We start from the raw sequence: 144,179 nt of genomic DNA, 5'->3' as shown, positions 1-144,179 counted from the left end.
AGTTTTATCGGATCAAAAGTATGAAATTGATCCTAAAATTTTTTTTTATACAGTAAGAAAAAAATTTATTAATTTTCTTAAAGCAGTTTTTAACTACTCTGTAAAAAAAAACTAACGTATATAATCTTCGTCACTAGGATGTTCATCACCTGTAGTAAAAAAAAAATTTTTAATTAATATACAATCAAAAAAATCCAATACAGAAATAAGAAAGTATTTTTACTTTAAAGGCAGTAAATGTTAGTTCTTTAACATACAAACTTCAATGGATTTCAAAATTTCAGTGTATCACAAAAAAGCTGCATAAAACAAATTTCAGTAGAGAAAAATTGTTAAAAATGATATAATTTTAACTATTGATCATACTAATCTAGGAAAGTATATTTTAAAGTAGTCGGTTTACTAATATACTTTTTAAGTATCACGGTATTAAGGTAAATTGTTTACTGTTTTTAAATTGTTATTAAAAACAAAAAGTTTCAACATATAAAACTAAAGTTTTAGTAGTAGTGTCAACTGTTTTTATTTATCTTATTGCTTTAAAGACTAAACTTTGTTTTTTTTAAAGAATGTGTACTAAATGTTATTTACAAAATAAAAATTTTACCTTTTCTATCATTTCCATGTTTAACATCGAATGAGGCTGAAATTAAAATACTTATTAAATATTGGTTTCTCATAGTAATAACAATAGTTTGTTTATATATTTCCAAGTTTGAACTATGTTCTAATAAAAATACTTGAAGTATTTATATACATAACATTATTTTTTAACTAATGTGTTATAACTTAATATCCTTAAAAAACTCAGATATATTATTAATTATACTTAATATAAACGAATACACTAGCAACATTTAATAGATTTTATATTGTTTGTTTAATGAAAAAGGTCTAATTAGCTTGAAAAAACAGCCTAACTTAAACTTAATAACTGAAAAATAAAGCTTACTTTATTTCAACTTAAGAGATTAAACTGTTAATTTATCTTTATTTTAATCGAAGAGATTAACATAAAAAGGTAATGAATCGTAAAAAATAAGAAATTTTTAAGTGCAAAGGCATTTTATAGATTTAGGTGTTTCAATTTACAGAAAATAAAAGTAAAAAAAAATAAAACTTCAAACGTTTAAAATAGCATATTTCTAGTTTACGACACAACTCTACGTGAGCTTTTTTAGATAAAACATACACATAGCTAATAATTGCAAACAATAAGATTTGTATTTAAACTACTTGCTAATGTGAACAAAATTTACATGTTTTTTGTACATTTTGTTTTTGTTTCTAGTAGTCTCGTCTGTTAAAGCTAAGTTAGGTTCTTTAAAAAGTCACAATTTGTATTTAAAACACAAAAAGTGTTAAATATTTTTTTTAATTTTTTCAAAATTAAAAATAGCAAATAATCGATAAAGCTTTGAAATTTAAACACTTTAAAATTAAAGACTTGTGATAGTAAAAATGGCTAATAAAACAAAAAAAAAAACAATTTCAAAAAGTTTACATTCAAACGTATGCTATTTAAGTATGTTTAGTTTCAATACTGGTTTTACATACAGTTTTGTTTATACCATAACATAACATATTAAATAAAATATAGTTGTGTAATTTAATTATTGTTAGTTACTTTAATTTATTTATATAAAAAAAAATTAACTTCACTTTTTTCTTTCGTATCTTAAAGTTAAAATTACTAAAAGTATTAATCTAACCATAAACAACTTGAAATAATTATTAATCAATAGAATTATACAGATTTCAAAAACTATTATTTGAAACAAAATTACATTAACAGTTTTCAAAAACTTATTTGTTTTAAATAACACCCTTTATTAAAGAAATAAAAAGTATAAACTTTTAAATATTCTTGTCTGTTTCAGCTTAAAAACGGTTTTGATAACGATCAAAAAATATGTTAAAAACAAAAATACTTGAGTATTTTTTTATTTTATTTACAGTTTGTAAAAGTTTAATGAGATAAGATAATTTTTTTTTAAAGAAAAATGTCTTTTATATAAAACATATTTTAGCTTTTGTTTAATACTTACTTACTTTAGAACATTTAAGGATTTTTTAAAAATTAAAATTTATTTGTTAAACACTGCACCTGTGTAAAAAGCTTTCAAATTAAACAAAGTATCAAAAATCTTCAACATACACTGTAACGCATAAGACTTTACAACAAGTTTCTTGATTTAAGTAAAGAGTTCTATATTGTTAAATTGTGTAAAATACAATTAAAAACCAAAAGAACTAGCATAAATTGGAAAAATATTTATTTTTTTTACTACCTTCTTCTGCTTTATCATTATTGTCAATAAAAATAATGTCATTGTTTTCACTCGTTGTGTCAACATCTTGAATTTCAGGTTTTGTATTCTCTTTTGATGTCTTATCTATACACTTAAAAGTGTCATAAAGAAGCCAATCAAATATTTGGTAACTTGTCCTGTGGCAGTCTCTGTCATTATCATAACAATCTTTGCATACACCGAATCGTTTAGCCTCTACCTCGACTGCAAGTCATTAATATAAGTTATAAATTTTAATATTTTTTTAAAATTTTTTAGTCCTTGAAATTATGTCAAAGTTATCAATAACAGTTTTCAAAGTTTTATATTTACTTTTTTCCACTAAGTTCTTATAACTTTATTTAAATGCACATAAACCTTACTTAACAAACAATATTAAAAAACTTAATTTAAAATATAAAAACATTACATTTAAATTAGGTTCTATTGTATTAATTTAAAATAATTTGAAACTAAAGGAACAAGAAAATTTCTTATGAACTTACGAACCGCATATAAAATTTAGTACTTAAACAAACATTTTACAGTTCTTTTGATTAAGAAAAATAACGAACAGATTTAAACCTGTATATCTAATGATTATAACATAAAAACAAAAAAAACTTTAAAAGTCATACTAAATTGAGATAAACTAAGTTAATGAACAGTTAAATAAACATATATACCTAATGATGTTTAACATAAATTTAAAATTCTATAAATCGATATTAGTGAAAATAATTAATATTTTAATTTATAATTCTTTAGAAATTGATGCTTATATAAACAATTCTTTTAGTGTATTTTGTTGCTTGGGTTTAGCAGATATTTAAAACCCTAAACTAGCGCTTCAAAATAAATAAAATTAATTAAATGCATGATCAATGTTTTCATAAATATTCATTTTTTTGAATTTAGCCCCTATACAATTATGTGTAGTATGGAAAACTGAAAGGTACAAGAAAAAACAAGATGTATTTTAAAAATATAATGTTACTATAAACTACATACTAAAATAAACATTTATATATAAATAGATGAACTAAATATGAAACACTAAATATTCTAAAGTAACTTCAATGAATATGTCTTATTATTCTATAATGAATTTTTTTTGTTTTTTCTTTCATTTCTAAAATTTAGTAGTTTTAAACATGTTCGTATTAGGCTTAATGTAGCTAATTAAAGACAAAATTTTTCTATGTACGCCTTGCCAGTTTTGATACATTTTTGTTCTGAGTATCTGACAGGTTAATCTACTTGATAGTTTTACTTAAATTAAAATATACTTAAAATTAAGTTAAACTTGTTTGTAGTTGTTATGATGTAGCATTGTACTTATGACGTAGCAATGCAATCTTTTTGAGTAATGTTTTTAAAGAAATGATATAATAATTTAAAGCTGTTTTGTATAAAAATCATATAGTTTACGGTGCTCAATTTTGGTGTATTTATTGGACTATCTTTAAGCACAAAATTAAAACTTTTAAACTAATAAAATAAAATTAATACCTTAAATTAAATAAATAAAATGTCCTTTATTAAAAAATATGCTTGCACATTTTAAGAAAATATTTAACTTCTTTTAGTCAGTAACTAGTTGTAAGGTTTTTAAAAAAAACGGTTGTTGTACTTTATACTTTAAGTTACTTGTTTAGTGTTTTTTAAAAAAATAACTTGTATAATGTCGAGTAGTTTTAGTACAACTATATTTGTATAAATATTTAAAATTATATTGTAATTTTTTAAAACAGCTAGTTTATTTTCACAAAATAAGTTTATTTAAAACAAATAGACTTATAGAAAACATTACTGTGGCTCTCAAATCACAATCGGCTATAAATAAGGTCAAATCGTAATAGCTTATGTGAAAGGTAAAAAAAAACAAAGTTTTATTTGAACTTTAAATCAAAATTGAGTTTTAGTCTATTAAAAGCTTGTGGACTGATTAAAGAAATAGCATGATCAAGCCTTTAGTTTAAGTTAAACTGGTTTTGTTAATGTATTGCTTTAAGTATTTTTGAATTCCATAAAGTTCAAATGCAACCACTATTTGCCTTTTTTAGTTTTTAAGCTAACAATACATTTACATAAATTTCATCTAAGCTTTCTTCAAAAAATTATAGTAAAATATATGAAAAAGTTATTTTTTACTAATTTAATACTTTTCAGTATTTCTTAAATGTTGTATAGTGTGTTTCGAATAGTTAGATAAATGTTTAAATATTGGATATTTTGAACTTCTATATAATTGTTTTTAAACAATTTTTTCAAGTCTTAGATATCTCAAAAAATTTGTGTACCATATTTGTTATATGTACTCTAGTATATGTGTTATATTTGCTTTCAAAAAAATAAGTGAGGAATCATTGAGTCTAAATATTCTCTAAAGTTGTCCTTAAAACATCATAGAACTTTTAGAAAAACCAAAAATAATTTTATTTTTAGTTTTGAAAACATGATGTTATTTTAAGTTGGGTTAATGTACCATATTAGATTCAAAATACTGACAAATCAGATGAATAAAAGAGTTTTTTAGGTAACTTTATGTAGTTTTTTCAAGTTTTTTTTATAAGTTAAAATGTATTGCATCAGGTTAAAATTCAACAAAACATAAACAAAACCAAAAATCAAAACCACTTGCTTAATTTCTAAAACTCTAATAGGAAAAGGATAAAGAATTTTTGAAAAGAAGTAATTGCTCTCTAACGTATAACTCTATAATGTATTTTTATAGTCACTAAAAGCTTTCAGACAGCTACAAAATTAGGATTTTTTAAGTAACTATGCCCTTTCCCATTATTTAAGGCTGCTAATTAAAAGGTAGTACACACTATGCTAAGTCATAAAGAATAAATGTCTATAATATACATTATTATTAAATTTTTTAATTTGCATTTAGATCTAACTTTGTACAGTCTAAAAATAAAACGTATACTGCTAATATTGCTGTTTTAACTTTACAATTTGAAAAATATTTTTAAAGGTACTTCACCTATTCTGTTGCTATGGGAAGGCTCAACGCAAGTCCAGGAAAGATCTGTTCTTGCATCAATTGTCATGCAATGTTCTTTTTCCCCACAATACTTGCCTTTTTTTGCACACACACCTAATTTATTTTCAAAAGTTCTATTTGTAAAAGGTTGTTTGCATTATTTAAAAGATAATTTGTAAATATCGCCATTAATTTCAGGCTGATAATTTATGAAATTAAATATTGTTAATAAAACAAAAAAAAAAACTTAGAATTATACATGTAAAATATTAAAAAAACAACAACCCATCTAAAGTTTTTTATGCATATTGTATACATAAGATTTATATGGTAAATTATGAAAATAAATATATAATATACATTTTGTTTTGTGCAATGAAAAATACTTTAGTAATAAATAGATAATATAGAAATAGAAAAGTTTAATAATTAAACATTATAAAATTTTAGAATTCTAAACTCACTAGCTTCTTCTTTTTCAATTCTATAACACGCATTTATCTCTTCTCCATTATAATCGATTTCAATTTTACAAAAACCTTCACACGATTGTATGCTTAATCCTCCGTAGTTTCTTCTACTGCACTCTAACTTGAGGTGTTCGTCATCAACTCTGTAGTAAACTTCAGCATATCCTAAAATAAATAAAAAGTAATGAAATAGAACAAAACTGTATGTAGAAATTTTAGACTACACAATATTTGAAAATCGCATAAGATAGTAAGTTTATTAATATTAGAAAAATTTTATAAAATTTGGCGAATAAGCAAAATTTTATTTTACAATAGGAATCTTTTTTATTGTTAACTATTATAAGTACTCAAATTAACTTTTTATGAGTTTTAAAACTTGAAAACCACATAATTTTATCTTTTTATTTGTTTTTCATAGTAAAAATTGAATATAAAACATTTAAACAGTTATGTTAATAATTGTTGATATAGGGAGTTGAATTTTAACTACAAACAACACAAATTTAAAAATAAAACTTGAGTAAAAATATATAAATATAAATATATATTTTGAGCTTTACAAATAAAATAACTTAATCTTAAATATACGAACAACCTTAAATTTAACAATGATAATTTCTAAGTACTTTAATTAAAAAATTCATTTTAATTTTAAATTAGAAACACAGTTAATTTTGAGATTAAAACTTTAATTTTATAGTTTTTTTTAATTTATTTGGTATAAAAATTAACTAATTTTTAAACTCTAACTTTCAAAAATAAATTAATTGGTTACAATTGATGAAAAAAAACTTCGAGCTTTTGTATTTTGTAAAAATGTAGCTCATATTGTTAATGCATGGAAAACAAATATGTGAATTTTTTATAAACTAATTATCTTTGTAAATGTTTTATTAAGTCTATAATTGAATATTCTTAATTTTTTCAATGTTATTTACCTTTGTTAAATAGCATTAGTGAAATAACAATCATTGTTAGAAATATTTTATTCTTGAAAGCCATGTTTAATGGTAAAATTTCTGTAAAATAAAAAAGTTTTTTAAATAATAATTAGTATTCACCCTTACTAAAAAAAATTTAATATACTATGAACTAGTTATATTTTTGTTTTTCCTGACATTTGAAATGGTTTGTAAACATTTATTATAGGATAGGGCTTAAAATTGATCAGTCTTAAAATAATCAAATAAAAACAATATTAAAGTAATTTTAAAGCATTAACGAATCACTTAAGAATATACTTTAAAAAAAACTGTTTTTTCTCAAACTTAATTCAATTTAACAACTAATCACTCCTTAAGCAGGTAGGTTTTGTATAAAAAGTTTCTGGGATTTTAACTATTTAAATAAAAATAACACCTGTAAAAGCTTTCACAGTTTAAATTTAAACTAGAAAGTAACCTTAACCAGCGAAAAACGTCAAATCAAAGAAGTTAAAATACCGTTTTAGCTTTACATTTTTTTGCTAAATACTTAACTAAAAAACATATATCTAATTTTTAATAATCTAACAAAAAGAAAAGAAGTCTTTAACTGTGCTACAAATATGTTTTGAGGGCCTTTGTCAGTTCCAAACTGCGATTAATTTCAACTTTCACAACTCCCATAAAATTATTACTGAAAACCGCTTACCAACCAATGGTTAGGTTAGGTGTAAGAGTGATAAAAAAAATTAAATAACAAATAAATAATGACAATAAAAGTTCTGCGGGTTTAAATTGATTGCGAGTTAGAATTGTTAGTATACCGTTTTAATATAAGAAGTTTTGATTTCATTAAAGTTTTTGCAAAACCAACTTTTGATCTTTTGTTTAAATATTTTTTTTTAAATAGTTATAAGAACTGTTTGGCGATAGAAGTTTTTTATTCATTTAGATATTTAAAACTTGTATTTTTTTTTAGTTAAACTGTTGTCAAATCTATGTAATTGAATGTGTAATGTATAGGCCTAAATTGATTTAGCTAGATTTTATTTTGGTACTCTTAAACCATAATTACTTCTTATTAAAATTCTTTAAACAGTTATTAAAAACTACTTTAATTTAAAGTGTTAGAATTAGAAGTAATCATAACTTTTACTATATATAAGTTAGACATAATAAAAATGTATTAAACTAAAAACAATTTTAAAACTTTGTTATAACATTAATTAAGTTTTAACAGAATGAATGTAAAATTTTTATTTTTGGTATATATATCAATAAAAAAATTTTAAGACGCTATAAGTTCAAAATATAACTGTATCTATTGCGAAGTTGAGATATACGATAATCAGCTTTTAACTGCTTAATATTTGTCTCAAATTTTCGTTTTTTTTTTGATTTAACTAAGCTGCAACCAACATTTGTTATCTAGTGGCCACGGGCATAGAGCAATTGCTCAATAAAGGTAAAGAATAAAAATGTTTTTTAAACGTTTTTTTTTTCTTTAAAAATTCCATCGTATACAATTTTAATCTTGAAAATGATTATTTTACTTAAAACTCGGGAAAAGCTTTTGTAAGTTATTCTTTTTAATTTTAATTTCTTATTTATTAAAATGTATATGCATAATTTCCTAAGTTTAGAATGCGTCACCGAAAATACCCTTTAAAAAACAAGACTTAGTAACTCTTGCAGTAAACATTTTAAGGCTTTAAGTTTAAGATATTGTAAACATACAATGAAAACAGCAAAGTTGTTAACATGAAAACCAATGTTTACTGTGTGAATTATTCTGTTAAACTGCATTTATTAAATAAAAGACATAAACAATTAAACACAAAAAAAACAAAATCTGTATTTGGAGGTAGTATAAAAATATGAAACTGTTAAAATAAAAGATTATTAACACTTACGGAGAAAAAAGAATTTCAAACTGTATTATATATTTAAGAGTACCGAAAAATTAAACAGGATTATATTGTGACTCGGGCTATTAAACATTTAAAATATATTAGCTACTTCTAAAAATTTTACCATTTTTTATTCTTTACTTTATTTTATGTTATTATGTCTTTTTGATTTTATTATGATTTGTCAAATGTTCTAAAATGAAATCTTTTATAAAAATTGTAATAAAAACTTTAATTGTAGTTGTGAATTTTTAGACGTAATTTTTTAAAACTACATGTGCATTAACTGTCGAATTAGCTCGGTAACTAGATGCAAAATAGAACAATTATAAACCGGCCAATAAGAAAGTTTTTAGCAAAAAGTATTTCTTTGTTACATCATAACTACTTAACAAATTGACCCAAAATTTCGATAATGACGATTGACGCGATAAAAGCGAAAACGGCGATAAGGGTTACAAAAATTTGAGTGTAAACCTGCAGCTTAGTTTTCAAATTTGCTTATTCAGCATTTTTTTTTTTTGTTATTTGTAACTTTGATCACTATAAATTATTTATTGATAATATTTTTAGGTAAGATATAAGAATAAGGGTATAGATAAAAAAAAGATTTTTTTTGTTGACTCAGCTTTTTCAGATATTTTAAAGTACCTGAAGTTTTAATAAATATAATCAAAATTGCTTTAAAAATTATCAAACGTAATATTTACTGAAGTGGATTATATTTAGATAAGGTATTAAATAAGTCTTTAATGGGACATATTTGAAAGAACATTCTTGTAACTGTAGTAGTTTTGTTAGTTATTATGATTTTAGTTTTCGACATAACTTTTTAATAACTATTATAAACAAGGTTAATTTAATAAAGTATGCAAAATTAAATCTTAAATAAGCTCAAAGGAAAAGTTTCAAATTAAGAATATTTTTCTAGTTTTACACAAACTCCTATATATATACATTATTATCACCAAAAATTTGAAACATTTTAATTTCACTTATAAAAAACTTTATATTCAGTTGTATTAAAACATTAGCTTAAAAAAATGAAAATATCTAAAACTAATAAGGGAGAACAGTGCGCGGGTCGGTATTGTTAAAGTGGGAATTACTGGCTGTTCAAGCACATCATAAATTTAAGACACAACAATATTTTTAACTAAAACTAAAACAAATGAGCAATTAGTTACAAAAGCAAAATATTATTTTTCACACAAATAATCTTTCGGGCCTTATTTTATAAGAACTACTTAAACGAAATAGGTTTATAAATCTAATACAAGTATTATTTAAACCAGGGTTTCCCAAAGTGGGCCAAGTGGTCCCCTTGCGGACTATGACAGATTTTCAGGAGACCATAAGCAGTAAAGGAGCCAAAGGGGGCCATAAGGTGATAAAATATAGCAATCAGGTGTTCCGAAAATTTAAAATTGAATAAAATTCGGATAACACTTAAATATGCGTTATGTACTAAAATGACGTAAACACAATAAATCGCATCTAATACAAATATCTCTTAGTTGTTCAATACTGGATATTTTGTTTTAATGTATAAAAGTTTTCTCCTATGACATCATAAAGTTCCAGTATTTTTGAGCGGTAGAACTTTTTATGGGTACTATTTAATTGGTAGAATTGCTGCAATCACATCTGCCCATAATTTGATTTGGCGTCATTTAAATTAATGGTAGTATTTAGACGTGGCTGCATTTAATTTGCTGCAGTTAAACAAAAAAAATGTAGTGTCTAGTAGGCCTTATATGAATATTATAAATAGTTTTTGTGGCTAAGGTTTTATAAACAAATACTAAAAAATAACTTGAATACATAACACCAAATGTTTAATTTATCAGTACATTTATGTAATTTTTATGTTGTAAACTAACAGAAATACTGACAAGGCTATTAAAGGTTATAAATAGTTTTTTATTTAAGATTTAAATAAAGAATAAAAATATTTATATTTGTAAAAAAACTAACTCACATAAACCAATTATTTGACTTATAATAAAATTTGTATAAAATATACTTTGTAAACTAACAGAAGTAGTGGCTTTGCGTACTGTAAATATTTTGGATAGTTTTCATTTTTAAGACTTATTAACCAAAAATAAAAAATAAAACTTGAACATTAATCAATTGTTTGATTTATAAAAATTAATGTAATTTTTACTTGTACAAAAATTAAAAAAATAGCTAAATTTTTTATAATTAACTAGGACCCGCAGATGATACGCACTAAAATTTTAATACACATAAATCTATTATACTTAAAGGTTTTCTATAATAAGTACGCACACGCGTAAGGTACGTAAAAAAATTATTAACTTCTAGGATAAAATAATGTTTTAATATACAATTTTATGAAAAAGTGACATAAAAACATAGCATTTTAAAAAGAAACCTTTTTCAAAAAATATATAAAACCAGATATTTAAATGATCATATTTTTTAGGGTTTGAACTAAATTATAAGTTGCTTTTAACTGTTTTACACAATTCATACTAGATTTATTATGTTACAAGTCAAAGTTAGAAACTAAAATATAATATAAAATTAGTAAACGCAAATCATAATGAAACTAAGTTCACCATATAAGAACGAAAAATTACAATATCAACCTGTGTAATAACTTTTAACAAAATAAAGTTATTATTTCATAAAAATTACTAACTGAGCATTATAAAAAATATTTTTACCTAAAAAGACCAATTAAACAACTGTTTTACTTTATATATTTTTATTCTTTTTGTGTTTAACAACATTTAAGTTATGTGAAATTTTGTTATACAGTCTCATATTTTGCTTCTGACCATTTTACAAGTACAAACATGTTATTTAATTGCAACAACTTAATTGCAGCAACACCTAAATGACGTCACATAAAGTTATTAGCAGATTTGATTGCAGCTTTTCTACTCATAAACTAGTGTCTATAAAAAAGTACCCATAAAAAGACCAACCTCTTTTTTTGTACAATTTATTTACTTTAATTTTTTAAGGCATAGTTTGATTTTTTAACGAACTGCTCAGAACCAACCAACCTGCAATTTTTGAGAACCCGAGAACCGCTAACCGTGCAAGAGTGAGCAGTTAGGGATAGTAGTAATAGTAAAAAAAAAAGAATAATTAAATCAATATGATAAATCAGGTGGGAAATTGTGAAGCTGGGAACAGTAAGTAAACTGACTTTATTAGCTTATAAGAAATGTAGTACATAACTTTATTTATATGAAACTAAAACAGCTAAGCAATTAAATATTAAAACTGAAAGTCTAGTTTGATTAACAAATAACCATTTAATCCTTTGTATCTTATAACAATCATAATAATAAAATAGGTGCAGAAAGTTAATAAAGTTTTTATTTGAAATAAAAAAATATTTTTAAACTTTGATGAGAGCTTAAATTGAACTTTGAAGGAATATCAAAAATTACTTGTAGCTAGTAAACTAAATCTATGTTTAATTTTTCTATATAGGCTAACATGTATTTCATATATAAGTTAGGTTGTTTTGTTTTGCCAGACTTAAGTGAGCTTACATCAGTTTATCCAAAAATCAACACATTAAATTATAAGTAAACATTGAAAACATTATAAAACTTTAAAACAAACAATTTGATTAGATCAAAACAAAAAATAAATTATTAACTTTTCTAAACTTTTTACTTTATGATTTCAATTTTAACTCTGATTAGATATATAAGATTTAAATTGAATTTAATATTAATATTAAAATGTTAAAAAATATTTAAATTACTTAAATTTAAAAAAACATTTAAACAGTTAACAATGTTTTACATACAATTATTTGAGCTATTACATAAATACACAAACAAATCTATTTGAAATATTTTAGAACAAAAGCATGTGAACTTTTATAAAAATTTTGTTATATACTACCTTTGACTAGTAAATTACATTTTTTTAAAACCTTTCTTAAACATATTTAAAATGCATTCTTTTTCAAAACTAAATATTTTGTGTTTTCTCATAAGAAAAACTTTAAAAAAATTCGGTATTCACAATCAAAGGTTGATAATAAGTTAAATGGAGTGTAAAAGCATAAACTATAAAGTATCGCACAATTTAAGACATTTTAATGTGTTCATAAGTACTTATTCATAACAAACGTTATTTAAATGCAATATAGCTTTTTTAAGTACAAAAATTCGGTCTATCTAACTAAAATTAGAAAAAAAAGTAGTAACAAATTTTAAATTTGCCATATACGATTAGTGAGTTTAGCATAATATTGCAATGTTAAATTTTCATTGCAAGCTATTTTCATTGGAATTTGATTCGTCATTAACTATAAATAAAACTTTTGAAAAAGCTAAAACTTTAAAAACTAATATAAATACAAACTTAAAGGTACCTTACCTACTTAACTAGTTAAGTTAATAATAAATTAAACTAAGAATGGCTATAAAAAACTAACTAACTATTAATTTTTAGTATACTTTAAAACTTAAATAGTGATTTTAAAGTTATGATCTATTTGCTTCTTAAGAAATCATTGATAAAAATATTTTTAAAAACTAAGCCGACTGATACTTTAAAAGTTGTATTTTAAGTTAATAATCGAAAACAAATATTACTCACAACACAACTTATATAGTTTTATAAAGCAGTGTGCTATATGTTGATGTATGATGTTGATGTATGATGTTGATGTATGATGTTGAGTATCGCGAAAAACACATATAGCTAAGAATTAGTAACTGAATATTTAGTATAAACACAAATTAAGTATTTACTTACAAAGTAAACTTTTAGAATCAGTGAAAACTAAATAAATATTGTTCAAGTACTTTACTAGCCACATTTTATTGTAACAATTTTACTTCAAATGTAAAATTTAAAAATGCGGAAGTTTACAAACAAGTTTTTTGTTGTTTTGCGATAGATGATTTTATATATTATAAAGTAAACATAAGTTTCTTTTTAATTTTTATATCTATTCACAATATAGTTTACTGTAAACATAGTAGGTTTTAGCAAAGTTGCTATAATTAAATGTTTCCGAATATGAATATTTTATTGACTTTTCAAATTTTATTTTCTAGTAATCTTCGGCGTTACTATCATACTCAAATGAATTTAGAGCCTTTGTTGTTAAAACTCATAAATACACAGCATTTTTTATATTCAAAATTTTTTAAAACACAGTGTGTACGAAAGTTTACTACTAACTTAGGTTTTGATCTTTAATGTATTTTCTCTACAATGTGAAAGCAATTTTAGTTAAATTTGTTGGTACCAGTTCTTTCTCTTAACTAGCAAGTGAATTCTTAGTCTAATATGAAATTCTTTTTTCTTACATCATCTTGTTATTATAATAGCACATGTTTTAAATACAATTAGAAATATTTTTTACTAATTATAAGTTAAAACTATATAGTTGGAATGAAACTCGATAACCAAAAAGTCTTTATTTAAACCTTAGGCAAATTTTAAACTTGGTTTACCTGTTGGAAATTAGTTTTAAAACACAATTAAACTAAATAATTAAAAAGAATTATAAATCAATTTTAATTTTTTTTTTTTGGGTTTTTATTTATACATAAAGCGTCAATTTAAAGTTCTGAAATATAGTTAAAATTTTAATAATACAAAAAAAAGTTACAAAACTTAGTGCCTATTTAAAATTTTATAACATCTCAAAGCTATAGATAACTTACTATGAAATAATGTTATAAATTTTGTTATGTAAAATTAACAAATGGTAATTAATTAAAAAATAAATTCTATAGTAGTTAAAGTTGATGTTTTTAAATAGTAGAGATGATAAGCAAATAATTCACTACATTTTTCTGTATAAAGTGTTTTTAAATTTTTGTTATATTATATAAAATATATTTATTTTATATATTAATTTTTTTAATATTATTACACAAAATAAAACTAATCCACGTATGTTATCTGTAAAAAACAGAATCGATTTAAGTCTGTTAATGCTAATGATAATGCTTTTGTATATCTTAAAAACCATAAAGTAATTCAAAAGTTCGCCGAATTACACTAAAATAGAAAAAATAAATAAAACTTGAATTTTAAGTTAATTTTACAAGTTAATGGGCAATCTAAATATTTTCAAAGTTTGTTATCTTTTTCAAAACTATACTCAGCTGACTAAAGTTTAAATTTTAATTTAGAATGTTACTAATAAAATTAAACTATTTTGTTATGGAAGGTGTAAAAAATGGATATTTGAATTTAAACTTTGTTTTTGATAAGTAGACTTAAGATAAGCGGCTGGTACCAACTTGCCAACAATAATAACTGGCGTTCATACATATTTAGCGTCTAGCGATATATTTTTAAGGTTAAAAAGGGTAAATTTTAAAAGTGCAAATCAAACAAAATAACTTTTGATAAACAGATTGTATATTTACTTACTAACTACTTTTCAAGTCTAATTATAATTCGGTTTTAGCACAAGTAGATGCACAATAAAAGACTGTTTTATTAATCTTTTTATTTATAAAAAATTTTATTATTACTATAGTAAAACGTTACAAACTTAAATGGTTTACAAAAACATATTTTAACATTTGTCTTGCATCATTAAAACGTTGCCTAACCCTATTTTTGATAAAAGTTATTTCGTTTATATGATTTTTAAAAAATGTTAATACACTTGACAACTTACAGAATTTTGTTGAAAATATGTTAAGAGTTAGCTTTTAATGTTGAAAGGTTTTAATTGCTTTTATATTGACAATTTTTAATAATAAAATTTAATTAAGTCTACTTTTGAGAAAGATTGTTCTAAAAAGATATTGGTTACTAAAATTTTCATTAATAGTTTTAATTATTTTAGTAATAATTAAAAAAATTTCATGGTTAGTAGTTGTAGTGCATTAGGACAATAACATAATTGAAAAAACAAAGTAGTTTTACATCTTTTACAAAGACATTTGTTATTTAATATAACTTTTCAAGATGTGAAAAAATATTGTATGATGCTAAAACTTGATTAAAAAAGCAAAAAAAACTAATTGATAGGTACAACCAAAATCTTTAATACATTTCTTAAATTATATATTTTTTTCATAAAATAAAACTAATCCACGTATGTTTTCTGTAAAAAAAGAATAAATTTAAGTTTGTTAATGCTAATGATAATGCTTTTGTATATCTTAAAAACCTTTAAGTAATTCAAAAGTTTGCCGAATTACACAAAAATACAAAAAAAAATAAAACATGAAGATTAAGCTAATTTTACAAGTTTATATGTAAATTAAACATTTTAAAAGTTTGTTATCTTTTTCAAAACTATTCTCATCTGACTGAAGTTTAAACTTCTATTTAGAATTTCCTAAAAATTTTAAACTAGTTTGGTATCGAAGGTGTATAAAATTAATTTTTGAATTTAAACTATTTTTTTTTGATATGTAGACTCAACATAAGCGGCTAGTACCAACTTGCTAACAGTAATACATGGCGTTCATACATATTTAGCGTCTAGCGATATATTTTTAAGGTTAAAAACGGTAAAAATTTTTAATAGTACAAACCAAATAAAATTACTTTCGATTAACAGATTGTATTTTCACTTACTAACTACTTTTCCAGTGTAATTATAATATGTAAATATAATAATATGTTTAAAATGTTAAATTTATAAAAAGTTTTTTATTACTATAGTGTAGCGCTACAAACTCAAATGTCTTACAAAAATGTATTTAAACTTTTGTCCTGAATACTTTAAACGTTGCCAAAATTTACTTTTGTTCAAAGTTGATTCGTTTATATGATTTCTTAAAACTGTTGTTACACTTAACAACTTACAGAATTTTGTTGTAAGTTTGTTAAAAGTTAGCTTTTATGTTTAAAGGTTTTAAATGCTTTTATATTGACAATAAACAATAAAAAAAATTAATTAAGTCTACTTTTGAGTAAGATTGTTCTAAAAAGATATTGTCTACTAAAAGTTTAGTTAATAGTTTTAATTATTTTTGTAATAATTAAATTTTTTTTATGGTTAGTAGTTGGAGTGCATTAGGAGACTAACATAAAAGAAAATCAATGTAGTTTTACAGCATTACCAAGACATTTATTTTTTAAAATAGCATTTCAATATGTCAAAAAATGTTGTATGATGCTAAAACTTGATTAAAAAAGTAAAAAAAAAAAGTTTATTTTTGAAAAGCGTTCAAACGACAATTCAGAAAGTTTTTAAATTATTTTATTGTTATTTTTACTATGTTTGTTATTTTTTCTTTTGAAAAAACTGAAATAATAGTCAATTAGTTAAGGATTATAAATTGCTGGTTTAAAGAAACACTTTTGGAAATCACAACCATCTAAGGACTAATTTAGTGCATTATTATGATTAAGGTAACAGTGCAACACATAGATCCATATACTACGATAAAAAATCAAATATATTTAAAACTATATTGATTTAAGTAATTTAAAATCTTTAATCATGTTTTTACTTTTTTCATAGCCCTCTTTTTTGCAATTTAGATTTAAAATGAGTTAAATATACAACCTTATATAAGTTATAAGAATTCAGACAAACTAAAAAAATATACTAGATCTTATTATAAGAGTAGATTAAAATTACAATTGAGACTTTTAACTTTTGTTATATGTAAATACCAGGGGCGTAGCATGGAGAGAGACACTGGCGCATGCGTGCCACCCAAAAAAAGAAAAGAAGTAAAAAAAAAGAATACTATATCTTTATCCTTTATTGTTTATTTTTCTGATTAATTTGACTTTTTTCAACTATGTTTCTTCAGTACTCAAAAAGTTAAACGAAATTTCGAAAACCAATTAGTGACAAGTTCGGAAAATTACCTAGTATACTCAGTTGGTACGCAAACGAAAGTACGCACCGATGTTGATGAAAAACTCCATAAGGGAAAATTTTATAACTTCATTAACTTTATAAGAATTTAGACTCAAAAAGCACGCAATTAATGTAGTGCACCGCTGTAGTATAAGCTTATGGCAGATTTTTCAATAAAAAGTTTACAAAAATACGTCACGCTTAAAGGAAAAATACACAATTTTACAAGTTTTTTTTTTATGTTACAATAAATTTTAAGACTACTGCTAGTTTTTATTTTTTTAAACATACAAGAAAAAGCGTGTCGGCCTATGAGAAATAAGCTTTGTTTGTGATTTTTTTTATTTAAAGTTGGTCGATTTTAAATTCTGTGTAACTTTATTTAAATTACGTGCAATGAGGTGTTGTATTCACTTTTGTATTTTTTATTAAAGAGAATGATATTTTTTTGTTAACAAAACAGATAATTTCGTTTAATTAAATATATTCATTTTTAAAGATATAAAGTTTACTGTAAGTAGTAAAAACAATTTTCATTTAGTAAGTTAACATTTGTGCAAGTATAAGTAATTCTAATGTATTTTATACTTTTTTTTAGTTGTTTAATTTTGTAATACATAAATATTTTTTTAAACAGTTACTCGAAAGTTATTTAACTTAATGAATTTATAAAAATTATATTACTTATAAAAACAAATATCTATAGCTAACTATAAAAGTTTTAGTTTCAGGGGATTTTTTGAGAAAAAAAAATTGCGTACCCCCTGACCCAAATACCACGCTACGCCGCTGGTAAATAGTTAACCAAAAAACAAATTTCAAATATTATGACTAAAAATTTAAATACTTTTTATGTTTAATTTATTGTAATAAAAGCAAGTCAACCCTTAGATCAAACTTTTTGAGCGCCTTTTTTATCGTTAAATAAACAATATTAAACTTTTTTAAGCTGTTAAAAGCAAAAATAGTCAAAAAATAAATTATAATTGCCTTATTTACATTTTTTGCACAAAGACATTTTTAGCATAAATAAATGATTAATGCAAAACATTTTAAAATAGCTATTGATCTTAGCGATATAACAAATAAAGATTATATAAAATTTTATAACTTTAAAAGAGTGTTCTAAACTAAAAAAAAATAAATTCTTTAAGAAAATGATAACAAATTAAATTAAGAATGATTGTTTAAAACTAGTTTATTTTACAAATTTTCTTTGGCAAAATTAAAAAAGCTAATAGTTGTTTTAATATTATAAGCTATTATCTAAAAATTCGTTAATAAAAAAACATTTATATTTAACAAATTTTATAGGTTGCAGACCAATGTTTTTAAATTTCATAATAAATTTAAACTTTTAAATAAAATATAGATGTAAGTATTTTTTACAAGATTTTTAGTAGCAGTAATCTCTTGCACAATTTGTTAAAAGAGCTTCATGTTTAAATAGCGTAAAGAGAAGTAGTAAGAATAAGTAATGTATTATTTAGTATAAACACAGACAAAGTATTTACAAAATAAAATTAAAGCAATCAGTGAAGATAAATAAATCTTTTTCAAGTAATTTACTAGCCACATCTAATTTAACAGTTTTGGTTAAAATGTAAAATTATTAAATTTCAAAATTCACAAATTTTTTTCGATTTTTGTTAAAAAAAGTTTTTTTGTTTACTGTGCAAATTAATACTAAGTTTGTATCGAAAAATAAAACCCAAAATTTCGAAAAGAATAGTTTTTTTTTACTATATATATATATATATATATATTTATTTATTTATCTACTTATATAAAAACTATAATTTAAACAGCTGTTTGACACATTTAAATGTAAAATTTCATGTGATCGTCAGTAAGTTACAGTTTACTATATCGATCAGAACTTGTTATAAAACCTTTAATTTATATATATATATGTATATTTACTCTGTAAGTTACTGTAAATACAAAATTGTTTAGAAATGTGTAACGTATATTTTGTATTTTTTGTTAGTATCAATTTGTTAACAAACTTAGTGATATATAAATCACGGTGTTTTATAAAAGCACTTAAAACTTAATTTATATTGTTCATAACTCAGTTTTTGAGCAAACACTTAATAATTGAGCTTTATAGTGCAAATAAATTTTCTTATAAAGTTGAATTTTGTAGATTGCACCAATAAACTGTTTTTATTTTACTTTATAGCTTCTAAACTGGCACTAAATATTTTTTAAGTTTTAATTTGTTTTTCGACTTTTTATTAAACAATATTTTAAAACAGCTTACCTTACGATTGCGTTATATTTTTTTATTATTTGGCCGTTTGTTTTCGAATTTTTAAGACTTCTAAGCTCGCATTAAATATTTCCCAAGTTTTTGATTTGTTTTTAGACTTAAAAAATTGTTTGTAAGAAAACTTTGAAATATCTTTAAATTGATAAAAACAATCAAAATCTTGAATACATTTTTTGAAATATAAACAGTTTTCACAAAATAAAACTAATCCACGTATGTAGAAAACAGAATAAATTTAAGTCTGTTAATGCTAATGATTATGCTTTTGTATATCTTAAAAACCTTTAAGTAATGCAAAAGTTTGCCGAATTATACAAAAATTAAAATAAAAATAATAAAACTTGAAGTTTTAGTTACTTTTACAGGTTAATAAGCAATCTTAATATTTTCAAAGTTTGTTATCTTTTTCAAAACTATTCTCAAGTGACTAAAGTTTAAACTTCAATTTAGAATATTACTAAAAATTTCAAACTAGTTTGGTATTGAAGGTGTATAAAATAAATATTTAAAGTTAAACTAGTTTTTTTTGGTAAATAGACTTAAGATAAGCGCTGGTACCAACTTGCTAACTTGCCAACTTGCCAACCTGGCTTTCATACATTTTTTACGTCTAGCGATGTATTTTTAAGGTTGAATTGTTAAAGTGCATATCAAATAAAAATACTTTTGATTACTAACTATTTTTCCAGTGTAATTATAATACGGTTTAAGTACACGTAGATGCAAATTAAATAACTGTTTTATTAAAGTTTTAAATTAATAAAGAGTCTTTTTATTACTATAGTATAACGTCACAAACTCATATGTCTTACAAAAAAGTATTTAAACTTTTGTCCTGCGTACTTAAAACGTTGCCAAAGCCTACTTTTGTTAAAAGTTGATTCGTTTATATGATTTCTAAAAAATTATATTACTATTAACAACTTACAGAAATTTATTTTGTTTATATGATTTTTAAAAAATTAGATTACTCTTAACAACTTACAGAATTTTGTTGAAAATCTATTAAAAGTTAGCTTTAATTTTTTAAAGGTTTTAAATGCTTTTATATTAACTTCATTAATGATATTTAATTAAGTCTACTATTGAGAAAGATTGTTCTGAAAAGATGTTGGCTACTAAAAGTTTAATTAATAGTTTTAATTATTTTTCTAATAATAAAAAAAAATTTCATGGTTAGTAGTTGTAGTGCATTAGGACACTAACATAAAACAAAAAACAAAGTAGTTTTACCGCTTTAACCAAGACATTTATTATTTAAAATAGCATTTTAATATGTTAAAAAATATTGTATGACGCTAAAACATGATTAAAAAAGCAAAAAAAAAAGTTTATTTTTAAAAAGCTTTCAACCAATAATTCAGATAACTTTAAAAATAAGTTATTGTTATTTTTGTTGTGAAAATTTTTTTTTTTAAAACTTGAAATAATTGTCATTTATTTCAGGGTTATAGAATACTGGTTTAAAGAAACACTTTTGGATAGGAAAACTAACTAAAGACTAATTCAGTGGATTATTATAACCATAGTAAGGGTGCAACACAAAATTCATTATAATCTAACAATGAATCAAAAGCAATTTAAGTTCTAAATCCTAATAAAAAAACTATTTATATTGTCATAAAAAAAACCTCTACTACTATATTAAAACTTAACAAGTAGTTTTACGATTTATTTAACAGAGGTCGTATCGTTTATTTTAAACTATATTGATTTAAATGTTTTCAATGATTAAACAAGTTTCTAATTTTTTCATATCATTCTTTTTTGCTATTTGAAATTAAATATAAGTTAATTATAAAACCTTATATAAGTTATAAAAAGTCGGAAAACAAAAAATACACAAGAGCTTATTTTAACAGTAGATTGGAATTACAATTGAGACTTCTTATTTTTTTAAATACTTAAAAAATAAACTTATTTTAACTAATATGACTAAAGATTTACATATTTCATATAATTAATTTATTTTAATAAAAGCGAATCATATCACACTAGACACCTTAATTATAAAAATTCTGATATAACGTGTAAAACCAAAAATTTGTCATTGAAAACTTTAATTTATTTAAGCTTAAAATCAAACTTAAAATTGTATTTTTGTAACTTTAAAAGTTTTTATTCGTTAAATGAAATCCTAAAAGAAATAAATAAAATCTTTAACAAAAACTAAAGAAAAGCAAATTATAAACTACAACTAATTGCAAAAATATTGTTTATGGTATTTATAATTATTTTAATTTACGCTTAAGTACTAAAACTAATAACTATAACTAATAAGTTTTTACATAATGTCGTGTAAGGTTAGACATTGTTAATCACTGAAAAAATATTTGAAAACTTTAAAAATGGAAATTAAATTCACAACCTATATCTAAAAGCTTAAGCATATTTGTTCCAAGTGAAGCATTGTTTTAAATAATCTTTACAGTCGCAATTTTCGTTGTTCTGATTGGCTAATTGATTCTGATGTGACGTAAGAAAGCAATGGTATTTGAATAATCTGCATGAGCATTGTGGTTTCACAGTATCTGTTTGAAATATTTTACAACTTGGTTAGTAATTAATATTAGCTTAATAACGTTTTTGAACTATGTGTTTATATGTTCATTTTATAACTACAATTACTTTTTTAACCTTGAATAAGCATATTTAGTTTTCACTAAAGTAGCTATTCGAAATTTTTACGTTAAAAGGGTATAGATTCTATACTAACCAGTGTAGCTTTAATAACATGAAAAGCATCAAAGTTTTTTTTTTAAGTTTAAAATAAGACACTAAATATAACTAAAAAAACATTTAATTTACAATTAAAAAATGAGTAAAGACTAACTTTTTACATACGTGTAGTTATACTGAGTTGTTTGCTATCTAAGTAGAAACAAAAAAGTTCTTTTGTTTAAAAAAAAATATTGTTAAACAAAATGCTTAAATTTGCGATGTAATGTAAGTTGTCTTAGGTTAGTTAATTTAGATTTTTATATATTTTTAAACATAAAACAAAACATAAACAATTTACATGTTCTTAATTAAAATACAAGCTTTTAACTTTATTAAAATAAAATATATGGTTTAATACTTTAAGTAATCATAACTTATTTGAAATTAGCTTTTACAGTTAAGTTTCTATAAAAACTGTATAAATAATGAAAACTAACAATTGTATAACTAACTTATGAAAAATGGAATATTCTCAGGCTCGATGCAACGGTAAAAATTTTTGACCAACACCGTTTTTGTTGTTCCCTCAAACTTAAGTGATAAGTTATAACAGTTTTTTTCTGAGATACAAGGTCGATAGGGTTTGCAGTGAGAAGCTAAAAATTTTTAGGTTTGTCTTATTAATAAAACACAATTAGTAATTTAACACTCGATTATTCGTGTAAAAATTACATTTAAAAAGTAGTAATTGACTCTTTAATCAAATTATAAGTTATATTTTTGAAAACAGAAAATATATTTATATTATCTCGTTACTAAATTCCTTGAAGGCTTTAAAATATTCGTATAGTGTTACGTAAAGAAGTAATTTAAATTTTCATATTTAGAAACTTTAAGTAAAAATATGTACAACAAAAAATCTTTTCTTTTTGATCGTTTAAGGGACATAACATAAAAATTAATAGTAGGGATCGTTCAGATTAAAACTAACTGTCAATTGGGTCTAGAATTCTTTTACTAAAAGTACCTTGGAGCCAAAACTGCCTTTCTGTTTCTTGTTCTTCGACTAGGTAGCAAAAAGTTGATCCATTACAATACTCTACAATAAAAAATGGTAGAAGTCTAAATGCCCCTAAGTTTAGATGCAAGTTATTAATTTTGTATTTCAAACAATTAACTAAGTGATAAGTAACCAAAACAGGTCTTTTATAAACAGAATTTTAAACTTGTTAATATTTGTTTTCTTATATATTTCAAAAAACAACATATAAAGTTTAATCATAGATAAAAGTGAACAAACAAACAACAACCATAATAATGAATTACAGTTAGAACTTCATATAATCTCAATATACAATCTTTATTTTTTTGTAATATTAAAGCTGAAAAACGTAATCAAAAACTTTATCTATAAAACATATTAAAATAAAACACCACACTCATCATTAGTTTAAAATTATATTACTTATATTGCGAGCTAAATTGATCTTAATGTTCAAAGCTTTAAAATTTATAAAACTAGCATAATATTTTTATTCCGTCATAGGACTAAAACTTACTTGCTTTAGCTTCACTAATCATTAAACATTCTTTTGTGATTATGTTCATTTCCTGGCATTGGTTGCTATTCTTGCAACCACACCAGTAAGTGTCTGTATAAAAACAAATATTAACTTTAAATATGTCTGTTTCAATGTTAACTGTTTATGATCGCATATTAAAGACTCTTAAAACTTTAAATCTCATAAAAAACTTAGTTTTAAATAAACTTAAACTGTCACCACACACAATTTTTACGGTTCATTGAGAGTTTTTTTTACAGCAAAAACAAATATTTTAAATTTATTTTTTTTATAAAACTCCAATATAAATTAATAAGACTAAGGTTTTTCATTTTTAAGTAGTATCGAAAAGAAAAACTAATTGTAGACTAGTTATTTACTTGAGTTAGTAGTCTGTTTTAATGAGTTTATTACAAAAATAATATTTAATAGTTTTAAATGTGTTTATAGTAATCATATTATAAAAATTTTAATACTAGTATATACATTTTTATTTTTTCACTGACTTTTTTGTATTATCTCGCTTATAATTTCATCTCGTGATAGCTTTTTTGGTTTTACTCCAGCCTTTTCAAATAGTTATTTTATAAGATAAGCTACTAATTACTCAAACAAATTATTTATGATTCTGTTATAAAATGCCTAAAATGAAATGTCAAGTTTTATTGCTTAAGTATAATAATTGATATTAAACTAAAAAAAATTTTTTTTTGTTTTTTTATAAATATTTTACTGGACTCGAAACTTAAATAAAACTTTAAAAAACATAGCTGTACTAGACTAACATCGGTAAAACAAAAGTAAAAATAATAATATTATAATTTTTTTATCTTTATTATAATCTATTTTTGATTTAAGAACTTAAAACAAACAGAAACATAATTAAATTATTACACGAATTATTTTTTATTAAGTTAATATAAATATAAAGAGTTTTATAATATAAACTTTTTTATTATTTATTAAAAACTTACAGCATACAACGACCTAACATTTCGACTTGAAGTTCTTGTTTTATTATTGACACTTGAATGATTAAAAGAGTTTCGTACCTCCTGAGTTTCTTCGTGAGCAGCGGTATTCTGGTAAAATAATTTTTTGTTACTTTATTATTTAAAATTTTTCGTATTAGATTACTTCAAAAATAAATGGTTTTTAAAAAAGCTCTTGTTAAAAAAAGGTTTAACTATGTATACTTGTAAAATAAAACGCCTTATAGTATTATTTTATGTTTACACTTTTGAACTTGATACTAAAATATTAAAAGTTAATTAATAAAGTCCTAACATTCCTATTTTTAAATAGTATTTTTTAATCATATACTGATAAAAAAAACTATAAAAACACATAACTAGTTTTTATTGTTCATTAAGAATCATGACTCGAAAAAACACTACTTACTTTTTTTCAAAGTAATGTATAGAATTATATATGGTTTTTCTATTTCATTTTTTATTGTATATTAATAAACATAAAGTATTAAAACATTAATTTATAGCAATAAACTAATTAAAACATAACTTACAGTATTCTCTATTACATTTTTGTGTAGTTGACTTTGAAGAGTTGAATTCACAATTCCAATAAAGAAAAAAGTAAAGACGAATAGACTAACTTTGTTTAGGACCATCATTAAGCCTGATTAAAATCTCAAACAATAAAGAATTGCAACAAACAAAAATAAAACAATGATATTATAAAAATACATATAAGTATGTTAAATTTTTGTTGCTATTGATTTTCAGGGTATAATTATGCTGAACAAAATTTTAATACTGCTATAAGTTTACTTATTTATTAAAAATGAAACATTTTTTAATATCGTTTAAACTATAAAGATCTTGATATTTACAAATGATTATAACAACATAAAAGGTCAAATTTAATAAAACCACGATTGATTAAAGTTATTATAGCTTTGTACAAAGTTTTATCTAAAGAATTTAATTTATACAGCTTGAAGCACGGTAATATTGTTGCTAATTTTATTTTCTGCTACTTCAGAGTAAGTAAAATTATTTATTTTAAATGCTTTCAAATTTAGTTAAAATAATCAAATTTATGATGATAAGTTGGATTAAATTATTTTATTATTTTATATTAACTGAAACAGTTAAAATTATTTAAAGTTTGTTTAGAAGTTTAATTCTACATATGTTGATATAAGCAAAAAGTTATATTACTTAAATAATACACCTTTATCTAAACTGGCTCAAAGTAACTGTCGAACTCATTATTTCTCGCTTATTTATACTGATTTTTAAAATTTAAAAAAACAAAAAAAAATCTACAGATGTTGTTTTTTTGATATGGTAGTTAAAAAAACACATGATTAAATAAAAAACATAATAAAAACAAAACATAAAGTTCAACAGCTGCAAATTATAACACTCGATATTAAAAAACAATATTAAATTGTTTGAGTAGAAGTAAATTGAAAAATAATTATAAAGGTTTTGTTCGCTATGTAATAAAAAGTATAAAATTCACTAGCTGCAAGCTATTAAATATATAATATAAGCACAACAAATAAAATACTTTAATAAAATTTAATTTAAAGATGCTTTTTGCACATTATTAAATCATAATGATATATTAACTAGTTTGATTTGGTTTTATAGCGTTTTTAAACATAAAATTAAAACAACAAATCAAGTTTTAACAAAGTTTAAAGTCGTTTATAAAACAACATATTGAAAAATTATTTAATATTTTGGTTAGTAGTTTTATACAAGCTTCAGATAAACTTCCACATTTTAGGTTATCCAATATATTTTCTAATACTAAAGTCAACGTATATAAAAAAAAACAGCATTTGGCGTGTAAATAGAACAAAAAATATTAAAGATGTTCCTCATATTAGTTTTCACTTTTAATAAATTTTAATAACATTATTTTAGGAATTAAAAGTATCTTGTCTATTTAAAAACAGTTATCACTTTTGCATTTAAAATTCAAAACTTTTTGAAAGTTTAAAGTTTAAACCTAATTTTACATGGTTGTTTTGATGTAAAAATTTATGTGTTATGTTGAAAAAAAAATATGCTGACATAAAATTTAAAATTGATTTTTACTTGTTTATTGTTAAGTTGTACAAATATAGATACTTTTATTATTTTTGTGTTATTTAAGGTTTAACGTAATAAAAATACATCTAAAGTATTAAAAAACACTAAGATAAGAATAATTATTTGATTAGAATGAAAATTTTAAATACTAAGACTTCAAAATGGGTTGTATGTACAAAAAACTGACCAAATTAAACAACAATAATGAAGTGTAAAGTTCCGATATTTGTATAAATTTAGAAAATTTTTATTTGGTAGTATTTAGTAATTTATTTTTGACAAAGATAATTTAAATTTTATAAATGTGTACCTAAAAAATGTTTTATTAGTTTAACAATAATTGTTTATAACGTAGTCAAAGAATTAAAATTATTAAAAAGATCATTTAATGTTTTAATTAAATTAACCCACGTTAGCATTACAAAAGTTACTAACTTTAATTAATAACTATTTATTTAATAAAAAGTGTTTTTTAGAAAACTATTTATATTGAAATTTGATAAATAAAAAAAACCGCTTTTACAATTAATAAAAACAAGTCTATCTTTTACTTGTGTTTATTATTAGTAATATGTAAAAATTAAACAAAATTTTAAATTAGGTGCCTGTGAATTTAAATTTAGAAAGTGTTGTAATGTTTAGGTGTAAAATTGTAATCGTTTGAAAAACTACGAAAATACACTATGTACAAAATAGCAAAAAAAATTGCTTATTTAGATATTATCTACAAATTAGTATCTTTTGTACAATTTTGTTTTAAATAAAAACCAGTAAGTTAAGCAAAATCAAATAGTTTTACTTTAATTAAAATTACTTCCGTACTAATTAAAACTCATAGAAAAGTCCATTCCATAAAAGTGGATGTTTTATAAAACCGTTAAAGTAATTTTTATGTAGTATACGACTTTATAATCAAAATATAAATCGTACACTAAGTTTTTGAATAGTCTTTTTGGTTGGTCAGATAATGTTAATATTTACTAGTTATCAAATATAAGTTTGTAAATAGATATCAGTTAAAAAATAAAAAAAGATAAACATTTGTACAACATAAACAATACAAATATAATTAAGGCGTTTTTTAATTACCATGTGATAAAAATATAATGATGTACAGCTGCAAGCTGAATTTTTACTAGAAAAACATAATTACTTAAAGAAAATCAAAAAGTAATTAAGTGTAACATGTTAATTTTTCAAACATCATACACATTATTAAGTCATAATGTTTATAAAACTATTTGAATTCAAATTACCAGCTGTAAAAGTTTGAAAAGTTTGTCATCTTTTTAAACTTTATACAGAATGTTTACTTTATTAAAAAATTTGTAACATGTTTTGATTATTGTTAGAAAATTTCTAACTGTATTAGGAAAAGTAATAAATACAATTTTTTAACTCCTGAAAAAAAATATGTTATACAAAATACTTTAAAACTGTGTATGAAGTTAATATAAGTTAAAAAAATTTGAAACCATTTGTAACAAAATTTGCTTGGTTAGCTTTGGTAAGCTTACAAGTAAAGCAAACTAGTAAGTTTAATTATGATCTACATTACTAATTTGACTTAATCTTAATATTGTATTTAACTTATGATACACTTAAATCTATTTAGATTTTTCAGCTTTTTTTTAATTAAAAAATTTTATCGTTTTAAGTCGTATTATCATTAAAATTTTGTTTTAAAACTCTTAAGGCATTTTCACCAACTTTTTTGTACTATAACGTCCTTGCACAATCGCCCTGTAACTATAAATAATGATTTTTTTTTCATTCTAAACTTGTATGTTAAAGTTAATATAATGATGATATATTTACTGCAAAGTTTCATTGCAAAGCAGCACTTTAGATATAATAACAAAACGACAATCCTGAGCACTTTATTTATATATAAAGATAAGTATTAGTAGTTGTTTAGGCAAAACTAAAAGTACAATAAGCGTTTCTTCTCAACGTATTTTCATTTTATTATTTTTAACTATTATCCAGCTAGAGATCTACAACTGGTTAAAAAGTAAAAATTTTAGCGCATTTAAAACTAAAATATTGCAAGTATTACAAAAGTTATGCCAATTGGCGCAAGCTTAATGAAGGGTTTTTATTAATACAAATTATTTTGGTGTTTTCATTAATCGAAAAAATTTTTTTAATAAAAAGGTGTTGAAAAACTACTTTAGAATAAAAAGTTTTATTAAATTTTATAGAATTAGAGATAGACATTTAAAAAAAAAATCAAAAATACAATAAAAAATCTAAAAGTAGAATATGTATGTATTAAAGCTTAATAAATAAAAAAAAACGTTGCTTTAACATTTAAATGAAACAATTCTAACTTCTATTTGTAATGTAAATTAGTAGTAATGTGAAAAAAAAAAAACATAATGATATACTAACTTCTTGTAAATCTACAATTAAATTATTTTGTAACGCTAAGGTTTTAAACTACAACCAATTATAAAACTATGAAAGTAAAATTCGTACAGAAAAGTACAAAATATTTTTTACTTATGTATTTTCTCAAACTTGAACACAAATATCTCTTTTACGATTTTGAAACCTTAGCTTTTAAAATCCATTAATAAGTTAAAGAAAAAGTATAATAGTTATACTTTAATCAAAACTATTTTGGCATGAATTTAATCTCATAAAATAAAGTATAAGCAATAAAATTATATATTTTTAAAATTGTTTTTTAAATTTTTAATGTGGTATACGAATCTATAATCGAAAGGTAAATCGTACACTAGATTCTTCTGATAATCTTTTTGAATGGTCAGATTATGTTGGTATTAGATTAATTAACTAAAATAAGCGTTTATTCTTAAAATGTTATATTTTTTTGTTATTGTTCACGTTTGTTTGAGCCATTTACTATCATCAAGCTAAAGACATTTATAGCCTACTAATCATGGTTAAAAGTCAAGATTTTAGAGTATTTTTTCAATAATAGTGCGAGCTGGCGCAGGCTAATTAGATTGTTTGTACATAGTTTAAATTATTTTGATTTTTTTAATAATCTAAAATGAATTATTTAATAAAAAGCTTAAAAGAAGCTACTACAACATAAAATGTTTTGTTTATTATTTTTCTGAGTTAGAAACAGGTATTTATAAAAATATTTAAAGAATACAAAAGTTATTTCTTTTAAATTGTAAATTTTTCATTTAGTTTTGATAACATCTAGTAAAAATTCAGAGATTAAATATTTCTGTCACGTCTTTAATATAAACACACGTATATACTTTCTAAACCTTAAGAAATTAGATTTAAAAAACACTCACTAAACTTCTTACATGTGAAAGATTTCAAAACGAGAATGGCCTTCTATAAACCGTTAAAAACCTTTTTTTCGGAAACACGCTATACAACTTATTTTTGGTCTCATTAGACAGTTTGAGTAAAAGAAGTTTATATCTATTAAACTTCTACAAGCTGTTAAAAAACAAAATTATTTTAAAAATCAGTTTAACTTGTCTTATTTACATTTTTATGCAGAAACGCATTATTAATATAGAAAAATGCATAAAGCAAAATATTTTAAAAGAGCTAGTTATCTTAGCAAGTATGTACTAAATTATTATTTTAAAAGTTGTTATTTTAAAAAGTATTTGATTCGTAGTTTAATAAATAAAAAATATATGAAATATTGACTCTATAAAATATATTCTAAACTTAAAATAATAAAACTTTTTTATAGGATTGATAACAAATTAGAATAAGAATGATTGTTAAAAACTAATTTATTTTTCATATTTTCTTTGGTAAACTGAAAATATTTTATAATTGTGACAATATTATAAGCTATTAGCTGAAAGTTAGTTAACAAAAAGATATTTATATTAATAAATTTTAAAGGTTGAGGACTGAATTGTTTAAAGTTTTTTATTAAATCTAAGTTTCAGAATAGATATTACTCATTTTTTTACTTTACATAAATTTTAGTAGCAGTATTCTGTTGCACAATTTCTTAAAAGAGCTTCATGTTTAAGTAGCGTAAACAGAAGTAGTAATAATTAGTTGTTTAGTATAAACACCAACCAAGTGTTTACAAAATAAAATTATAGCAATCAGTGAAGATAAGTAAATCTTTTTCAATTAATTTACTAGCCACATTTTATTTTAACGTTCACAGTTAAAATGTGAATATATAAAATGCCATAGTTCACAAAGAAGTCTTTAGTTTTTCTTAAAGCTTTAGTTTTTTATTCAAAACAATTTTGTTTTTTGGATGAATATATATTAAGTCTGTATATTACAGATCAAACTAAAGAATGCAAAAAAAAAATTATTTTTTAATCTTTATATATATTTACTCTTTATGTTACTGCATATACAATAGTGTTTAGCATTTTGTAACTTATATTTTCTTTTTTTCAGTAGTATCAATTCATTGACAAACATCTTGGTGTTTAAATCACGATGTTTTATAAAAGCAATTAAACTTAATTTAATTTGTTCATAACTCAGTTTTTGAGCAAACACTTTATGATTTAGGTTTATGGTGAACACAATATTTTGTGCGATTAAATTTTCTCATAAAGTTGAATTTTGTATATTCCACTCGAAAATTTAAAAAAGTGCTTATCTGACGATTGCATTATATTTTTAATGTTTTAAACCGTTTGTTTTTTTAATTATTCAAACCTTTAGAGCACGCATTAATTATTTCTCAACTATTTTTATTTGTTTTTCGAATTTTAATTAAAGAATATTTCAAATTTTCTTCAGTAGAATAGTACAACGAAAAACTAGTAAAGTAAATTTAACAAAAAATAAAAATCAAAACTAAAAAAAAAGTATTAAAGAAATGTACTAAAAGCAATTCAAACGCACAAAAAAATTTTATTTATGCGTTTAATATAAATTTAGACATCTAAAAAACTTTATTTGAATTTTATATCTGTAAAAATACATGTTCAATCTATGTTATTTTTTATATAGAAGAACCTATTAGTAGTAACTAGGTATTTCTGATAATTTTAACTATACGAGAAAATACTAGTTTATAAATGTTTTTAAGTGTACTAAATATTTAACAATTAAAAAGTATTTAGAGACTTTTATGGTCTTATAAACTCTTTACTTAGTTTAAGATTGTTTAAGTGGAAAAGGCAACAATAGATTTATGGTTTTAATTTAATAACAACTTGTAGTATTTATTGTTATAAATTCAAATCTTGTTCTAACGCAGGGGTCGGCAGGCAGATGGTGCTCGCGGGCCAAATTTCAAGTTTCCAAAGTCTTCGCGGGCCGCAGTTTTAGTTTTAGTGATACTCGAATAATCTTTTGGTTTTAGTTTTAGTCACACCAGAAATAGTTTTACTTTTACTCACTTTAATACTTTAAATGACTGCTAGCTATACATAGAACGCCTATCTAATTTAAAAATATATTTGGAATAAAATTTTCATAGTTTGATATACTTAAATTTTTTTAAAATTGTTCTTTCTTTTAAAATTCATAAGTTAAACTTAATACTTTTATAATTTTACCTCTACCTAACTCTCTATAAAAAGTGAGCTTGAAAAATATTTATGGTTTACTTTTTTACATATATTATATTATGTACCACCTTTTAATATTTTAATAAATATTAAATTTCAAAAATTATTTTTGCTTCTTTAATAGTTTGCACTCTTTTAAAAATCCAGTGATTAGCTAACTAATTAGAATTAATACGTATTTGTATTGTAGATGAGCTAAATCAAACTTTTTAATGTAATTCCACTCAAATACTTTAATAAAATAGTTTATTGGTATTTTATTATCTTTTACATGGTTGCCACTTAAAAGCAAAACTGTCTGAGTTATATAAAACCAGCCTAAATTTTCTAGAAATTGAAAAATCTATAAACTATCTGTTAATCAAGCTTAAACACCTAACTTAAGTATCATAATTATTAAAAAGTACAATATGTATGTAGACAAAAAAATTACAATTACTAGTCTACACTATAGTCATAAAACCTATTCTGGAAACTCGAAGATTTTAAATGTTTGAATAAAAGTTTCACACACACCTGAGTTTTTTTTTAAACTGTCATAAAGGTTTAACCTAGTCTGAGTTTTTGGAATTCTTAGAATAGCCTGTTTGTTTCGCAACACTGTTTAAAATAAATTTCCCAAAATAAATAAATATCGAAGTTTATTGACGGTTAATTAATTATATAACTAAAAATCATAATAAGCCTAGCTTGAATAGACGATTAATTTTTATTAACTATCTTAACCAATGTATGAAAATTTATTATGCCATTTATGAATTAGAAACACCTAAAACATACTGAGCATTATAGAAATAATTTATCGACAATAAAGATATTTCATTTAAAAAGAGTAAATGTGAAATATAGGACGAGCTACAAAAAAAAACGTTAGTTTGAAGTTATTGCGAGAAACGAAAATAAAATACAAACAGCTTAGTTAGTTTTAACAAAGCACATGATTTTTTCAGTAACTACAACCTGATCAGAAAAATTGTTAAGGCAAGTTATAAAGTAGCAAAAGTAGTTACTGAAAAAATACCGTTTAAGATTATAAACCTATTTAAAGAAGTTGTATTCGCGGTAATTTTTGTTTATTTTTTCAATGAAAACAAGAGGTCGTGTTCAGGAAATATCTGAAGATTATAAAGCCGCGTAAATCAAATTAGGACTTTAATCAATCTGTTAAGATGAGAGCACAGATACAACAGTTATTGCTGATCTGACATTTTTTATTAGAAATTATTTTTACAAATTTTGACATTTAGGAACAACTTCTAGATTTAGCTCCAATACAAGGCACAACTATAGGTAAAGAAATTTCAAAAAAAAAAGGTGTAATGCACCAATAAGAATTTTTTAAAAGTACAATTTGTTGCTTATATTTTTAGTATAAAATTAAATTAAAGCTAAAAAAACTATCTTAGATAATATAGCAATATTAGAAAGATTCTTTTAAGCTAATTTGTAAGCGTTTTTTATTAAAAAATATATCAACATGGGGATTTTTTGTTTCAAAAGGAATTTTTTTTACTTAACATATAATTTTTTATTTTAATTTCAAGTTTTTTCGATAAATCTCAAATTCAAGGTTTTATCAGATTTTTTAAGCATAAATTGTCAAACTACAAGCTTTTTCAATTTTTTGGAAACACTAACTGTTCACACTTGTATGTATACATATAGTATAAATGATATTACAAGTTATATCAGCTGCAAGACCTAACACTTGACACATTTTGTAGTAAAAAGCAATACTGAGCATTGCACAAAACATACGTCATAAATTTAATTTGCCACTCTTTAAACAAAATAAAAATCCAGTCTGAGTTACCAAAAACTAGCTTGATATTTTAGTATACAAAAAGCAATTAAAGCCAAAAACTAAAACTTGACTAAATTGGCCTGAGACTTGAAGTCTTCAAATAGTCATAGTCTGAGTTTGTGGAACTGTTTAGTTGATTATTTGCTTGAACTCGAATTATTTTGATTAACAATGTACAAAATTATAAAATCTACTATCCCTAAATCTAGTTTTTATTAAATAAGTAGTTTCAAAAAACAGCAACTGTGTATACTAATGAAATTAATGCAACGCATAAAAATTTACTTAATTTGCCAAATAACGTTGCTTAAAAAATGAAAAAGCACACCTTACAAAACTATTTAATTTATGTCATGTATTTTGTTTTAAATGTGTCTGTACAGACTTAGATATTAAACGTACAAACAATAATGTTAGAAAATTGTACATCAACTAAACTTAATCTAACTTAAATATTAAATAAAAAGTGGCTAAAAAGTAAAAATCTTTGTACAATGGTGTGCATAGGAATTAATTTAAAGTGCAAAGAGTAGCATTTAAAGTATTTTGGTTAGGTTGTAAGTATGAGTGTTGTGAGTCAACACATCATATAATTTAATAATTTTGAATAATTAGATATATAGTGAAGAAACCGTATAAAAAAGTTTATATATCAATTCATTTATTTAAATTTTTAATAAAATCTTATATTTTTTGATATTTGAAATTTTTGTATTTTAGTTTATAAATAAGAAGTACTAAATAATAAGTATTTTGGTAAAATAAGATGTTTTTTAATCCTCGTCTAAGGACCTGGTTACGAAAATTTATTTTGTTTGTCAAGTCATACATAATAGTTACAGTTTAATGTCTTGTCCACTACTACTGTAAAAAACTACTAAAAATACTATAAGTAAAACGGTTAAAGGTTTAAATTAAATGAATAATTAGTTTAAATGTTACTTTCTATAAAAATGTTATCCGATAAAACTTTTTAATATACTCTGCATGTAGGATTGAGTTATTTTGTTTACATTGTAAGAAAATGAAAGTAATTAGTATAGTTATTTTATATAAAATAATATTATACCTATTTGTGCCTTAAAAAGAAAATTATTACTGAAAACATTACTCAAAACAATCATAATTAATTCTTTTTTTTTTAAACATTATTTGTTACTAAGGAGTTTATTGCTGAATGAGATGCTAAAGTTAACATAAAAATAATCTCAACACTGAAGTATTTAAATAACTTAATAGTTTCTATGTCTACATTGACTTACTGTTCATTGAAAATTCTTATTATTGGGGGTTAATTAGTTTATTACTTATGACTATGATGGTAACAAAGGTGCTTAAGCAACATAATACAAATAGTTTTTATAGTTTTACTAATTAAATTATTTTTTTAGATACAGACAATATGTATACATATTTAAACTTTTTCATCTAAATTAAGTATTTGTAATTTTTACTTCTTGGAATATTTTCAAACTATCATTCTACGAGTGAATGTAAAGGCTTTTGAACTGGGTGGGTGTCAGAATGACACAGCGACAAAATGACACGGTGCGTCACTTTGGCACGGTGCGTCACTTTGACACGGAGGGTCACTTTGACACGGCGACAAAATGACACGGTGCGTCACTTTGGCACAGCGACAAAATGACACGGTGGGTCACTCTGGCACGGTGCGTCACTTTGGAACGGAGGGTCACTTTGGCACGGCGACAAAATGACACGGTGCTTCACTTTGGCACAGCGACAAAATGACACGGTGCGTCACTTTGGCACGGCGACAAAATGACACAGTGCGTCACTTTGGCACAGCGACAAAACGACACGGTGCGTCACTTTGGCACAGAGGGTCACTTTGACACAGCGACAAAACGACACGGTGCGTCACTTTGGCACGGAGGGTCACTTTGGCATAGCGACAAAATGACACGGTGCGTCACTTTGGCACGGAGGGTCACTTTGGCACAGCGACAAAACGACACGGTGCGTCACTTTGGCATAGCGACAAAATGACACGGTGCGTCACTTTGGCACGGAGGGTCACTTTGGCACAGCGGCAAAACGACACGGTGCGTCACTTTGGCACGGAGGGTCACTTTAGCACAGCGGCAAAATGACACGGTGCGTCACTTTGGCACAGCGACAAAATGACACGATACGTCACTTTGACACAGCGACAAAATGACACGGTGCGTCACTATAGCATGGATAAACAAACTTATAAGCAAAACTAAACTTTTTCAGTAATATAACTTTTATTTGTAAAACTTCGATAGTAATTAGTTAAACAAAAGATTTATTATATTTTTTCCAAACTTTAGTAGCTTGATACATTTGAAACTATATATGATACAATGCTTTAAAATTTAAGTCCAAGTATAAAAACAAAAATATTCTTAAATTTTATTTTTTACGTTTCACAACTTTTCATATTTATGTAATGAATAAAATGTAGTATTTTTTGTTAAACGTTTAATTAATTATTATCAGGAATTGTTATAAAAAACAACTAAGATTTAATTTTTTACAGTGTTATTTCGTTGTGAGAATAAGTCATGCGTGTTTTAACTCTAGTTTTTGAAAATACAGAGTTAAGCTGCTTTTGTAGTATCTAGCCAGTTATATTAAATATGTTTAATATTTTAACCTAGTAGTTTGTTTAAACATAAAAGTTTTATTATTACTGATTTTTAAACGACAAAAGGTTATCGCTCAAAAAGTTATACCAAAGAACATTTCAGTTATCGAGTCGTAAATCACATGCTTTAACAATCTATTACGTGCAGTTTAAAATTAATTTTTTTAAAGTTAAGTCCTAAATTTCCAAAAACATACAAAAAAAAGTCAACAAAAGTTAATAACTTAGGATGTTTACTTAAAACTCTGTATTGAAAATGTATAATAAACTTGTCTAAAAGCAAATAATTAAAATAAACGGTCCTGGAGCCTAAATTTTTGAAAAAAGTTAAAAATAGTATTATGAACAGTTGAGAGAAAATTAAGAATCTGATGCAACCATTCATGCGCATATATAAATTTATCACTTTTAAGAAAATTAAGCACTAGAGGTTATACAACTTGAGTCCTAATAAATCAAAATTAGTTGTTCTTAAAAATAGTGTATTAAATGTTAAGTTTATCGTCAATTTAGTTAATTCTAATTAAGTTAATACTTCAAGTCTTTTAATTTTTACAAAACTTTGTAGCCTAAAATATAAAGAATTAAACTTAGAGTATGAAAGATATTATAGTATTTTTTTGCATTTAAGGAATTAAATAGCATTTACACTATTAGTTTTAGTATTATAATAGTAAGAAAAATTGTTCTTTGTTAAAGCAAGTCTACAATAGTCTATTACAAGTGTGTAATAGTGGTTTATTGAGTTTTATTTAAAGAGATGCTTGATGTAGGGAATGTTTTGCTAAAAAAACTAATTTATTTGCGGTTATTTGTACTTATACTTTTATCTATGCAGTTTTAGTGTTAGGTGCACAATTTTATTTGCGAAAGAGCATTATACTTTTGCTTCTAAGTGCACGATATATGTTGCAACTAACAAAAGTCGCATAGAGGCGTAAAATTTCGATCTTTTAAGTCAAGTGCACAATGATTTTTTGAAGATGTTGCTACTAACGTAAATCGTCAGGAAACGCAGTATTTTAGTTCAAAATTGTCAGCTATTAAGTCGTCAAAAGAGCGCAAATATCACTTTTTTTAAGCATAAAATCGAAAAATAAGAACCGCATTAGAATTTAGAATTACAACAGTAGAAAAGTTGTTTTCGATAACGTTTGAGTTTTAGTTTATAAGACAAATTATCCTCTGTGTTAACACCTACTAGTTTATTGTTTTGATATGCTGAATGATTGATCTAAAATGTAGATTGTATTTTTTAATTTAGATTGTTGCTGAAGTTTAAAAAATAGGTTTGTTGTGAGTTTTTATCTTTTTAGTCGTAAAATGGCAAGTCATTTTTTAATTTTTATTACTCGTATCAAGTTCTAGTACAAAACTGTGTTTAAGTTTTTCCATTCGAAAGAAATCAAAAATAAATTCCTTTTAACTTTGGCAGTCGTATTTTGTTAAAAAAGTTGCTGCTTTTGCATCTTTGTGAACTTTGTTTGATACAAATAATTATTTGTCGTTTATTAAGCACAGCTTTTAAGCACACCTTACACCTTGCTACTGCTTAAAAATGAGTATGTTGTTTATAAGTACAACGATAAACAATAGAAGGTATAAACATTACGTGTTTCACTTTATTTTATGAAGTCACAATCAAAAATTCCTGCGGTCTTTGTTTTTAAAGTTAATCAATGTGATTGTTGCTGATTCTACAAAACCGGTTAGAAGACAGGAAACCGAAAAGTTTCCTAGAAAAACAAGATCGTTGTCCATACCAATGAAGATTGAAGTTTCACAAAAAATTGTTCCCTCCCTTATTAACCACCGTGTCATTTTGTCGCTGTGCTAAAGTGACCCTCCGTGCCAAAGTGACGCACCGTGTCGTTTTGTCGCTGTGCCAAAGTGACCCTCCGTGTCAAAGTGACGCACCATGTCGTTTTGTCGCTGTGCCAAAGTGACCCCCCGTGCCAAAGTGACGCACCGTGTCGTTTTGTCGCTGTTCCAAAGTGACCCTCCGTGTCAAAGTGACGCTCCGTGTCGTTTTGTCGCTGTGCCAAAGTGACCCTCCGTGCCAAAGTGACGCACCGTGTCGTTTTGTCGCTTTGCCAAAGTGACCCTCCGTGTCAAAGTGACGCTCCGTGTCGTTTTGTCGCTGTGCCAAAGTGACCCTCCGTGCCAAAGTGACGCACCGTGTCATTTTGTCGCTGTGTCAAAGTGACCCTCTGTGCCAAAGTGACGCACCGTGCCAGAGTGACGTACCGTGTCATTTTGTCGCTGTGCCAAAGTGACGCACCGTGTCGTTTTGTCGCCGTGTCAAAGTGACCCTCTGTGCCAAAGTGACGCACCGTGCCAGAGTGACCCACCGTGTCATTTTGTCGCTGTGCCAAAGTGACGCACCGTGTCATTTTGTCGCCGTGTCAAAGTGACCCTCCGTGCCAAACTGACGCACCGTGCCAAGGTAACGCACCGTGTCATTTTGTCGCTGTGCCAAAGTGACGCACCGTGTCTATTAGACGACCGTGTCATTTTGTCGCTGTGTCATTCTGACCCGCTCCCTTTGAACTACATTAAAATTGTTTCAAATTGTATTGTTAAATATATGTAAAATATATTATTTAAATGTTTTAAATCAGAGTTCTATAGGAAAAATAGTGTCAACATTTTAAATAAAAATATTAAAAACTCAATCGTTTATTACTTTTGTAACGTTTTAATAAGAAAATTTTAATAATTTTTTTCATAATCTTTAATTTTACATCGTTTTTGTTCAAAACTCATTGTTTAAGTTGTATAAGGCGGTTAAAAAATATAAATACATATTTTGTAGATGTATTAACTCTTGTACTTTTACTTGTAAGAAATTTGACTAATTATTCACTTTAAAAACTCACTTAATGATTATTGTGTAAACACTTATCCACTGTTTATAGAAAACACTCGTTAACTAACCTGATCACTTTAAATCAGCGGTTTTCAAACTTTTTTTTAATTTTTACCCTTTTTTGAAAGAATATAACCAAATATACCCCAAACATAGAGAGTAGCTTTTAATTTTGAGGGAAAAATCTAGATTTTTTGAAGTTTAAGCTTATTAGATATAAAAACTCATAAAAGTTAAAGAATTAAATTAACTTTAAAAAAATTAAAGCTAAACAATAACTAATAAACTACAATTACAAATAATAAACATTAATTTACATGAAATGGAATAAAAAAAAACATTACCCCCTAAACGAAAGGAATTTACTCCCAGGGGTAAATTTACCCAGTTTAAAAATCGCTGATTTAAATAAAGCAATAAACTATTAAGTTTAAGTGAAATAAAATAATCTATGTAATGTTTTTTATCAATAAGGTTATTCGTCTTGTAATTCAAAAGTTTGATTTCAAAATAATAAGACAGCTATTAAAAAGGCTAAAATATTATCTAGTTTTAAGTCGACTATATCTGGTGAATAACTAAAATATAAATTTTAATTTGTTTTCAACAACTTGTTTAATAATCTTATCAAAAGTAAACTCTATACTAGTCTAAAATCGTTATTAAAGTTTGAAAATTAATTTACTTATGAAGCTTCAAACAGTTTAAATTGAGGTACAAAAAATTAATGTTTAGTCAATTTTAATTTTTTTTTGTTTATTAATTATCTGAAATTTCAGAGCTTTACTATACTAGTACTATAACATGTATTTTTAACAACTGTAATATTTATCGAGTTAAAGCACTAAAAGTTTTTATACATAAAAGGCATACGTCTTATTGGTTTAAAACATTTTACTGAGTAGTTTACTATAATTATAAAACAAAAATCCAAAATTAAAAGTCATTAGGATGAAAATTACAATATGTATAGAATATTTTTAAAATAGTTTGCCATAATGTATCTTTACAACGTTAAAAAACCTAAACATATCTCAATTGTTTTTCATTTATTTTAAGTATCTAACAGAGTACTGTCAAAAACGGTAAAGTGGTGAATTTAGTTTAGTTAGCGTATTTTTAGTTAAAGTTGTTATCGTTTTCAGCTACTTAGAAAACGTTTCAAAAACTAAAAAATGTTTAAAATAACGAAAGAACAAAATTCAACTAAATGCTTTACTTCCTTTTCTTTTATACTGCCAAGTATAACTACTTTGTATGTATATATATATGTATATATATATATATATATATTGTGAACGTAAATTATAGTAAATATATAGGTTTATGTTCAAAAAGTAAAGTTTTAAATGTTGAACAACAACAAATAATTGTTTTTCCTTTCTAATTATCTGTTAATTAAATTATATTCACTAACGTCAGCTGTTTGTTAAACACAAAACTTAATGTTTATTTTTATTTCTTAAAATGTAAAACATATTTTTAAAAAACTACAGCTACCTTTAAAAATTCTACTAAACTTTCGCTACTACTTTTAAGACCTTTTTTTAGCTTTAAGAAAATGAAACTGTTATTTTTAAAACCAAATTTTAACAACAAAGTCTTTTTAAAGTATAAAAAAACAATATGTAAAGATTTAAAGCTTTTTTAAACATTTAGAATAAAAAAGTTTTCGAAGTTATTTTTTTAAGAAATTTTGTTTGTTTGAGAAAAATTTCACATCTAAACATTTTTGATTTATAAATACTATTATTAGCTTAAAGATATAAATAAAAACAGAATGCAAATCAATGTGAAAATACAATAAATATATTCCTTCTTGCACAATCTATTTGTATTGGATTTCTTTTACATCGTCGGTTTAAATCATTTCTGAAGTTACACTTCTAAAATTACAAAAGAAATCTGCAACACATTTATTTTGCTTAAAGTTCTACAATTAGTTTCGATTAATGCAATAATCATTAAAGATAATAACATATATTATTTTAAAGTAGAGATTAATGTTACAAACAGAGCATTTTTAAGTTATTACAAAAAGAGAAAACATGTTATTGGTGGCGTAATAATCATTTGTAGTTTTTTAGACTTTTTAATAAAAAAATAACATTTTATAGCATTTGTATTAGTCTCTTGAGATAAGGCAATGTTTATACCTACTGTTTGAAATTTTTAAAATAAGGTTTATATTAAAAAGGGAAAACTCAAATTATTTTGGGTAATTAACGTATAAATGTTTAAATATATAAAAGTTATTTTAACAATATAAAAATGTTTTTTGTAGTTTAATTGCTTAATTGAAAAAAGGTAGTTTTGTTCTGTTTTATTAACTTTAGCCAGTAGTTTATTTGTCCACTTACTTTCTTCCAAAAACTATAATTCTGGTTGATCTTTTGAGCTATCGAAAAAAGTTATTGTAAATAAATCATTTTATTATAGTTGGATTTTTTATTCTAATGTAGCCCGAGCGCAAACGTCGTTCTTATCCATATTTTTTAAGTTATATCTAAGCGAGCACCACACTTTGTGAAAATGATGTTATCGTCTGTCCAACATAATACTCATTACACCCTGTACGTTCTTCCGCATAAATCTTAAAAGTTTTTCAACTTAATTTATATTTTTATACAGTAAACTTTCTTGTTTTTAATTAATAATGTAATTAACAATGATATAACACAAAAATATAGTAACTTGTAAGTAAAGTTTTATCATAAAACAAAGTTTCCTAAAATATACAAAACTGCTCCTCTTAAAAGAAACTTTTGCAGTCATGGGTAATACATACAAAGGAAATTATCGAAGTAAAAGGGTAATAGGCTATAAGAGTTGTGATATTTAATAACGACAAGTTATCGTATCTAAAACTTCTGTTTTGGCAGCTATGAATTAAGTATGGGAAACTTTCTTAGAAACCCACAATAGATATATAAGTTCAACAAAAATTTACCTTTTGTAGGATTTTTGTTTCTGCTATTCTAACCAAGTCAAAGTTATTTATAAATAATTAAAAAATGTCAAGTGATAAAAATGCGAGAAGCTAGTTAAAATAAACTACAGTGTCTTTATAAAAATCATTATTTTTTCATCAACAAATTTAAACAATTTAATAGAACTTATGTATACTTATACTTTATTTAACTGAACTTTAATAGTAAAAGTAATTTGCAAATTTTAAGCTGGTTTCAAGAATTAACACAAAACTAAATTAGTATAACACAGTTGTTATTGTTGACCAATTTATTATTTATAACTTTATTAAAGTTATTAAAATATATGTTTCTTACATTTAAAAATATTTTCTTCAAAAAAAAAACTTCACATTTTTGACTTTAATTTTAGGACATACTCCTAAGTACACTAAATAGTATTTTTTTATAATTATTTTGCATTAAAAAGTTTTTAACTTTAAATTAATTTAATTAAGCCTATGTTTATTAAAGATAAGAAAAAACAAGTCACAAATTTTTTTTGTTTATTGACTTAAGAATGAATAATACAAACGATTATTTTATTATCATACAAAAAAAGTATCTAAAAGTTGAGGTAATTAATAAAACAATCTTGAAGAAAACACATTACTGATTAAAAGAAAATTTTAGAAAATAAGCTTTTTTTTCATTTTATCGTTGTATCATGTTTATGATCTAGCTATAATTAATAATATCAAATAGTTTTTGTAACTAAAATAAAGTTTATATAGTTTATACTTTTATCTTTAAAATAAAACTACCCCTATAATTCTAAATAGAGGTACAATTCTACTTACTGAAAGTATTTAACAAATGTTTTGATAAACGTAATGTTAAACAAATCTTTTTCATTTAAAAGTTTTTCATGTTAGTAACACTGTTGCTAATGTTTGTTTATTATAATAAAAACTTTAACGTATATTGGTTAAACTGAAAGTATGGGTATGATAAGTCTCACTTCATATAATATAATAACTTAAACATAATAGATATTCTAAGAAAAAGTCTATATAAAACAATTATATTTTAATCTATTTGATTTAAATTTTAGCAAAATTTACTTTTTATATGTTAATTAGTTCTATTTTCTTTTTTTAGTTTATATATTTTAATAGTACTTGTTAATATGTATTTTAATAAAACTTAATGTTTTATAATTCTTATTTAATGACCTGAATACGAAAATGCCTTTCGGTTTACGAGTCAAACATAATGGTTACAGTTTAATGTCTTGTCAAGTTATACTATTTTATTTAATTTATAATTTTTTATAATCTTTTTTTGATAAAAAAAGTAATGTTTAATAATTTATATTACAGTTCAGCGCAAGTAATTTTGATTAAATAAAAACTAACAGATTATTTCTTAATTTAAGTATGTGTTTGTTATTTTGAAATTTTAAAATGATAAACGCACAAAAACACTTCTATACATATACATATTCTATTGTTTTGGATAAGCTGAAAAAGAGAGGCTATTTATAATTAATTTTATGTGTCAGTACATATCAATACAACATTACGTTTTACTAATAAAAATGTTTCACTATTCTATTAGACTAAACAGCTCTTTAGTTAGTTTAAAATAAAATTATCTTAAATTATAAATCAAAATGTACTTGAATTTAAGTAAAAAAACTTAAGAACCCTTACGTCACTAAATAAGTCATTTGAAATATTAGATACAAAGTTTTCTGTGCAAAAATATTTAGAATAAAAGCATGAAAATTATTTAAAATTACTAAAAGGTTATTATCGTTTATTTAAAGCTAGATTCGAATTTACTTTTGAGATCTCGCTTTTTTTTTTACAGAGAGTGCAGTCAAGTTTAAAATTTAATTTGTTTTTTGTTTGTGATAAAATTTCCAAGCTAATACTAAAATCTTTATGTCAATCCTTCAAAATCCATATATATTCGAAAGCGTAGTTTTTAGTTTGTAATTACTGTTGTTAAAAGAACATTTATGCCGTATGTATATACTTGTAAACGAAATCATGATGAATCATGATGAGCTAACTGTATTAAAAATAATTACACCTTTACGTTACAAAAAAAAAGTAAAACTTGATACTTATTAAAACAAAGGAAGTTTTAAGATTATCATTAAAGTATACTTCTTTACTTGTACTTTAGCAAAAATTTACAGCAAACTTTAAAGTTTTCTTTTACAAAAGATTTTTTTTAAAGTTTCCTTATTAGTTTAAATTAGTTTATATTGCTACGTATTATCCGCAGAACGAGAAACGAAACTCGTTTTATTTCATTGTAAAAGCAATTTTAAGCGATCTTAAAAAAAAACTTAAGTATTTTTTAAATTTGTAAATTCATTACGACATTGTTAACTTTTTAAGACAATTTTTTGAAATACATAGATCGAATTAAAATAATTAAAGTTTGAATCATTACCATTTTTTTTTTAAAACAGTCAGTTTTGTTTATAACAACTCACGGTACTAACCATAAAACTTATTTTTAAAACTTAAAAGCATATAGAATATGTACGCTAACCTTTGAAATCTTTTGTATGTATATCTATTAAAACTAGTAAGTAGTTACTTCTCAACATAGAGTGAAATGTACTTAAGTATCAAACGCTCGATTCATTGCAAGTAGAATTTTTTTTTTCGTTGTATAAAGTATGAAATTAATTTGTACAATTATTCTATTAAATAATTTAATACCATTATTAAAAAAATTACTATGATACTAATAGCATTATTTAAGTTATTTATAAGTTTTTTAGTTAATAATTTTCTAAGTAAACTTACTAAAAAATTACAAAAAACTGTTACAAAAAACTAGTTACAAGTAATTACGTTGCTAACAAAGATGCTAAAGTTTAATTTCAAACGAAACTAGTTTTAAAAGCTTTATAAACTTAATAAAAAATCAAAGTACGTCAAAAACTAACGTTTCAAAAACATAAAATTATTGTGTTTTCAATCATAACCTAGTACTAATGACTACGATTTTAATGAACGTTCTAAAATAAAAATATAATCAGTTTTATTAAAATACAGGGTATAATTACATTAAAAAAAATCAATAAGTAAAATATTAATAACATTTTATTTAAAGAAAAATTAAAAAACTATCTAATGAATAATAAATGTAAAGGATGTTGATTACATTATATTGTTTTAAGCTATATTCGTTATGTCTATCTAAAGTCTTATTAGTTTTAATTTATGCTCAAAGTTCTTAAACATTGATACTGTAGCAATTAAAAACTAGAACACTTAAAAGCTCTATCGTTTTTAACTGTTCCAACGTTTTAATCAACAAATAATTACTTATTTTTGAGTTTCTTTTAAATTTTTAATTTTACGGTTTATTATATATTTTTAATTTTACGGTTTCTTTGTGCAATTATTTTAAAACTTAATTATCTTAAAGTCAACAATAATAGTTATTTTTTTTTTGAAAAAAATCATATCGAAACACTTTATTTAGATTTTACAATTAGGCAGTAAAAAAGTTTAATAAAAATTGTTGTAGATTAATTACTTGTTGATCATAATTGTAACAAATTTTACTAATTATTCACGTAATTTACTCATATATAATTATTATGTAAAGATTCATCCACTGTTTAAATAAAATACTTATTAAGTAAGCGACCATAACATGAGAAAGTAATTAGTTTAAGTTCTTGAAATAAATCATTTTTACAATATCTTAGAAGTAAAGCTGCTTTTGTACTGAAACTTATAAACTAAATGTAATGATCAAAAAATTAAATAAAAACTAAAATAAGTATATAATTTTAAATCAATTTTAACTAGTACTTATCTTAAAAATAAAATTAGTTTTTATAACGACAAATTAATTATAATTGAGTATTAGGAGTTTATATATATCATTTTTAATACCAGTCTATTGAGATTATATTATATGAATATTAACTAGTATACTAAAATATTGTTTATAAAATTAAAAAAAACTTAACTGTCATCGTTAACCCTTAAAATTGAACGTTATTGTTGTTATTGTTTTTTCTTGCTGTTTAGTTAAAAGTAATTACGTTAGAAAATTGAAATTATTGTTTTCTTAACCTTGCATTAAAAATGTTTTATGTTCGAATTCGAGGGCACTTTCTTATTAATTTATAAGTTTTTAACTAGGAGACATAACAACCAAAAGCATTAATATTTTCGTCTAAAATTAATATTTTAGATAAAACTAATATTTTAGTAAATTAGTGAAATTCCTTCTGAAGTCAAAGTATAAACTTTTCTTGAAGGGTCAGTTTTGCACAAATTAAAAAAATAATATTAATAAATAGAAAAAATCAAAATAAATTACCAATAATGGGTAAGGATATGAGGTAACAGTGATAATTGAAAAATGATAAATAAGTAAAATGAAAATAAAATAATATAAAAAACAGATAAAGGGAAGTTTACAGGTAACCGTAGTAATAAAAAAAATAGTTATAAAAAAGGAAAAGAATACAACTATTTTCCATAAAAATTCTCATGCATTGAAAAATATTACTGTTGTTAAAGATTTTAACTTGTACATATGAAATACATATTTTGAAACCGTTACAAAGCATAAACAGCCAAATGAGTTATTTAATTGAAAATTAAATTTTTTGTTTGGTTAGCAAACGAAATACTGATTTAGCTCTATAGGTTACAAAAGCAAAGTGTTTAAAAATAAAAATAATGTCATCCAATAAGTACGAAAGGAAAAGCTTTTATAGTATTAAACAGAAAAATAAGCTATCAATTTATATACAACAACATAGTTAGTAGTTTGGTTATAAAACAAGCAAATAGCAAAAGTAGTTTGTCAACAATATGTGAAAAGTTTATTTCATTCAGTTTGGGCACACAATTTCATTTTATACGAAGCATTATGTATTCAATCTACAATAAACTACATCTTCTAAACTTTATATTATTAGGAGTTGATTTTCAGCTTGTATGTTTTGTTTAAGTAAACTTAATCTTAAATTCTAAAGTACATTGTCTTGTTGTAAATATCAACAGCTATCATAAGTTCTGTGGATTGGTTGTTATTTTAAAAATACTGTCTTAATTATACGTTTCGGACTTTTGTAAAATTCTTATAAACGTTTATTTATCTAAAGATTGAACTACACTCGAAAAGATGACTCATAAAGTCTTAATACTTATCTTTATCTTGTTCTTTGTTAGAATGATCGATTCATTTATTCAAGAAATTAATGAAGACTCAAGTGTGAGTTGTTATTAACATTTACAATTAAACTATGAATTTGCTATATATATGTAAAATACAATTTTAATTTGTAGAAATATCAAGCATAGCAGGTTAAATTCAAATAAAAGTAACTTTTAGTGATAATTCGACATAAAATTAAGTTTTTTGGTCGAAAATATTCAAGACTGGCTTTTTTTTCATCTCAAACAATTGAGCACATATTAAAGTTTTTTGTTTAAATAAATGTAGTTTCTAATTTAAAATAAGATTATTTATTGTTTTTAAAAATGTATGCTGTTATTTGATTAAACAATTTTAGTTTTAAAATTTACACGGTAAGTGTGTTGTGAGAGTATTTTTAAAAAATAATTATTTAAAATTAAAACAACTTAACAATTTAATGCTTTAATTTTAAATTTTGTGTATAATTACTTTAAGATTACAACATATAGAACTATTTAATAAAAAAAATAAAAAATTTAACTAATTAAAAAAAATCTTTAAGTTTTTTAGTATTAAGTGTACATAGAAGTATATTTCAATTAAAATGATAAATTAATAAAGTAAGAACATTGAAATTGTTTAACTTTTGTTAACAAAATATTAATTTTATTTGTATTTTATATTTATTGTAAACTAAAATGTTATTTATCCTCCAAAACACCAGACTCAAAACCATGGTGTTCTACGTAGAAATAAAAGTAAGTGAATGTAAAAAGTGCTTTTTCAAATTGGTTACTTTATTTTTCTTAACTTAAAACACAAAATAAAGAGTATAAATAACTTTACGTTAAGGTAATAGAAAAGTGCTGTTTATTTTTTAATTTGTGTTACTTATGCAATTTACCTATGTTTATTTAAAAAATATTCAAATAAAATTTTATTTATTTTTAAAAGTTATTCAGCATTTATCCAAGACATAGAATTAGTTTTTATTTAACTAATTAGTTTTAAAGAAAGCTCTTTCGGTACCTGACGAACTGAATTAAATCATTATACTTCATTATACTAAAACTAACAAAAAGTTTCTTAAAAAAATATTAATGTAAAATAAGAAAATAATCTTACTTTAATTTATTTTAATCAACAGGAAAGTATAATAATTGGTATCTTCTTGGCAAAGTGTTTGAACAAAATCCATCAACTAAAAGTTTGTAGTTTTAGAAAATATTGAACTAGTCAAAAATTTTAAATCTGTTTTGAATGATAATAAAATAAACACCACATTTAGGTTTCGACTTTTAAAACGTTTTACGTTGTTATAACAACTATTAAGAATAAAAATGTAATAATCTTAAATAATTTTAAAGAAATGAACTCTTTTTATAACCTTATAAATATTTTTATTATTAATCTTTCAAATGTAAATTTACATTTAAAAAATTAATTAAAAAGTCTACTTTCATAAGTTTATACGGATCTAATCTGATAAACTACATGTGCATTGCGAATATGTAATTGCCTTTTACGAAGTGGATATTAAACTAAAAACATCTTAACGTTTATGCAAAAGAACGATAATAAAACCATTAAATTTTTATCTTAAAACAAAAGTAAAAGTCACTAATAAGCAACAATAACGCTAAAATTTCAAGTTTGTAATGAACAATTTAAAAGAACAATGTTGTTTATAAAATATTTTTCAGAATATACAGCATGCAATTCGAGTGTAGAAAAGTATTTACTTCCTACAAACTAGTATGAACGATCATGCATGCACAATGAAATTGCTGATGGATGTAAGTATCAGAATACTTTTGATAAATTAAAAGATTTTAAAAAAAACTAAAACTTTTACTTAAGTTTCACTCACGCAGTTTTTATGTTTTGAAGAATATTGTTAACAATAAATGATAAAGTCTGCTTTGAAATATAAACTAATACATTTAAATTTATTTCGTTTAATAAAGTTTTAAACAAGTTTATAAAAGCTTGTTTCATAATTAAACTTTGTATATTCGACTCTAGTCAGTTATTAAACATTAACCCATTTTACTTCAAAAATAGTAAAGAAACTTAAGCTACATATATAGTTAAAGCACTTAAAAGTTTCACAAAATAATCATAAATTACATTCACAGCCAACTGTCTTAATCACACTAGAAAGGAAAATTGTTTTAAGTTTTCCTATCAGCACAAATAATTTTAAGAAATTTATCAAATTAAATAAAAACCTATACTTTATTATACATAAACCACATAAATAAAACGTTATTTGTTGTAATTCCATTTCGATTAGACCATTTATTAAACTTTAGATGATTTCTGTGAGCTTCATTGCAACAAATTTGGACTTCAATGCGGAAATTTAACAATTACGGTGCTTGATGGTATAGAAATCAACAATTATTTTCAGTGTGCAACAGATTTTTCTACTCCTGAACCCAAATGTTCTTGTCTTAATTTTTTTACACTGTTTTAAATCGTATTACGAAAATGAGTTAGACTATCAGGGCAGCGACCGTTGTTATTGCAAAGACTATTTGAAACAGTGTTTTTACTGGGTTTTAAATGAAGGTTGATATTTTTGTTTTTTTTTATCTTTTTAAGAGCGTTGAATATATTAATAAGTGAGTATTTTTTACAATTGTAAATTTGTAAACTTTTATTAACGTTATACTTCGATTGCTCCTTTTTGCATTGTATTATAAAACTTGAAAGCATTCAAATAGTACTATGCTTATGACTTAGTACTAACGTACAAATGAAACATAGATTTTGTAAATTTTTTTTTAAAGTACCATATAAAGTTTACTAATATTTTATACTAAAGGAGTGTTACAACTTTACAATTTTTAACAATACTTTAGTCTTTATAAATAAACTCACAACTATTAGCAATGTGTTATTGATATGTATTTTGTTTCTTAAATATATGTTTAAATAAAACTACATTAAGTAAATTAAAATATATTACAGCTTTAATGGTCCTATCATACTTCGTACTAACAATTTAAGAAAATCTAAAAGTTAAAAAACTAATATTTAGCATTAAAAAAATAGTTCACCTAAAATAAATTATTTGAAAAGTTGTTAAGAAATTAGTATAAGCAATTACTAGTTCAGTTGAGTGTATTTATATATAGTTAGTTTTCAAAAAAGGAAAATTATTTTTATAAAAAGGATTACCTGAAAAAGTTTAGAAATAAAATAGAATAAGAATACTATTTTTTTTAAATGAGTTAATTTTTTTTTACATTAAAATAATTAAAAAATCTATCAAAAATTAAACTTAAAGATAAAAAAATCAGTGAAACAAAACTATTTAGTTAGTATATATGATTTAAAAGATAAAGGAGTTAACAAAAAATTTATATAGTAAATTGATTTACTCAGTTTTGTATGTAATATACTTAAGTTTGATTGTATAAGAATTTGCTGAGTAAATGTAACTAAAAGATTACTAATTATATTTATACTTGATTTTTTTTGTTCAAAACATAAAACTTATTTGTGCATGTTTTTTTTAAACGCAGACAACAATATGCGTAACAAAATTTATAATAAATTTATAATAAATATGACTAAAAACAACAAAACTGTTTTGAAATAGTTTTATTATTTACTAGTTAGTTTTATTACAAGTAGCATGCTGGAACAATAAAAAAACCTAAACTTGTTCGTTTAATGTTATTAAACTTGAGTTTAAAAATTTAAATTATTTAAATTAAATGATTGTTAAAATTTTAGATTGTTCAAGCTAAAAAAAGATTTATAAACCAGTTTAATCATTTTTATTTTAATTTCGTATATAAGTCATTGACAATTTAAGTTTTTCCTTAAGTTGAACGTATACATTTATACGTTATTTTTTTCTTACTAAGTAAAAAATCAACTTACTTTAAATGAATTTACTTTTCAAATTGTTTCAGATACTCCTTTTATATTTTAGACATATTTTTAAACATGTTTTTTAGTCTAGGCATTATAAGGGTGAATAAATACAAATCTGTTTTTAAACTAAACGATATAGATGATAATTGTAATTTTATATATTAAATCATCACTACGGAAATATTTAACAATTCAAAATTAATTTCATTCTAAATTATTTCAAAACAAGGCATAAAAGATTTTTTAAAAGTTATTTTTAGATTGCTTGAGTTTGTTTTAGTATTAAATGGAAAATAATGTAGTCCGATCAGAAATTTCGTTTATACAAAATAAAACGCAAAGTAAAATTATAGTGTAAGAAATAAGTATTACTTACTTTGTTTTAAATCTAATGTTTAAATTTTATGTTTCTAATGAAAGTTTTAGGTAGTCTAAAATATATTCTAGAGGTCGGTAAGCTGCGGCCAAGTTTGACCCGCGAGATACTTTTTAATTAGAAACATTTTTTTTAAATCACAATTTATAAAAAAATGTTTCTTGTAAAAACTTAAAATAAGGCTATCAATTTGTGCTTTTGTATTGCTGATATAGTAATATTTTTAAATTAAAATAGTATTTTAGTTATGATCAATAAACCACGACCTATAAAGGACTAATTTAACTATTGATATAGTAGCTACTTTATTTTTTGTTTCGTATTTAATGTTAAACAGTTTAGCAGAAAGTGTTTATTGTTAAGTTTGAGAAATTTAATGTTAGTTTGATTTATAAATGTTTTTAAAATTTAAAGTCATAAACAATTAAGTCTTAATTTTCTTTTATGTTAATGTTATAATTCATATGCTTTTACTTATTGTTTTATTTGTATTTATTTCAGTAAGAACACAAAACTGTTACTATAAAACTTATGATTAGTTTTTTTATCGTAACTATACAATAATATTAGTTTTATAAGATACTATTTAAAGTAAGTGCGTAAAAATAAATTAAAAGTTATTTTAAGTAAGCCTATTTACAATCTGTAATTAGTGAGCTAGACTGCTGCACATAAGTATAAACAGTAATGCAAACAGTAAAATGAACAGTATGTAATATTTTTGTTACTATTTAAAGTTTCATTGTAAATGTAAGTCTGTATCAGCTAATTATTAGTATCATTATAGTATTTTAAATATAAGTAAACTAATGATAACATATTCATGTTTATTAACTACGTTTGATTTTTGATTTCCATAATTTTTTCATACTATTGTCATTAAGTATCATACTGATAGCTCACAGCTGTTAAACTTTGTGTTGATTTTTTTTATAATCATAGTAAAAAACACTTATGAAAATTTTATGATTACTTTAAAACTATAAACGTTTTGTATTTCTGTAGCTGTTTGGTAAAATAGAAAAACACAAACATTATTTATGACATGATAATGTAAACTAAAAATCTACTCTTAATTTTTTTAAATGAGATTTTTTCTTTGAAACGTTAACTCAAATCGATGCAGTGGAAAGTTTTTTAAGTCAGCGTGCCGAATTGGGTGATAAATTTGTTGGCCGAATTTATTAGAAAATTCTCTTAATTTTTAAGAAAATTAACCCTAAGTCTAAAAAAGTTATAGTTAATGTTTTAAGCATAACCATTTGTGTGAAAGTAAGTTTAAAGCTTGTTTGAAATAATTTATTTTTAAAATTCAAAATAAGTTATTTTTAAATCGTCAAAGGCTGAAGATTTAGCTTAGTGGGCGGTTGCTATTTTGTTCTTCAACCCATTAATTTAGTTGAATAAGACAAAATGAAACGATTAAAATTTTAGAAGCAATGTATATATTTTAAAATTGAAAAATATTGAAAAAAGTGTTTATTTTTTGTTTCATTACGAAACATAATACTATTTAGCTCCGTAATACTGCTTAATATAAGGTTTACGTTGTAATAGATAAAAAATTTAAACTCGTATTTTTATTTTATTTAATATTTACAATTTATTTGCTTGTTTATTGTCATAAGTGTATTAGTTGTACTGAAAAAAAAGACTTTTTTATGCCAACTTTTATAATAGTATTGATTTAAAAAGATTACTAAAAAAATTAAAAAAGCTTTTCAATTTTAAGTACATCATAGTTTTTATTTCTCGAAAACATATTTGTGAAGCTAGACTGTTACTGTGAATAGTAACTGTTTATGTATTGTTTAAGTAAAAAGTTATTATTTAATAGTAAGCAAAAATCAATAAAATTATTATTATAAAGGGGAAGTCAAAGAAACAATATTGTTCAAAGTATTGAAAATACTACTCATAATATAATTTAAACAAATCGACTGATTAATTCATTCAAACTTTATTTATTGTATTTTACCTTGACATTATAAAAATAAAGTTTTATGCTTAACGATAAATAGACTTTATTTTTATAAATCTTAAATAAATTTATAGTAAGTAGTAAAAAACTGGTCTTACACTTCAGAAATATAGTTATAAGAGGTGGTATGTTTTTTAACTAAACTAGAAGTAACAACAGTTTAAAAGTGTTAAAACAAAATATTTTTTAGATCAAAACTAAATTTTTATTTGTTTTCTCGTAAGCTTGAAAAAATGAAGATAAAACTGCAAAATATATATTTTATAACTTCAAAGTTGTTTCTAGCTCGTGATTATTAGGAAGTTTCAAAGTTGTAAAAATTCTAAAATTTATTCTTCTACTATTCGAAATCAACTTCATATACTTTTATGTATTAAAATATCGTTGTAAAAGTATTCTTTCGAACAAATTTATAGTTGCTGCTATCTAAGTAAAATATAAATAATATGTTTTAATAATAAAGTCTGTCACAGAGTATATGGTATCAATATTTGAATATTTTTAATTATATTTTTATTTAAAAATTCATTAGTAAAAAATACTTATATAAATTTAAAGCTGTTTATCAAAGTTTTGCTGAAATATTCAACTTTTTTTCTAGAAATTTTTTTATTTTTCAAAAATGAAGCTGCCAAGCTTTTAATTGTTTTTTAATGATTCATTTTAATATAAAATTGCTAATGACTTTATCACGCAAATATACTATTTTATATCTAATTAAGCCATAATGTCTTGTTTTTTGAGAAGTTTCGTTTTTAGAAAACTTTAATTATTTATATAAAATATCCTGTTTAATAGCTTACAGCTGTTGAACGTTAGGTTTCGTTTTATGTTTATTTTTGTAACTACCACATGGAAACTATAAATTTATCTTCAAAATTCTTGTGTTGTTTAAGTATATATATATCGGAAGAAACTTTAAAATACTCAGTGTAAAACTTTGCACAAGTGCCAAAAGATTTTAGAATAAAAACAGAGTTGTTTGTTAATATAGTTCGCTTAAAGTTGGGCAAATATACTTTTAATGTTTGATACATAATAAAAACGACTGTCTTTATTTAAGTATTAAAATTTCTAAAGAAAAAGTTTTATTAAAAACACATTTTTAAAAGTAACAATTTGAGTCGTAATTACCGATTAGAAAATTTTTTAAAGTTCTTAAAATAAAAATTGTGCACAAAGTAAACTATAAAAGACTTATATAATTTTACGTTAAGTAAAGTGTTCCATGATGCTATAAATTAAACTTAAAAATAATAGGTCGAAACCTAATATAGTTAGAAATAATTTTATTTCAAACTTTTTTAACATCATATTTAGACTACAGTAAACATTTATTGCGATATTTAAAATTATTTTTATAACTGTGGTATCATCTTAGTTGGAGTAGTAAGTTTTTTGACTTTTTTTTTAGTTGTTACATACAGCTTAATTTGCAATTATAAACTCGAGTAAAATAACATACGTTTTAAATTAGTTAGAGCTTCACATCATAAGTGTTAAGAGAGCAGTGTAAATTGAATCAATTAAGTTTATGTACTTGCAATTATGTAACTAAAACGAAATATTTTTTGTATACAGAATAGACATTAAATGAGCAGTGTAGTTTACCTTTAAGCAGTTGTCTGTAATTGAAAATATCTACACAGAAAACAAACAGTTTGCAAAAAATAAGTAGAACTTTAAAATTAGTAAAGCTTTAAAAGATTTTTTAAAATAATTTTTAACTTTAAACTAAATAAATCTTTTTCTTAAAATTTTTGCTGCGTAAAAAACGCTTTTTATAAACAACAAAAAATACTAATTAATCTGTATAGTAGTGGTAAAAAAACCTTTTTCATGTATATGTTTATATACAAGCTCAACCTGTCTTATAAAGTTTATTACCAACTTTTTTAAGCTTTTAATACGGAACTTTTGCATATTTGGAAAAAAAGCTTCAAGACGTTTTAAAACTTAACTAACTAAAAACCTATAGTTAAAAGATTCTTTATAATACTTAATAATCCGAGAAAAGTTTACTGAATAAAAGTGTTTTGTGGATTTGCTTTTCAAATTTTGTAGATAAGTACCTCACTCTGTTTAATTTTTTTTAAAACTTGAATTTATTGAATAACTTGCTCATTGTAACAGTATGTTAGATAAAAAATGTTCATATTGCATAAAAAATTAAAATTAAATTAAGTAATATTTTCTTTACATAACTAACTGTAATTCATTAACATTTTAGTGTTGTCTATTTTAAAGGTTAAATATTAAGTTAATATATAATTATTATAAGTATCATTATATTTATCTTTTTTAAATAAATGTAAAAATTGATAAACCGATACATAGTAATAAACTAGTTTTAAGTTTAGATTTTGTTTCAAGTACTAAAAGAATATAATAATCCTGAAATAAAACTATACCATTTATTTTTAAAACAGCTGAACAAAAAATTATCATTAATATTTTTTAATAATTTTTAGTTTTTACCATTAAAAAAAATTAGCATTTTAGCTAAACAGTTTTTAAATTTGAAAAATTTGAAAAAGTTCAAAATTAGTACTATAAATTTTATGGTATTAAAAAGATTAGAGATTTAAAAAAGAGAAATGTTTATATAAGTATAGTATATATTTATTAAACAAACAGTTTATAAGCGAAATATTAAAAATATCTTACATAAACACATACTGTTTCAATTAACACATATTTTTCCGGAATTTTTAAAATAAATCTGCATTAGCTATAATTTTTACTATTGGGAGTTTATTTGCAGCTTCTATTTTTTTAATTAATTAAAATTTATCACAAGATATAGAATATGTTGTTTTAACTAGGTACTATGCTTATTTTTAATTGTTCTACTTTTCTAGCGTTTTTAAAAGTATTTATGATTTTTAATTAATTTGTAGATCATAAGTCATCTTCGTTATGACTTGGCCATATGTATATATCTTGTTTTAACTAACAAAGTTATGTGTTTAATTGTATGTATATAGTTTTTTGATATTTTTTTATTCTTTCTCTAAATCAGGGGTCGGCAAACTGCGGCCCGCGGGCCAATTGCGGCCCGCAAAGGGTAAATCTGCGGCCCGCGAGCACGTTATTTTTTGAATAGAATGCGGCCCGCGAAAGAAAATTTTGTGGCCCGCGAGAATGTAAAAGTGGCCTGCTTAGCAAAAATATATTTCAAGCAAATTTTTTTTCGGTAATTCGATTTAATTTTTTTTAGTTTGGTTTTAAGTCTCTGTATAAGAATTATAAGTAATTAGAAGAAGTTACTACTTTAATTTAAAAGTGTGAAAAAGACAGATTAGCATTCTAACAGGATATTTTTCTGAGTTTCATATAACTTCTATTTTACAACAGCAAGTAATTATCTGAAAAAAGAGTGCTTGAATTTAATAAGTAAGTTATATTAAACCTATTTATCAAAAAAAATAAATGCAAATGTTTTCCATTTTGTACAAAAGTAATTTACAGTTATTAACTAAAGTGTCATTTCTTTATAGCTTAGATATTCTTTCCTATTTTTTTTATACCTAGGTTTTTTTTATATATTTTTTTATTTGTAAATGTTATGTTTTAGTGTAAAAACATTTAAAATAACATAGTAATAAGAAAAAAAGGTTTATTTAAGTTTTGTTTTGACACATTTTAATTTTTTAGAAGTTTTCTTTGCACTTAAACTAATTTATATGCACACCAACTTAAAAAATGCTCATATTTTAAACCACTTTTCATAAAATACTTTAGTTAGTTTAAGTTTAGTTTATGCATAATTTTATAAGTTTGTTTTTTCTACATATAATATCTAAATTTGTACAGACACAATTAAAACAATATATATGACATAAACTAATATAGTTTTTGTTAGGTATACATTTTCATTTTTCAAATATTGATTTTGTCAAACTAAGTTAACTTTTATGCTTTGCATATCAATACACACATTTGTTGTTTTTTGGAGCTACATATTTAATATAAACTAGACTTAGGGATAGTTTATAAACATTGACACACACTCAGACTATCACTATTTGAAGACTTCAAATCTCAGGCCAACTAAGTCATTTTATAAGTTTTTGGCTAGAATTGTTTTTTGTATACAAAACTATCAGGAATGTTTTTGTTAATTCAGGCTGGCTTTTTTGCTTAAAAGAGTGGCAAATTAAACTTATAACGTAAGTTTTGCTCAACCCAAAGTGTTAGTTTCAGTTATAATATATGTTATAATATATCAAATTCAAGCTTTGAACTTGAAAATTTATGCTTAAAAATTTTGGAAAAAAACTTGAATTTGAGAAATTTTAAAAAAGCCTGGAGTTTCAAACAACTTTTACATGTAAAGTAAAGAAATTTCGATTTGACACAAAAAATTTAGCAAATAAACATTTCTTTATTAAAAGATATACTAAAGTAGCTTAACAGTGTTTTTTTAATATTGATATACTTTATAAGACACTTTTTAAACTTTAATTAAACTTTATACTAAAAATAAAAGAAGGAGTTGTACTTCTAAAAACTTTTGGTGCATTGCACCTTTACTTGTAAAATTTCACCGATTGTTGTGCTTCTAGTTTAAACTAAACCAAGAAATTATACTAAAGTGTCAAAGTTAAAAAAACATCTCTAATAAAAATTCTCAGATGAGCAATAGTTTTTCTATCAGTGCTCATCTTAACATATTGATTAAAGTCAAAATTTGATTTATGCGACTTTACAACCTTAATGCATTTCCTAAATAGGACTTTTTGTTGTCATTGAAGAAATAAACAAAAGTTTTTCATTACTGCCAATAAAAATTCTTTAAAAATGTTTTCAATTATAAACGGTATCTCATTATTAGTAATATTTTGCTACTTTATAACTTGCCTTAACAACTTTTTTCTGATAATTCTATAGTTACTGAAGATAATCATGTGCTTTGTTGGAACTGACTTTGGTGATTTGTTTTTTTATCGTTTCTCGCAATAACTCCTAACGTTTTTTTTTTTTTTTTGTTGCTCGTCTTTTATTTTACAACTAATATTTTTAAATTCTTATTGCAGATAAAGAATTGCTGTAATGCTTAATAAAAAAGAGGTTTTTCTCTTCGCTAATGACTCAATTAAGTTTTATACTTTTGTTAAAATTGTTTAAGAAAACTAATTGTCCATTCCAGCTGACTTATATTTTTTTGGCATGTAATTTGTTTACTGTTAATAAGTTTCATTATTTCTTTATGTTGTTAACTTTGTTTTAACTGGGTTGCTACACAAACAGGCTATTTTAAAAGCTTGAAAACTCAGATGTGTGTGAAACTTTTATTTCAAAAACTTTAAATAAATCTTAGAATTCCCAGAATAGTTTTTATGACTGTATTGTAGTTTACTAATTGTAGTTTTTTCTTGTTTTTTTTACACTTTGTGTACTTTTTAATGATGATGATATTTTAACTAGGTACTTCAGCTTGACTTACAACGATTTACTAGCTTTTTAAAATTTTAATGAACTTAGGCTGGTTTGATACAACTCAGACACTTTTGCTTTTTCAGTAGCAACCATGTAAAATACTAATTATTAATAAGATATTTTATTTAAGTATACGAGAATTAATTAAGTTAAAGAATTTTTTCTAGCTTTTTATAATACAAACAGGTATTTTATTAAATTAACTAATTACTAAATTTTTTAATGAATGTAAACTATTTAACACGCAAAAACTTTTTTTTGAAGTTAATATTCTTCGAAATATGAAAAAAGGGGTTGATAATATAACAAATATATAAAAGTAACTAATAAATTGTCTTTCAAGTTTGGTTTTTATAGAGAGTTAAATTGTATGTAAAATTACAAAAGTATTTAATTTAACTTAGTAAGTGCTTATGAAAGTACATAGTTTATTAACACTTAAGTATCTTAGTCAATGTAAATTTTATTTAATTTAATTTAAATAGTCATTCTATGTATAGCTAAAAGTTATTTAAAATGATAAGGTGAATAAAAGTAAAACTTTTCTCTAGTGTGACTAAAACTAAAACCAAAAGATTATTCAAATGTCATTAAAACTAAAACTGCGGCCCGCGAAGATTTTGTAAACTTGAAATTTGGCCCGCGACCACCAACTGCCTGCCGACCCCTGCTCTAAATGTTTGTATCTAATAGCTTACAGCTCTTTTTATTTGATTAAAAAAAATTAAAGTTTATCATAAGTCGATATTGCGAACATAAATAAACTAATTAACTGATTTATATTTTTATTAGTTTGGAGAATATTTTTTAAATTACATAGTTTTTGTAAAAGTATATATTTTTTTCTTACAGCTGTTTCTTTTTTAAAAATAAATTTAGAATTACCTTGAGTTGCTATTGTGTAGAAAGATAGTATAAATATCAAATTGATATCTTTAATTGTTCGTGGAATTTTTTTATAATAATTTATAGTTTTTACAAATGTTTATATGTAGTAGCTTACAGCTGATTATTTTTACTTAAAAGTTTATTAAGGTTTAAATGAGTTAATATCGTTAGAAAAAAGACAGTTTAAAGCATCATTTTCTAATCCCAACAAGAAGAAGCCCAATTACAGCACACAACTTGCCGGTATACTATCAAAATCCAACCGCGTTCAAAATCCACCCGATTTTTTCAACGTTTTTTTTTATTTACTTATTAATTTTTTTTATTTATATTCATTTGTTTTTCACTATCACTGTTACCCCTAACCCTTACCCTCGTTCGGTAAGCGGTTCTTCAACTTCATTGGGTGGGTTTTGATCGCAGGTGGATTTCGAACGTATTCTAACTCGCCCACTACATATAGAAGTTGTATGAAAAAGACAAAAAAACACACAATTAGTTGGAAAATACTGTGACATATCAACAGAAGATTCAAACCAAACTTCATGTGCTCATTATGTAACCTAGAAAGACTGTACATAGCAAATGCTAACAAAAGAAAAATCCTAAGTAAGAAAAATAAACCGGTTTCACAGTGGCCTTATTACCCAGTGGGAATATTTCTACTTAAATTTAATCGAATTTACTTAGCTTATTTAATTTTAATTCTTCTTTATTATAGTATTACATATATTTCTTTATTGTTATACACATTGTATTGTGTATATATATTTGGTTTGAGTTACAACCTTATCATAAAAAGACAATTTTGTTTTTTATATCCAAATAAATCATAACATTTACATTTTTTCCAAGCTTTAAATAAAAAGTTTTTTTTTAATCTTGCACAAAATAAATTTTGTTTTCCTTTCTTATAATGGATTATAGAATGTATAGTTTACAGAATCCGAAATTTAATCTTACCTATATTTTATTTTGATTTAATTGTTATCAACAGCATGTTAATGATAAATCATATTTTAAATTAAGTTTTATATTTTAATTCATCGCTCTGTATTTTGTTTAGTTTTTTTGCGTCTGATGAATTGCTCTGCAGGGAAACGGCGTAACGCAAAATAAGTTAAATAGTGATTTAGTGTAAAAGTTATTAACCACATAAACTAAAACTATTACTAGATACAAAGTTATTTCTCTATTATTTAATGATCTTTTTTAACTCTTTTCATTAAGTAAAACAATATTAACTTGTTATTTTTTCTTAAATAAACCTAATCTTAATATTAAGAAAAATAATTAAACTAAGTTAATTCATTTTTAGATATTTATAAACTACCAGAAAATTAATATTGTGGATACTTATATTAAGGATACTGTACACAGTTTTAAAGTTTTAACATTAATGTAAGAATATTTCGAATTTGTAATAATCTAAAAGCCTAGTCCGAAATGAAAACTCAAAATTTTTATTAAAGTATGTCTATAGCCATTAATTTTTAAAATTAATTATTTTATTTTTATAAATTTTAATGTATCAGACAAGAGATTGAATTGTATTTGTGTGACTCTTTAATCGAAAGGTCCTTGGGAAATATTATTAAAAAAGTTTTTTGTCGTTAAATAACTAATAGATTATGACGCTGATCTCTTCACAATTCTCTATAAACTTACCTGTTAACTTACAATATTATTATAAAATATTTTTTTGAAAAATCTAGTTAATAGCGTTAATTAAATATCTACAATATTAATTTATCTATTTTTTTTAACAACGGTGTAAGTTATAAGTTGCAAAATAAAAACTTGTGATTAAAGCGTTGTTCTTTAACTTTCTAAAGCAAACGACTAATTTGGCAGAAATGTTCTAGGAGAAAATTCACCCGCGATTTTTGAAGACCTCTGATCGAAGGCTATAAAGTATAAGCTTTTTTTTTAATCTAAATTGTGACAAATTAGCAAGCATTCACGGCTCATTAAGTTCTGTGTAAATTATCTGGAAGATAAGTTATCTAACTTGTTTAGTACTACTAAGTGTTTGTTTATGATAAATCACTTATATAAATTTTTGAATTGGGTTGGCTTAAAAAAGCTTATAAACAATATGAAAACAAGGTAAATAATTATTATAGTAAGTCATTAATAACATCTTAACCCTTATCTGATTTATACCAATTTTATCGAATTTGTAATGTAAAATTTACCCCAAAAATATATGAAGAAAATTGAAAAAAAAAATTATTATAAAATCTAAAAATAAAAAAAACTAAAACTTTAGCCAGTCATAAGCGTTTAAAATATGCAGATGACAACTTGAAAATTAACTTAATACATGAATTAAAGAATATTAAATTGTTTCCACTGTATGTGAACATTATTATTAGCAGTTTTTATTAAAAAATTTTATAGATAATTCTGAGATAGTTCAAAATTATTAAACAAAATATATTAAAATTTATAAATGTTAATGTTTATTAGTAAAAAAATTGAGAAATTTTGTCACAAATGTAAGTTACTCGATAGATTTTTAATTATCAAAAACAGCAAGTTAAAACAAAAACAAAAATGTATAGAGTTTAAAGTGTACAAATAGTTTTTAATTTACTAGAATGCTTAACTTAAATTTACATTGCATTTTTTTAATTTTAAATTAATAGAACATACTTACAACAAATTTGTAAACTAACTTTTTTGGTCTCATTTAAGAGTTATAAACTTAGAGTTCTGATGTTGTTAGAGTCTACTAAGAGAAAGAAATAAGCTTATCTAACAAATACTTGCGATAAGAGTTTTGGTTTACTTGCAAAAATATGTTTAAGCATTTTAAACTAAGTTTGTTGTAAAATGTCAAGTTTATTGAAAATGAGTTCAAGAATGTCAAAAATAATATAAAGTTTATTGAGCAAAATAAGAAAGCACATTAATAAAAAAGATTCATTTAATTAAGTATTTTTTTAAATGAAAGTTTAATATATCGAAAGGCTTTGTGATTTTTTTTTTACTTGACTGATTAAAGAAATATATTTTATTTATAAAAAGTTTAAATATGTTTATCAACGAAAACTTTATAAAAAGTTAGAGAAAAAACTATAAACAATTTTAAAAACCTAAATGTGCGTTAAATTCCGTTGAAATTTTTTTTTTGTATAACTGTTTAATATTTCAATTTATTTCGTTAAAATATCTTATATAAAAAATTGTCTGTTTTTATTTTTAATTTCAAACATGAATTAGCTACAAGTTACTAAAACATTATAACTTGATTCATTTAAATGTATTAGGCTAAATATACTATTTTATTGTTTTCAAATCTACATTAAAGATTTTTAACATATTTTATTTAAATTTGAAAAAAGGCTTTGTAAGCAATTAGATTTCAAGTCAAGTTTTAAAAGAAGCTTTTTTAGTTTATATATTGATAATAATAATATTTGTGCCACAAATAAACTGTTTTGATATTAAATTGCATTTTTTAATACTTTAACAATCAACAATAACTACAATACTTTTAAGGTATACAAACCAGGGGCGTGTCTAGACTTTTTCAAAGGGGGTTCACATTTTTTTTTTTTCTTAGTTTCCCACTTAAGTACGCATTTCTTAGTATGCACTGCCAGTTTTGTACGCAATACTTAGCCGAAAAAGTGTGTGTTTAAAATGTTTTTTTCTGCTTAGAAATAAGAAAAAACATATAAGTAGTTATGGGAAAGTATTATAGTTTTTTGTTTATTGTACTGTAACAAATTTAGATAAATTAAAACTAAAAGAGCCGGAAAAAATATATTTATAATAAAGACCTTTTTTTCAAGTAGTTTTATCTAAAATAATTTAAATTTCACAAAAAAAATAGTTAATTACCTAGGATGATGTCGCACCAATATCAAACTGAAATTATGTAAAATTCAATGTTGTTTTTTACCATAATTATATGCTTAAAATTTATATTTTACAAATACATAAATAAAACCAATCTATTATAAACCAATAAAGCTTAAATATTTAATTCCTCTTTATTTTAAAACAAAGCAAATAATACATATCTTATATACATTACTATACTGTAAAATGAAATCAATTAAGTATTTTAGTTTATAACAAATGAATTTCAATTCTAACTATGTATTTATATAGCTTGTTTGAAACAAAGTATAATTTTATATCAAACATACAAGGCTTAAAATACTGATTTTAAGCTTAAAATTATGATTCAAAAAAATGTTAAGCACAATATAATTTCAGCTTATTGATGCGACATCATTCTAGGTAATTACCAAAAAATGTTTAGACTTATTTAACTAAATTAAAAAATCTTTAAATTATAATTAAATGTTTGCCTGATGGTGCAGGAATTCTAATATTAATTTTGAAATCTCTCTGAGTTAAAAATTTTCAAAAAATGAAGAACAAAATTTGTGGCTAACAGATATACAAAAATAATACAACTTTAATAAAAAAATATTAAAATACCATTAGATGATAAAAGAATAAATTGGCAGGTCTAAAGATAATTTTGAAAACTCTCTAAATTGAACTTTTTAAGGTTTAAACCCAGTTGGTTGACACATAAACAAAAGATATAAATTTTAAAGTACAAAAGCTTCACACAACATTATTATATACAACCAAACAAGTAAAATAAAATTTTAGTGGTTATATTGCACGTTTTTTAAGTAAAATTGTACTTACTAGTTCAAAAAAAAAATACTGTATTAAAAGTTATTTACACTAAGTAACAATTTAAAGTGAGAACTAAGAGCATCTTAGTAAAAAGTTTCCTAAAAAGAAAATGCTACTTTTTAACTTTTACCTATTATGACGTCACAATTGAAATTTTATTTAAAATCTATTTCAGCTGAGCAAAAAAGAGCATTTTGTGTTAAGGAAACTTTTTTATCTTTCAGTGTTATAAATTTAACATACATTATTCAAAGTTTATCAAATAACCAAAACAAAGTCAATAAACAACGTTTTTAGTGATATTCTAATTATCTTTTTTTTTCTTTTATTTATGGGGTTCACAGGAAACAGGAAACCAGTCAAAACAAGCCCCTGATACAAACTAAAGTGTAATTAAGTAAACTTCTACTTTTTATTTAAGTCTAATACAAAAAGTTACTATATAAGACCGTTACAATAAACTGTTTCACCAAAAAATCGTCACTCACGAAGAAACTAAGAATAATGAAAACCTTGTTAATAATTTAAGTGTTAGTAATGAAATAAATTTGACTTAAAATATTAGATTATCAGCTAGTGTTAATCTAGTACTGATATGTTTTATTTAAGTTTTCCATCCAGTTTCGTATTTATAAAAAATCATATACTTTTTTTTATGAAGTTTTTTATAGCAAATAATACTACATTTCAACTCTAAATTTCGACATTTTATTTTAAGACTTTTAAAGAATTAAACATAGTTTTTATATTGTCAGTAACTTACGTTATCATTTTAAAAAAGGCTAGAGGAAAATCAAACCAGCTATCACGAGATGAAATTATAAGCAATATATTATAAAAAAGTTAGTTGCAAAACAGTTATATGTAGTAGTATTTGAATCAAAATAACATGATTAGTACAAATATTTTAGAATGATAAAATATTATTTCTTTGGATGAAATTAATTATACAGACCAAAAGATTATATACAGATTTAATTATACAGACAAAATACCACATTATAAATTGATATAAATTCAAGTTTCTGAACAGTAAGATTATTGTATTAATATTAAACAATTGTATTCAGTTTTAACTTTTGTTTTTAGTCCATAAACTTTAATAGTATAATGTTTTTGTACTACTGTACTAAAACTAAATAATACTTTTAAAATAGAATGCTTTCAGAACTCTTGAAGAAGTGATTAATTTACCTACTTAAAAATATAATAAAATGTTTACAAAGGTTATAATCCTTTGATCTCTATAAAAAGTGTTTTGTTTGAACATCTAATAAATATCCTTATAACTACTGATTTTATACGGGAATAATACCCGCTAAAAAAGCATTGATAATTTCAATTGTAATGGTATGCGGTGATTGAAACACTATGAGATGTTTATGCACTTTCTATTTTTCAACTCTCAAGTTTTTCGTTCGTGACGTCACTATACAGCTCAAACGCTCGAATCGTCTTATATGCAAGATGCGCGTTTAAATACGTGAAGATTGTTGTAAGTATAAAGCATAAACTCAACAGTAAATAACGCTCAAGTTTCAAGTTTTATTTTTACAACCATATGACAAAAGAATATTAGAAAATACCTTTTACTATTTCACTAAACTATCGTTTTTAAACCGTTTTTTTCACATATTCTTTTTTAAATATTAGAAATTTAAAAAGTTAAAAGCTTTAAAATATTTTTTTCTTTTTTATTCTAGTATTACTATGAATATTAATGTTTTACTATTATTATGATTTTAAATTTTTAAATCTTTAAATAGTTACTGAAATCTAACTATAAAAATAAATACTTAAACCAATTACCTACAGATGTAAAAGTAATATTTAAAATATAAAGTATAACTATAAAATAAAAATCATATATTTTTTTTAAGTTTAATCGAAAATACATACTGTATTTGAAGCATATGCTTAAATTTTTAAAAGTTTTTACTTAAGTCAATAGTTTTATAGTGGTGAGTGAATAAATGTTATATTTGTTATGTTATGTTTTTTATGGTTAAGACAATTAAATTCTATATTTATTTTCAAAATTGTGCTTCAGTTTTTAGGAATTGATTTATATTTAGTGAGAAGTATAATTTTATATACTGAACACTTTATGAAAAACATTTTTTTTCTCTAAAATACATTTAATTTTATAAGTAATAGATTGATCTTTTCAAATTATCATCTTATAGCTATCAGTGGTTTGATGAAATACAATAAATTGATTAGAATATATAACATCTACTTTTCAAATAAAATATTTTTTGAAGTATTTTCTATGGCTTGTTTATCTTTTTTTGAGAGGTACTTCAAGATTTATTCAATTTCAAAAAATTTTTATTTACTTGACTAAAAATAATTTAATAAAAAATAAATAATAATAATTATATTGTACTAAATTGTATTTTATCTTAATAATTTTTGATGCATAAAGTTAATTTCGTTTCATGCATACTTTCATAGAGAAGATTGATCCTAAAAGCTTTACGAATATAATGTAGTTATATAAAACGCTTGAGTAGTAAAAAGAATGCGTTTGAACAAGATATAAATTTATAACAATCAAGTATAACGACTACAAGTTATATTTAACATTTAAATTGATACCATAAATCTATTGTTTTTTTTTAATTGTTATATTTTTTTTGTTAAATTTTACATTACTTTTAATGTTATAAACTTTATAACGGTTATTAAACAAAATAAATTTAGACTTTTTATAACATCAGTTATTGAAATTAGTTTGCTTAATTTTTTATTGATTTTGTAATTAAACGTAAATGCAAATGTACATGTAAATATTTTCGCAGAAATTTTGTAAATCATTTGTTAAGTTTTACCAAATGACATTTTAAAGTAGTTTAATTGAAAAGTTGTAAAATCTAAAAGCGATTGATTGTTGCTTATTATCACTTTTAATAAAAGCTTTGCAACTATATTTTAAATTAGTCTGGCAGATAAGTCTTATAAGGTATTTTAGGTGGTTTTACCTTAATTTCGTAAATGTGTGTGCACAAAGCAGAACATTTTGAGGTTTAGCCCGCGAGCCGCAGTTTGCCGACCCTTGGTCTAAATAGTGAAATAGTTTGAACTAAATTACTTCATTTCCTAATGTTATTAATAACCCCGCAAGGTTTTACTGTTTAGTAGTTTGCAGCAATTTTTTATTTATTTGATATGTTTTATTTCTCTTTAGTTTTTTATTGTATCTAAATTAAATGGTTTTTTTTTTAATTAATACGTAATATCAAAACATTAAAAAAAATTTATTATCTAAAGTAAGTAGATAAATATTATTAGTTTAGTTTTTATATTGATACTTTAACTAGTTTATATATATTTTATCAATAATAAATTTTTGTTAGTGTTAATATGTTACCGAACTAAAATAAAGTCATCTTTTAAACATAAATTCTTTTTAATTTTACAAGTATATAATAAATAAATTTCGATCTTTTGTATTATAAAGCTTTTTTCAAATACTTTAGTACCTAAAGGTATAGCCTCGTCCGTTATAAACAAATTGTTTATGCGTTTTAAAGAACACTTTTATTAAAAATTGTAAGCTGTTTTTTATAGATGTAATATATTTTTAAAAGGTTAAGTTTTTTAAAACAACCATACTTGTTAAATAAACAGTAAGTACTATAAACATTTAAAAAACATTTTGAACAATGTAAGTTTCACTTAAAAAACATACTTATTCAGACTAATATGTTAAAATAAAAGGTATGACCAAAATTAAAAATTAAGTATATTTTAAAACAGAGTTATAGAAACTAAAATTTTGTTGTCCTTAACGTTAATCAAATGACAAAAACTCGCTTGTTTAAAAAAGCTAGGAGTAAGCAAATATAAAAAATAATTAGCTAAGAAAATCAAAACACCGGATTTATAAAAGTATAAGTTTAAAGAAAAGTTAAGATATTTAATAAGCTAAATGTTTAACAATTCAAGCACATTGAGAGTACTTATATAACTCTGCTGTTTAGTTTTATTTACTATCAAAACTTTTGAGTTTATTTGATTATATTTATCCATACTAATTATAAAATGCTAAACTAACATGACGTATTTTTGTAATTTTTACGTTGAAACGAACTAAAAAGTATGTAAAACTGTTATAATTGAAAAAGTTGCACATAAAAAAAATGAGTTATTTGATACAAAATTAACCAACAAAAATTAAAAAAAAAACTACATCAAATGATGTTACGACTCAAAAAGTATTATTTTTGACTTAAGAAACTTTCACTTTTGTTAATATTCCGATTTTAAAACATAATTTATTTTTGATTAAAATTTTATTTTAGCTAAATTATTTTAGCTGTAATTGCTTGACTCGTCAATTTATTTAAATATTATTGGATATGGTTTACTAATTTTAAAATAAAATAGTTGTTATTTTGGTTAGTTCTTTCGTATTTATTTTTTTTTATAAAAGTATTTTTGTTCAGTTAGCTTCAAAGGGTTAGGCAAAATTTACACATTGTCATTTGCAATAATAACTATTATATACTTATTATACAGACTTAAGTGTTTATTTAATTATTTTAGTAAATTTAAAAGATCTGAATTATTTATGAAGACTTTGAATTGTGTTTTATTTGTATTTATAATGTTTAAAAGCATAAACAAAATTATACAGCTGAAAAAATATTAGACAGTTATATAGTAAACATCTCTGAAAACTTCTAAAGTGTTTTATTAAAAGTTACTACAGAAAAAAATCTGTTGTTGAACAAAAAAGGTTGTGCGACCCCACTTGAAAAACCTAGACACGCCCCTGATAGAATGAAGTAGATAAAAACTTGATTTGATAAAGTTAATAAGTAAGTAATTAGATTTATATTTGTAAGGCCACTTTTTTTTAAATTTTACATTCGTAAAAATGGTATTATACTATTTTTACACAGCTTTGATTTATAAACAAATTCATTACTCACATTTTTAGCTCAAACCTTTCGTAATAGTTTGTTTTGCACTTAGTTGTTTAGTAATCATACTTTTCTAAGTTTATATAAAAAGAAAGCTAATAGAATTTTAAACTTAAATTTGCAAAAACTATGTGTTTTTTGGTTTTATTTAAAGAAAACACATATATAATCAAAATCTCAAAAATTTAGTTCAATATAGCATAATGTTTTTGTAAAGCTACTGTAGAACTTTAAATTTACTTGAAAATTTTAATTAAAAATTAAATCCCTTAATTTTAAGTTTAAGTTTGTTAAATAAAAATGAATATTAGCATCTAAATACTTATAGATTTATATCTATATAGAAAGTTAATGAAATTATTAATAGGTACTTCTTTAATTCAAACTATATAAAAACCAGTTACCAATTTATGCCTCAATGTTACGAAAAATGTAAATATTCATGCTTATTAAATAATATTACTAAAATTAACGTCAGTTTCAAAATTAACATTAAAAATTATCCTGTTAGCTTGCATTTTAGTAAAAACAACAAAATTTAAAGTTTGTTTATTAAATTTTAAATATTTATTTATAAATTATATAAATAAAAAATAATATTAATAAATTTATTTAAATTTTTGTTAAAGTTCCTTTATTAGTTAAAATTGGTTTATGTTGTTACGAACTAACGGCAGAACGAGAAACTAAACTCGTTATATTATATTGTAAAAGCAATAATAAGTAATATTTAAAAAACATTATATTAATTTCATAACGATGTTGAAAATTTTGAAAAATAATCTTTAAAAACACATAAATAGATTTACGATAGTTAAAGTTATAATTTTCACTTGAACAAAAGTATAATAAATAGTAACAATTTTTAAACTTTTGTTTATAACAACAAGCTGTTAAAAATTCTTTTGTGTAAAATACTTCATTATAAATTGAAATGAGTTCAAGTTTCTAACCAGTAAGAACATTGTATTGATATAAAAAAAATTGTAAACAATTTTAACTGTTCTTTTCGGCCTAAAAAACTTTAAAAGGTTTTATGTTTTGTACTACTGCATTGAAATTAAATAAAGAATTTTAAAACCAGTGTTTTCAGAACTCTTGTAAATATAAATAGTTTTTGTTTTACTAAATATAATTAAAAAAAGCTTATAAATTTTGTAATCCCGTGACTTTTTATAGAGAGTGTCTTGTTTGCGCAATCGATAAATATAATTAATTCTATTAAATTTTTACGGGAATAATACCCGCTAAAAAAAGTGCAACCTTCTATATTGACTGCTTTGTGAAGTCAGACACAGTTGTTGCATCACGCTTCGATCTTTATGCACTGTTTATTTTTCTAACTCTCGAATTTTTCTTTCGTGACGTCACTATTCAGCTCAAACGCTCAAATCTCTTTTTATGCAAGATGAGCGTTTAAATAAGTAAAGATTGTTGTAAGAATAAATTATAAACTTAACTGTAAGTAACGTACAAGTTGAACAAGGATTTTTACTGCCATATAAAAATAGAGCATTAGGTAATACTTTTTTTTACAAAACTATTCTGTTTTAAACTTTTCTATTTGATGATTTTTTTATGTTGTTTTAAATATAAAAATATTTTAAAATGATCGAAAGCTTTATTTTGCTTTTAAAATTACCATTAAATTTACATGTAAAAATAATTTTTGCACAAAACTTTAAGTTTATAAAATATTTTTTCATGTTTCACTTAATAAGCTTTTAGTTTATTTTAAACGAATAAATGTAAAAACCTACCAGTGATAAACTTTTGCTTATAATAAACTCTTTTAATTAAAGCGTTGTATTCATAATTTATATTTGTTAGTGATTGTAGTATTTAAAAGTATTGTAAACGTGATTTCGTAAATGTATTGCAAAAAGTAAAACGTTTTAAGGTTTAACTCAAAAGAAAAGTTAGTTAAAATGTTAGTTTCTATACACATTTTATCCGATAAAACTTTTTTAATATTTGTGCATATAGGATTGAGTTATTTTAATTACATTGTAAGAAAATGAAAGTAGTTAGTACAGTTATTATATATAAAATGATATAAAACACATTGTGCCTTCAAAAGATAATTATTACTGAAAACATTAGTGAAAACAATCATATCTAATTCTTTTTTGAAAACATCATTTATTACTAATGAGGTTATTGCATTGCTAAGAGAGATGCTAAAGTTTATATAAAAAATAGTTTTAACACTAAAGTATATAAATTACTTAATAATTACTGTGTGGAAATTGACTTATTGATCATAGAAAATACTTATTGTTGGGCATTACTTAGTCTATTACTAATGACTATGATTGTAATAAATAAAGTTGCTTAAGCAATATAAAAACAAGTTTTTTTTATTTTTCTTAACTCAATTATTTTTTAATACAGTGAACATGTGTACAAGTTTAAACTTCATTTAAGTGAGTATTTCTAATATTTCGTTAAAGGAATAATTTAAAATTATTATACAACTAATTAATGTAAAGGCTTTTGAGTTACATTAAAACTGTTGTAAATTAAATCATTATGTTTATTTAAAGTTTATTAAACAAATGTTTTAATCAGTGTTCTGTAACTAAAACCGTGTGAGTAATTAAACTTTAAATAAATACTAAAAACTCAATCGTGATTACTTTTAAAACGTTTTACTATAAAAATTTAAATAATTTTTTTTGCAGTCTTCGATTTTACATCTTTTTTGTTAAAAACTCATTATTTAGATTCTAGGCAGTGTAGAATTCTAATCATATTTTTTGTAGATGCATTAACTCTTGTACATGTTTCTTGTAACAAATTTGACTTACTAATTTATTTACTGAACTAGCTCACTTAATGATTGTTGTGTAAACACTTGTCCACTGTTTATGGAAAACACTCGTTAACTAACCTGATTACTTTTAATAAAACGATAAACTGTTTGGTTTAGTTAAATGAAATCCTATTTGAAACTTTGAATAAATAAACTAAAACGATTATTTCTTATTGATATTAATTAACAAGTTGCTTGTACTTTTAAAATGTACTCACTTAATCGCATATAAAAGAGATTATATTAGTATGTAAAATTCTATCACTTGAATATTAGTTAAAGTTTTCTGAAATAATAAAACAAAAACCAGTATTAACTTCTTAGAGTTAAAATAGTTAAAAGTAAAAGTTCAAAACTATAAGTAGCTAATAAATCAAACGCACAATAAAAATTCTAGTTTACTCAAAAATAATTCTACAAATACAAATTTTTGCTTCTCATAAGTTTTTCTAAATCTTGTAGTAAGTATGTCCTAGCTTATCTTTATAGATTGCAACATATTTAATCTTTAGACTTTAGTAAAAATACGCAAACTAAAAGAAAAATTAATACTGAAATGAAAAAAAAAACAAAAACGACTCAAGTTATTGTCGCAGTTGGCTTTACATATAATAGTATAACAAAATACTAAACCATTGCTTTTGTTAAATGATTCTCTTAGTTAAAAATTTTAAATACAACAAAAAAGAAAAGGACTACAGTACTCAAACAAACTTCTTTTTTCTTGATTAATTGCGAAGATAATGACCTGATTTTCCAAGCGTAAAAACGTAAACAACAAAGCGATTAAGTTCTAAATTTAAAAATTAGATCGCCTTAAAACGATTAAACAGTCATTTATTTACAGATGAAATCAAACAGAATAAAATAGAGTCTTTATGGGTTATTGTCGTAATTCTTACAGTCCAGTTAAATAAAAATCTTAAAAATTTTTGTAGTTAAATTTATTTTTTATATAAAACAATCTATTGAAGTGTTGTTTTTGTTGTAATAAACTGGACTTTTTTAACAAAAACTACTATCCTTTTATAAACTTTTTAATCACATTGATTCGATTAAATTACAACTTTAAATGTTCTGTTTATACTTATATATAATATATGTTCGTGAGATGTTTACAAAACCTACTTAAACTTGAAAAAGTATATTTTATTCAAAACTTTTTAAAAAGCGATTAAACTTATCAAATTTACAATAAATTTCAAACAGATACTTCTACATTAGGGTATGGTTCAAAATTGCACGAGGGGAATATTGCAAGAGAACAAAATTGCAAGAGTACACAAGTTTGCACGAAGACAACTTTGCACGAGAGTAAAAAAAAAACAGAAAAAATAAATAAATAAAATAGAAATAAAAACTAAATAATGAATTAATGAAAAACAAAAAAAAAAACTGACCAAGGGTAATAGTGATAGTAAAAATAAAATATAACTAAAAAAAATATTTTATAAAAACAAAGAAAGTTAAAATAAAGCTACCGACCGAGGGTCAGGGTTAGGGGTAACAGTGATAATAACAAAAAAAAAACACGAAAATAAATTCAACCCGTGAAAAAATGTCTCTGTGCGGATTGTCTGCTCGTGCAAAATTGTTTGGTGCAAAAGTATCTTTCTGCAATTTTCTGCACTCGTGCAATTTTTTATCCTCTCGTGTAATTTTGTACGCTTGTGCAAATTTGACAGCTATCTTTTATATAAGAAAGTATAAGTAAAAAAGTGAAAATAATTTGAATTCTTAAAACAACATTATAGATGAAAAAACTTCTTGAATAATAACTGAATTTAAATATTCGATAATTTTGTACTAATTCTAGTTAACAAGCAAATAACAAAGCATCTCCTATTTTGTTTACTAGTCTTAAAAATTATTTCTTTTGTAAAAACTTTATTGCATTCAAAGAAGCTTTTAAAATCAAAATATATTAGATATATTTATATCATCTTTTTACAATTTTATCTTATTTAAAAATTTGTGACCTATTTTTCAAGTATTTTATTGTCTGTTATTAGTATTGTTTATTTGGTTTTATAATTACGCTTTAGTTAATATCTTAAGTTTTTAAATGTTCTTTACTTCTTTGTTTATTCTTATTATAAGCTAGTAGTTTTATTAGTTTTAGGTACATACTGTATTTTAGTTTTTGTTTTATTACACAAGTTTTTGGGTACAATATAAACAAAACTTTCTTTAATAAAAACACAATTTAGTTATTTTCATTTAAATTTATTTTTCAATCATTCATTTTATTGATTGTTTTATTTTCAAGGAAATTGTAAAAGCATGTGGTGTACGACTCGATAACCGAAAGGTTTTTTAAGAAAAAAAGATAAAAGAAAGGTCTTTAAACCTAACTTTACGAGCGCTTATCTGTAATTCAATAAACAATATATTCACACAAAGAAGCATAGTTCTAAAATTGATTTTAGTTTAAAAGTAACATTTATAAGACTAAAATATAAAACTTTATATATACATTTATTTTAAAAAAAATGATTTCTGCGCAAAGTTTGGTTTTCATGAACTTATTTTGTTAGAGAGCTATAAATTATGTAAGTTTTTAACAAATATTTTTTATTTTTATAAACTTATTTCGAAACAGAAACAGTTTAAGGAACTTTGGATTGAACATTGAATGAAAACTAGACAACACCGCACGTAAATTTTATTTATAATTAATTTCAGGTAGTTCTAGTTAAGAGAAATCCCCGTTTAAATGAAATCTAGTACCGTCTTTGTGTAACATCTGTTTGTGCTGTAAAATTGTTTTGTATAAAAACTTAATACTATCTCGGAGATTATTACCGATTGTAGTAGAATTCTGCTTAATATACATCTCAGCTTTGCTTAAGATTTCGAAATATTGCTACTACTAGACTATATTTTGTAAAAACCTAATTGTTTGAAATAAAAATATAATATGTACTTTTATGAAGAATATTAGTATAAAAACTTTGATTAGCTATTTATGGTTTAGATAGTTGTTTTAATAAATTTCATTACCTATTACTTATGAAATGTTTGGTTTATTAGAAAAAAAAAACGATTTTATTTAAAAATAATTTAGATAAAACACAAACTAAAACTGTATAAATGAACGATAAAACTATATGTTTTTTAAATTATTTGATCTTAAATTTTTGTCATTTCGTTTAAATTAATGTACGGGTAAAAACAAAGTTCAATTTCAACGTTTTAAAAAACGAGTTTATGACAAAGTTGTTTTTATCTATACAGTTAAAAAAAAATTAAACATTTTTAACAACAAAACAAATTTTCATGTTACAAAAATAAATTTTAGGTAGTCCTACAACAAATTTTTTTTTATAACAAAAATTTGATTTCAATTAAAATAATTATTATTCATTTTAAAAATTAACGAATATGTATTATTTTTTTTATGTATTTTTTGGCTTTTTGTTTTATTTATTTTGCTATTACTTGTTGACATGTTATTGGGTATAAATGATTTAATTTTAAAAAAAGTTTATGCAGAGAGCAAGGTTTATTCTTTTTAACTTTTTATTACTAGCTTGCAGTTCTTTTAGCACTACAAACTCTAATTTGTGCTAAAAGAACTACTTTACAAAATTTACACTCTGGTATTAAAAATATTTTAGTCTTGTATTTAAAATTTTGCCGTAAAATCATTATAAAATAAGCCACCAAAATGTGCTTCAAAATATATTAATGCTAAATATTTTCTACAGTAAATAATCATTAACCTAGTTATAAAAATGCTTTTCTTAAACACAGAATTTGTGAATAATTATTGATGTTTTAATACATTTAACATTAAAAACTTTTATTCAATTGAAAATACTCAAAATTATAAACATCAAATTTTTTTGTTTAAAGTTCGCTCTATATAAACTTGGTAATCTAAAAAATAGTTATTACAGTAAGTTATATTTAACTCTAGATATAATTTTTTTGATAACAATTTTGTTGAAGATTTTTTAAAGGAGTTTTTTTAACTTTAAGCTTTAGACTTTTGTTTTTTAAACATAAAAAGCTCTTTTCAACTAGAAGTTTAAAAACATATTTTGGTTTTTGATAAAACGTTCTAAAATAGTACAAAATGAAACTGCTATTGAATTTTCTTAGAAGATAAATTTTTGAGTTTTACTTCGGTAATATCTTTCATAAATTATATTTGATAATTTACTATTTTAGTCCTAATTACTAACCACGAACTTCATTATAATAATCGTAACATACGTTTTTGAATAAACAGCTAATAGTATGTTTATAATTCTTCTTAAAATTGTTTTGAAACCTTTTACAAAATATAAACAGATTGATATGATGTTGATTTAAAAGCAAATTCTATCTAATAAGTAAAATGTAGTCAAATTTGTAGGTTTCATTAATAAATCATAAATTAAATATTAAGTGTATCTAATGAAAACTCTTCGAAATTATTTTGCTTGATTTTAACTTTAAACAGCTTTCATACAAATTTGATCTTAAGTTGCGTCTGTTTAAATGTCTTGTACTAAATTTATACAACAATAACCCATTAATATTAATTTCTAAACTACCTAAGCCTCATCTATTAAGCTCTGTAATTTTTCAAACGGTTGAAAAAACTTTATATAATATCTCAAACTTATTCTACATAACAAGAATTGTTAACAATTATTTTTATAAAAAGCTTGTATTACAAAGTATAATACAAAACTTATATGTATTACTAGGTTGTTCGATTTATTATGCAAAGTATAAAATAACTTTTTAATAGTTCAGTTTTCTACGACAATATACTAAGTTTTAACACATTTAACTAACCTTTGTCTTGAGGTTGATTGATATGTTTATTTGATAACGTTTAACACTTGCGTATGCCTATACATGATAAAAATCACCATAAAGTTTACAATTATGCCCATGAAGAAGTTTTAAATTTAAATTGTATAAAAAATAACTAGTAATACAAGTAAAACTAAATAAGTTTTATTTAATTAAAACTGTCTATTTAGAAAACTGATGATTTTCTATGCTTTTTATTAGCAATGTTCAAACATTAGGTTAGTAAAAATAACACTTTAACACAGTTAAATTTATTAAATGTAAATAGAGCTTTTTAGCTTTTTTATATAATAAGTTAATGTATCTAATTTTGTATCAAAAGTAAAGTTGTGATTTATTACTATTTAGAAGGAAATTTAACTAGCAAAACAGTTTATAGTTAATTTCTAAAGTTTCTAAAGTAAAAAATAAAGTTGAATCAAAAAGTAAAAAAAAAAAAGTTTGTTTTTTTATCTGTTATTTCAAAATATAAAAGAGCTAGTAACACTTGTGAACACCTTAACTACTTATACAAAAACTTAAGTCAGAGTATAATAATTCAATTTTGAAAAAAAAATTTTTGAAATGTGTGTAAAAAACTTTTATTTCTCGTATTAATTAAAACACTTTTACTTACTCTACTTAAACAGGTTAAATAGCAACTACAATTTATAAACATCGAGCTCTAAAAAAAGTGATTATAGGACCAAAACTCAAACGTTATTTATATTGAAAACAATCTAATTAAGAAAATCATAATAACAAAATACATACAAATGTAATTATCAAAACAGAACTTTTAAAGTTTTTAAAAGCTATTTTGTTATAGAAGTTTTCTATTTGTACCTTAAAAGATATTAAAATAGTACAAAGTAATGTGCTAGTAGACACAAATAAAACCTGTAAACGCATTTTTACACGTATTGAGATACTTTTGCACTGTTTTGTACATTATATTCTAAATTTATTACATATTTTCAATTATATATTTTCTTGTTCAACACTTTTATAGATCATAGACGATCGGAATTCTTTTCACTATTTTTTAAACTTTCATATATGTTATTTAGGATCATAAATGGTTTGTAAAAATCTATGTTTTCTATATTAACTATCACCTCATGATATTTCAAATTGTTTTTTGAAAAGTCATTAAGTTAGACTAAGAAATAAAACTATACAGGGTTGCCAATTTACCTAGAAAAACCTGGAATTTGACAGTTTAGGCAAAAAAATTTTTTAATCTGGAATTTTTAACAATTTCAACATAATGAATAGTAAAATTTCGATTTGAAACAAAAAAGCTATCATATAGATAAAAATATGGATTCCTTCGTGGCAGATCTTTTTAAAGTAAACGACCCACAGGAAATCTTCTCCGACTTACAAACTGACCTTGAACTTAAAGTAATTTTTTCCAAAGATCGAAATAAAAGCTTTTGGACTCAACAAAAACTAAGGCAAAAGTATCAAATTATTTGAGAGGAATTTAGATTGTAGTGTATAGTTTATCCTTCTAGCTATGTTGTTGAGAAAGCTTTCAGTTTAGTTATCAACATCTATAGCAAAATATCTAATCTAGATATTTGTAAAGGAGGTGACTTGAGGCTTTATTTGACTGATTTAGAATCAGATTAGAAAAACTTGCAAGCATTCATGAACCTCATCCTTCGCATTATATTAGAATTCAGTAGCAGACATTATTTTATGAAAGTTTTTTTATTTATTTGATCTTTTAAAACAGTTCTTGTTTAACCTGGTTTGTATTGTATTTAAGCAGTCTTTTTATATTGATATTTCTTTTAAGTTATTTATTCTATAACAGGTTTGCATAATGCCTAATAAATATCAATTATGATAGACTTCCTCTTGAGTTTGCACTTTTTACCCAAAAAAAGTGCAAACTTATACTTTCTTAAATTTAACTTAAATTAAGTCTATTACTAACTAAGTATTATTAAAACAAAAAATACACAATATTTGATAGCTTATATAGATCTTTTTTTTATGAATGTTTGTTTTGTTTTAGTTGATTTCATGTGTTTCATAACGTTATTTCATATAACATATTTAAATTTATCCTTTTGTAAAAAAATGGTAATAACTTTTGAGTTCACACTTTTTTATTTTGTTCAAAGTGCGAATTGAAGAGGAAGTCTACTGTATTTATAAAATGTTTAATGTTTTAAATATGTTAATAGGTTTTTTTTCACCTGGTTAATTTTGTAGTTTATATTTGTCGATTTACATTACACTAAAAGTTTTTATAGCATAGTGGTTAAAGTATTTTTTTGAAAGAAATTTATTTGACATAATATTGTTATTACTTGTTTAATCTGTATAAATAAAAAAACCTTGATAAACATTAAATTTTTTATTTCAAAATCATTTTTGGTTTTAAAAGAGTATAGATTTGATGTCTCTATTTAAAATGACTTCAAATTTTTCATTTATAAAATTATTAAACTCAAATTTATTTTCTTACTTCATTTATTACTGTTAAAAAATCTATATATGAAATAATTCTAAACTATTATTACAACTGTTTTATGTTTTATCTTATTTTTTAATATATTAGCAATTAGTATATGTTGTTTATTTAAATAGTTCAACACTAGCTTTTAGTTTTTCACTATTTTATTCTGGTAAATTATTATAGGCTAATAACTAAAGAAAAAATATAATTAAACAGTATTAAATAAGCAATCAAAAAGACTGCTACAGTTACAAAAGAAAGTTTTAACACAACTAAAGGAATTTTTTAATTGATTACTTTCTGTTTACAGAATTAACTGTAAAAAATTTGATTTTCTCTTGAATTTAAATGAAGAAAAAAAATGTTGAAATTAAGGTTTAGTTTCCTAAAGGTTATTTTAAGTCAAATACTATTTAATGGTATTCTACTACAAAACATATAGTATAAAAAGTTTAGAATTAAATTCTTAATTATACAACTAACTTGCTTATAATATATCTCAGCATTGAAATTAATAATTTTAGTGCATTAATAGAAGCTATTGATAAACCCAATTTTAATGTGAGATAATCAACCAGTCGGTCAAACTTCCTAAAACTGGATCAGCAATAATGTTTTTAAATATCTACTTTATTAGGTTTAAAAAAATAGGTTCATTCTTTAATAATCTTTTAATCTCTTTTATTTAATTTTAGAATATGCCTATCTATAAAAAAAAATTAATTATTTTTAGGGGCTTAAATAAGTTACTTAGTATTCACTCTAAATGTCCGGAATTCGTTAAATGAGAGATAGTTATAGTGTCAAGTTTCAGTTAAGATTTCAGATGGATAACTTACGGTCCAGATCCAATCAAACTTCTACCCGCCAAGTAACTTGAAACTAGTTGTGCAAAATAAACAAAATTTAGTTTTTTGATGCTTATGATTTTGAAATACACTTTCAATTTGGTTTTCAGTTACTTTAGTATTTCCTAGATCACAATAATAGTAAATCATTTTATTACAATTATTCTCAAGTTTTTTAGTTTTCTATATGTTATTTTTTTAAATTATGCAGCCCGTAATTAAATTTTTTAACCAGTTAAAACAAGAAAATATTTTTTAGTAAATACGAATTGCTGACTACAAAAGTTGTCCACCACTACCCTAAAAGTTTTATTAGTTTTAAAACAATTTATTTTTAAACAGGATTGATTAATGATTACACAAGGCTTTTTAATATTTGAGTATTTTAATACACTTTACTGAGCTTATAAGAAAACAACAGTAACTTATTTTCTCAAGCCCTATAAACTACTTTGAACACAGCCCAAAAGTGCGTGTATAAGAAATACCAGACTAAATTACAACTCGAACACAATTTATTTGGCTAAAAAGTTTGTACTCAAGAGAAAAACTACTTTTTAAAGTCGGTGGGGGCGATTATTTTTCAAATTTCTGAAAAGAAGACGATTTAGTAAATGAGTTTGAGAAACCCTGTATATATCAATTTATATTCTGATATAATGTCCTTACAAATTTAGCGATCAACTAGAAATAGCAAATGTAAATTTGAATTTATCTTTTTTTATTGTAGGTAAAAAGCCAAGATTTTAGCGCAATTAAACAAAATAAATAAATATGAACTAAAAGATATGCCAGTTTTCGCAAAACTTATAAACGTTTTTCACTGAGTTTAAACTGCAACTTCTTTAAAAATCGAAATTTGGCTATTCAATAAAAACTATTTAAACATCTGCTTCAGCATAAAAGCGTTTTTTTGTTTTATTTTAGAGTGAAAAACAGATATTTTAAGAAAAAATTATGAAATACAAAAATAAATACATTTTCATAGAATTCTATTAAAAATCGACTTATTTTAAAACATAAAAAATCTGACACTCCTTCAATATATATACAAATATATACTTTCAAATCATCAGAAACTATATTGAAAAAAAAACTGACAAGAATCTTTAAAATAAAAGTTTTAAAAAGAAAGAAGCATTACAGAAAAAATTTGCCGACCTTTTTTAAAAACATCTTATAAAACTGTTTTTTAATTATCATTGAACAGTTTAAGTAAAATAACTTTTTATTTTGGTTAATAAAACCTTTTGTTTAGTATTTATTGAACTTCTACAATCTGTTAGTAAGCTAAAAAATTAAAAAAAAAATTTTACTTGCTTTACTTACAATTTCCGCACAAATACATTTTTTATATAGAAAAATACACAATGCCAAACATTTTAAAAGAGCTCTTGATCCTTGCAATATAGTACTAAATTATATTTTAACCTTTGAAAGTAATTAGTTTTTGAAAGTTTTTGAAAGTATTTTATTAAATAATAAATAAAAAACTTATAAAATTTTAAAAATTAAAAATATAATTTAACTTAAAATATTAAACGTGTCTAAACAATTGATAAAAAATTAAGATAAGAATGATAGTTTAGAGCTAATTTGTTTTATTTAATATAGTAAAGTTTATAATTTAAATAATAGTTTTAATATTATAAATTATTATCTAAAAAGTCGTTGATAAAAAAATTTTGTATACTTACTAATCGTTAAAAATTTCCAGACTGATGTTTTAAAGTTTCCTTTTAAATCTCAGTTGTAACATATATACTAGTCATAATTTTGTTTAAAAGATTTTTATTAGCAGTAATCTGTTGCACAAGTTCTTAAGAAAGCTTCATGTTTAAGTAGCGTGAATAGCAGTATGATGTAATAGTAATGTATTATTTAGTATAAATACCAACCAAGTATTTACAAAATAAACTTATAGCAAGCAGTGAAGATAAATAACATTTTTTAATTAATTTGTTAGCCATATTTAATTGTAACAACTATAGTTAAAATGTAAAATTATAAAATTCAAAAATTCACAACGAATTTTTTTGTTTTTTTTTTAAGATTTCATATCGTTAGTGCTAATTTTGTATTTAATATTGTTATTTGTCTTAATTATATAATATAAATTAAAAAATAAACTCTTAGTTGTTTTGCCTTATTTTGTTAAATTTATAAGTTTGTATCTTATAAACTTAACAAAATAATGCAAAAAAAATTACAGTTTACTTTTCAATCTATATATCTATTCACTCAATAAGTTATTCTAAATACAATAGTCTGTAATAACTTGTAATGTATATTTTGTCTTTTTTGTTTATATCAATTTATTGGCAAACATATTGATAGTCGAACTACGATTTTTTATGAAATCAGTTAAAACATAATTTAATCTGTTTATAACTCAGTTTTTCAAGCAAGCACTTAATGATTGTGGTTTAGCTTAGTGAACTTAATAATTTGAGCAATTAATTTAATTATAAAGTTGAACTTCGTAGTTTGAACTAATAAACTTAAAAATATGCTTATCTGACGTTTGCGTTGATTTTTTGTTGTTATTAAACCATTTTGTTTTTTAGTTTTGCAAGCTACTTTTTTTGCATTTAATATTTCTCAAGCTTTCTTTTTTGTTTCTCGACTTTTAAATTGAAAATATTTAAAAATTTTCAAATAAAATAGTACAATTAAAAACTTGTACATCTTTTTTCAAATTTAGAAGTATGTACAGTTTTCACAAGATTAAAATTTTCCACTTATATTTTCTGTAAAAAACAGAACAAATCTAAGTTTTTTGATGCTAATGATAATGCTTTTGTATATCTTTAAAACTTTAATTGAACAGAGACCCAAGCAGGGTAAAATGTATTTTAAAAGTTTGCAGAATAACACAAACATACAAAATAAAAAAGATTAGAAAGTACTTAATGTTTTAGTTTAAATTTACAATTTATATACAATTCAAACTTTTTTTAAATTTTTTTACCTTTTTACAAACCTAGTCTCAGCTGACTAAAGTTTAGACTTAAATTAGAAATAAACCTAGAAAAATAAAACTAGTTTGTTAATAAAAATGTATAGATTTACTGTATTAACTTAGACTTGTTTTTTTTGAAAAACATACTTAAAATAAGCGGCCGGAACCAACCCGCTAACAGTAAAACCTTGCCTACTATGTATTTTTAAAGTTATAAAAAGTAAAATTTTTAAGGTGCAAATCAAATAAAATTAGATTCGATTAACAGTTTGTATTTTTGCTGACTAAATACATTTCCAAAGTAATAAAGTACGGTTTAAGTACATATAGATGCATATTTGAAGACTGTTTTATTACATAATTTCTTTATAAAATATTTTTTTACTGTAGTATAACGTTACGAAACCAAACAGCTCACATAACACTTGTTTAAACTTTCGTCCTACGAACCTTTTGTCCTACAACTCGATAACCGAAAGGTTTTTTTGTGCATCAGGTCGTAAGACAAATTGTTTAGAGCGCTTTTTTGTTGTTTTAACATTGTTGAACTTAAAACGTTGCCAACCCATACTTTTTGTAAAATTTATTTTGTTTATTTGTTTTCTTGAAAATTTTATGACGTTTAACAACATACGGAGTTTTGTTAAAAATCCGTTCAAAGTTAATATTTAATGCTTGAAGATTGTAATTTTTTTAGATCTCATTATTTCATCATAAAATTATAAAAATATCTTAAAATGAGATTCATTTACAAACATATCCACTACTAAAAGTTTAATTTAAAGATTAAGTCAATCTCTACCAATTAATTTTTTTTTATGTTTAATAGATAAAGTGCTTTAAAAAACTAATATAGATAAAAAATTTAACTAGTTTTAAATGCTTTTACTAAGACATTTTGATACATAAGATGTCAAAAAATAGTGTATGATACTAAATTAATTTAAAGAATTAGAAAAAATAGTTTATTTTTTAAAAGCTGTCAAACGTTAATTCAGCTAATACTAAAAATTTAGTTCATTATAGTTTTTTGTTAATTGGTATTTATTTTTGCAAAATTTAAAGCAATCGCAAATCGTTTATGGTGTACAAGTTGATGGTTTTATACCATTAAAGAAATACTTTTGAAAACCACTATCATCTAAGGACTATTGTAGAACGTAGTTTTGATCATGATGATACCAACACATAATTTCATATACTAAGATAAATGATCAAAAATATATTTAACCGTTTAATGTAATTATTCTGTTATATTATAATTCTGTTCGAGAGCTAAAATTTATGACAGAAGACGCAATATCTTTCGATTTAAATTTATTTTGAAAACTTGAATGATAAATTGTATCGTGTGACTTACGAGTCAAGTTCAGATAAAAATATAAAAATTTTTAACAATATTATTTAATGAAACAAAGTAGTTTTGCAACTAAAACTTATTAAAATTTCAGTTTTCTGTTTAAATTTTTCACTTTAGAATACAAACAGTTAACACGTAAACAACATCCTCAATTGTAAATTTTATTGAATTTTTTTAGTTTCTGAAGGTTAAAATCACAAAAGTATACACTTATCCAAGAAAAACACTTTGTTTAAGTTTTTCTCCATTTGAATTTTTAGCCTAGAAAAAAAGTTTTATGAAGGTCAAATGTCGAAGGTGTTTAATAAACATTAATTTTAAATAAACTTTTATTATTAACAAATTCTATAAATTAACTTATCAATAAAATATTTATTTTCCATAAAATTAGTATGGTTTTTTATTTTTCAGGGAGGAAAATTTATAAGAAATATAATGATAACATTAAGCAACTTCAATAGTTTAAACTAGCTATGAGTTTTTAGTTAATTTTTATAATTAATTAACTATTTTCGTAAAACTTTGTTGCATAGTTTTTGAGTTGTAACTTATAGATCTAACATAAGTATTTAACTTCTTTGTAAGTAATTACTTATAGATATAGTTTTTTTAATTAATTAAATAAATCAACAATTATCATAATGTTCTAATCTTAAGTTAACCAATGTAGATAACTATACCAGTGTAGACATACATTACATTTTTTTTTGTTGTTAATACATTTTATTGAGGACCCTTAACAAACAAAAACATAAATAGTTTTCACAACAAAAAAGTTGTACATACTTTGTTGTTCTATAGAACCCCTTAATATGTATACCCTACAAAGTGCTTAAATTTTAAAAGTATTTTAAAGCTATACGAGCATGATGTTCACTGATATTTTGTTTATTTAAAAATATTTGTTTATTAACAACTTACACAACTGACAGTTTACAAAAACTATCTTGTTTTTACTCCTACATCTCTGTAACTTTATTTAAAAACCTTTCATAAACACCAAACAAAGATTTTAGTAATTTTTTCCTTACGTATCTCAAATTTTATTTGAAAGTAATTCTCTTATTGTTTTTGTAAAATTTTAACTTTATTAAATATTCAAAATTTTTACTTTTACTCTATATTTATTTATATTTATATATCATAAACATTAAACATTTTTATTCAGTTTATCAATTCATAAAAAACATTTAATAAGATGTGTCTATTAATTAATTAATCTTCAACAATATTAGATTTTTAGAAGATTATTAGAGTGTACAAATAGTACAAAAAGCTTGGAATTCAAATGTATTTAAAACTACTTCTGAAAATTTAATTTTAGAAAAATGTGTTAGAACGTTAGGAATATAATCAAGGCAGTGAAACTTAGTTAAGTAATTTAACTCAAAGTAAAATAATAATTATAAAATTAAGAATCTAAATGTGATATTTTAATTTTTTGAGAGTGTATCAGAATAAGTTTCAATATCACTATTACATTTTAGTTTTAAAATTCTTTTAAAGACTTCCATTTCATATTGTTTATTAGTTTTGACGAAACAAGGATAACCTAAAATTTATAATAAACATATGAAAATTAAAAACTGTATACTTTGATGGATATTAAAAGCAGCTTATTGTACTTTAATATTAAACAAACTTAGTAAATTAAAATATTATTTCTGTTAAAGACTAGTAGCTAAAATTCGGCTAGCAATAATTTTAATTTTTTAATTGTAATCACTCAATTTTTTCGTTCAAAACTAGTTACATTTTATAGTTTATCCAAATGCAATTTTCAAATTAAAACAACTTGTGACCTTTAACATATTTATACTGTTTTTACATAAGACACATTAACTAAATATTATCAATTTTATTATACCTTATCTTTAAGTTAGGATTTATAAAAAGAGTTTAAAAATAAGTGAAGCTAATTTGATAAAAAAAACTTAACAATTACTTTGTGCGATTTATCTTAACAGAAGTCATACATCAAATTTTTAACTCTATTATTAAGGCATTTCATATATTTAAATAGCTAATTTCATTATAGCACTCATTTTTCAATTTAACATTTGAAATAAGTTAATTATATAACCTTATACAATTTACTTAAAAACAAAATAGCTAATATGTTACACAAGAGCCGATTATAACAGTAAACTATAGTTGTAAACAAGACTTTTATTTATAATTTTGTCTAAATATTTAAATTAAACAACTTATTTTAACTAATATACCTCAAGATTTATATAGTTTAGATATTTACTTTATTGTAACCAAAGCAACTCATATCACACTAGAAACAATTATTAAGAAAATGTTGATAAAATATTAAAAAGACTAAATTTTTTTTTAATTAAAAATTTAAGTTATTTTGGTTAAAAATTCAACTAGAAATTGTATTTGTAAAATATTAAAAGTAATTAGCTTTAAAATGAAGTCATAATGAAAGTAGTAAAACTTTTAAATAAAACTATAGAATAGCAAAATATACTACAACTGATAGCAAAAATATTGTTATGGTGTTTACATTTACTTAAATTTACACTCAAGAATTATATCACACCCAAAATATATTTGTAATGTATTAAAACTTTGAAATACAATAAAAAATATAAGTCAAAAATAAACAAATGGTAAACTTTGTAAAAAATAAATTTTTCACATAATATCGTGTGTGACTTGACATTGTTAATCACTGATAATGAATTTAAAAACTTAAGAACAGATATAGAAAATAAATTCACAACTTATAGTTGAAAGCTCAAGCATATTTGTTCCAAGCGAAGCATTGCTTCAAGTAATCTCTACAAAAGCAATTTTCGTTGTTCTGATAGGCTAATTGATTCTGTTTTGATGTGATAAAACAATGTAATTTCAATAAATTGCATGAGCATTGTGGTTCCACAGTAGCTGTTTAAAATATTTTACATTTAGTTTGATATTTAATTTAAGCTTAATATCGTTTTTGAACTATGTGTTTAATTGTTAATTTTGTAACGTTAATTTTTTTTAACTCTGAATAAGCAGAATCAATTTTTACCTAAGTAGTAATTCTTTATTTATAAGTTAACCAGCTTTAGTACAGTGAAAATAAAATGAAATACATCAAAGTGTTGTTTTTAAATCCTAATAAATACACAAAAGACAACTATAGTAATTTTAATTTCTGTTAAAAAATGAGCTAAGACTATTTTTTTTTCATGCGTATAGTTTTGTATTTTCGTTTTCTTACAAAAAGCAATAAGCATTTTATTTAGTGTATAAACTTGCGCAGTAACGTAATATAAGTTAGATTGTTATATACTAAAAAAAATAAACAACATTTTACTGATTTTGATGAAAATACAAGCTTTTAAATTCGTTTTTAAAAATAGTATGGTTTAATACCTTGAGTAATCATAGCATTTTATAAAATATGTTTTTAAGATTAACTTTCTTTAAATTCTGTAGAACTGATATGAAATAAAAACTGTAAAACTAACTTGTGTGATAAGTTCTAACATGCTCAGGGTTGAAACATTGGTAAAAATTATTGACCCATACTGTTTTTGTTGTTCCCTCAAACTTTATTGAGGTGTTATAACAGTTTTCTTCTGAGATGCATGGGCTATACGGTTTGCAGTGAGAAGCTAAACATATTTTATTTATTTTAAGAAAACAAACAGATTATTCGCGTAAAGTAGTAGTTGATTCTTAAATCAAGTAAAAATTTAAATTACTTGAAAATTTAAATTATGTTTAATATAATCTCGTTACTATATTCATTTAATGTTAAAAAATATTCGTAGTCCTATGTATAGAAGTAACAAAAGATTATCAATTATTGTAGGGGACATAACAAAAAAAAATGAATAAAAGAGGTTAGTTAAAACTAACTGTTAATAGGGTCTAGATTGTTAATTCTTAGTCTTCCTTGAAGCCAAAACTGTTTTTCTGTTTCTTGTTGCTCTACTACGTAACATTGTGCTTTCCGTGCAGTTCCGTTACAGAACTCTATATAAAAAGGTACAAATTAACGTTTCTGTGCCCCTAATTTACATGCAAATCATTAATTTTGTGTTTTATACAAGTAACCAAGTAATAAGTAAATAAAACAGACCTTTTATTAACAAAGTTTTAAACTTGTTAATATTTGGTTTCTTATATTTTTTAACATACAACATATAAAGTTTAATAATACTAAAAGTGAAAAAAAACCATAGTAATGAATTAAATTTAGAAATTCATATGAACTCATTTTACAATCTTTGTTTATTTGTAACATTAAAAAAACGTGATCAAAAGTTATGTTTACAAAACATATTAATATAAAGACAACACAAACCATTAGTTCATAAATTTTATATTTATATTAAGAGCTAATTCGATTTAAAAGTTCAAAGCTTTACAACTCGTATATTTTTATGTTTTGTTATCGAAGTTAAACTTACTATTCTTCACCTCCGTAATTATCGCACACTCTTTTGGTGTGATGTTCATATCTTCGCAATTAAACACATTTTTGCATCCGCACCAGGAAACGTCTGTATAAAAACAAATAGCAAAATTAAAAGTGAAAATTTCATGACATTTTATATTAGTAACTTTGAAGCACTTAAAAGTGTAAAACTTAATCATTTTCAGTAATCATTATCTGTCACCGTACACAAATTTTACAATTAATCAAGAAATACTTTTGTAGCAAAACTAAATTCTGAAACAAATACTTGTTTGATGCTTTTTAAAATAAAACTTCCGTACAATTTGACATGATTAGTGTTTTATACTTTGATTAGTATCAAATATAAATACTAAAAATAACTAATCACTTACTTAAACAGTTTAGTCTGTAAGAATAAGTTTGATAGTAAAAATTTTTTATAGTTTTTAAAATGTTTATACTAATCATGTTATATAATTTAAATACACTATACATATTTTTTAAACTAACTCTTTTGTATTATCTCGCTTATAATTTCATCTCGTGATAGCTGGTTTGATTTTCCTTTAGCCTTTTTTAATATGATAACGTAAGTTACTGATATTAAAAAAACTATGTTTAATTCTTTAAAAGACTTATAAGAATATGTCGGATATTAAAGCTGAAATGTAGTATTATTTGTTTAGAATTCATATAAAAAAAGTATTTGATTTTTATAAATATAAAATAGGATTGAAAACTTTAATAAATTTTAAAAAAGATATCAATACTAGATTATTATCGGTATAATAAAATAATGACTGATAATTAATTAATAAACTTTTAATTTATATTTTAATATATTAAAAAAAAGCTTCAAACAATATGGAATAAAATTATAATACAAATTGTTCTTTATCTAGTTGATCTAAATGAAAATAAACTGTTTTATAAAATAAACTTATATTTATTATTTAAGAACTTACAGCATACAATGACCTTATATTTCGACTTAAAGCTATTGTTTTATTATTGACATTTGAATTGTTAACAAGGTTTTTATTCTCCTTAGTTGCTTCTTGAGTAGCGGTTTTCTGGTAAATTAGCTTTTATTTACATTATTATTTAAAAACTTTTTGTATTTGACTTACTTCAAAAGTATATAATTTTTCAAATGGGTCTTAATATTAAGATAATGTTTAAAAATGTATACTTATTGTAGTTAAAAATAAAAAACTTTATAGTAAGTAACTTTTAAAGTAACTTTTGAACTTAGAGGTAAATTATAAAAAATAAATTGATATAGTCCTAACATTCCAATTTTTAAATAATATATTTAATCATATCTTGATAAAAAAACTATAATAAACTACAAATTAATTTTTATTAGCCATTAAGAATTATGACTTAAAAAATCACTACTTACTTTATGTCAAAGTAACAAATAGAATTAAATATGGTGTTTTTTATTTTTTCTTTATTTGATACTAATCAACATAAAGAATAAAAAATTATTTATAGTATTAAACGAATTAAAACATAACTTACAGTATTCTCTATGATATTTTTGTGTAGTAGACTGTGAGGAGTTGAATTCACTATTTCAATAAAGAAAAAAGTAAAGACGATTAGACTAACTTTGTTTAAGATCATCATTAAACTTTACATAAATCTGAAACGTTAACCATTTGCAACAAACAAAAAATAAGAATAATATTAAAAATACATCTAAGTATGTTGAATTTTGTGCTAACAAATTTTCAGGGTATCATTCTACTGAACAAATTTACTATAAATTTACTAACTTATTAAAAGTGAACCACATTTTTATATCATTATAAATATAAAGATTTTGATATTTATGAATGGAAATAGCAACAAAAAATGTCAAAAATAATAGAACCACGATTTATTAAAGTTATTATAGCTTTGAACAAAGTTCTATCTAAAACTTCTAATTTTACAGCTTGAAGCACGGTAATATTGTTGCTAATTTTATTTTCTGCTACTTAATAATAAATAAAGTTATTTATTTTAAATGCTTTATAACTTATTAAAAAAAATTAAATTGATGTTGACACAATCAATTTAATTTTTTTGTTGTTAAATGTTCACCAAAACAGTTTAAAATTTTTAAAACTATGTTTAGAAGTTTAATTCTACATATGCTGATTTTAGCAAAAAGTTGTAATACTTAAATAATACAGTATTTACTCTAAACTGGCTTAAAGTAATTAAAGAATTCATTATTTCTCGCTTATTTATACTGGTTTTGAAAGAAAAAAAGTCTACAGATGTTGTTTTTTTGATATGGTAATTAAAAAAAACATGATTAAATAAAAATACATAGCAATTACAAAACATTAAGTTCAACAGCTGCAAAATATAACATTCGATATTAAAAAAACATTAAATTGCTTAGTAGAAGAAAATTGAAATTTAATTATAGATATTTTGGTCACCATGTGATAAAATGTATAAAATTCACTAGCTGCAAGCTATTAAATATATATTGAAACGACAACAAACAAAATACTTTAAAAAAATTTTTTTGTTTTAACATGCTTTTTACACAAAATCAAGTCTTCATGATATACTAACCAGTTTGATTTGTTTTTATAGGATTTTCAAACATGAAATTAAAACGACAAATCAATTTTTAACAAAGTTTAAAGTCGTTTATAAAACAACAAATTAAAAAATAATTTAAAATTTTGCTTGGTAGTTTTTTACAAGCTTCAGATAAACTTCCACATTTTAAGGTTTTTACATATAGTTTTTAATACTAAAGTCAACGTATAAAAGAAAACAGCATTTGGCGTGTAAATAGTATAAAGATTATTTAAGATGTTCCTTATACTAGTTTTTACTTTTAATAAACTTTAATAACATTATTTTAGGAGTTAAACGTATTTTTCTATTTAAAAACTGTTATCACATTAGCATTAAAAATTTGAAACTTTTTAAACGTTTAAACTTTAAACCTTACTTTACATGGTTGTTTTGATGTAAAAATTGATTTGTATGTGTAAAAAAATATGCTGACATAAAAACTAAAATTAATTTTTACTTGTTTGTTGTTAAATTGTACAAATTAGATACTTTTATCATTTTTGTGTTATTTAAGTTTAACGTAGTAAACATACTCTAAAGTATTAAAAGAACAATGAAATAGAAACAATTTTTTAATTATAAATTGAAAATAGTAAACACTAAGACTTCAAAATGTGTTTTATGCACAAAAAACTGACAAATTAGACAACAATAATAACGTGTAGGTTTCCGAAATTTGTATAATTTAGAAAATTTTTATTTAGTAGTAGTTAGTAATTTATTTTTGCAGAGTTAATTTCAATGTTATAAATGTGTACCTAAAAAATATTTTATTACTTAATCAATAATTATTTATAACGTATTCAAAGAAAAAACATTATTAAAATGATCATTTATCGTTTTGTTTAAATTAACCCACATTAGCATAACAAAATAACTAACTTTAATTAATTACTACTTATTTAATTAAAAGTGTTTTGAAGACTGTTTATATTGAAATTTAATAAATAAAAGAAATCGCTTTTACAATTAATACAAACAAGTCTATCTTTTACTTGTGTTTATTAATAGTAATATGTAAAAATTAAACATAGTTTTAAATTTGGTGCTTGTGAATTTAAATTTAGAAAGTGTTGTAAAATTTAGGTGTAAAATTGTAATTTTTTTAAAAACTACGAAAATATTTAAAAATAGTACTTATTTAGATTTTTTCTCCAAATATGAATCTTTTGTAAAATTTTATTTTAGATAAAAATAAATAACTTATGCAAAATCAAATAGTTTTACTTAAATCAAAATTACTTGCCTATCAATTAAAACTCATAGAAAAGTAAATTCAATAAAAGTGCATGTTTTATAAAACCGCTTCAGTAATTTTTAATGTAGTATAGGACTCTATAATCGAAAGGTAAATCGTACACTAAGTTCTTTGAATAACCTTTTTGGGTGGTCAGATCATGTTAAATCATGTTAATGTTTACTATTTTTCTACTATAAATTTGTAAATAGATATCACTTAAAAAATAAAAACAGATAAACGTTTGTACAACAAAAACAATACAAATATAATTAAGGTGTTTTTCAATTACCATGTGATAAGAAATATAATGTTGTACAGCTGCAAAAACATAATTACTTGATGAAAAATAAATCAAAAAGTAATTAAATGTAACATGTTACTTTTTTAAACATCATACACATGATTAAGTCATGATGATTATAAAATTATTTTAATTCAAAATCGCAGCTGTAAAAAGTTTGAAAAGCTTGTCATATTTTTAAACTTTATACAGAATTTGTACTTTATTAAATAAGTTGTTATATGTTTTGATTTTTATTAAAAAATTCTTAACTTTATTAAGAAAAGTAATAAATACATTTTTTTAACTCCTGAAAAAAAATATGTTATACAAAATACTTTAAAACTGTGTATGAAGTTGATATAAGTTAAAAAAATTTGATACCATTTGTAACAAAGTTTGCTTGGTAGCTTTGGTAAGCTTACAAGTAAAGCAAACTAGTAAGTTTAATTATTATCTACATTACTAATTTGCTTAGTCAAAATATTAAATTTAGTTATGATATATTAAACTTATTCATATTTTTCGGCTTATTTTTAATTTAAAATTTTTTATTGTTTTAAGTCGTTTTATCGTTAAAGTTTTGTTTCAAAGCTCTTTAAGTATTTTTTACCAAGTTTTTTTGTTCTATAACGTCCTTACACAATCGCCCTGTAACTATAAATAATGATGTTTTTTATTTTTATTCTAAACTTGTATGTTAAACTTACTATAATGATAATATGTTTACTGCCAAGTTTCATTGCAAAGCATCACTTTAGATATAATAACAAAACGACAACCCAATGCACTTTATATATATAGAGATAGGTATTAGTAGTTGTTTAGGCAAAACTAAAACTAGAAGTACAAATAAGTGTTTGTTCTGACTATGTTATTATTTTATTATTGTTCATGTTTGTTTGAACACTATACAGTTATCAAGCTAAGTCTTATATACTATTTTTGGTTAAAATGTCAATATTTTAGCATATGTAAAATCAAAATACTACATTTTTTACAAAATTATGAGATTTAGCGCAAAGCTAACTGAAGGGTTTTCACTTAGTTTAAATGTTTTTGATGTCTTTTTTTATCAGAAAAAATTTATTTAATAAAAAGCTATAGAAAAACTAATTGATCGTAAAATGTATTGTAACTTATTATTTCGAAGTTAGAAACAAATAAAAATAAAAATTAAACATATAATAAATTCTCAAAAAACAGTAAAGGTTTTTGCTAAAATTTCATATGTAAATAAAAGAACGTTACTTTTATATTAAGTTGAAACAAGTCTAACTTTTATTAGTAATGAAAGTTAGTAGTAATGTAAAAAATTAACAAAATGATAAATTAACCTTTTTTGAATCTACATTTAATTAGTTTTGAAACGTTAAAGTTTTATATTGTAATCGGTTATTAAACTTATTAAGTTAAATTCGTCATAAAAGTACACATGTAATATTATTTATTCATGTACATTCTCAAATTTAAAAACAAGTATGTTTTGTACAATTTTATACATTTAAAAAAACATCAATTTAAGGAAAAATATGATAGTTTTACTTTAATCAAAATTACTTGCGTATTAATGTAATTTCTAAAAAAATGTAAATTAAATAAAGTTAAATATTTTGTAAAATAGTTTTAAAATTTTAAATGTGGTATATGACTCTATAATCAAAAGGTAAACCGTACCTTAAGTTCTTCTGATAAATTCTTTTGATGGTAAGATCAAATTTATTTTCACTATTTTTCAAACATAAGTTTGTACATAGGTATCAGTTAAAAAAAAGAACAGGAAAACGTTTTTACAACACAAACTAAACAATTATACTTAATTCTTTAAGTGCTTTTATACTTGAAAACTTTTCACTATATATTTAAGTGTCTACAAAACAAAATAAAATAGTCATAAAACAAATTTTTGGTTTACTTTAGCTATTTACACCTAAGTACTAGTATAAAAGCTTGTTATAAAAGATTAAACACAGAATACAAAACATAGAGTTTTACTAAAAAAAAAAACATATTGACTAGAAAAAACTTAAATAGTTATTTTGTTTTTGCACTACTTTTTTTGTAATGGAAGAAAAGATAAATGAACAAAATGCGGTTTCATTAGCTTTTACCATTAGGTTTACCAAATTTTTTGAAACAAAAACATTTGTACGAAAACCTATAAGCATGTTTTTTATGCAGGATTGGTGTTGGTCATAGGGTAAAGCTGTTGTTATTACCTATTTTACTTATATTTTTATATTATTTGTTTACAATGAGTTTGTTTTTTATTCATAATATCTTAATATGTGAAGATTTTTTCAGAGTTTGTGGTTTTACTCCTAACTTTCAAAGGTTTTTCAATATCTCTGTTTTTTTCATCTTTATATTAACAATTTTTAACTAGTTTATAAAGTTACAAAAATTATATTAGAACATTTGTTTTTTCTATTTACCTTTACATTTTGAAAAATAGTTTTTAAGTTTTATTTGTATTACTACTGTAAACTTGGTACATTATGTGTGGATTTTTACAAATTTAGTTGTTTTACAAAAGTTAAGTTTTCTATGGTTAAAATTATGCAAATATCATATGAAAATAAAACCACTGACTTAATACGTTTGACAATCAAAGCTATTAATAAAGTCAATCAATCTGAAGTTCAGTTTGTTACAAAGAGTCCCAGATAAGTACCACACAAAAAAAGAAAAACTTTGAATGATATTTTCAGACAACTATGTAAAATATAAAGTTTTTTTTAACTTGTTTTTAAATTTAACTGTAATTTTTTTTTTTAAACCATTGTTGTTGCCAGTATAAAGGAATTCATATTTTAAATATTTATGAAACGTACCAAGAATGTGGATTGTAAAAATTAATTAAATACTTAAATATTATTTTTATTCTTATTTATTTAGTTTTATGTCATTTACTAAAGTGAAAAAAAAAATTAAACAAAATCAGTAGATATACTGATGACGTCACTAAGACAACATTTGCAACAAAGTAGGTCAGAAAGAATTATTCGACAGTGATGACGTTACAGACACAACGTCTGCAGCCAAGAAGTCACAAAGAATTGTTCGACAATGATGACGTCACAGAGACGACATCTGAAGCCAAGAAGTCACAAAGGCTTATTGACAGGGATGACGTCATAGAGAGAACGTCTGCAGCCAAGAAGTCACAAAGAATTATTCGACATTGATGACGTCACAGAGACAACATCTGCAGTCAAGAAGTCACTAGGACTTATTCAACAGTGATGACGTCACAAAGAGAATGTCTGTAGCCAAGAAGTCACAGAGAATTATTCGACAGTGATGACGTCACAAAGACAGCCTCTGCAGCCAAGAAGTCACAAAGAGTTATTCGACAGTGATGACGTCAAAAAAACAATGTCTGCAGCCAAGAAGTCACAAAGATTTATTCGACAATGATGACGTCACAAAGACAATGTTTATAGCCAAGCACTCGATAAAACTTATTCAGAAGTGAAGACGTCACAAAGACAAAGTCTGCAGCCAAGAAGTCACGAGGAATTATTCGTCAGTGATGACGTCACAACGACTATGTTTGAGGTCAAGAAGTCACTAAGAATTATTCGACAGTGATGACGTCACAAAGACAACTTCTACAGTCAAGAAGTCACAAATAATTATTCGACAGTGATGATGTCACAAAGACAAAGTCTGCAGCTAAGAAGTCATTAAAATTTATTCGACAGTGATGACGTCACAGAGACAACGTCTGAAGCCAAGAAGTCACAAAGACTTATCATACAGTGATGACGTCACAAAGACAACGTCTGCAGCCAAGATGTCACAAAAATTTATTCGACAGTGATGACGTCACAAAGATAATGTCTGCAGCCAAGAAGTCACAAAGATTTAATCGACAGTGATGTAGTAACAGAGACAACGTCTGCAGCCAAGAAGTCACAAAGAATTATTTGACACAGATGAAGTCACAAAAACAACGTCTGCAGCCAAGAAGTCACTCTGTGACGTCATCACTGTCGAATAATTCTATCTAACTTCTTGACTGCAGACGTTGTCTCTGTGATGTCATCACTGTAAAATAAGTTTTAAAACTTCTCGGCTGCAGACGTTGTCTTAGTGACGTCATCACTGTCAAATAAGTCTTTATGACTTCTTGGCCGCAAATATTGTCTTTGTGAAGTCATCACTGTCGAATAAGTCTTTGAGACTTTTTGGCTGCAGCAATTTTTTTTTTGACGTCATCACTGTCGAAAAATTCTTTGTGACTTCTTTGCTGCAGACGTTATCTTTGAGACGTTATCACTGTGGAATAAATATTTGTAAAATATTGGCTGCAGACATTGTCTTAATGACGTCATCACTGTCGAATAATTCTTAGTGACTTCTTGGCTGCAGACGTTTACTTTTTTGACGTCATCACTGTATAATAAATCTTTGTGACTTCTTGGCTGCAGACGTTGTCTTTGTGACGTCATCACTGTCGAATAAGTCTTATTGACTTCTTGGCTCAGACAACGTCTTTGTGACGTCATCACTGTCGAATAGTTCTTTTTGACCTCTTTGCTGTAGATGTTGTATTAGTGACGTCATCACTGTCAAATAATTCTTAGTGACTTCTTGGTTCAGGCGTTGTCTCTGTGACGCCATCACTGTCGAGTAAGTCTTTTTGACTTCTTGGCTGTAGACATTGTCTCTGTGACATCATCATTGTCGAATAATTCTTTGTGAAGTCTTGGCTGCAAATATTGTCTTTTTGACGTCATCACTGTCAAATAAGTCTTTATGACTTCTTGGCTGCAAACGTTGTTTTAGTGACAACATCATTGTCGAATAATTCATTGTGAATTCTTGGCCGCAAACATTGTCTTTTAGACGTCATCACTGTCAAATAAGTCTTTATGACTTATTGGCTTCAAACCTTGTTTTAGTCACGTTATCACTGTCAAATAAGTCTTAGTGACTTTTTGACCGAAACATTGTCGTTGTGACGTCATCACTGTTGAATAATTCTTTGAGACTTCTTCCCTGCAGACGTTATCTTTGTGACGTCATCACTGTCGAAAAGTTCTTTGTGACTTCATTGCTGTAGATGTTGTCTTTGTGCCATCATCACTATCGAACAATTCTTAGTGACTTCTTGGTTCAGACGTTGTATCTGTGATGCATCACTATCGAATAAGTTTTTGTGACTGCTTGGCTGCAAACATTGTTTTGAGACGTCATCACTGTCGAATAAGTCTTTGTTATTTCTTGGCTGCAGACGTTGTCTTTGTGAAGTCATCACTGTCAATTAAGTTATTATGACTTCTTGGCTGCAGACATTGTCTCTGTGACGTCATCACTGTCAATTAAGTCTTTTTGACTTCTTGACTGCAAACCTTGTTTTTGTGACGTCATCACTGTCCAATAAGTTTTTGTGACTGCTTGGCTGCAGACGTTGTCTTAGTGACGTCATCACTATCAAATAATTCTTTCTGACTTCTTTCCTACAGACGTTCATTTTGTGACGTCATCACTGTCGAATAAGTCTTAGTGACTTCTTGGATGCAGACGTTGTCTCTGAGACGTCATCACTATCCAATAATTCTTTCTGACTTCTTGGCTTCAGACGTTGTCTTAGTGACGTCATCACTGTTGAAATATTTTTTGTGACTTATTGGCTGCAGATGTTATCTCTGTGACGTCATCACTATCGAATAATTCTTTCTGACTTCTTGGCTGCAGACGTTGTCTGTGTGACGTCATCAATGTCTAATAATTCTTTGTGACTTCTTGGCTGCTGACATGTCTCTGTGACGTCATCTCTGTCAATAAGCCTTTGTGACTAATTGGCTTCAGATGTTGTATCTGTGACGTCATCTCTGTAAATAAGCCTTTGTGACTTCTTGGCTTCAGATGTTGTCTCTGTGACGTCATCACTGTCGAATAATTCTTTTGACTTCTTTGTTGCAAACGTTGTCTTAGTGACGTATATCTACTGATCTTGTTTAATTTTTTTTCTCACCGTAGTAAATGACATAAAACTATTAAAAAAAGAATAAAAATAATATTTAAGTTTTTTATTAATTTTTACAATCTATATTATTGGTAAGTTTCATAAAAATATAAAATATGAAATCCTTTATATTGTCAACAACAATGGTTTAAAAAAAAAATTACAGTTATATTTAAAAACAAGTTTAAAAAAACTTTATATTTTACATAGTTGTCTGAAAATATCATTCAAAGTTTTTTTTTTGTGTGGTACTTATCTTGGTATTTTTGTAACAAACTAAACTTCAGATTGATTGACTTTATTAATAGCTTTGAGTGTCAATGGTATTAAGTCAGTGGTTTTATTTTTAAATGATGTTTGCATAATTTTAACCTTAGTAAAACTCAACTTTTAAGCTTAGTTTTTTTAAATCTGTAAAACAAGTAAATTTGTAAAAATCCACACATAATGTACCAGTTTACAGTAGTAATACAAATAAAACTTAAAAACTATTTTTCAAAATGTAAAGGTAAATAGAAAATACAAATGTACTAATATTATTTTTTGTAACTTTGTAAACTACTTAAAAACTGTTAATATAAAGATGAAAAAAACAGAGATATTGAAAAACCTTTGAAAGTTAGGAATAAAACCAAAAACTCTGAAAAATCTTTACATATTAAAACATTATGCATAGAAAACAAACTCATTGTAAACAAATATTATAAAAATACAAGTAAAATAGGTCTAACCTATGACCGACACCAATTCCAGGATTTTTTTTTTTGAATTTTTCTTCTTATTTTTTCAAATAAGACTAACTTTTCAAATTTATCAATGTTTTATTTAGAAAATTGATAATAAAATAATATTTATTAAAACTAGCCAGAAAAATATCATTCAAATTTAGAAAAACATCTGTTATGACATTATTAGAAAACCTAAAAATGTCCTTAGTTTTTCATAAATAAAAAAGCTATATTGAGTCAGCCTGATATCAAAAATAAAAGTCTAAATATCTTAGAGTTATCCAGGGTACTTTAAGTGTGTGGCAACAATGTACAATTCAAATCTTTCAACATTGTTAAAAAATGCAATAAAAACTTTAACTAAGGTAACCATTTATAAATCTTTACAACAAGTTTTAGTTAAGAAATAAAGTTCTAAAATACAATAAAAAAACTATGATTTGTTTATTTTAATCTTGAAAAATTAAAAATAAACAGCTTATAAAGTAAGTAAATAAAACAATATTCATTGACAATTTAGTGTCAAATTCTAAGTTTACTGCATTTTAAGAACTAACTTCTTTAAACCGTTGTGAATAAGATCTTCACAATTTCTTTTATGGCTTTTATAATTTTATAATCTTATATTTAGACAATTTAAACATTTTGAGTCTGGACTATATATTTAAAGCAATTAAATGTTCTATTTACATTTTTATTTAATTCTATTGATTCTAGTGTAAGTTTCCATAAAATTTGAAAGAAAATTCATACCTAAAATCTTTAAAAACCAACTTGTTCAACAATTGTCAATTCAAGATTACGCTTTTTCACCTAGAAAGTTTTTCAGAGCTTTTTTTATTGACAAAAAAATTAAGCACACAAATATATATAATGAGATTAGGTTATAAGAATATAATTAGTTATTAATCGATTAGTAATTACTTGCTTAAGAAATTAAAAGGGAAATAAATTTGTTAAATGTAAAACAAAATTAAACAAAAATACTCTTCAAATAAAACAAGATAATACTTTTAAAAAATTGCTAGTATAAAAATATATACAAAGATATAAAACTTCAGATGGTGTAATAAAAAATAATTACGACAATAAACAAAATAAATATCAAAAATAAAACTAAAAATAACTAGATCTAAAGTAGGGGCTTATTTTAAATAAAACGGCCTAGGCTTGAATTGACAATTGTTGAAGAAATTATATTTAATAATTAAGTTATTTTTATTAAGCACTCTTAATCGTATAGTTTTATAACATATGCATCTTAAAATAGTAAGTAAATATATATTTTAATATTTTTTGACTATAGGGTGATATTTGTTTAACAGAACATATTCTTTAGTTTAAAATATTTAATTATAAAGACTTTTTATGATAAGCAAACACTCTCCCAAAAACAAACTTCTCTTACAACTCTAAAACCGACCATTAAACATTTACTTCATAAAAAAATACTAAATAAAATTATCCATTAGAAAGTCAGTAACTTGGTAAAAACAGTCATCAGTTTGCAATTTTATTCTATCTTTGCACCAGTTTTACATACAAATTTGTTATAATAATTGTAATACCTCAACAATATAATAGCTAAACTTATTATCATACCTACAAGTTAATTTTATTATTAATCCTCTTTTTATGTCAAATAGCGGTCATTTCAGTTTTTATAAGCCGGCAAGCTTATTTTTATTACGTTAGTTCTATATAAAATATAGTTGAAATAAAAATTGTATACAAATTTATAGCAGTCATTATTACGACAGAAAACACTATGTCTTAGTATACTTTTTTACTTGATAATTATGTAAAGTTTTTAATGTTAGATATAAACTACATTAAATAAATCACATCTATTTTATCTAACAAATCAATAACAAAACTATCATATTCTTAGCCCTTTACTTTGTATTTGATATATAATATATAATATTCCTAATCAACTTGTTAAAATTGGGGTTTTATATATATTTATTCATATTTAATAATCGCTAAAGCGATAAAAATTTCTACTAGTCATAATTACCACATTCAATATAGAATTCTCCTTGTTTTTGAACAGACTAAAAACTATAGTTTTTAAACTTAGATAAATAATTATTACTTTGATATGAGTACTTAAAAAATAGTTTAGTTATAGTAAAACTGACAGTAGACATATTTTTAGAGCAAACCTATAGGAAGCATTAAAAGTAGACACTAATAAAAGTTAAGCGTTTGATTAAAGTAGTGATGAATTATATCAAACTTTATATTTTAGATAAGTATCTCTAACAAATAATTCTTACTTAGTTAAATTGTTTTAGTAATAGAATTTCGAAGTATACATAAAAAACAAGATACAATGTAAATATTATAATATATTTGAATTAGTTCGTGTTATAGTTATTAATATTATAAAGTCATTAGTATATAATTTTGACTATGGTCATGTTATGATAGTATATTATTACACATTGATATCAAACTTTAATTATTTTATTGTGAAATCATTAAAGTTTATTAAGCTATTTTTAAAAATTTGTTTAACTTTTTTCTTAATTTTTGTTATGTAAACACTAAAAGCTACTAAGTATTTTTATTTTTCGAGTTTAATGACAGAGCATTGTTATTTAAGGCAATTAAGCAATTAATAGTAGTCTTTAGTATTAGTAGATATTTTTAACGCAATTTAAAAACGTAAAGTTACGTTTATGTATATAACTAAAAGAAATTAGAGTTTTTTAATATTGCTTTTATTTTCTCTGAAATATGTTTTAGACTGATAACTGTAGGATTGTGTTTTTTTCTGAAATCTTGTTATTATTCAATTACCTTTAGTAAATAAAGGTTTTTTTTCGAAAAAACAAAAACAGTATTATACTTCACTTAAAATCTGAAATAATAACAAATATAATTTGTTAATAATCAATAAAATTATAGTTTTATAATTTTTTATCAGAAGATTGAATATTTCAAAGAAAAAAAATTTTATAAGAACAAATCTATATACTTTTTTAATAGTCATAAACTTAAAATGTTATTGTTTAATAAAACTTTTTCCATCAAATAAAAAGCTCCTTTCAAAACAAAAGTTTGCAAAAAAAATCAGTTTTTTATATTTTATTACCCATTATTTTCCTTAAAAAGTCTTTGTTTTTTAGCTGCTTTACGACAACTTTAAACAATATAAGTTATGTTGATAATAAACAAGTAGATTTATTCAGCGTGCTCGTTAAAATATTTTATTTTGTTTCAGATTAGTTTCTACGCAGTTGGCAAAAAACTATCACTAGAGGTATTAAGTTATTAGTTCTTTACTGCATAATATAATAAATATAGTTTTCTAGTTTTATTTAATTTTAATAAAAAGCCATTTTATTTAAAATTTAATTTCATAATTGTTTTGAAAATAAAACTATCAAAAAATAGTTAAATCTAATTAAAAAAAACCTAATAAGCTCTAATAATAGTTCTATTACAATGTCTGAATTATATAAAATTCATTTTACTATCATAAAAAAACAACTTTTTTTTATTATAAATTGCTAATAGTATTCTTTATTTAATTTAAAAGTATTTAATGTATACAAGTTTTGAATTTGATATTTTAAACCGATCATTTTAATAAACAAAAAGTAGTTTTAGTAATAAATTAAACAATAGCTTATTTGATTTAGCATACTTAAAATGAAAATACTTTTAAAATCTTAAGTATTTTTTTTATTATGAAATTATAAACTGTGAGAAAAACAAGATATGTTTTAAATGAAGATTTATTTCGTTTTTATTGTAATACATAATTAAGGTAGTATTACGTTCTATATAAACTTTCAAATTTAAGCTCTTTGTGAGGAAATATTTTGTGTAAACGGTTTGTAAGTTATTTCTATGATTTTCATCTTTATAACATTTATAAAATAATACATCGCTAAATACATATATTTTAAATTTATTCTTTTATTAGTAGTGTAAAATGTCTGTAGTGTGAATTGTACTTTATTTTACAATTTTAGTTTGTTTAATAACTTTCACTTAAACTTTTATCACTTTTCAAAGGATCTTATATCTTAAACTTATTTTCTATAAGTGTAAATCGTAATTTATTTACCATTTTAAGAATAATGTTGTAATTTTCAGGTTGTTAAGCAACTAATGAACGATTTTGGTAATTAACCTGAATAAAGTTTTTTTAATGATGAAATTGTAAAATCATTTGCTACTTAAACTGTAGTAGTTTTATAAATAACTTTTCTTGTAGTTTTAATTATTATGCTTTTTACTTATTTGTTTACTAAAATTATTAAAAAAATCTACACGAAATTTCTTATACTAACAGATACACCATATAAACTTTAATACATCTCATAAATATGCAAAAAACATCGTATGCTTTACATAAATAAAAACAAACCTAAATCAAAAGTTTGTAACTGATTCATGCTTTTAAAATGGTTGAAAGTAAATAATTGTATTAACGAAATTAAAACCAAATTATTTTAAAATAATACTGTAACTTCGCATAATAAAATAAAATTGTTGTCAAAACACATTTGAGTATAAAACATTGATGCTAGAATGACAGTAATTAGTCATTTAATGATGCATAAAAAGCGTTACTGTCGTTTATTTATCACGTTTTATTTATTGAAACTCTTATTTGTTTTTACGATTTACTTAAATACTAAATTTAAAAGATTTAGCAGTAAAGATTTTAGCAAAAAATAAACTTAAGAAAAATTTTTATTTAACATTTAAATTTTTTTCATTGATATGACAAAAATTTTAGTTAACATTATTGTGTTATTATTTTTAATAGAAAGTTTTGTATATAACTTTTAGAGTTATAAAACAATTAAAAACAAACTGTTAGTTTTATCTGTTTTAAAAAATCAACATTTTAATTTCAAATTTAATGTTTAAATATATCATTAAAAAAAATAAGAGTTTAAATAAATAAACTTCAGAGTGGAAGCACAATACTTTTTATGCATAATTAAAACTTGTTTAATAAAACTGTTAAACTTAATTAAAAAAAACAGTCAAGTTTAATCTTATATTACAGGAAATCTACACAATTTTCTTACGCTGCTGTAATTAGTATTGGCATGCAGTATAACAAAACTAACTTACTTAGAAGAAAAATTTATAAAATATAAGAGCTGAAACTTTACATGAACTTTAAAATGTCATTTAACTCTACTAACTTAGCAATTAAAGTATCTTCTGGTACCTGTTTTTATAAAGAAAAACTTTAAAAAGATCAATTGTTTAATGTATATTTACTTTGATTATAACTAAATTTTATTTAGTGTAACCTTACTAACAAATACCAAAATAAAATAAGATTTCTTAAACAAAGTTCTTGTGTTCGGATAGACTTTAATAGAAAACAATTGAGAATTAAAAAATGCTTCATAGTTTAACTGTATAACTAAGCATAAAGTAATTTTTTAATGAAAAATTATTTATTTTAGTTTGTTAATAGTTTTTAATTTAGCATAACTTTATATGAAAAATCTTACCAGTTTTCTTGAGTTTAGAGCTTTGATTAGACTTTATTTGAGAAAAATTATTTTTTGGTTTAAAACTAATTTAAAGCTAAGTTAACACATTTCAAACGATTACTAGATAATTTGAACATATAAATTAAATTGCGTCATTAAACTACTTAGTTTGTTTTACTAGCATAAAAATTAAATTAGCGTTTTAATAATAAAGTTCGAATTTAAATTTTATATTGTTGTATTTTGTTTGATAACAATGTAAGTTGTGAATGAAATAAGTTAAGAACTATTTATGAAAAGTGTAGCAAAGTTCTTGAAATAGAGAAAACATAAAATCCTATGAATTTATTTATATTTAGCACAAAATAAAAGCTTAAATTGTTTGTTCACCATAAAAAGTGTTTATCGTACTTGTAAATCTTTGGTTTTATAAATAAAATAGCGTAAAAATTATTTATGTATGTGCTTAAACTTATGACAATATGCTTATAAAGGTTTATTTATAATGTTTAAAATATTTTGTCTAAAGTACTAAAGTATATTTTAGTCATAAATAACAGAAGTGACATAAAAAGTTTTATATAAGCTCTTTCGATGTTTACTTTAAAAACAAAGTTTTTATTTTGTTTGTTGAACGATAAGTTTTATTATTTTTTAGTAGCTTGATAAAATTTAAATTCAATGTTTTAATGTGGTAAAACAATAAAAAATTTTTTTATTTTATTTTCACTTTATTTTAATTATTCACTAGAATAATATCTACCACTAAAACCATTTTAAAAAACATTTTGTTATTTAAGTTTTTTCTCGGCAGTTCTACTAAAAATTTCAAATTAAGCTTTTTATAAAAAAAACATCATATTATAGAGTATTTGTTCTAGACAAAAACATATTAAAAAAACTAAATTTTATCAATCAAACTTTGATCGTATAAGCTAATAAAAAGATTGTTAATTGTTTTTTTGATGTTATTCTAAAAATAAAAAACATCATTTTATGGTATTTTTAAAACTAAAACCACCAGCTAAATTTACATAATTATATTAAAGTTGTCAAAAAATTTAAAATATATATTGATAAAAATACTCTTACAAAAATAAACTTTAAATACTTCAGAACTGATATAAGCAATGATTGTATTTTTAAATAAATAAACAAAACAGCTCAAGCTAATGAAACCGCATTTTCTTCATTAATTTTGTCTTTGCTTCAATTCCATTACAAAAAAAGTAGTGTAAAAACAAAGTAACTATTTAAGTATTTTCTAGTCAAATTGTTTTTTTTTCAGTAAATCTCTATGTTTTTTATTCTGTGTTTAATCTTTTATAACAAGCTTTTATACGAGTACTTAGGTGTAAATAACTAAAGTAAAACAAAAATTTGTTTTATAACTCTTTTATTTTGTTTTGTAGACACTTAAATATATAATGAAAAGTATAAAAGCACTTAAAGAAAAATATCAGCTAGCGCAAGCATAATATTTATAACGTACATTTTGAAAGTTTAAATGAAATGCAACTAACAATTTCAGAAAACTAGTATTATTATACAACCAATAGTTATAAATATTGAATATACTTTAATACGCAATCAATAAAATCCAAAGTAAAATAAGATTTCAAAAATGATATTATGTTATGTGGAAATAATCAAATTAAAAAACATTAAAAGAAAATATTTTTAATATAAACTGAAAAAGACGTTTACTATAAAAATCTAAAAATACTAATACCTAATTTTAGAATTCATTGAAATTTATATGAAGAAAAAATACGATTAAAAAAAGGACTAGTTTTGTTACAATATTTTATGATTATTAATATATTTTAAGTTGTAAAGTTTTATTAATATTACACACAATAAAGTTATAAAAGCAAAATTTTATAGTAATTTATTAGTTTACGATGCATAAAAAACTGTACTCCCACGCTTAATGTTTATCAATATAAACTGATGTATTTTAATGTTTTTTTATCATGAACATAACATTTTAAAGTAATAAAACTACTTTTTACAATAAAATAGCTTTATATTTTCGTTAAAAATACTAATATAATTGATATTGAAATAATCTATAGCGAGTTATATAATAATGAGGCAGTGTTAAAGAAAAATTAACTTAAAGCTGAAAATATTTTTTTCGCGATTAAAATAATCACTTTAATTTTTTACAAATAGTGTTCAGCAAGAGATTTTAGTAGATATGTATGTTTATAAGTTTGGTTAAATTGTCAAGGTTTTCGCACATTTAAAACTAAATAATACTTATTTAAAAAAAAAAGTATGCAAGTCTGCGCAAGGTTTTTTTATAAGGTTTGTATTTAGTTTAATTTTTAAATAACTTAATTTAAAATACTTCTCATAAAATGTATTGTTAACTATTTTATTTTACAGGTTGTAAAAATGTTTAAAAAATACAAAAAGCAAATTCATAAAATAGTATAGGTGTATACTAAAATTTTATAAATTATTAAAAACTTTCTTTTACATTAAATTAAAACAAGTTTAACTTTTTTTTGCAATGTGAAATTTACTTTTTGTAAATTTAAAAAGTTTTGTAACATTAAGGTGTTAAACTGCAACCGTTTATTACACTAAGAATGTATAGTTTATACAAAAAAGCACATAATATTACTTATTCAATTATTGTCTCGAGTTTACAAATAAGTATGTTTGGTAAGATTTTAAACATTTAAAATACCATAAATTTAAGGAAAAAGTAATAGTTTTACTTAAATAAAAATTACTTGCGTAGAATGAAATTTCTTTTAGAAAAGTACAAGCAATTAAAGTGCTTGTTTTATAGAACCGTTTTAGAAATTTTTAATGTTGTAAACGACTCTATAATCGAAATGTAATTGTACACTAAGTTCTTGAAATAAACTTCTTCTGATGTTCAGATCATGTTGATATTATTTGTTTATCTAACAGAAGTTTGTTAATAGAATTCAGTTTTAGAATAAAAGCATTTAAACCTTTTTACAACAAAAGCAATTCAAATAAATAAATATACATAAAAATGATAATGGTTTTTTTTTGTTATCCATGTGCTAAGAAACATAATTTTGCAAGCTGAATTACCTTGTAATTTGTAATTTGTAATTAATAAAACCTTAGTATATAACCTTGTATTTAGTAATTATTGAACTTCTACAATCTATTAGTAAGCTAAATTATTTAAAAAAATATTTTAACTTGCTTTACTTACATTCTCTGCACAAATATATTTTTAATATAAAATGCACAATGCCAAACATTTTAAAAGAGCTAGCGATCCTTGCAATATTTTTCTAAATTGTTTTTTTAATAGATTTTTTTTTAAAGTATTTAATTTGTAGTTAAATAAATAAAAAACTAATAATATTTTAAAACTTAAGAAAAATATTTGATTTTAAATATTAAACTTGTTTAAAAAGTTGATAAAAAGTTAAAATAAGAATGATAGTTTACAACTAATTTATTTTATTTACTTTAATAAACTTTATAACTTTAAGAATTGTTTAAATATTATAAGTTATTATCTAAAAAGTCGTTAATAAAACAGTTTTGTATACTTACTAAACGTTAAAATTTTGCAGACTAATGTTTTAAAGTTTTCTATTGAATTCAAGTTCTAAAGTATATTCTAGTCAAAATTTAGTTTAAAATATTTTTATTAGCAGTAATCTGTTGCACAATTTTTTAAGAAAGTTTTATGTTTAAGTAGCGTGAATAGCAGTATGATGTATTAGTAATGTATTATTTAGTATAAACACCAACCAAGTATTTACAAAATAAACTTTTAGCAAGCAGTGAAGATAAATAAACTTTTTTAATTAATTTATTAGACATATTTAATTGTAACAACTATACTTAAAATGTAAAATTATAAAATTCAAAAATTCACAACGAATTTTTTTGTTTTTTTTTTAAGATTTCATATCGTTAGTGCTAATTTTGTATTTAATATTGTTATTTGTCTTAATTATATAATATAAATTAAAAAATAAACTCTTAGTTGTTTTGCCTTATTTTGTTAAATTTATAAGTTTGTATCTTATAAACTTAACAAAATAATGCTAAAAAAAATACAGTTTACTTTTCAATCTATATATCTATTCACTCAATAAGTTATTCTAAATACAATAGTCTGTAATAATTTGTAATGTATATTTTGTCTTTTTTGTTTATATCAATTTATTGGCAAACATATTGATAGTCGAACTACGATTTTTTATGAAATCAGTTAAAACATAAGTTAATCTGTTTATAACTCAGTTTTTCAAGCAAGCACTTAATGATTGTGGTTTAGCTTAGTAAACTTAATAAATTGAGCAATTAATTTAATTATAAAGTTGAACTTCGTAGTTTGAACTAATAAACTTAAAAATATGCTTATCTGACGTTTGCGTTAAATTTTTTTTATTATTAAACCATTTTGTTTTTTAGTTTTGCAAGCTACTTTTTTTGCATTTAATATTTCTCAAGCTTTCTTTTTTGTTTCTCGACTTTTAAATTGAAAATATTTAACAATTTTCAAATAAAATAGTACAATTAAAAACTTGTATATCTTTTTTCAAATTTAGAAGTATGTACAGTTTCCATAAGATTAAATTTTTCCACTTATATATTCTGTAAAAAACTTTAATAAATCTAAGTATTTTAATGCTAATGATAATGCTTTTGTATATCTTAAAAACATTTGAATGATCAAAGACTTAAACAGGTCAAAACGTTTTTCAAAAGTTTAATGAATAACACAAACATACAAAAAAAAAAGAATAGAAATTACTTAATGTTTTAGTTTAGTTTTACAGTTCTATATGCAATTCAAACTTTTTAAAAGTTTTTTCTCTTTTTTTTCGATTAACAGTTTGTATTTTTGTTAACTAAATATCTTTTCAGAGTAATAAAGTACGGTTTAAGTACATATAGATGCATATTTGAAGACTGTTTTATTACATAATTTCTTTATAAAATATTTTTTTTTACTGTAGTATAACGTTACAAAACCAAACAGCTCACATAATACTTGTTTAAACTTTCTTCCTACGAACCTTTTGTCCTACAACTCGATAACCGAAAGGTTTTTTGTGCATCAGGTCGTAAGACAAATTGTTTAGAGCGCTTTTTTGTTGTTTTAACATTGTTTAACTTAAAACGTTGCCAACCCATACTTTTTGTAAAATTTATTTTGTTTATTTTTTTTCTTGAAAATTTTATGACGTTTAACAACATACGGAGTTTTGTTAAAAATCCGTTCAAAGTTAATATTTAATGGTTGAAGATTATAAATTTTTTAGATCTCATTATTTCATCATAAAATTATAAAAATATCTTAGAATGAGATTCATTTACAAACATATCCACTACTAAAAGTTTAATTTAAAGATTAAGTCAATCTCTACCAATTAATTTTTTTTATGTTTAATAGATAAAGTGCTTTAAAAAACTAATATAGATAAAAAGTTTAAATAGTTTTAAATGCTTTTACTAAGACATTTTGACACATAAGATGTCAAAAAATAGTGTATGATACTAAATTAATTTAAAGAACTAGAAAAAATAGTTTATTTTTTAAAAGCTGTCAAACGTTAATTCAGCTAATACTAAAAATTTAGTTCATTATAGTTTTTTGTTAATTGGTATTTATTTTTGCAAAATTTAAAGCAATCGCAAATCGTTTATGGTGTACAAGTTGACGGTTTTATACCATTAAAGAAATACTTTTGAAAACCACTATCATCTAAGGACTATTGTAGAACGTAGTTTTGATCATGATGATAATGCAACACATAATTCCATATACTAAGATAAATGATCAAAAATTTATTTAACCGTTTAATGTTATTTTTTTGTTATATTATAATTCTGTTCGAGAGCTAAAATTTATGACAGAAGACGCAATATCTTTCGATTTAAATTTATTTTGAAAACTTGAATGATAAATTGTATCGTGTGACTTACGAGTCAAGTTCAGATAAAAATATAAAAATTTTAAACAATATTAATTAATGAAACAAAGTAGTTTTGCAACTAAAACTTATTAAAATTTCAGTTTTCTGTTTAAATTTATCACTTTAGAATACAAACAGTTAACACGTAAACAACATACTCAATTGTAAATTTTATTGAATTTTTTTAGTTTCTGAAGGTTAAAATCACAAAAGTATACACTTATCCAAGAAAAACACTTTGTTTAAGTTTATCTCCATTTGAATTTTTAGCCTAGAAAAAAGTTTTATGAAGGTCAAATGTCGAAGGTGTTTAATAAACATTAATTTTAAATAAACTTTTATTATTAACAAATTCTATAAATTAACTTATCAATAAAATAATTATTTTCCATAAAATTAGTATGTTTTTTTATTTTTCAGGGAGGAAAATTTATAAGAAATATAATGATAACATTAAGCAACTTCAATAGTTTAAACTAGCTATGAGTTTTTAGTTAATTTTTATAATTAATTAACTATTTTCGTAAAACTTTGTTGCATAGTTTTTGAGTTGTAACTTATAGATCTAACATAAGTATTTAACTTCTTTGTAAGTAATTACTTATAGATATAGTTTTTTTAATTAATTAAATAAATCAACAATTATCATAATGTCCTAATCTTAAGTTAACCAATGTAGATTACTATACCAGTGTAGACATACATTACATTTATTTTGTTGTTAATACATTTTATTGAGGACCCTTAACAAACAAAAACATAAATAGTTTTCACAACAAAAAAGTTGTACATACTTTGTTGTTCTATAGAACCCCTTAATATGTATACCCTACAAAGTACTTAAATTTTAAAAGTATTTTAAAGCTATACGAGCATGATGTTCACTGATATTTTGTTTATTTAAAAATATTTGTTTATTAACAACTTACACAACTGACAGTTTACAAAAATTATCTTTTTTTTACTCATACATCTCTGTAACTTTATTTAAAAACCTTTCATAAACACCAAACAAAGATTTTAGTAATTTTTTCCTTACGTATCTCAAATCTTATTTGAAAGTAATTCTCTTATTGTTTTTTGTAAAATTTTAACTGTATTAAATATTTAAAATTTTCACTTTTACTCTATATTTATTTATATTTATATATCATAAACATTAAACATTTTTATTCAATTTATCAATTCATAAAAAACATTTAATAAGATGTGTCTATTAATTAATTAATCTTCAACAATATTAGAATTTTAGAAGATTATTAGAGTGTACAAATAGTACAAAAAGCTTGGAATTCAAATGTATTTAAAACTACTTCTGAAAATTTAATTTTAGAAAAAGGTGTTAAAACGTTAGGAATATAATCAAGGCAGTGAAACTTAGTTAAGTAATTTAACTCAAAGTAAAATAATAATTATAAAATTAAGAATCTAAATGTGATATTTTAATTTTCGAGAGTGTATCAGGATAAGTTTCAATATCAGTATTACATTTTAGTTTTAAAATTCTTTTAAAGACTTCCATTTCATATTGTTTATTAGTTTTGACGAAACAAGATTAACCTAAAATTTATAATAAACATATGAAAATTAAAAACTGTATACTTTGATGGATATTAAAAGCAGCTTGTTGTACTTTAATATTAAACAAACTTAGTAAATTAAAATATTATTTCTGTTAAAGACTAGTAGCTAAAATTCGGCTAGCAATAATTTTAATTTTTTAATTGTACTCACTCAATTTTTTCATTCAAAACTAGTTAAATTTTATAGTTTATCTAAATACAATTTTCAAATTAGAACAACTTGTGACCTTTTAACATATTTATACTGTTTCTACATAAGACACATTAACTAAATATTATCAATTTAATTATACCTTATCTTTAAGTTAGGATTTATAAAAATAGTTTATAAATAAGTGAAGCTAATTTGATAAAAAAAAACTTTAAAATTACTTTGTGCGATTTATGTTAACAGAAATCATACATCAAATTTTTAACTCTATTATTAAAGCATTTCATATATTTAAATAGCTAATTTCATTATAGCACTCATTTTTCAATTTAACATTTGAAATAAGTTAATTATATAACCTTATACAATTTACTTAAAAACAAAATAGCTAATATGTTACACAAGAGCCGATTATAACAGTAAACTATAGTTGTAAACAAGACTTTTAATTATAATTTTGTCTTAATATTTAAATTAAACAACTTATTTAAACTAATATACCTCAAGATTTATATAGTTTAGATATTTACTTTATTGTAACCAAAGCAACTCATATCACACTAGAAACAATTATTAAGAAAATGTTGATAAAATATTAAAAAGACTAAATTTTTTTTTAATTAAAGTTTTAAGTTATTTTGGTTGAAAATTCAACTAGAAATTGTATTTGTAAAATATTAAAAGTAATTAGCTTTAAAATGAAGTCATAATGAAAGTAGTAAAACTTTTAAATAAAACTTTAGAAAAGCAAAATATACTACAACTGATAGCAAAAATATTGTTATGGTGTTTACATTTACTTAAATTTACACTCAAGAATTATATCACACCCAAAATATATTTGTAATGTATTAAAACTTTGAAATACAATAAAAAAAATAAGGTAAAAATAAACAAATGGTAAACTTTGTAAAAAATAATTTTTCACATAATATCGTGTGTGACTTGACATTGTTAATCACTGATAATGAATTTAAAAACTTAAGAACAGAAATAGAAAATAAATTCACAACTTATAGTTGAAAGCTCAAGCATATTTGTTCCAAGTGAAGCATTGCTTCAAGTAATCTCTACAAAAGCAATTTTCGTTGTTCTGATTGGCTAATTGATTCTGTTTTGATGTGATAAAACAATGTAGTTTCAATAAATTGCATGAGCATTGTGGTTCCACAGTAGCTGTTTAAAATATTTTACATTTAGTTTGATATTTAATGTAAGCTTAATATCATTTTTGAACTATGTGTTTAATTGTTAATTTTGTAACGATAATTTTTTTTTAACTCTGAATAAGCAGAATCAATTTTTACCTAAGTAGTAATTCTTTATTTATAAGTTAACCAGCTTTAGTACAGTGAAAATAAAATGAAATACATCAAAGTGTTGTTTTTAAATCCTAATAAATACACAAAAGACAACTATAGTAATTTTAATTTCTGTTAAAAAAATGAGCTAAGACTATTTTTTTTTCATGCGTATAGTTTTGTATTTTCGTTTTCTTACAAAAAGCAATAAGCATTTTATTTAGTGTATAAACTTGCGCAGTAACGTAATATAAGTTAGATTGTTATATACTAAAAAAATAAACAACATTTTACTGATTTTGATGAAAATACAAGCTTTTAAATTCGTTTTTAAAAATAGTATGGTTTAATACCTTGAGTAATCATAGCATTTTATAAAATATGTTTTTAAGATTAACTTTCTTTAAATTCTGTAGAACTGATATGAAATAAAAACTGTAAAACTAACTTGTGTAATAAGTTCTAACATGCTCAAGGTTGAAACATTGGTAAAAATTTTTCACCCACACTGTTTTTATTGTTCCCTCAAACTTGATTGAGGTGTTATAACAGTTTTCTTCTGAGATACATGGGCTATACGGTTTGCAGTGAGAAGCTAAACATAATTTATTTATTTTAAGAAAACAAACAGATTATTCGCGTAAAGTAGTAGTTGATTCTTAAATCAAGTAAAAATTTATACTACTTGAAAATTTAAATTATGTTTAATATAATCTCGTTACTATATTCATTTAATGTTAAAAAATATTCGTAGTCCTATGTATAGAAGTAACAAAAGATTATCAATTATTGTAGGGGACATAACAAAAAAAAATGAATAAAAGAGATTAGTTAAAACTAACTGTTAATAGGGTCTAGATTGTTAATTCTTAGTCTTCCTTGAAGCCAAAACTGCTTTTCTGTTTCTTGTTGCTCTACTACGTAACATTGTGGTTTCCGTGCAGTTCCGTTACAGAACTCTATATAAAAACGTACAATTTAACGTTTCTGTGCCCCTAATTTACATGCAAATCATTAACTTTGTGTTTTATACAAGTAACCAAGTAAAAAGTAAATAAAACAGACCTTTTATTAACAGAGTTTTAAACTTGTTAATATTTGGTTTCTTTTATTTTTTAACATACAACATATAAAGTTTAATAATACTAAAAGTGAAAAAAAAAACCATAGTAATGAATTAAATTTAGAAATTCATATGAACTCATTTTACAATCTTTGTTTATTTGTAATATTAAAAAAAACGTGATCAAAAGTTATGTTTACAAAACATATTAAAATAAAGACAACACAAACCATTAGTTCATAAATTTTATATTTATATTAAGAGCTAAATCGATTTAAAACTTCAAAGCTTTACAACTCGTATATTTTTATGTTTTGTTATCGAAGTAAAACTTACTATTCTTCACCTCCGTAATTATGGCACACTCTTTTGGTATGATGTTCATATCTTCGCAATTAAACACATTTTTGCATCCGCACCAGGAAACGTCTGTATAAAAACAAATAGCAAAATTAAAAGTGAAAATTTCATGACATTTTATATTAGTAACTTTGAACCACTTAAAAGTGTAAAACTTAATCATTTTCAGTAATCATTATCTGTCACCGTACACAAATTTTACAATTAATCAAGAATTACTTTTGTAGCAAAACAAAATTCTAAAACAAATACTTGTTTGATGCTTTTTAAAATAAAACTTCCGTACAATTTGACATGATTAGTGTTTTATACTTTGATTAGTATCAAATATAAATACTAAAAATAACTAATCACTTACTTAAACAGTTTAGTCTGTATGAATAAGTTTGATAGTAAAAATTTTTTATAGTTTTTAAAATGTTTATACTAATCATGTTATATAATTTAAATACACTATACATATTTTTTTAAACTAACTCTTTTGTATTATCTCGCTTATAATTTCATCTCGTGATAGCTGGTTTGATTTTCCTTTAGCCTTTTTTAATATGATAACGTAAGTTACTGATATTAAAAAATCTATGTTTAATTTTTTAAAAGACTTATAAGAATATGTCGGATATTAAAGCTGAAATGTAGTATTATTTGTTTAGAATTCATATAAAAAAAGTATTTGATTTTTATAAATATAAAATAGGATTGAAAACTTTAATAAATTTTAAAAAAGATATCAATACTAGATTATTATCGATATAATAAAATAATGACTGATAATTAATTTATAAACTTTTAATTTATATTTTAATATATTAAAAAAAAGCTTCAAACAATATGGAATAAAATTATAATACAAATTGTTCTTTATCTAGTTGATCTAAATGAAAATAAACTGTTTTATAAAATAAACTTATATTTATTATTTAAGAACTTACAGCATACAATGACCTTATATTTCGACTCAAAGCTATTGTTTTATTATTGACAATTGAATTGTTAACAAGGTTTTTATTCTCCTTAGTTGCTTCTTGAGTAGCGGTTTTCTGGTAAATTAACTTTTATTTACATTATTATTTAGAAACTTTTTGTATTTGACTTACTTCAAAAGTATATAATTTTTCAAATGGGTCTTAATATTAAGATACTGTTTAAAAATGTATATTTATTGTAGTTAAAAATAAAAAACTTTATAGTAAGTAACTTTTAAAGTAACTTTTGAACTTAGAGGTAAATTATAAAAAATAAATTGATATAGTCCTAACATTCCAATTTTTAAATAATATATTTAATCATATCTTGATAAAAAAACTATAATAAACTACAAATTAATTTTTATTAGCCATTAAGAATTATGACTTAAAAAATCACTGCTTACTTTATGTCAAAGTAACATATAGAATTAAATATGGTGTTTTTTTATTTTTTCTTTATTTTATACTAATCAACATAAAGAATAAAAAATTATTTATAGTATTAAACGAATTAAAACATAACTTACAGTATTCTCTATGATATTTTTGTGTAGTAGACTGTGAGGAGTTGAATTCACTATTCCAATAAAGAAAAAAGTAAAGACGATTAGACTAACTTTGTTTAAGATCATCATTAAACTTTAAATAAATCTGAAACGTTAACCATTTGCAACAAACAAAAAATAAGAATAATATTAAAAATACATCTAAGTATGTTGAATTTTGTGCTAACAAATTTTCAGGGTATCATTCTACTGAACAAATTTACTATAAATTTACTAACTTATTAAAAGTGAACCACATTTTTATATCATTATAAATATAAAGATTTTGATATTTATGAATGAAAAAAGCAACAAAAAATGTCAAAAATAATAGAACCACAATTTATTAAAGTTATTATAGCTTTGAACAAAGTTCTATCTAAAACTTCTAATTTTACAGCTTGAAGCACGGTAATATTGTTGCTAATTTTATTTTCTGCTACTTAATAATAAATAAAGTTATTTATTTTAAATGCTTTATAACTTATTAAAAAAAATTAAATTGATGTTGACACAATCAATTTAATTTTTTTTTTGTTAAATGTTCACCAAAACAGTTTAAAATTTTTAAAACTATGTTTAGAAGTTTAATTCTACATATGCTGATTTTAGCAAATAGTTGTAATACTTAAATAATACAATATTTACTCTAAACTGGCTTAAAGTAACTAAAGAATTCATTGTTTCTCGCTTATTTATACTGGTTTTGAAAGAAAAAAGTCTACAGATGTTGTTTTTTTTGATATGGTAATTAAAAAAACACATGATTAAATAAAAATACATAACAATTACAAAACATTAAGTTCAACAGCTGCAAAATATAACAATCGATATTAAAAAAACATTAAATTGCTTAGTAGAAGAAAATTGAAATTTAATTATAGATATTTTGGTCACCATGTGATAAAATGTATAAAATTCACTATCTGCAAGCTATTAAATATACATTAAAACGACAATAAACAAAATACTTTAAAAAATTTTTTTGTTTTAACATGCTTTTTACACAAAATCAAGTCTTCATGATGTATTAACCAGTTTGATTTGTTTTTATAGGATTTTCAAACATGAAATTAAAACGACAAATCAATTTTTAACAAAGTTTAAAGTCGTTTATAAAACAACAAATTAAAAAATAATTTAAAATTTTGCTAGGTAGTTTTGTACAAGCTTCAGATAAACTTCCACATTTTAAGGTTTTTACATATAGTTTTTAATACTAAAGTCAACGTATAAAAGAAAACAGCATTTGGCGTGTAAATAGTATAAAGATTATTTAAGATGTTCCTTATACTAGTTTTTACTTTTAATAAACTTTAATAACATTATTTTAGGAGTTAAACTTATTTGTCTATTTAAAAACCGTTATCACATTAGCATTAAAAATTTGAAACTTTTTAAACGTTTAAACTTTAAACCTTACTTTACATGGTTGTTTTGATGTAAAAATTGATTTGTATGTGTAAAAAAATATGCTGACATAAAAACTAAAATTAATTTTTACTTGTTTATTGTTAAACTGTACAAATTAGATACAAGCCGCTTTTACAATTAATAAAAACAAGTCTATCTTTTACTTGTGTTTATTATTAGTAATATGTAAAAATTAAACATAGTTTTAAATTAGGTGCTTGTGAATTTAAATTTAGAAAGTGTTGTAATGTTTAGGTGCAAAATTGTAATATTTTTTAAAACTACGAAAATATTAAAAAATATTACTTATTTAGATTTTTTCTCCAAATATGAATCTTTTGTAAATTTTTATTTTAGATAAAAACAACTAAGTTATGCAAAATCAAATAGTTTTAATTAAATCAAAATTACTTGCCTATCAATTAAAACTCATAGAAAAGTAAATTAAATAAAAGTGCATGTTTTACAAAACCGTTTAAGTAATTTTTAATGTAGTATACGACTATATTATCGAAAGGTAAATCGTACACTAAGTTCTTTGAATAACCTTTTTGGGTGGTCAGATCATGTTAAAACATGTTAATGTTTACTATTTTTCTACTATAAATTTGTAAATAGATATCACTTAAAAATAAAAACAGATAAACGTTTGTACAACAAAAACAATACAAATATAATTAAGGTGTTTTTCAATTACCATGTTATAAGAAATATAATGTTGTACAGCTGCAAAAACATAATTACTTGATGAAAAATAAATCAAAAAGTAATTAAATGTAACATGTTACTTTTTTAAACATCATACACATGATTAAGTCATGATGATTATAAAATTATTTTAATTCAAAATCGCAGCTGTAAAAAGTTTGAAAAGCTTGTCATATTTTTAAACTTTATACAAAATTTGTACTTTATTAAATAAGTTGTTATATGTTTTGATTTTTATTAAAAAAATATTTCATCTGTTTTAGAAAAAGTATAAATACATTCTTTTAACACCTGAAAAAAAATATATTAAACAAAAAATTTAAAACTGTGTATGAAGTTAATATAAGTTAAAAAAATTTGATACCATTTGTAACAAAGTTTGCTTGGTTAGTTTTGGTAAGCTTACAAGTAAAGCAAACTAGTAAGTTTAATTATTATCTACATTACTAATTTGCTTAGTCAAAATATTAAATTTAGTTATGATATATTAAATTTATTCATATTTTTCGGCTTATTTTAAATTTAAAAATGTTTATTGTTTTAAGTCGTTTTATCGTTAAAGTTTTGTTTCAAAGCTCTTTAAGTATTTTTTACCAAGTTTTTTTGTTCTATAACGTCCTTACACAATCGCCCTGTAATTATAAATAACGATATTTTTTATTTTCATTCTAAACTTGTATGTTAATGTTACTATAATGATAATATGTTTACTGCCAAGTTTCATTGCAAAGCATCACTTTAGATATAATAACAAAACGACTACCCAGAGCACTTTATATATATAGAGATAAGTATTAGAAGTTGTTTAGGCAAAACTAAAACTAGAAGTACAAATAAGCGTTTGTTCTGACTCTGTTATTATTTTATTATTGTTCATGTTTGTTTGAACACTATACAGTTATCAAGCTAAGTCTTTTATACTATATTTGGTTAAAATGTCAATATTTTAGCATATGTAAAATTAAAATACTACATGTTTTACAATTTTATGCGAATTGGCGCAAAGCTAACTGAAGGGTTTTCACTTAGTTTAAATGCTTTTGATGTCTTTTTTTATCGGAAAACGTTTATTTTATAAAAAGCTATTGATAAACTAATTGATCGTAAAATGTATTATAACTTTTTTTTTAGAAGTTAGAAACATATAATAAAAAAATTATTAAACATACAATAGATTCTCAAAAAACAGTATAGGTTTTTGTTAAAATTTCATATATTTAAAAAAAACGTTACTTTTACATTAAGTTAAAACAAGTCTAACTTTTATTTGTAATGAAAGTTAGTAGTAATGTAAAAAACTAAAATAACGATAAGTTTTCTTTTTTTAAATCTACATTTAATTAGTTTTGTACCGTTGAATTTTTTAACTTTAATCGGTTATTAAACTTATGAAGGTAAATTTGTACATAAAAGTACACATGTAATATTATTTATTCATGTACATTCTCAAATTTAAAACAAGTATGTTTTGTACAATTTTATACATTTAAAAAAACATCAATTTAAGGAAAAATATGATAGTTTTACTTTAATCAAAATTACTTGCGTATTAATGTAATTTTTAAAAAAATATAAATTAAATAAAGTTAAATATTTTGTAAAATAGTTTTAAAATTTTAAATGTGGTATACGACTCTATAATCGAAAGGTAAACCGTACCTTAAGTTCTTCTGATAAATTCTTTTGATGGTAAGATCAAATTTATTTTCACTATTTATCAAACATAAGTTTGTACATAGGTATCAGTTAAAAAAAAGAACAGGAAAACGTTTTAACACAAACTAAACAATTATACTTAATTCTTTAAGTGCTTTTATACTTGAAAACTTTTCACTATATATTTAAGTGTCTACAAAACAAAATAAAATAGTCATAAAACAAATTTTTGGTTTACTTTAGCTATTTACACCTAAGTACTAGTATAAAAGCTTGTTACAAAAGATTAAACACAGAATACAAAACATAGAGTTTTACTAAAAAAAAAAACATATTGACTAGAAAAAACTTAAATAGTTATTTTGTTTTTGCACTACTTTTTTTGTAATGGAAGAAAAGATAAATGAACAAAATGCGGTTTCATTAGCTTTTACCATTAGGTTTACCAAATTTTTTGAAACAAAAACATTTGTACGAAAACCTATAAGCATTGTTTTTTTGCAGGATTGGTGTTGGTCATAGGGTAGAGCTGTTGTTATTACCTATTTTACTTATATTTTTATATTATTTGTTTACAATGAGTTTGTTTTTTATGCATAATATCTTAATATGTGAAGATTTTTTCAGAGTTTGTGGTTTTACTCCTAACTTTCTGAGGTTTTTCAATATCTCTGTTTTTTTCATCTTTATATAAACAATTTTTAAGTAGTTTATAAAGTTACAAAAATTATATTAGTACATTTGTTTTTTCTATTTACCTTTACATTTTGAAAAATAGTTTTTAAGTTTTATTTGTATTACTACTGTAAACTTGGTACATTATGTGTGGATTTTTACAAATTTAGTTGTTTTACAAAAGTTAAGTTTTCTATGGTTAAAATTATGCAAATATCATTTGAAAATAAAACCACTGACTTAATACGTTTGACAATCAAAGCTATTAATAAAGTCAATCAATCTGAAGTTCAGTTTGTTACAAAGAGTCCCAGATAAGTACCACACAAAAAAAGAAAAACTTTGAATGATATTTTCAGACAGCTATGTAAAATATAAAGTTTTTTTTAACTTGTTTTTAAATATAACTGTAATTTTTTTTTTAAACCATTGTTGTTGCCAGTATGAAGGAATTCATATTTTAAATATTTATGAAACGTACCAAGAATGTGGATTGTAAAAATTAATAAAATACTTAAATATTATTTTTATTCTTATTTATTTAGTTTTATGTCATTTACTAAGGTGTAAAAAAAAATTAAACAAAATCAGTAGATATACTGATGACGTCACTAAGACAACGTTTGCAACAAAGTAGGTCAGAAAGAATTATTCGACAGTAATGACGTTAAAGACACAACGTCTGCAGCCAAGAAGTCAAAAAGAATTGTTCGACAATGATGACGTCACAGAGACGACATCTGAAGCCAAGAAGTCACAAAGGCTTATTGACAGGGATGACGTCATAGACAGAACGTCTGCAGCCAAGAAGTCACGAAGAATTATTCGACATTGATGACGTCACAGAGACAACATCTGCAGCCAAGAAGTCACTAGGACTTATTCAACAGTGATGACGTCACAAAGACAATGTCTGTAGCCAAGAAGTCACAGAGAATTATTCGACAGTGATGACGTCATAAAGACAGCGTCTGCAGCCAAGAAGTCACAAAGAATTATTCGACAGTGATGACATCACAAAAACAATGTCTGCAGCCAAGAAGTCACAAAGATTTATTCGACAATGATGACGTCACAAAGACAACGTTTGCACCGAAGCAGTCAAAAAATCTTTTTCGGAAGTGATGACGTCACAAAGACAACGCCTGAAGCCAAGAAGTTTTAAAGACTTCTTCGACAGTGATGACGTCACAGTGATAACGTCTCCGACCAATATGTCACAAAGATTTATTCGACAGTGATAACGTCACAAAGACAACGTCTGCAGCCAAAAAGTCACAAGCAATTATTCGTCAGTGATGACTTCACAACGACAATTTTTGCGGTCAAGAAGTCATAAAGACTTATTTTACAGTGATAACGTCACCAAGACAACATCTGCGGCCAAGAATTCACTAAGAATTATTCGACAATGTTGACGTCACAGAGAGAATGTATGTATCAAAGAAGTCAAAAAGACTTATTCGACTAATGACGTCACAGAGACAATGTCTGAACCAAGAAGTCACAAAAAATTATCGACAGTGATGACGTTTAAAAGACAACGTCTACAGCCTAGAAGTCACTGAGATTTATTCGACAGTAATGACGTCACAAAAAAACGTCTGCAGCCAAAATTCACTAAGACTTATACGACAGTAATGAAGTCAGAAAAAACAACGTCTGCAGCCAAGAAGTCACTAAGACTTATTCGACAGTGATGATGTAAGTAAGACAACAACTGCAGTCAAACAGTCACAAAAACTTATTCGACAGTGATGACGTCACAAAAACAATGTTTGCAGCCAAGCAGTCACAAAAACTTATTGGAAGTAATGACGTCACAAAGAAAATGTTTGCAGCCAAGCAGTCACAAAACTTATTGAAGTGATGACGTCACATTGACAACGTCTGCAGCCAATATGTCACAAAGATTTATTCGACGGTGATGACGTCACAAAGACAATGTTTATAGCCAAGCACTCGATAAAACTTATTCAGAAGTGAAGACGTCACAAAGACAACGTCTGCAGCCAAGAAGTCACAAGGAATTATTCGTCAGTGATGATGTCACAACGACTATGTTTGAGGTCAAGAAGTCACTAAGAATTATTCGACAGTGATGACGTCACAAAGACAACTTCTACAGTCAAGAAGTCACAAATAATTATTCGACAGTGATGATGTCACAAAGACAACGTCTGCAGCCAAGAAGTCATTAAAACTCATTCGACAGTGATGAAGTCACTAAGACAACGTCTGCAGCCAAGAAGTCACAAAGACTTAATATACAGTGATGAAGTCACAGAGACAACGTCTGCAGCCAAGAATTCACAAAGACTTTTAATACAGTGATGATGTCACAAAGACAACGTCTGCAGCCAAGATGTTACAAAAATTTATTCGACAGTGATGACGTAACAAAGATGATGTCTGCAGCCAAGAAGTTACAAAGATTTAATCGACAGTGATGTAGTAACAGAGACAACGTCTGCAGCCAAGAAGTCACAAAGAATTATTCGACACAGATGAAGTCACAAAAACAACGTCTGCAGCCAAGAAGTCACTCTGTGACGTCATCACTTTCGAATAATTTTATCTAACTTCTTGACTGCAGACGTTGTCTCTGTGACGTCATCACTGTAAAATAAGTTTTAAAACTTCTCGGCTGCAGACGTTGTCTTAGTGATGTCATCACTGTCAAACAAGTCTTTATGACTTCTTGGCCGCAAATATTGTCTTTGTGAAGTCATCACTGTCGAATAAGTCTTTGAGACTTTTTGGCTGCAGCAATTTTCTTTGTGACGTCATCACTGTCGAAAAATTCTTTGTGACTTCTTGGCTGCAGACGTTGTCATAGTGACGTCATCACTGTCAAATAAGTCTTTATTACTTCTTGACCGCCAAAGTTGTTTTTGTGAAGTCATCACTGTCGAATAAGTTTTTATGACTACTTAGCTCCAGACGTTGTCTTAGTGACGTCATCACTCTCGAATAAGTCTTAGTGACTTCTTGGCTGCAGACGTTGTCTTTGTGACGTCATCACTGTCGAATAATTCTTAGTGACTTCTTGGTTAAGGCGTTGTCTCTGTGACGCCATCACTGTCGAATAAGTCTTTTTGACTTCTTGGCTGTAGACATTGTCTTTGTGACATCATCATTGTCGAATAATTATTTGTGAAGTCTTGGCTGCAAATATTGTCATTTTGACGTCATCACTGTCAAATAAGTCTTTATGACTTCTTGGCTGCAGACGTTGTCTTTGTGACGTCATCACTGTCGAATAAGTCTTATTGACTTCTTGGCTGCAGACAACGTCTTTGTGACGTCATCACTGTCGAATAGTTCTTTTTGACCTCTTTGCTGTAGATGTTGTATTAGTGACGTCATCACTGTCGAATAATTCTTAGTGACTTCTTGGTTCAGGCGTTGTCTCTGTGACGCCATCACTGTCGAGTAAGTCTTTTTGACTTCTTGGCTGTAGACATTGTCTTTGTGACATCATCATTGTCGAATAATTATTTGTGAAGTCTTGGCTGCAAATATTGTCATTTTGACGTCATCACTGTCAAATAAGTCTTTATGACTTCTTGGCTGCAGAAGTTGTTTTTTCTGACTTCATCTGTATCGAATAATTCTTTGTGACTTCTTGGCTGCAGACTTTGTCTTTGTTACGTCATCACTGTAGAATAAGTCTTTGTGACTTCTTGGCTGCAGACTTTGTCTTTGTGACGTCATCACTGTAGAATAATTCTTAGTGACTTCTGGCTGCAGACGTTTACTTTTTTGACGTCATCACTGTATAATTTATCTTTGTGACTTCTTGGCTGCAGACGTTGTCTTTGTGACGTTATCACTGTCGAATAAGTCTAATTGACATCTTGGCTGCAGACAATGTCTTTGTGACGTCATCACTGTCGAAAAGTTCTTTGTGACTTCATTGCTGTAGATGTTGTCTTTGTGACGTCATAACTGTCGAAGATTCTTTATGACTTCTTGGTTCAGACGTTGTATCTGTGACGTCATCACTGTCGAATAAGTCTTTTTGACTTCTTGGCTGTAGACATTGTCTCTGTGACATCATCATTGTCGAATAATTCATTGTGAATTCTTGGCCGCAAACATTGTCTTTTAGACGTCATCACTGTCAAATAAGTCTTTATGACTTATTGGCTGCAAACCTTGTTTAGTCACGTTATCACTGTCAAATAAGTCTTAGTGACTTTTTGACCGAAACATTGTCGTTGTGACGTCATCACTGTAGAATAATTCTTTGAGACTTCTTGCCTGCAGACGTTATCTTTGTGACGTCATCACTGTCGAATAATTCTTTGTGACTTCTTGGCTGTTAGAAGTTGTCTTTGTGACGTCATCACTATCGAATAATTCTTAGTGACTTCTTGGCTTCAGACATTGTCTCTGTGATGCATTACTATCGAATAAGTTTTTGTAACTGCTTGGCTGCAAACATTGTTTTTGAGACGTCTTCACTGTCGAATAAGTCTTTGTTATTTCTTGGCTGCAGACGTTGTCTTTGTGAAGTCATCACTGTCAATTAAGTTATTATGACTTCTTGGCTGCAGACATTGTCTCTGTGACGTCATCACTGTCAATTAAGTCTTTTTGACTTCTTGACTGCAAACCTTGTTTTTCTGACGTCATCACTGTCAAATAAGTTTTTGTGACTGCTTGGCTGCAGACGTTGTCATAGTGACGTCATCACTGTCGAATAAGTCTTAGTGACTTCTTGGATGCAGACGTTGTCTCTGAGACGTCATCACTATACAATAATTCTTTCTGACTTCTTGGCTGCAGACGTTGTCTGTGTGACGTCACCAATGTCTAATAATTCTTTGTGACTTCTTTGCTGCTGACATGTCTCTGTGACGTCATCTCTGTCAATAAGCCTTTGTGACTTCTTGGCTTCAGATTTTGTCTCTGTGACATCATCACTGTCGAATAATTCTTTGTGACTTCTTGGATGTAGACGTTGTCTCTGTGAGTTATCAATGTCGAATAATTCTTTTGACTTCTTTGTTGCAAACGTTGTCTTAGTGACGTATATCTACTGATTTTGTTTAATTTTTTTTCTCACCGTAGTAAATGACATAAAACTATTAAAAAAAGAATAAAAATAATATTTAAGTTTTTTATTAATTTTTACAATCCATATTATTGGTAAGTTTCATAAAAATATAAAATATGAAATCCTTTATATTGTCAACAACAATGGTTTAAAAAAAAAAAAAAATTACAGTTATATTTAAAAACAAGTTTAAAAAAACTTTATTTTTTACATAGTTGTCTGAAAATACCATTCAAAGTTTTTTTTTTTGTGTGGTACTTATCTTGGTATTTTTGTAACAAACTGAACTTCAGATTGATTGACTTTATTAATAGCTATGAGTGTCAATGGTATTAAGTCAGTGGCTTTATTTTTAAATGATATTTGCATAATTTTAACCTTAGTAAAACTCAACTTTTAAGCTTAGTTTTTTTAAATCTGTAAAACATGTAAATTTGTAAAAATCCACACATAATGTACCAGTTTACAGTAGTAATACAAATAAAACTTAAAAACTATTTTTCAAAATGTAAAGGTAAATAGAAAATACAAATGTACTAATATTATTTTTTGTAATTTTGTAAACTACTTAAAAACTGTTAATATAAAGATGAAAAAAACAGAGATATTGAAAAACCTTTGAAAGTTAGGAATAAAACCAAAAACTCTGAAAAAATCTTCACATATTAAAACATTATGCATAGAAAACAAACTCATTGTAAACAAATATTATAAAAATACAAGTAAAATAGGTCTAACCTATGACCGACACCAATTCCAGGATTTTTTTTTTGAATTTTTCTTCTTATTTTTTTAAATAAGACTAACTTTTCAAATTTATCAATGTTTTATTTAGAAAATTGATAATAAAATAAAAATTTATTAAAACTAGCCAGAAAAATATCATTCAAATTTAGAAAAACATATGTTATGACATTATTAGAAAACCTAAAAATGTCCTTAGTTTTTCATAAATAAAAAAGCTATACTGAGTCAGCCTGATATCAAAAATAAAAGTCTAAATATCTTACAGTTATCCAGGGTACTTTAAGTGTGTGGCAACAATGTACAATTCAAATCTTTCAACATTGTTAAAAAATGCAATAAAAACTTTAACTAAGGTAACCATTTATAAATCTTTACAACAAGTTTTAGTTAAGAAATAAAGTTCTAAAATACAATAAAAAAACTATGATTTGTTTGTTTTAATCTTGAAAAATTAAAAATAAACAGCTTTTAAAGTAGTAAATAAAACAATATTCATTGACAATTTAGTGTCAAATTCTAAGTTTACTGCATTTTAAGAACTAACTTCTTTAAACCGTTGTGAATAAGATCTTAACAATTTCTTTTATGGCTTTTATAATTTTATAATCTTATATTGAGACAATTTAATCATTTTGAGTCTGGACTATATATTTAAAGCAATTAAATGTTCTATTTACATTTTTATTTAATTCTATTGATTCTAGTGTAAGTTTCCATAAAATTTGAAATAAAATTCATACCTAAAATCTTTAAAAACCAATTTGTTCAACAATTGTCAATTCAAGATTACCCTTTTTCACCTAGAAAGTTTTTCAGAGCTTTTTTTATTGACAAAAAAATTAAGCACACAAATATATATAATGAGATTAGGTTATGAGAATATAATTAGTTATTAATCGATTAGTAATTACTTGCTTAAGAAATTAAAAGGGAAGTAAATTAGTTAAATGTAAAACAAAATTAAACAAAATTACTCTTCAAATAAAATAAGATAATACTTTTAAAAAATTGCTAGTATAAAAATATATACAAAGATATAAAACTTTAGATGATGTAATAAAAAATAATTACGACAATAAACAAAATAAATATCAAAAATAAAACTAAAAATAACTAGATCTAAAGTAGGGGCTTATTTTAAATAAAACGGCGTAGGCTTGATTTGACAGTTGTTGATGAAATTATATTTAATAATTAAGTTCTTTATATTAAGCACTCTTAATCGTATAGTTTATAACATATGCATCTTAAAAATAGTTAGTAAATAGATAGTTTAATATTTTTTGACTGTAGAGTGATATCTGTTTAACAGAACATATTCTTTAGTTTAAAATATCTAATTATAAAGACTTTTTATAATAAGCAAACACTCTCCCAAAAACAGACTTCTCTTAAAACTCTAAAACAGACCATTAAACATTTACTTCATAAAAAAGTACTAAATAAAATTATCCATTAGAAAGTCAGTAACTTGGTAAAAACAGTCATCAGTTTGCAATTTTATTCTATCTTTGCACCAGTTTTACATACGAATTTGTTATAATAATTGTAATACCTCAACAATATAATAGCTAAACTTATTATCATACCTACAAGTTAATTTTATTATTAATCCTCTTTTTATGTCAAATAGCGGTCATTTCAGTTTTTATAAGCCGGCAAGCTTATTTTTATTACGTTAGTTCTATATAAAATATAGTTGAACTAAAATTGGATAAAAATTTATAGCAGTCATTATTACGACAGAAAACACTATGTCTTAGTATACTTTTTTACTTGATAATTATGTAAAGTTTTTAATGTTAGATATAAACTACATTAAATAAATCACATCTATTTTATCTAACAAATCCAATAACAAAACTATCATATTCTTAGCCCTTTACTTTGTATTTGATATATAATATATAATATCCCTAATCAACTTGTTAAAATTGGGGTTTTATATATATTTATTCATATTTAATAATCTCTAAATCGATAAAAATTTCTACTATGTAGTCATAATTACCACATTCAATATAGAATTCTCCTTGTTTTTGAACAGACTAAAAACTATAGTTTTTAAACTTAGATAAATAATTATAACTTTGATATGAGTACTTAAAAAATAGTTTAGTTATAGTAAAACCGACAGTAGACATATTTTTAGAGCAAACTTATAGGAAGCATTAAAAGTAGACAGTGATAAAAGTTTAGCGTTTGATTGAAGAAGTGATGAATTATATCAAACTTTATATTTTAGATAAGAATCTCTAACAAATAATGCTTACTTAGTTAAATTGTTTTAGTAATAGAATTCCGAAGTATACATAAAAAACAAGATACAATGTAAATATTATAATATATTTGAATTAGTTCGTGTTATAGTTATTAATATTATAAAGTCATTAGTATATAATTTTGACTATGGTCATGTTATGATAGTATATTATTACACATTGATATCAAACTTTAATTATTTTATTGTGAAATCATTAAAGTTTATTAAGCTATTTTTAAAAATTTGTTTAATTTTTTTCTTAATTTTTGTTATGTAAACACTAAAAGCTACTAAGTATTTTTATTTTTCGAGTTTAATGACAGAGCATTGTTATTTTAGGCAATTAAGCAATTAATAGTAGTCTTTAGTATTAGTAGATATTTTTAACGCAATTTAAAAACGTAAAGTTACGTTTATGTATATAACTAAAAGAAATTAGAGTTTTTTAATATTGCTTTTATTTTCTCTGAAATATGTTTTAGACTGATAACTGTAGGATTGTGTTTTTTTCTGAAATCTTGTTATTATTCAATTACCTTTAGTAAATAAAGGTTTTTTTTCGAAAAAACAAAAACAGTATTATACTTCACTTAAAATCTGAAATAATAACAAATATAATTTGTTAATAATCAATAAAATTATAGTTTTATAATTTTTTATCAGAAGATTGAATATTTAAAAGAAAAAAAATTTAATAAAAACAAATCTATATACTTTTTTAATAGTCATAAACTTAAAATGTTATTGTTTAATAAAACTTTTTCCGTCAAATAAAAAGCTCCTTTAAAAACAAAAGTTTGCAAAAAAAATCAGTTTTGTATATTTTATTACCTATTATTTTCCTTAAAAAGTCTTTGTTTTTTAGCTGCTTTACGACAACTTTAAACAATATAAGTTATGTTGATAATAAACAAGTAGATTTATTCAGCGTGCTCGTTAAAATATTTTATTTTGTTTCAGATTAGTTTATACGCAGTTGGCAAAAAACTATCACTAGAGGTTTTAAGTTATTAGTTCTTTACTGCATAATATAATAAATATAGTTTTCTAGTTTTATTTAATTTTAATAAAAAGCCATTTTATTTAAAATTTAATTTCATAATTGTTTTGAAAATAAAACTATCAAAAAATAGTTAAATCTAATTAAAAAAACCTAATAAGCTCTAATAATAGTTCTATTACAATGTCTGAATTATATAAAATTCATTTTACTATCATAAAAAAATAACTTTTTTTTAATATAAATTGCTAATAGTATTCTTTTTTTAATTTAAAAGTATTTAATGTATACAAGTTTTAAATTTGATATTTTAAACCGATCATTTTATTAAACAAAAAGTAGTTTTAGTAATAAATTAAACAATAGCTTATTTGATTTAGCATACTTAAAATGAAAATACTTTTAAAATCTTAAGTATTTTTTTTATTATGAAATTATAAACTGTGAAAAAAACAAGATATGTTTTAAATAAAGATTTATTTCGTTTTTATTGTAATACATAATTAAGGTAGTATTACGTTCTATATAAACTTTCAAATTTAAGCTCTTTGTGAGGAAATATTTTGTGTAAACGGTTTGTAAGTTATTTCTATGATTTTCATATGATATGTTATAAAATAATACATCGCAAAATACATATATTTTAAATTTATTCTTTTATTAGTAGTGTAAAATGTCTGTAGTGTGAATTGTACTTTATTTTACAATTTTAGTTTGTTTAATAATTTTCACTTAAATTTTTATCACTTTTCAAAGGATCTTATATCTTAAACTTATTTTCTATAAGTGTGAATCGTAATTTATTTACCATTTTAAGAATAATGTTGTAATTTTCAGGTTGTTAAGCAACTAATGAACGAATTTAGTAATTAACCTGAATAAAGTTTTTTTAATGATGAAATTGTAAAATCATTTGCTACTTAAACTGTAGCAGTTTTATAAATAATTTTTCTTGTAGTTTTAATTATTATGCTTTTTACTTATTTGTTTACTAAAATTATAAAAAAAATCTACACGAAATTTCTTATACTAACAGATATACCATATAAACTTTAATACATCTCATAAATATGCAAAAAACATCGTATGCTTTACATAAATAAAAACAAACCTAAATCAAAAGTTTGTAACTGATTCATGCTTTTAAAATGGTTGAAAGTAAATAATTGTATCAACGAAATTAAAACCAAATTATTTTAAAATAATACTGTAACTTCGCATAATAAAATAAAATTGTTGTCAAAACACATTTGAGTATAAAACATTGATGCTAGATTGACAGTAATTAGTCATTTAATGATGCATAAAAAGCATTACTGTCGTTTATTTATCACGTTTTATTTATTGAAACTCTTATTTGTTTTTACGATTTACTTAAATACTAAATTTAAAAGATTTAGCAGTAAAGATTTTAGCAAAAAATAAACTAAAGAAAAATTTTTATTTAACATTTAAATTTTTTTCATTGATATGACAAAAATTTTAGTTAACATTATTGTGTTATTATTTTTAATAGAAAGTTTTGTATATAACTTTTAGAGTTACAAAACAGTTAAAAACAAACTGTTAGTTTTATCTGTTTTAAAAAATCATTATTTTAATTTCAAATTTAATGTTTAAATATATCATTAAAAAAAATAAGAGTTTAAATAAATAAACTTCAGAGTGGAAGCACAATACTTTTTATGCATAATTAAAACTTGTTTAATAAAACTGTTAAACTTAATTAAAAAAAACAGTCAAGTTTAATCCTATATTACAGGAAATCTACACAATTTTCTCACGCTGCTGTAATTAGTAATGGCATGCAGTATAACAAAACTAACTTACTTAGAAGAAAAATTTACAAAATATAAGAGCTGAAACTTTACATGAACTTTAAAATGTCATTTAACTCTACTAACTTAGCAATTAAAGTATCTTCCGGTACCCTTTTTTATAAAGAAAAACTTTAAAAAGATCTATTGTTTAATGTATATTTACTTTGATTATAACTAAATTTGATTTAGTGTAACCTTACTAACAAATACCAAAATAAAATAAGATTTCTTAAACAAAATTCTCGTGTTCGGATAGACTTTAATAGAAAACAATTGAGAACTAAAAAATGCTTCATAGTTTAACTGTATAACTAAGCATAAAGTAATTTTTTAATAAAAAATTATTTAGTTTAGTTTGTTAATAGTTTTTAATTTAGCATAACTTTATATGAAAAATCTTACCAGTTTTCTTGAGTTTAGAGCTTTGATTAGACTTTATTTGAGAAAAATTATTTTTTGGTTTAAAACTAATTTAAGGCTAAGTTAACACATTTCAAACGATTACTAGATAATTTGAACATATAAATTAAATTGCGTCATTAAACTACTTAGTTTGTTTTACTAGCATAAAAATTAAATTTGCGTTTTAATAATAAAGTTCGAATTTAAATTTCATATTGTGGTATTTTGTTTGATAACAATGTAAGTTGTGAATGAAATAAGTTAAGAACTATTTATGAAAAGTGTAGCAAAGTTCTTGAAATAGAGAAAACATAAAATCCCATGAATATATTTATATTTAGCACAAAATAAAAGCTTAAATTGTTTGTTCACCATAAAAAGTGTTTATCGTACTTGTAAATCTTTGGTTTTATAAATAAAATAGCGTAAAAATTATTTATGTGTGTGCTTAAACTTATGACAATATGCTTATAAAGGTTTATTTATAATGTTTGAAATATTTTGTCTAAAGTACTAAAGTATATTTTAGTCATAAATAACAGATGTGACATAAAAAGTTTTATATAAGCTATTTCGATGTTTACTTTAAAAACAAAGTTTTTATTTTGTTTGTTGAACGATAAGTTTTATTATTTTTTAGTAGCTTGATAAAATTTAAATTCAATGCTTTAATGTGGTAAAACAATAAAATTTTTTTTTATTTTATTTTCACTTTATTTTAATTATTCACTAGATTAATATCTACCACTAAAACCATTTTAAAAAACATTTTGTTATTTAAGTTTTTTCTCGGCAGTTCTACTAAAAATTTCAAATTAAGTTTTATTATAAGAAGATATCATAGAGTATTTGTTCTAGACAAAAAAATATAAAAAAATTAATTTTATCAATCAAACTTTGATCTTATAAGCTAATAAAAAGATTGTTAATTGTTTTTTTGATGTTATTCTAAAAATAAAAAACATCATTTTATGGTATTTTTAAAACTAAAACCACCAGCTAAATTTACATAATTTTATTAAAGTTGTCAAAAAATTTAAAATATATATTGATAAAAATACTCTTACAAAAATAAACTTTAAATATTCAGAATTGATATAAGCAATGATTGTATTTTTAATTAAATAAACAAAACAGCTCAAGCTAATGAAACCGCATTTTCTTCATTTGTTTTGTCTTTGCTTCAATTCCATTACAAAAAAAGTAGTGTAAAAACAAAATTACTTTAAAGTGTTAACAAATTTTCTAGTCAATATGTTTTTTTTTTAAGTAAAACTCTATGTTTTGTATTCTGTGTTTAATCTTATATAACAAGCTTTTATACTAGTACTTAGGTGTAAATAACTAAAGTAAAACAAAAATTTGTTTTATAACTCTTTTATTTTGCTTTGTAGACACTTAAATATATAATGAAAAGTATAAAAGCACTTAAAGAAAAATATCAGCTAGCGCAAGCATAATATTTATAACGTACATTTTAAAAGTTTAAATGAAATGCAACTAACAATTTCAGAAAACTAGTATTATTATACAACCAATAGTTATAAATATTGAATATACTTTAATACGCAATCAATAAAATCCAAAGTAAAATAAGATTTCAAAAAATGATATTATGTAATGTGGAAATAATCAAATAAAAAACATTAAAAGAAAATATTTTTGATATAAACTGAAAAAGACGTTTACTATAAAAATCTAAAAATACTAATACCTAATTTTAGAATTTATTGAAATTTATATGAAGAAAAAATACGATTAAAAAAAGGAGTAGTTTTGTTACAATATTTTATGATTATTCATATAATTTAAGTTGTAAAGTTTTATTAATATTATACACAATAAAGTTATAAAAGCGAAATTTTACAGTAATTAAATAGTTTACGATGCATAAAAAACTGTTCTCCCACGCTTAATGTTTATCAATATAAACTGATGTATTTTAATGTTTTTTTATCATGAACATAACATTTTAAAGTAATAAAACTACTTTTTACAATAAAATAGCTTTATATTTTCGTTAAAAATACTAATATGATTGATATCGAAATAATCTATAGCGAGTTATATAATAATGAGGCAGTGTTAAAGAAAAATTAACTTAAAGCTGAAAATATTTTTTTCGCGATTAAAATAATCACTTTAATTTTTTAAAATTAGTGTTCACCAAGAGATTTTTGTAGATATGTATGTTTATAAGTTTGGTTAAATAGTCAAGGTTTTCGCACATTTAAAACTAAATAATACTTATTTAAAAAAAAAAAATATGCAAGTCTGCGCAAGGTTTTTTTATAAGGTTTGTATTTAGTTTAATTTTTAAATAACTTAATTTAAAATACTTCTCATAAAATGTATTGTTAACTATTTTATTTTACAGGTTGTAAAAATGTTTAAAAAATACAAAAAGCAAATTCATAAAATAGTATAGGTGTATACTAAAATTTTATAAATTATTAAAAACTTTCTTTCACATTAAATTAAAACAAGTTTAACTTTTTTTTGCAATGTGAAATTAACTTCTTGTAAATTTAAAAAGTTTTGTAACATTAAGGTGTTAAACTGCAACCGTTTATTACACTATGATTGTATAGTTTATACAAAAAAGCACATAATATTACTTATTCAATTATTGTCTCGAGTTTACAAATAAGTATGTTTGGTAAGATTTTAAACATTTAAAATACCATAAATTTAAGGAAAAAGTAATAGTTTTACTTAAATAAAAATTACTTGCGTAGAATGAAATTTCTTTTAGAAAAGTACAAGCAATAAAAGTGCTTGTTTTATAGAACCGTTTTAGAAATTTTTAATGTTGTAAACGACTCTATAATCGAAATGTAATTGTACACTAAGTTCTTGAAATAAACTTCTTCTGATGTTCAGATCATGTTGATATTATTTGTTTATCTAACAGAAGTTTGTTAATAGAATTCAGTTTTAGAATAAAAGCATTTAAACCTTTTTACAACAAAAGCAATTCAAATAAATAAATATACATAAAAATGATAATGTTTTTTTTTTGTTATCCATGTGCTAAGAAACATAATTTTGCAAGCTGAATTACCTTGTAATTTGTAATTAATAAAACCTTAGTATATATTTTGTATTTAGTAATTATTGAACTTCTACAATCTATTAGTAAGCTAAATTATTTAAAAAAATAATTTAACTTGCTTTACTTACATTCTCTTCACAAATATATTTTTAATATAAAATGCACAATGCCAAACATTTTAAAAGAGCTAGCGATCCTTGCAATATTTTTCTTAATTGTTTTTTTAATAGATTTTTTTTTAAAGTATTTAATTTGTAGTTAAATAAATAAAAAACTAAAAATATTTTAAAACTTAAGAAAAATATTTGATTTCAAATATTAAACTTGTTTAAACAGTTGATAAAAAGTTAAAATAAGAATGATAGTTTACAACTAATTTATTTTATTTACTTTAATAAACTTTATAACTTTAAGAATTGTTTAAATATTATAAGTTATTATCTAAAAAGTCGTTAATAAAACAGTTTTGTATACTTACTAAACGTTAAAAATTTGCAGACTAATGTTTTAAAGTTTCCTATTAAATCTAAGTTGTAAAATATATACTAGTCATAATTTAGTTTAAAATATCTTTATTAGCAATAATCTGTTGCACAAGTTCTTAAGAAAGTTTTATGTTTAAGTAGCGTGAATAGCAGTATGATGTATTAGTAATGTATTATTTAGTATAAACACCAACCAAGTATTTACAAAAAAAACTTTTAGCAAGCAGTGAAGATAAATAACATTTTTTAATTAATTTGTTAGCCATATTTAATTGTAACAACTATAGTTAAAATGTAAAATTATAAAATTCAAAAATTCACAACGAAATTTTTTTTTTTTTTTTAAGATTTCATATCGTTAGTGCTAATTTTGTATTTAATATTGTTATTTGTCTTAATTATATAATATAAATTAAAAAATAAACTCTTAGTTGTTTTGCCTTATTTTGTTAAATTTATAAGTTTGTATCTTATAAACTTAACAAAATAATGCAAAAAAAAGAACAGTTTACTTTTCAATCTATATATCTATTCACTCAATAAGTTATTCTAAATACAATAGTCTGTAATAATTTGTAATGTATATTTTGTCTTTTTTGTTTATATCAATTTAATGAAAAACATATTGATAGTCGAACTACGATTTTTTATGAAATCAGTTAAAACATAATTTAATCTGTTTATAACTCAGTTTTTCAAGCAAGCATTAATGATTGTTGTTTAGCTTAGTAAACTTAATAATTTGAGCAATTAATTTAATTATAAAGTTGAACTTCGTAGTTTGAACTAATAAATTTAAAAATATGCTTATCTGACGTTTGCGTTATAGTTTTTTATTATTAAACCATTTTGTTTTTTAGTTTTGCAAGCTACTTATTTTGCTTAATTCTCAAGCTTTTTTTTTTGTTTCTCGACTTTTAATTGAAAAACATTTAAAATTTTCAAATAGAATAGTACAATCAACAACTTGTATATCTTTTTTCAAATTTAGAAGTATGTACAGTTTCCATAAGATTAAAATTTTCCACTTATATATTCTATAAAAAACTTTAATAAATCTAAGTATTTTAATGCTAATGATAATGCTTTTGTATATCTTAAAAACATTTGAATGATCAAAGACTTAAACAGGTCAAAACGTTTTTCAAAAGTTTAATGAATAACACAAACATACAAAAAAAAAGAACAGAAATTACTTAATGTTTTAGTTTAGTTTTACAGTTCAGTATGCAATTCAAACTTTTTAAAAGTTTTTTCTCTTTTTACAAATCTAGTCTCAGCTGACTAAAGTTTAAACTTAAATTAAAAAAAAAACTAGAAAAATAAAATTAGTTTGTTAATAAAGATGTATAAATTTACTGTTTTAACTTGGACTTGTTTTTTTTTCGGAAAAACATACTTAAAATAAGCGGCCGGATTCAACGCGCTAAGAGTAAAACCTTGCCTTCTATGTACTTTTAGAGTTATAAAAGGTAAAATTTTGAAGATGCAAATCAAATAAAATTAATTTTGATTTACAGTTTGTATTTTTGCTAACTAAAGTTATTTCCAATGTAATTCAGTACGGTTTAAGTACATATAGATGCATATTTGAAGACTGTTTTATTACATAATTTCTTTATAAAATATTTTTTTTTACTGTAGTATAACGTTACAAAACCGAACAGCTCACATAACACTTGTTTAAACTTTCGTCCTACGAACCTTTTGTCCTACAACTCGATAACCGAAAGGTTTTTTTGTGCATCAGGTCGTAAGACAAATTGTTTAGAGCGCTTTTTTGTTGTTTTAACATTGTTTAACTTAAAACGTTGCCAACCCATACTTTTTGTAAAATTTATTTTGTTTATTTGTTTTCTTGAAAATTTTATGACGTTTAACAACATACGGAGTTTTGCTAAAAATCTGTTCAAAGTTAATATTTAATGTTTGAAGATTGTAATTTTTTTAGATCTCATTATTTCATCATAAAATTATAAAAATATCTTAGAATGAGATTCATTTACAAACATATCCACTACTAAAAGTTTATTTTAAAGATTAAGTCAATTTCTACCAATTATTTTTTTTTATGTTTAATAGATAAAGTGCTTTAAAAAACTAATATAGATAAAAAGTTTAAATAGTTTTAAATGCTTTTACTAAGACATTTTGACACATAAGATGTCAAAAAATAGTGTATGATACTAAATTAATTTAAACAATTAGAAAAAATAGTTTATTTTTAAAAGCTGTCAAACGATAATTCAGCTAATACTAAAAATTTAGTTCATTATAGTTTTTTGTTAATTGGTATTTATTTTTGCAAAATTTAAAGCAATCGCAAATCGTTTATGGTGTACAAGTTGACGGTTTAATACCATTAAAGAAATACTTTTGAAAACCACTATTATCTAAGGACTATTGTAGAACGTAGTTTTGATCATGATGATAATGCAACACATAATTCCATATACTAAGATAAATGATCAAAAATATATTTAACCGTTTAATGTTATTATTCTGTTATAATATAATTCTGTTCGAGAGCTAAAATTTATGACAGAAGACGCAATATCTTTCGATTTAAATTTATTTTGAAAACTTGAATGATAAATTGTATCGAGTGACTTACGAGTCAAGTTCAGATAAAAATATTAAAATTTTTAACAATATTAATTAATGAAACAAAGTAGTTTTGCAACTAAAACTTATTAAAATTTTAGTTTTCTGTTTAAATTTTTCACTTTAGAATACAAACAGTTAACACGTATACAACATACTCAATTGTAAATTTTATTGAAATTTTTTTAGTTTCTGAAGGTTAAAATCACAAAAGTATACACTTATCCAAGAAAAACACTTTGTTTAAGTTTTTCTCCATTTGAATTTTTAGCCTAGAAAAAAAGTTTTATGAAGGTCAAATGTCGAAGGTGTTTAATAAACATTTATTTTAAATAAACTTTTATTATGAACAAATTCTATAAATTAACTTATCAATAAAATATTTATTTTCCATAAAATTAGTATGGTTTTTTATTTTTCAGGGAGGAAAATTTATAAGAAATATAATGATAACATTAGGCAACTTCAATAGTTTAAACTAGCTATGAGTTTTTAGTTAATTTTTATAATTAATTAACTATTTTCGTAAAACTTTGTTGCATAGTTTTTGAGTTGTAACTTATAGATCTAACATAAGTATTTAACTTCTTTGTAAGTAATTACTTATAGATATAGTTTTTTTAATTAATTAAATAAATCAACAATTATCATAATGTCCTAATCTTAAGTTAACCAATGTAGATAACTATACCAGTGTAGACATACATTACATTTATTTTGTTGTTAATACATTTTATTGAGGACCCTTAACAAACAAAAACATAAATAGTATTCACAACAAAAAAGTTGTACATACTTTGTTGTTCTATAGTACCCCTTAATATGTATACCCTACAAAGTACTTAAATTTTAAAAGTATTTAAAGCTATACGAGCATGATGTTCACTGATATTTTGTTTATTTAAAAATATTTGTTTATTAACAACTTACACAACTGACAGTTTACAAAAATTATCTTGTTTTTACTCATACATCTCTGTAACTTTATTTAAAAACCTTTCATAAACACCAAACAAAGATTTTAGTAATTTTTTCCTTACGTATCTCAAATCTTATTTGAAAGTAATTCTCTTATTGTTTTTTGTAAAATTTTAACTGTATTAAATATTCAAAATTTTCACTTTTACTCTATATTTATTTATATTTATATATCATAAACATTAAACATTTTTATTCAGTTTATCAATTCATTAAAAATATTTAATATGATGTGTCTATTAATTAATTAATCTTCAACAATATTAGATTTTTAGAAGATTATTAGAGTGTACAAATAGTACAAAAAGCTTGGAATTCAAATGTATTTCAAACTACTTCTGAAAATTTAATTTTAGAAAAATGTGTTAGAACGTTAGGAATATAATCAAGGCAGTGAAACTTAGTTAAGTAATTTAACTCAAAGTAAAATAATAATTATAAAATTAAGAATCTAAATGTGATATTTTAATTTTCGAGAGTGTATCAGGATAAGTTTCAATATCAGTATTACATTTTAGTTTTAAAATTCTTTTAAAGACTTCCATTTCATATTGTTTATTAGTTTTGACGAAACAAGATTAACCTAAAATTTATAATAAACATATGAAAATTAAAAACTGTATACTTTGATGGATATTAAAAGCAGCTTGTTGTATTTTAATATTAAACAAACTTAGTAAATTAAAATATTACTTCTGTTAAAGACTAGTAGCTAAAATTCGGCTAGCAATAATTTTAATTTTTTAATTGTACTCACTCAATTTTTTCATTCAAAACTAGTTAAATTTTATAGTTTTTCTAAATACAATTTTCAAATTAGAACAACTTGTGACCTTTTAACATATTTATACTGTTTCTACATAAGACACATTAACTAAATATTATCAATTTAATTATATCTTATCTTTAAGTTAGGATTTATAAAAATAGTTTATAAATAAGTGAAGCTAATTTGATAAAAAAAACTTAACAATTACTTTGTGCGATTTATCTTAACAGAAATCATACATCAAATTTTAAACTCTACTATTAAGGCATTTCATTTATTTAAATAGCTAATTTCATTATAGCACTCATTTTTCAATTTAACATTTGAAATAAGTTAATTATATAACCTCATACAATTTACTGAAAAACAAAATAGCTAATATGTTACACAAGAGCCGATTATAACAGTAAACTTAGTTGTAAACAAGACTTTTATTATAATTTTGTCTAAATATTTAAATTAAACAACTTATTTAAACTAATATACCTCAAGATTTATATCGTTTAGATATTTACTTTATTGTAACCAAAGCAACTCATATCACACTAGAAACAATTATTAAGAAAATGTTGATAAAATATTGAAAAGACTATTTTTTTTTTTAATTAAAGTTTTAAGTTATTTTGGTTAAAAATTCAACTAGAAATTGTATTTGTAAAATATTAAAAGTAACTAGTTTTAAAATGAAGTCATAATGAAAGTAGTAAAACTTTTAAATAAAACTATAGAAAAGCAAAATATACTACAACTGATAGCAAAAATATTGTTATGGTGTTTACATTTACTTAAATTTACACTCAAGAATTATATCACACCCAAAATACATTTGTAATGTATTAAAACTTTGAAATACAATAAAAAAAATAAGGTAAAAATAAACAAATGGTAAACTTTGTAAAAAATAAATTTTTTACATAATATCGTGTGTGACTTGACATTGTTAATCACTGATAATGAATTTAAAAACTTAAGAACAGAAATAGAAAATAAATTCACAACTTATAGTTGAAAGCTCAAGCATATTTGTTCCAAGTGAAGCATTGCTTCAAGTAATCTCTTCAAAAGCAATTTTCGTTGTTCTGATAGGCTAATTGATTCTGTTTTGATGTGATAAAACAATGTAGTTTCAATAAATTGCATGAGCATTGTGGTTCCACAGTAGCTGTTTAAAATATTTTACATTTAGTTTGATATTTAATGTAAGCTTAATATCGTTTTTGAACTATGTGTTTAATTGTTAATTTTGTAACGATAATTTTTTTTTAACTCTGAATAAGCAGAATCAATTTTTACCTAAGTAGTAATTCTTTATTTATAAGTTAACCAGCTTTAGTACAGTGAAAATAAAATGAAATACATCAAAGTATTGTTTTTAAATCCTAATAAATACACAAAAGACAAATAAAGTAATTTTAATTTCCGTTAAAAAAATAAGCTAAGACTTTTTTTTTTCATGCGTATAGTTTTGTATTTTCGTTTTCTTTTAAAAAGCAATAAGCATTTTATTTAGTGTATAAACTTGCGCAGAAACGTAATATAAATTAGATTGTTATATACTAAAAAAAAATAAACAACATTTTACTGATTTTGATGAAAATACAAGCTTTTAAATTCGTTTTAAAAAATAGTATGGTTTAATACCTTGAGTAATCATAGCATTTTTTAAAATAATTTTCAAGATTAACTTTCTTTAAATTCTGTATAACTGATATGAAATAAAAACTGTAAAACTAACTTGTGTAGAAGTTGTAACATGCTCAGAGTCGATGCAACGGTAAAAATTATTGACCCATACTGTTTTTATTGTTCCCTCAAACTTTATTGAGGTGTTATAACAGTTTTCTTCTGAGATACATGGGCTATACGGTTTGCAGTGAGAAGCTAAACATATTTTATTTATTTTAAGAAAACAAACAGATTATACGCGTAAAGTAGTAGTTGATTCTTAAATCAAGTAAAAATTTAAATTACTTGAAAATTTAAATTATGTTTAATATAATCTCGTTACTATATTCATTTAATGTTAAAAAATATTCGTAGTCCTATGTATAGAAGTAACAAAAGATTACCAATTATTGTAGGGGACATTACAAAAAAAAATGAATAAAAGAGGTTAGTTAAAACTAACTGTTAATAGGGTCTAGATTGTTAATTCTTAGTCTTCCTTGAAGCCAAAACTGTTTTTCTGTTTCTTGTTGCTCTACTACGTAACATTGTGGTTTCCGTGCAGTTCCGTTACAGAACTCTATATAAAAAGGTACAAATTAACGTTTCTGTGCCCCTAATTTACATGCAAATCATTAATTTTGTGTTTTATACAAGTAACCAAGTAATAAGTAAATAAAACAGACCTTTTATTAACAGAGTTTTAAACTTGTTAATATTTGGTTTCTTATATTTTATAACATACAACATACAAAGTTTAATAATACTAAAAGTGAAAAAAAAACCATAGTAATAAATTAAATTTAGAAATTCATATGAACTCTTTTTACAATCTTTGTTTATTTGTAACATTAAAGGAAAAAAAAACGTGATCAAAAGTTATGTTTACAAAACATATTAAAATAAAGACAACACAAACCATCAGTTCATAAATTTGATATTTATAATA

The sequence above is a fragment of the Thalia democratica genome, chromosome 3, assembly GCF_965202585.1.
Source record: "Thalia democratica chromosome 3, ktThaDemo2.hap1.1, whole genome shotgun sequence".
Lineage (NCBI taxonomy): Eukaryota > Metazoa > Chordata > Thaliacea > Salpida > Salpidae > Thalia > Thalia democratica.
This window is presented reverse-complemented; position numbering follows the sequence as displayed.